At 39.9% G+C, this 141,139-nt stretch overlaps 16 protein-coding genes, 1 non-coding gene and 1 pseudogene across 20 annotated transcripts; 7 read left to right on the forward strand and 11 right to left on the reverse strand.

The window, feature by feature from the left end:
• Positions 1-1,555: 1,555 nt before the first annotated feature.
• On the forward strand, positions 1,556-9,390 carry LOC102702722 (DNA repair protein RAD5A). 3 transcript variants are annotated; one of them, XM_040521186.1, is made up of 20 exons: positions 1,556-2,266; positions 2,331-2,464; positions 2,565-2,700; positions 3,165-3,218; positions 3,289-3,432; positions 3,519-3,670; positions 3,761-3,845; positions 3,948-4,217; positions 4,380-4,526; positions 4,981-5,136; positions 5,316-5,383; positions 5,882-6,004; positions 6,076-6,175; positions 6,256-6,368; positions 6,589-6,861; positions 6,956-7,156; positions 8,004-8,097; positions 8,217-8,288; positions 8,750-8,848; positions 8,999-9,390. In XM_040521186.1, exons 1-20 carry the CDS (start codon positions 1,727-1,729, stop codon positions 9,119-9,121), a joined length of 3,084 nt encoding a protein of 1,027 aa, XP_040377120.1. In that variant the 5' UTR covers positions 1,556-1,726; the 3' UTR covers positions 9,122-9,390. The 3 variants fall into 3 exon arrangements, with proteins under 3 accessions (XP_040377120.1, XP_006647325.3, XP_040377121.1); XM_006647262.3 differs by having other exon boundaries at positions 3,292-3,432; XM_040521187.1 differs by lacking the exons at positions 8,004-8,097; positions 8,217-8,288; positions 8,750-8,848; positions 8,999-9,390 and having other exon boundaries at positions 6,589-6,857; positions 6,956-7,043.
• A 479-nt stretch (positions 9,391-9,869) lies between these two features.
• LOC102703004 lies at positions 9,870-11,183 on the reverse strand. The gene is made up of 2 exons (XM_006647263.3): positions 10,577-11,183; positions 9,870-10,472 (listed from the first exon to the last, which is right to left on the reverse strand). Exons 1-2 carry the CDS (start codon positions 11,001-11,003, stop codon positions 10,270-10,272), a joined length of 630 nt encoding a protein of 209 aa, XP_006647326.2. The 5' UTR covers positions 11,004-11,183; the 3' UTR covers positions 9,870-10,269.
• Positions 11,184-17,551: 6,368 nt separating this feature from the next.
• Positions 17,552-20,767, reverse strand: LOC102703278 (heat stress transcription factor A-3-like). Of its 2 annotated transcripts, none has more exons than XM_006647264.2 (2): positions 20,195-20,767; positions 17,552-18,890 (listed from the first exon to the last, which is right to left on the reverse strand). In XM_006647264.2, the coding sequence occupies exons 1-2, from the start codon at positions 20,564-20,566 to the stop codon at positions 17,772-17,774; spliced, it is 1,491 nt and encodes a 496-aa protein (XP_006647327.2). In that variant the 5' UTR covers positions 20,567-20,767; the 3' UTR covers positions 17,552-17,771. The 2 variants fall into 2 exon arrangements, 1 of the variants encoding a protein (XP_006647327.2); XR_005811146.1 differs by lacking the exon at positions 20,195-20,767 and adding an exon at positions 19,801-20,180 and having other exon boundaries at positions 18,805-18,890.
• Positions 20,768-28,434: 7,667 nt separating this feature from the next.
• On the reverse strand, positions 28,435-34,626 carry LOC102705886 (serine/threonine-protein kinase CTR1-like). Its single transcript, XM_006648622.3, has 16 exons — positions 33,881-34,626; positions 33,501-33,790; positions 33,274-33,421; positions 32,884-32,987; positions 32,342-32,550; positions 31,628-31,778; positions 31,425-31,540; positions 30,837-30,877; positions 30,493-30,561; positions 30,084-30,184; positions 29,891-29,975; positions 29,644-29,742; positions 29,345-29,413; positions 29,126-29,257; positions 28,939-29,033; positions 28,435-28,855 (listed from the first exon to the last, which is right to left on the reverse strand). The coding sequence occupies exons 1-16, from the start codon at positions 34,376-34,378 to the stop codon at positions 28,762-28,764; spliced, it is 2,301 nt and encodes a 766-aa protein (XP_006648685.2). The 5' UTR covers positions 34,379-34,626; the 3' UTR covers positions 28,435-28,761.
• Positions 34,627-41,731: 7,105 nt separating this feature from the next.
• On the forward strand, positions 41,732-42,711 carry LOC107303530 (L10-interacting MYB domain-containing protein-like). The gene is given in 3 exon segments (XM_040520322.1): positions 41,732-42,050; positions 42,053-42,072; positions 42,160-42,711. Coding segments are annotated over 3 exon segments (891 nt in total).
• Positions 42,712-43,506: 795 nt separating this feature from the next.
• Positions 43,507-44,458, forward strand: LOC102703553. Its single transcript, XM_006647265.2, has 2 exons — positions 43,507-43,808; positions 43,892-44,458. The coding sequence occupies exons 1-2, from the start codon at positions 43,679-43,681 to the stop codon at positions 44,356-44,358; spliced, it is 597 nt and encodes a 198-aa protein (XP_006647328.2). The 5' UTR covers positions 43,507-43,678; the 3' UTR covers positions 44,359-44,458.
• Positions 44,459-55,062: 10,604 nt separating this feature from the next.
• On the forward strand, positions 55,063-57,372 carry LOC102706171 (PAN domain-containing protein At5g03700-like). The gene has a single exon (XM_040520889.1). The coding sequence runs from the start codon at positions 55,438-55,440 to the stop codon at positions 56,959-56,961; it is 1,524 nt and encodes a 507-aa protein (XP_040376823.1). The 5' UTR covers positions 55,063-55,437; the 3' UTR covers positions 56,962-57,372.
• Positions 57,373-57,693: 321 nt separating this feature from the next.
• On the reverse strand, positions 57,694-57,854 carry LOC121053666. The gene has a single exon (XR_005811211.1). It is a non-coding gene; the product is annotated as a U1 spliceosomal RNA (small nuclear RNA).
• A 201-nt stretch (positions 57,855-58,055) lies between these two features.
• LOC102706451 (E3 ubiquitin-protein ligase Os03g0188200-like) lies at positions 58,056-61,196 on the reverse strand. The gene is made up of 3 exons (XM_040521043.1): positions 60,722-61,196; positions 60,503-60,609; positions 58,056-58,638 (listed from the first exon to the last, which is right to left on the reverse strand). The coding sequence occupies exons 1-3, from the start codon at positions 60,920-60,922 to the stop codon at positions 58,254-58,256; spliced, it is 693 nt and encodes a 230-aa protein (XP_040376977.1). The 5' UTR covers positions 60,923-61,196; the 3' UTR covers positions 58,056-58,253.
• A 2,256-nt stretch (positions 61,197-63,452) lies between these two features.
• LOC102703838 lies at positions 63,453-67,183 on the reverse strand. Its single transcript, XM_006647266.3, has 4 exons — positions 66,741-67,183; positions 66,340-66,450; positions 66,162-66,242; positions 63,453-63,806 (listed from the first exon to the last, which is right to left on the reverse strand). Exons 1-4 carry the CDS (start codon positions 66,984-66,986, stop codon positions 63,732-63,734), a joined length of 513 nt encoding a protein of 170 aa, XP_006647329.1. The 5' UTR covers positions 66,987-67,183; the 3' UTR covers positions 63,453-63,731.
• A 1,619-nt stretch (positions 67,184-68,802) lies between these two features.
• On the reverse strand, positions 68,803-79,551 carry LOC102704119 (1,4-alpha-glucan-branching enzyme 2, chloroplastic/amyloplastic). Its single transcript, XM_006647267.3, has 22 exons — positions 79,285-79,551; positions 79,014-79,141; positions 78,339-78,559; positions 77,415-77,513; positions 77,285-77,327; positions 77,046-77,105; positions 76,573-76,653; positions 76,365-76,481; positions 76,082-76,165; positions 75,601-75,722; positions 75,018-75,137; positions 73,996-74,125; positions 73,791-73,901; positions 73,526-73,654; positions 72,665-72,768; positions 72,030-72,174; positions 71,432-71,579; positions 71,115-71,215; positions 70,798-70,875; positions 69,991-70,146; positions 69,278-69,352; positions 68,803-69,198 (listed from the first exon to the last, which is right to left on the reverse strand). The coding sequence occupies exons 1-22, from the start codon at positions 79,427-79,429 to the stop codon at positions 69,115-69,117; spliced, it is 2,481 nt and encodes an 826-aa protein (XP_006647330.3). The 5' UTR covers positions 79,430-79,551; the 3' UTR covers positions 68,803-69,114.
• A 5,340-nt stretch (positions 79,552-84,891) lies between these two features.
• LOC102706728 lies at positions 84,892-85,938 on the forward strand (annotated as a pseudogene).
• A 1,514-nt stretch (positions 85,939-87,452) lies between these two features.
• LOC102704394 (neutral/alkaline invertase 3, chloroplastic) lies at positions 87,453-91,878 on the forward strand. The gene is made up of 7 exons (XM_006647268.3): positions 87,453-87,559; positions 87,862-88,487; positions 88,932-89,097; positions 89,194-89,405; positions 90,489-90,982; positions 91,072-91,120; positions 91,274-91,878. The coding sequence occupies exons 2-7, from the start codon at positions 87,891-87,893 to the stop codon at positions 91,580-91,582; spliced, it is 1,827 nt and encodes a 608-aa protein (XP_006647331.1). The 5' UTR covers positions 87,453-87,559; positions 87,862-87,890; the 3' UTR covers positions 91,583-91,878.
• Positions 91,879-93,696: 1,818 nt separating this feature from the next.
• On the forward strand, positions 93,697-96,245 carry LOC102707006 (SNAP25 homologous protein SNAP33-like). The gene is made up of 6 exons (XM_015833594.1): positions 93,697-93,787; positions 94,124-94,540; positions 95,113-95,209; positions 95,331-95,452; positions 95,562-95,659; positions 95,810-96,245. Exons 2-6 carry the CDS (start codon positions 94,163-94,165, stop codon positions 95,907-95,909), a joined length of 795 nt encoding a protein of 264 aa, XP_015689080.1. The 5' UTR covers positions 93,697-93,787; positions 94,124-94,162; the 3' UTR covers positions 95,910-96,245.
• A 3,494-nt stretch (positions 96,246-99,739) lies between these two features.
• Positions 99,740-101,732, reverse strand: LOC102704673 (probable glycosyltransferase 2). Its single transcript, XM_006647269.3, has one exon. The coding sequence runs from the start codon at positions 101,429-101,431 to the stop codon at positions 99,986-99,988; it is 1,446 nt and encodes a 481-aa protein (XP_006647332.1). The 5' UTR covers positions 101,432-101,732; the 3' UTR covers positions 99,740-99,985.
• An 11,844-nt stretch (positions 101,733-113,576) lies between these two features.
• Positions 113,577-116,062, reverse strand: LOC102704948 (60S acidic ribosomal protein P2A-like). The gene is made up of 4 exons (XM_006647270.2): positions 115,964-116,062; positions 115,156-115,244; positions 114,164-114,390; positions 113,577-113,810 (listed from the first exon to the last, which is right to left on the reverse strand). Exons 2-4 carry the CDS (start codon positions 115,241-115,243, stop codon positions 113,784-113,786), a joined length of 342 nt encoding a protein of 113 aa, XP_006647333.1. The 5' UTR covers position 115,244; positions 115,964-116,062; the 3' UTR covers positions 113,577-113,783.
• Positions 116,063-118,157: 2,095 nt separating this feature from the next.
• Positions 118,158-120,907, reverse strand: LOC102705222 (ent-cassadiene hydroxylase-like). The gene is made up of 2 exons (XM_006647271.1): positions 120,002-120,907; positions 118,158-118,784 (listed from the first exon to the last, which is right to left on the reverse strand). Exons 1-2 carry the CDS (start codon positions 120,905-120,907, stop codon positions 118,158-118,160), a joined length of 1,533 nt encoding a protein of 510 aa, XP_006647334.1.
• A 15,505-nt stretch (positions 120,908-136,412) lies between these two features.
• On the reverse strand, positions 136,413-138,682 carry LOC102705501 (ent-isokaurene C2/C3-hydroxylase-like). The gene is made up of 2 exons (XM_006647272.3): positions 137,700-138,682; positions 136,413-137,268 (listed from the first exon to the last, which is right to left on the reverse strand). The coding sequence occupies exons 1-2, from the start codon at positions 138,594-138,596 to the stop codon at positions 136,642-136,644; spliced, it is 1,524 nt and encodes a 507-aa protein (XP_006647335.2). The 5' UTR covers positions 138,597-138,682; the 3' UTR covers positions 136,413-136,641.
• Between the last annotated feature and the right edge of the window lie 2,457 nt (positions 138,683-141,139).

Consider the following 141,139-nt stretch of genomic DNA (forward strand, 5'->3'; position numbering starts at 1 on the left):
ATGTCATGATCTGATGAAATTCTCCTCTGCCACAACTTTTCTGGACTGCTCGAGTGTGCGATTATATTGGGGCAAATTTTGTGCGGTAGAAGTGCTTGCCTTAATACTTCTATGGGCAATCTAATTTTGTAAATGTAATGAAGCTTCATGAAAACTGCGGATGGATTCCCAGATCAGGGAATAGTTGGCTCACGTTGTTAACTGCTTCTTGCCGGTGTTTGTTTGGCTGTTGACGACATGTAATGATGCTATCTGCTGCTGGTTGTATCCACCATGTATTGTTCTTTTGCTGTCGGAAAATTTTAAGGTGCTCTAAGTATGTTTTAGCCGTTACTTTGGTGTTTGATCCAACGGATGATATAGTCTCTTACCTTGGTAGAGGTAAGACTTCATTATAAAGTATTTATGTTGCATGTGCCATTAAGACCCTGTTTATTTCAGCTTAAGATTATTATAATTTAGATTATTACGTCAGATTATTATAAGCTAAATTGTTATAATCTGTAGTAGAATAAGCTATAAGTTGTTTCTTTCCTGGATTATTAGAGCCTAGATTTTGGATTTGCATGTCTAAAGAGGGAGTGGGTGGCATGGTGGGTAATTTTTCACCCAATAAGCTAGAAAAAACTCACCTAAAGGCCTTGTTTCTTTCAGCTTAAGATTATTATAATCTAGATTATTGCGTCAGATTATTATAAACTAGATTGTTATAATCTGTAGTAGAATAAGCTGTAAGTTGTTTCTTTCATGGATTATTAGAGCCTAGATTTTGGATTTGCATGTCTAAAGAGGGAGTGGGTGGCATGGTGGGTAATTTTACACTCAATAAGCTAGAAAAAGCTCACCTAAATGAGCTTATCAGATTATAATAAGCTGGGCTCTAACTATAATAAATTAATTTAGTAAGTTGTAGCTTACTCCCAATAATCTAGATTATAATAATCTCAAGCTAAAAGAAACAGGGCCTAAATGAGCTTATTCTAGCTTATTAGGTGAAAAATTACCCATCATGCCACCCTGCCCCCTCTTTAGACTTGCAAACCCAATAATCTAGACTCTAATAATCTAGGAAAGAAATAACTCACAGCTTATTCTATTACAGATTATAACAATCTAGCTTATAATAATCTGACTCAATAATCTAGATTATAATAATCTTAAGTTGAAAGAAACAGGATCTAAGAACGACCAGGTTAACAAGGTAAGTAAATATTTATAAATTGAATTCACAGCTATAATTTGTTAACTTGAAATATCATGTTCCAATTTTACACGTGTAAAATCAAAGGCATCAATAATACTTCCAACATGTAAAATCAAATAGAATATTGCACGCAGAATTTAATTGTAAACCGATGTAAAACATAATAGTGTCTACAAAGGTGCTTATGAAATTTAATTTATTTTGTGATATCCAGTTTATAAACCATGTACGAGGATTAACGCATTAATATAGATAGGGAGTGTGTAGAAAACATAATCGTCTACATGGCTGAGATGCAGGTAGCCAAATAAATTCAATCTAATGAGTTTAATCAGAAAGCTGGGTCAACTCCCACGGTCCCACCGCGCAAGCGCGCCGCAATTCGGTCTAGCTTCCCGCGAAAGCTAGAGGCGGTGGCGCGAATGCGAAGCGCGGGGGTTTGAGAAGAAGAGAGAGAAAAAATAGAGGGAGAGAAAAATCTCACGGCGAGCAGCAGCGTCGCCGCCGACGCCTCGCGGGAAGATGGGGAAGGAGAGGGGAAGGGAGGAGCAGGTGGCGACCGTCCGCGCGGTGCTCGGCGAGGGGACGCCGGAGATGGAGATCATCCGCGCGCTCCACATGGCCGGTGGCGACCCCACCAGGGCCATCAACATCCTCCTCGACTCCCCGCCGCCGCCCTCGCCGTCGCCGTCTCCTCCGGCGGCAAAGCCCGCCAAAACCCCCACCGAATCGACCCCGCCAGCCAAAACCCCTGCCCCGTCCAAGGCGGCAGAGAAACCTAGGTCCAGCGTGGGCCGCGTGGCGCCCGCAACCACGCCCGCACCCGAGCCCGCCAACGGCGGCCGCCACGGCGAACATTGGTGGCTGGTGGGGAGCGTCGAGATGGCGGGGCTGTCCACCTGCAAGGGCCGGCGCGTTGCCTCCGGGGATGCCGTCACCTTCTCGTTCCCCAACTCCCCGGTCGCCGCCGCCGCCGCCGCGGGCAAGAGCCGCCCTGGCCGCCTTCCCCTCGTTTCATCCTCCTCCGAGATTATGCGCTTCTCCACCCCGCGCCATGGAGAGGTACATTCAATTCATCATTGACACTCTCTAATTACCAGCTGTCTCACAATTAGTTGTTGTCTAGGTCGGTCGCATCCCCAATGAATGGGCGCGATGCCTGCTCCCCCTCCTCAAGAAGGGGAAGATAAAGATCGAGGGCGTATGCAATTCTGCTCCCGAAGTACTTAGCATCATGGACACTGTCCTCTTGACCGTGAGGTATTTGAAGAATTGCATCCTAAAATTACTATCATCCGTATGCAGTTCTGCTGTTCCATCTATATTATTACAAGTGTGGTTGTTTGCCTTGCACTTGCAGTGTCTACATCAACAGCTCACTGTTTCATGGCCAAAAACAATCAACACCCAAGGCAGCTCGGGCTGCCACTGAGGATTCCACGTTTCATCCGCTGCCTGCACTTTTCAAGTTGACTGGGCTTTCACCCTTTAAGAAGGCGAGTGGTGTTTAGTTTATGGTGTCTCTTGTTCATTTTATTATCTGGCAAAAAAAAAAAAAAACGCACTACAAAGTTCATGTTAGAAGAACTGAACTCACCGTAGATTATGGTAGGAATGGCCACATGGGTGTAGAAACCTATTTAGTAAGTTTTGAGTCATTTTTGGCTTGAATTGTGTGTCTATCATTTTTGCTCATATTGATACCAAGTTGCTTGTTGACACCTCACAAAGTTCATTGTTACAAACTCTTGGAATGAATGAAATTGTCACTGATAAATACTGAACAAAACTATTTAAAAATATGAAAGAGGATACAATTCTGCTCCACGCTGGTATAGGTATAAACAGAACATAAGCTCCATATGAAATCATGTGGTTGTTTCTGTATAAGATGCTTGCTCTTTTGCAAAATTCAGCGTATTCTAGTTGTTACATCTTTTTTTATTCTAATCAAAATCAGGCAGCATTTACTCCTGAAGATCTCTATTCCAGAAAGCGCCCACTTGAAATGAAGGTAATCAATTATTGGTTCATAATTAACAATGCTAATACTATCATAAAGGCTGGGCTCACATCTGCCTCAGCAGAGTAATGTGCCTCCCACAAAGTTGACTACCGAGAAGTTGAGATTATCTTCTGATGGAAAGGAAGATGATGAGGGTGAAGGAATTGTTTCAGATTCAGATTTGGATGATATAATTGGAATCTCAGATAGTTCTGCATTGGAGGTAACTGATGTTATCTGTTTGTTGAACAATTCAGATACAAGTTGGTGTTGTTTTGACTTCAGCAATGTGCTAATTTACATTTGCAGGAAAGAGAACCCCCTGATGCTCTGCAATGTGATTTACGCCCTTATCAGAAGCAGGCACTTTATTGGATGATGCAGCTTGAGAAAGGCAGTTCTTCTCAGGATGCAGCTACAACGCTTCACCCTTGTTGGGAGGCATATAAACTTGAGGACAAGTATGGCTTGCTTATATTGTTTGAGTTGTTTCTCTAATACCACGATCTTTTCAAATTAACATTAGGACGTTTCTGCTGCATTTGTTTCAGGAGGGGGCTTGTTTTATACTTGAATGTATTTTCAGGTGATGCCACCACCGAATTTCCTAGTACGTTGCAACTTGCGAGAGGAGGGGTAACGATTTTCTAAATATTTCACACGTATATCCTTCCTGTGTCTATTAACAATTATAATATCTAGTTATCCATTTCATTAACTGAACAGTAAATTATTAAGATTTTGGCAGATGCAATGGGACTGGGGAAGACTATTATGACAATATCTCTTCTTCTTGCTGACTCTAGCAAAGGATGCATATCTGCTCAGAATTCTACTCAGATATGTGAAGAAACTAATGGACTTAGCGAATCGCCTATTCAGTCTCAAGATGCTGTGAAGAAACTAGCTAGCCCTTTCTCTTTTAGTAAGCTCAGAAAACATAAGGCCCCGCTTATTGCAGGTGGCAATTTAATTGTCTGCCCAATGACACTACTTGGTCAGTGGAAGGTATGAATCTGTCCGTTGCATCATTTCAACCTTGTCTATGGAGCATTTTTATGCACATTTAGTACTTACAGAAAATAATTGGAAATGTAATCTGTACTTGTTCCTAAATGTGTCATTAGAACTGATGTTTTAAAATCTCAAATTGTTAATTTTGCCTAACAGGCAGAGATTGAAGCTCATACTACGCCAGGTTCTGTAAGTATATATGTTCATTATGGGCAAAACAGACCAAAAGAAGCAAGTCTTATTGGTCAAAGTGATATTGTCCTGACTACATATGGTGTTCTGTCATCGGAATTTTCAAATGAGGTAACATCTTAGATTTTATAGCACAAATCCATCTTTCAAGTATTATTAGTATGCTGAAGCATTTGCCTCAGATTTTTTCGTCGGCAGCAGCACATGTTGCTGACCGGTTTGAACTTTGTATACCACTATGACCCATTGTTGGACATTTGCATATGTTGCTCTTTACTCGTGCCGTTTGAAAACAGAGAGTTCAATGGAATAGATATGGTGTTACCACTTTGCTTGTTTTCTGTTCTTCCTTCATAGTACACACTGTCTGGCAAGGCTACATATGTCTGGTTATGTAGTGCCTATACAGTCATGTTGATGACGAAAATTTGATTTACACAATTTGATTCACCAATGATTATACAGATGTGAAAACGATGATAATTGATTATTCACTGTTGCTATTTTGTCCTTTGTTTGATTTTGCAATCTGATTCTTGACCAAAGCTTGCATGTTTGCTTGCAGAGTTCAACAGAAAATGGCGGTGTCTACTCTATTCACTGGTTTAGAGTTGTGCTGGATGAGGCACACATGATAAAATCTCCCAAAAGTTTAATATCCCTTGCTGCTGCTGCTCTTACTGCTGATCGGCGTTGGTGTCTTACTGGTACACCTATTCAGGTGACTATATTATATATAGGTGGTAGATTTGACTGTCCATATAATAAACCAATCCTATTTAACCCTAGTTTTCAAAAGAATGTTGCAGCAGATAGATTCTAAGAATGTGCACTCTTAGTTTCTTATCCTCCTAGGTGCTTATGCATTCAATTTTTTGATGAAGTTTACTCTGATGGCAGAACAACTTGGAGGATATATACAGCCTTTTCCGTTTTTTGAGGGTTGAACCTTGGAGGAACTGGGCTTTGTAAGTGGATCATTGTCTATCTTCATTGACTGGTTTTATTCTAGTTGGCAAATATGCGTGGACCTTGTGAAACTTAGATGCACACAGTCAGATAGAGTGCAAATCAATTGGACTGTTATGGGATGCAAAATTGAAACTTTTGACGTAGTTTACCATTCATACCCTCTATTTGTAGTACATATTGTTTATTAGTGATTGTTTTCTTATAGTACTGTGTCCACGCTTTGACAAGAGTTGGCATTTTGTTGGGTTACCTAGTATGTTATTGTGATAGTTCCAACTTCCAAGGTGCAATATCACTTTTTTCTTTTCTCTCAATTATTGACTTGGGTACGACGTTCACTGTTGTTTTGCTTATCCAAATATGCTATTTTGCGCAATGAAGTATTATTGATGATGTTGTAAACTTACTCTATTCCATTAGCCCTTACCCCGTAATAAATTTGAAAAAAAACTATTTTCCTGTTTACGCAAATTTATTATTCCCATCTTATTTAGGTGGCATAAACTTGTGCAAAAACCATATGAAGAAGGTGATGAAAGAGGCTTAAAGTTAGTACAGTCCATTCTGAAGCCAATAATGTTGAGAAGGAATAAAAACAGCACAGACAAGGAAGGCAGGCATGTTCAACTTTGGCTATGAAATGTTCAAACTCCTTAGGCTTTGTAATTCACACTTCTGTTTTCTGCAGACCAATCATTGTTTTACCCCCTGCGAACATTGAAGTCAAATATTGTGATTTGTCAGAGGCTGAGAAGGATTTCTATGAGGCTCTGTTTCGACGATCTAAGGTAGTGCATCTTCAAACAAAGAGGCTGTGTTCGTTTGGATTTCTGAGAGACAAATTGGTAATCTTATTCTGCTTTGCTAGGTGAAATTTGATCAATTTGTGGAGCAAGGAAGGGTCTTGCACAATTATGCTTCAATTTTGGAGTTGCTTTTGCGCCTTCGTCAATGTTGTGACCACCCATTTCTTGTTCTTAGGTTAGTTTTCAAAAGCTAAGTCACAATTACCGTGTTTATCCTGGCTTTTCACCACAAAAAGATAATTGCATGGCAGCATGTGTGCTCTCCATAATATTAGAATCTGAAAATTTTGTCCATTTGATCATACAACAATAAATAATTTATCTAGAATTTGCTATCTACATTTATGTGTTTTTTGCCACTGGTTATTTTCTGATCAGAGTTCCAATATTGGCAGTCGTGGAGATACACAGGAGTTTGCAGACCTAAATAAACTGGCAAAGCGTTTCTTGAATGGTGGTAGTGGTGCTGTGAATGGCGACTCTTCTGTTCCCTCTAGAGCTTATATCGAGGAAGTTGTCCAAGAACTGCAAAAAGGTGAAGGGGAGTGCCCCATTTGTCTTGAAGCCTTCGAGGATGCTGTATTAACTCCTTGTGCTCACCGTTTATGCCGAGAATGTCTCTTGTCTAGTTGGCGGAGTACAACAGCAGGCCTTTGTCCTGTCTGTAGGTAGATTATGCCCCACTGTTCTCTTATTTATCTGAATATTGTTTACTTAGCATATTCTGATCGCAGGCTTTCTTACTTGATTGCACTGCTACAGAAAGTCTATCAGCAAGCAGGATCTTATTACTGCTCCAACTGACAATCGCTTTCAAATTGATGTTGAGAAAAACTGGGTCGAGTCTTCCAAGATATCTTTCCTTCTAAGGGAGCTAGAAGTTCTTCGCAGTTCTGGTGCAAAGACCATTGTATTTAGCCAGTGGACTGCATTCTTGGATCTCTTACAAATTCCACTTTCCAGGTTAGAAATTTTACTATCTCTGTTTCACAATATAAGATTTTCTGATTTTGTGTAGATTCATATTGATGATAATGAATTTAGACATGTATACAAACAATATACCTTAATCAATAGATGAATTTAGACATAGCTAAAACATCTTACATTATGAAACGGAGAGAGTATGAGACTATTATTTACTTGCGAAGATAACCAGCTTCTCGGAGAAATGTTAGGCAACTGCAAGAATCTCCTTTTATGATAGTTATTCATAGTCTTGTCACATTCGAAATTCTTTCTGACATGCCTCTGTATCATTCGAAACTGTTGATACTATAGTCAGCTCTTCCTCCTGGACCGATTGTATGGTACCTCATTTGGCCGCCTTCCTAAAAATTGAACTAATGAGAATGTCAACTAAAAGGGTAACAGAATTTTGTTGTTCCAAAGCATGGGTACTTCTGAAATTCTGTCTATCAGTATTGGGTACCATATCAATGTTAGGAGAACCGAAATGTCACATTTCATAGCTGTACTGCATTGGCGTATCCAGGCATCACAGTTTTTGTTACATGTCCTTGCAAACTTTGGTTCTTAAATGTTAAAATTCGGTTCTTAAATGGGGCTATCACAGTGCCTAAACCAACCAAACATTGACAAATGACAACAGTCTATTAACTGCTTGGTAAATGTTCCTTTGTTATATACCTGAAGCATTTCATTGTGGTTCTTTGGAGGAATTCTACTGCATTCTACATATTGACGTGTTTTAATTAATCTTATTTTTGATGTTTTTCACTGTAGCAACAAAGTATGCGTTGATTTTTTTTCCATACCAATTAATCTGTCTTTTTTTTTTGCATGGCAGACATAACTTCTCATTTGCCAGGCTGGATGGAACGTTGAATCTCCAGCAGAGAGAGAAAGTAATCAAGGAGTTTTCTGAGGACAAAACTATTTTGGTATGCTCTTTTTTTATTTATCGACTTAACTTTTAACTCTTTTCTAGGTGGATGTGGCACTCAGTATAAACCAAAACTGTCTAATAAGCCATCAAGTATGTTATATTTCATTTATGCAGGTTCTGCTTATGTCTCTGAAAGCTGGTGGTGTTGGAATAAACCTAACTGCTGCATCTAATGCGTTTGTCATGGTACGTTTCCATCAAATTCTCTGTGCAGAGTTTCTAAGTGAAAAAACAGTTACAATTATTGAATACCATGCCCAAAACTGATTATCGAAAATACCAGTAGAATCACATATAAGCCTAAAATAGTGACGTCAGAAAACTTGTAATGCAACGGCAAACTATATGTTGTTTTACTTGTCAAAAGTATGTTTTATTATAGAAAAATGGCTCATAGAATTCAACATTGAAACGATCCACATATATATTTTATCCCAACCTTTTATAGTGTAGGCTTGTAGGGCTAGCACAAGGTAAAACGTTTGCTTAGGTCCATTGGTGAAAATCCTATGGGCTCACAACAGCATATACTCGTACGGGTACTACTTTGCTTGTGCTACAGTGATTTACTTTTTTTTTTTTTGGGGGGGGGGTGTGTTTGCATATTTCTGAGCATCATTTGAGCATTTTAATTATGTTTCCTTTAGGATCCTTGGTGGAATCCTGCTGTTGAAGAACAGGCAATCATGCGTATCCATCGAATTGGTCAAACAAAGAGTGTTTCCATCAAAAGGTTCATCGTCAAGGTAATTTTGCACGAGTCATTTGTTACGATCTGAATTTCCTTTTTCTTTTTAGAAACGCGATAAGAAAAAAGCTTCACAAATACACCAAGTCTGCACAACATGAAAAATCTCCAATGCTATACTGCTTAATTATGAGTTATGATGACACAGGGCACTGTCGAGGAACGAATGGAAGCTGTGCAGGCTCGTAAGCAGCGAATGATTTCTGGAGCCTTGACAGACCAAGAGGTACGCAGCGCACGTATAGAAGAACTGAAGATGCTTTTCTCCTGACACACCCAAGTGCCGCCGCCATTCGTTTACCTGAAGAATCCAATACAGGAAGGTAAAGTAAGAAATTCCAAATATTGCAAAAACTTGCAGTTCAAATATCATTCGCCTTCCGGCATTTAGCTGTTGTTGTAAGCCTTTTTAGTGTATATTACTTATCAATAGTGTCGTAGAAGAAAGATGAGCTTTTGACAAAAGAGGTAATTCATTTCATCATATATACTAGTGCAACATGGGCTCTATAGTTAATGGTACCCGTAACGTAACCGACCAAGAGTCCCAGACGTTTCACCGAGTGGGACAATAACCGAAAGCAACATGGAAAACGATGTGCACTCCCCATGATGATAATATATACTAGCGTCAATCATTCCTCCACTTGCCTTCAGCATTCGATGCAATAGATGTCTGCAAGACGTTAATCAGATATTATTATTATGATACAATAACTCTTCTGGGCCACTAGAAAAACTCTTCTTAATAAGTTGACAGAATCGGAGTAAGACCAAGTTCAATAGTATAGCTAACTAATAGCTTCAATTTATCTATAGCCAATCTAATAGCCAATGTATATAATAGCTAGCTACAAAATAATTAATACATGGTCTCACATGTTATACACACATTTTGTCTTGGAGCCCATGTGCAACTGGCTATAAATTAGTAGCGCATCTCTCTTCTCTCTTTCTTTTTATCTCTTTAAAATATGCTTACAGCTGGCTTATAGCCTGTTATTGTACCATCTCTCTTCTCTCTCCCATTTTATCTCTTTAAATATGTTTATAGCTGACTTATAGCATGCTATTGTAAGGGGAGAGGCGTCGACTTTTGCGTACTGGCAGTATTTGCTGAATCGCAAACATACCGAATCTAATCTCCCCATGTATCGTTATCAACTGCAATGCAAATTTGCAGCTAGTTCCATATCAATAATCTTCAAAACTGTAACAGTATACAATGTATACATTTACCTATACTACCTAAGGAACATAAAAAAAAAAACTATTATTATCATCTAAAAAAAGGAGTAGAAGAGGAAACTAAGATGATCACAGCAGACAGATGCTGCATACCATTATCCAAAAAAAACAGGTGATACTGATACATCCAGCATGCTATGTCCTACGCAAATGGCGGCAAATATGTACGCCCTACAGAAGCGGACAGAAGCGAATGAGTCCTAGCCATGGAGCCAGCACGTTTGGCTTCTTGGCAGAGTTCGCCTCCTCATCACCGGACAAGCCGCCGGCGCCTTCGCCTGACGAGACGGTAGCCGCCGCGGCGGCGGCGTTCTTGGGGCAGAGGAAGAAGCTCCTGCTGCCGAGCTCCGTGAGCTTCTCCTCCGGGCCCAAACCTGCACGCGAAAACGATTAATTAGCCGGGAAAGGATGGAGGGGAGGAGGTGGCCGGCGACGAAGGCGATGAAGCCAAGCGTCAGGGGGAGATGGCGTCACGTACTCTGCAAGCTGAACTGGGAGAAGTGGAGGCCGAAGGCGGTGGGGTCGGCGGACGGCAGGAGCGGCCGGCGGCCCTCCCGGACGTAGAGCTCCACGGCGGCGGCGACCAGGTCGGCCACGCGCCACTCGGTGCGCGCCATCACGTGCAGCGGCCACATGCTCTGCCTCACGGCCACGGTCAGCAGCACCCTGCTCGGCGCCTCCGGCGTCCGCCTCTCGCCGGCCGCGTCGCCGCCGCCTCGCCGGAGGCTCTGCGCCCTGACGCCCGCGAGCAGGTCCGGCTGCGTCCGCGGCCGCTGCTTCAGCAGCGGGTGCCGCTGCTGCTCCGCCGCGCCGCGCCCGTGGAACGACGCCGACCGCGGCTTAACCGCCGCCTGCCGCTGCCTGGACCCGTCCCTGTGATCCGCCGGCGCCACGAGGGGAGGCATCTTGGATCAGCCACACGCAACACGAATCATGCACCGCCGAAACCAGCTGTCAGCTTCTAACAACCAAGAAGGCGGCAGCGGCAGCGGCAGCACGGAGGAGGAGGCGGAGCGAACGATTCATGGCGGCGAGAGAATCTGGAGCTATGCTCTTATAAAGAAGCCCCTGGACGAGACGAGGAGGAGGAGGAAGAAGAGGAGGAAAGACGCCGTAGGTTTGTCGTGCGCGTTGTACAATTATTGGCAGACGCGAGGAGGGCCACGTGTGAGGCGGCGCGGCGCGCGGGACAAGTGTTAGGGCGCGGCGCGCGAGATCCATTGGCGCGCGTGGAGCACACCGCACGGTACGATCATCTGTAGCCAGGACACGTCGATTACTGAGCTGCAGGTGATCGCGACGAGGGTACTGGGTACGTAATATCGCGATCATCGCGGTGATAATTGGCTCTACCACCGGTAGAGCCCGACAAGGATAAATCACGGTTTGGCTCCATAGATATCATGGGAATTCAAAAATTTAAAGAAAAGAATATTAACATAAAAAAAATTCATAGCGATATATCGTGATAATCATTATATACGGTGTGGTTTCATGTAAAACCACGACTATTGTTTTCACCAAAATCGTGACGATAATCGTTACTTACTGCATGATGATTACTCCCTACCACGTGGTTTGACTTCTAAATCACGATGATTTTATTTAAAAATTTTGAATTCAAATTCGTGCTTTTTTGCGTGATTATTATCGACAATTGTAGTATCACGGGTTCATGATTTTGGCATATGAAACGATATAAGCGGAACCCGACCTAATTGCGATTCATTTACCATAGTACGACACACCAATAACTGTTAATTACTCTCACCGTACTGTAATATAAAGAATTTTTAGAGCTAAATATGGGTATTAAGAAAGGTTGTAAACATGGTATCAAGAAAGTTGATAAAATTAAATGAGAAATACTATGATATAGAAAGCATGTGAAAAGTTTTAGCGTTGGTGTTAGAATCTTGCGATTGGTTGAAAAGCAAACATACGTGTAGAATCTATCATATTTTGGGACGACTTTTGAATGCTAGTACAACCTCATCTCATCATTTTGCTTATAGTAAGCATAAATGAAACAATTTATTAGCAATTAAAGATAATTTTGGGTAAAGTTTTTACTTATGTGTTCCTATCATTTTAAAAGCAATTGCTATAAAATAATCTACAATAAAAAAGATCTAAAATCAACTCTAAAATTAAGCTTTAAAATTTAAATTTTAGCATATGCTTATATGAAGTTACCAAAACGATGAATCCGAAGTTGTTACATTAGGATGAAGGTGGTAGGTAAGTTGGCGTCCCAACCAACGTTTACCTTACCGTGGAGACCTAAGTCGTTGTCCGGTGGAGCGATTATCTCAGTTTTATGCCGTCATAATCGTCGCTACCGCGATAATCACAGTAACCGTGGTGGCTTCTCTGTGGATTTGGTAAACGCTAATCTGAACTCTCTAAGAGCCATTGTGTTGCTCCGTTTTGCAGGGAAGCTTTGTATGAACCCTGGGACTCCTCTAGAGTTCTTCATAATTTTTCAGGGGTACTCCGTATTTTCATTTCCTCCCCAGTGTGCACATAGCATTGCAAGGGACATCGAGCATGGACATCAACTAACAAGAAAACAAAGTTACATCGCCAAGTTTTTTTTAGAGCAAATTCATCTTTAGTGTGGGGAGATAAGTTTTGTCATCTCATTGCCACGTCACGCGGGTGCTAAATTTTGTTTGTTTCCTTGTATTGTCTAGCATATTAGTATTATCAACATGGAAAGTCATGGTGCGCGAGCAAGCTCCATGCGACGTGAGTACCTGGAGAAGACTCACTTTGCATACTTTCAGTTTTTTTAATCTTTTTTCTACTCCATGGTTGATGTGTTGAAGTAGGAAAAACTTTCTATGCAGAAAGTCTCTTTTTTTATATTAAGACCCTTATCTTTTGACTATTTGTCTAAAAAAGTCAAATGACATATTTATGAACAAAAAATAATCTGAATAAACTTGTATATACATGCTCTAGTCTTCTCACGATCTAAAAGCAAATGTGGAAAATAAACAATGATGAAAAAAAATCTCAAAATTAATTCTAGGATTAAAGTTGAAAATTTAAATTTTAACTTATAAGCATAATTAGAAGCGAAAAAATAAGGCCATAAAACTCTTCTCAATCACAAGATTGATTTTGAATTTATTTTTTAAAAAATATCTATATAGTAGATTTTCTAAAATAGTTTTTTCCTGTACAAAATTCTTTGTTACATTCAAAGTTTATAAATAGAAAATTTTCTAATCTAGAAATATTTTTTGCTTGATAGATAAAAAGGTTTATTAAGAAAGTTTATGCAGTTTGTTGGCTGATTTCCTAAATGCATATAACTTTAATGCATATAACATTGGTGTGATTGTTTAGCTTATTAAGGAGCCAAACAACATATTTATAAATAAAAAATATGAATAAAATTTTTATATATGCGTTCTTAGCGATAAAGAATCCAATGTTGGAAAATAAAATACGATGAGAAAAGCCCAAAGTCTACTCCAAATTTAAGGTTGAAGATTCAAATTTAACCTTATAAGCATAAATAAAAGCCACAATATTTTATAAAATCAAATATGTTTATGATATTATGATAGTACATGTTGAATATAATCACGTATACCATTTATTTTGTATTTAAAATAAGCATTTAAGAAATAATTGCTCGTCGGGATTTTAGAAGTTTGATTAAATCTTGTTTGAAATGACAAGTATTTTTAACCTAAGGGAGTGCTAAATAAGTAAATAACGAACAGTGGACTGGTTTCAGCTTAAGGAATAGCGGAGCAGGGGCACTACAACGAACAATATATTTCAACTGCAGATGAAAGAAACACTCAAAATTTTGAGGTAATAAACATATAATGCATTTCTTGCCACATGAATTATGATGGCAATCAATAGCATAACTGAATTAAGATCTTAATTCTTCTCACAAGAGTCATATCCAAAACACATGTCCAACTTCAAAATTTAAACATCAATATCAGGTTACAATAGTGGCAACTATATTCCAGGCTGCTATTTGAAAATGTTGCCTCGCGAGTTAGCTTTACATACTTAAAAAATAAATACATTAGACGCATATGTAAGAGAAAGAGATAGAAGATAAAAGTTATAATCAACCTTAACACCTTATAACAAATATATTATATATGTTGACTTTAATATAAGTTTATAACTAAACTTATTATATTAAACTTGCTTTATGGTAGCAGTAGTAGCTCACTGCCGTTATTGCAGCTGTGGGGTTTTCATGCAAAAAGTCAAATGCCATATTTATAAAGAAAAAATAATTTATAAATAAAATTTTTATATACGTATTCTTAGCGATCTAAATACCAAAGCTGAAAACTAAGTCTCGATAAAAAATTTCAAAATAAAAACCACAAATTTAAATTGTCTTATAGGCATGATCATAAATAAAAAGATGGGTGCGAGGATGATTCAGTGATTCACTCTTAATGGAATCCATCTTTCTTAGCATCGGACGTGATCAGATTCTAGTTTGCTTACACAAACTGACAAACGTGTCATTTTGCAATGACAGAACCAGGTCAAAATCTCTTTCTAGGACTTGCCCAGGGTGATATGCCGTAAGCAGAATCTTGACAACGATCACCAGCGTATTTTACCAGGAGCCTTATTTTTTTTCATGTTTTTAAGCCAAAATTTAAATTTTGAAAGCTAAATTTATAGTTTATTTTGAGGGTTTCGTATTGTAGTTTGTCTTCCAGCATTTATTTTTATCTCTAAAAACATGCATATAAGACTTTTTAAAGAGGTATAAAAGTTTTACCTATAAATTATTTTTTAATTATCAATAAATTATATCGCTTATGCTTAATACTCTCTCCATTCCAAATTAATCATCATATAAAGTCTAGATACAAAGACCAAGAATCTATTTAATTAGCATTGAAAAACTAAAGTCACAAATCTAAAGCTGCATATATACATATATAATCGGGATTTACAAATCACATCAAAGCTGATTGGATAGACGTATGTAAGGATTGTAAGCATTTAATGTGCGTGTTAACCAAATATTTTTCACATAATAGACTTTGCTCTCTTAGAGCATCTCCAACAATTCATCCATCGTATCCTCTAATAAAAGTTGAGCTCTAGCAGAACATCTATCTCATCATCTATTTTTGGATGTCATCCATATTAGGAGAGATAACCTCTATATTTAGATGCTCTCTCCAATCCTTCAAATAGATATAGAGGATGTCATATATATATATATATATATATATATATATATATATATATATATATATATATATATATATATATATATATATATATATGATCTGCTGGAGTACAGAGGGATATTAAGGATGAAAGTGTTTTAGATGATTATCCAAATGAAGATATGGATGACTAAATTTAGATGAGTTGTTGGTGATGCTCTATATGATGACCAATTTGAGATTTTTAGTTTTTTTATATGATGATCAATTTGAGATGGAGGGAGTATAAGCTAAAAAAGAAAAAGCGGTAAGAAGTTATGCAGCATGCTGCGAACGCCGGATAAGCTCGCAGGTTAGTTGCAGAAGATTATATATTTGGGTCGTTGGGCACGCGGAGCCGTGCTGGGGGGAAAAGCGACTGACGCGGTGGAGCTCTCTTCTGGGGCGGGCCGTGCCTGCGGAGTTACGACGGCAATGGCGGTGGTGCGCAACAAAACAGTGGTGGAGTGGAGCTGCCCCCCGGTTCATTTTCGAAATAATTTGGTTGAACTGTCTGCCTCGTCTCGTCTCGCTCTGCTTGTCCCAATCGTACGATGCAATGCAACCAAGCCTGATAAACATGTTTCTCAGGCTAAACGATGCGTAAACGTTAGCATCTCGGTTTGCACAGTTTGTTGCTTCCTCCGGTTCAATAATATGTTCATCGTTTCTGACAAGGACATGGTCATAGAAAAACAGCTGCAATCACTATTTTTATTACAATATATATAGAAATATCAATAAATATATTATTTTATTGAAGTGATTATACTTTAAAAATAAATATTTCAAAAGTTACTCATAATCAAATTTATAAAAATTTGATCCTAACCTTGTCCAAAACAATAGATGTTATAGAACCGGAACATAGCCCGTTCGGTATGAAGGAGGGGTTGGATTAGTCATCCAGTGCGGAAAACGTCGTAATAGATTAGTATATGATTAATTAATTATTAATTATTAAAAAAATATAAAATAGATTAATATGATTTTTTAAAACAGCTTTCATATAGAAAATTTTCAAAAAAATACACCGTTTAGCAGTTTGGGAAACGTGCGCGTGAAAAAGAGAGGATAAGTTAACTTATGGGGGGCTACCGCCCATTATGAACTACTATACGGACAGATGAAAATGGAAATCCTGCAACCTTACATGCATTGCGAAACTTTGAATCTACTCATGAAGTATCAGTTTTAGTGATCATCTTAATTAGTGTCAGCATAAATGATAAATTAATGCTCCTTTGTTTCATATATAAGATTTTTGGCCATGTCTAAATCCATATATTAATCAATGTTTATTATCAATACAAAAGATAAATTAATGCTCCTCTGTTAATCAATGTAAAAAATTTGTATGAATTTAAACGTCTCGCTAAACGGAGGTGGTAACTTTCTATCGCGAGCACGAGAGTTTCCATTCTTTCAGGAGGATTTCGACCTTCACATGGTTTCTGCTACCCTTCTGGTAGCGAGGCATTGCTAGCAGTTCTACCAATAATGATGCTGCCTGGCCTAGCTAGGCCGTTAAGAGTTGGGGGATTTAAGGATTAGCTTACTCCCTCCTTATACACGTTTAACTATTCGTCTTATTTAAAAAATTTACATAGTTATTAATTATTCTGATATCATTTTATTTGTTGTTAAATATACTTTTATGCATATATATAGCTTTACAAATTTGAAAAAAAAATTAAATAAAATGAATAGTCAAATGTTTATAAAAAATTTAACGGTCTCAAACATTTAGGAACGAAGGTAGTGCTTGGCTATGAATGGTGTGAGCTAGGAGTCCGATGAGTGGGTTTGTTAACAAAACAATGCTTTGGGCAAAGTATTAGGCTTAGTTGAGTAAATGCATATGGAATATACATTTAAATATCATTTTCTTTCCAAGAATCGTTTTCGGTATTCACTTGGATGACCAAAATCTCCATTCCCTTGTTGTCTAGTTAGACATGTAATTCAATATTCACGCACCCAACAGAGTTTGGAGCGCATGTTTTCTACGGAAAAGCCAAACAATTACCCACAGCTCATTTCATGAAAGTGTCAAAACGTGGACAGAGTGATAATTGGGGGGAAAACTGATGCTTCAAGCCATTCTTTTTAAGAATGGAAAAATGGCCTCGTTCCATTACCTCAATTTGATGACATTTTTGCCAAAATCATGAGAAGAGAATAGATTGTAGTCGGAACAGAAAGAATTGGCCAGAGCAACTGCTCCGAGCAAACTACACAACAATAATTTCCATTCAAAAACAGCTGGCCAAATGAACGGAAAACAAAAACATAACCATACTACGGCTTCTACTTCTAACTGCCATAGTGCGCATATCCAGTACTTAACAAGCCTCCTGAATATCAAATAACTGTAGCAATGTTCATAGCGAATTATAGTTTTAAGGTGGATAAAAGCATCAGGCCATACTCTCTCGAGTCATGGTTGATCTACGGATTCATATTTCCTTTCTGTTGCTGAAGAGCAGGGTCATCAATAACACACTTATCCAGCTGCAGCTCTTCCTCATCCAGTGCCTGAAAATCGAGCTCCCAGAATTTCTCAGGTTTATTGGTCATCTCCATCAGATAGGGATCACTAACAAGGTCACCATATGCTTGTTGACTAGTGCCACTGCAAGAACTTTGTAAAGCCGACGAAGCATCCACACCCCAAATTCCTTCATCTTCTTCATCCATTAATTTGCCTGCTGTTTGTAGCATGGTGGCTGGAAGCACCCCCATACTGTCAGAAAATGATCCGAGGCAATCAGCTTCAGAAGAGGGAGCATCCAATCCTGGAGACAACACATTCTTTAACTTGGATCTGCCAGTTGTGGGATCTTGGCCATGAGGACCAGAAGATGGAGGCATCAGTTCAACTCCACTACCAAGCTCAAGTTCCTCCTGTGTGTCAAATCCCGGAACCAATGCCCCGATGTCGACTGGTGCTTCGACTACATCAAGTCCTATGTTGTCTGGCAGCATGGCCAGATTGAGGTCACCGTCTTCCAAAAGGAAATTCTGAAGGTCTGAGATGTCATCATGTGTGGCTGGAAGGTCCAGGAGAGCAGGGGAACATGAAGGGAAATCTAAATTGCTCTCTCCAGTGTGTTGTGAGCTGGACTCAGGTGAGTCAAAGTTGCCATGTGGCACATGCTTGAGGAACTTCCTTTTCACTCTGGTGGCGTCGATTTCCTTTTGCTGCCTGTGCAGCTTAAGTTGTCTTACGAAAGTTGGGTTCTGGAGGAGCTTGGCCAAGAAAGAGACCATCTGTTTCTGCCGATCTTCCGCTGATTCTAGCCTCTGATTCAGCGTGCTCATATGTTCAATTGTCTGAAGGTGCTCTTGCTTCAGCCTGGCCACCTCCTGAAGCAATGCACTCTTCTCTCTTTTCAGTGTGTTGAGCTCAGGGTCCAAACTACATTCACCAGAAGTGCCAGTCTGCAGACTGCTTTGTTGTGTTGGCGAGGACCTGCGCCGGACAATCTTCTTCAACAAATGCTTGCTATGCTGTAGGAAATCTTCATGAGCGAACTCCCATCTATCAGCATGAACCTTGCGAAAACCCTGAGTACATCACGAAGAAAATGTTAACTATGACAGAGAGATAGCATGTATCTATACAAATAGAAGCTAGTACGAAAGCACTGAACATAAGTACAGGTCGCATTTGGTGCAGTCAAAATGGCAACGATTTGATGATATTGACTGTCATATACCTACCTAAACTCTAATACTCTTGTCAACAAATTAATTTCCACTTGTCACTGAGCAAGAACTGAACTTGTAAAGAACAAGCAGTCTATGTGCTCCTGACATGACTGTATCGTCTTCCAAAGAAACGGGCTGACCAGCAGCCAGCCAGTGTGACTGAATCACTGAAGAAATAGACCATTCCGTATGCTATCTATGTAGTCCCCAACTAGAAAACTGCAATCTATAATTTATGGCTATTGAACAAGATAGTTGAATTGACTGATCCAAACTACGCATACGCACAGTCACAGCCCCCACTTTTAAGTTTTAATCCAACTAGTGCAAAGAAAATAGGTAAACTTTGTCCTAAAATAATCAAACATGTGTTGATTGAAATAAGTTGACCAAAAAGGCTGCACCAAATATCCCTGTTCTCCAATATATGAAATGAAGTGCAATACAGCAACTGAACTACGAAAACCACAAAAAATGCTTAATTTAAGTTAGCTAAGAGCTATACAAACATCGGGAAACAGTCCTTGTAATTAGTACACTTGCATTATACCAAACCTGTGAGGGCAGAGCAGCTGGAAGAACATGCATATCCACATAGTGCGGCACAACACCGAAAAGAGAGAGGAGAAAAGAAGACTGCAACATTTGGCAGAGGGAAAGGAAACGAATTCGCAATACAAGCCTACTACTAATATAGACAACGAATCCTAGCTCTCAAAAGAATTGCAACAGAAGTGCGTATGCACATGTGGATCGTGGAGCTTACCTTCAAGCACGAGCGCGGCGCATTCCAGCAAACGGATTAAGCTTGCCCATCACAGGATCTATTTCCTCAGGATTGTTTCTCTCATCATCTTAATCCAGTAATCCATTTTTCGAATTACATTTTCAAGATGCCGCACAAAAAGGAAAAAAAGCGGTACAAACTCTATATACATGTCAAATTTACATAAGCTTCTAACCAAAAAATACCCAAAAGAAGAGAGGAAAAAAAAATCAGCAGCAAGCCAGCAGCATGTTCGTCCGCATTCTACAGCTCATGGGTAAGAAAAAGAACAGAGTATCACAAGGGGAACAGAGCGCAGATTACATCACTGCAGATTGCATAAAGATGGTATCAATTGGGGGGGGGGGGGGGAGAGGATGGGATTGATACGCACATAGGTGTTGAGCTGCCTGACGAAGCTGGAGAAGTTGTTGTGCTTGAAGTGCTGCGGGAGCACGTCGCGCGAGAAGGTGGAGGGATCCCACACGACGAAGCTGTTGCCGGCGGGGCCCCAGGAGATGACCCCGTCCAGCCGCGGCTCGCTCACCAGGTCGTACGTCTTGGAAAGGAACGGCGGCAGCTGCGGCCCCTGCTGCAGCAGCGCCTCCAGCGGCCGCGGCGGCTCGTGGTGGGGCGGCACCAGGTGGTCGTCCAGAGGAGCGAACGGGGACGGCGGCGACAGGTGCAGGTGCAGCGGCTCGGCGTCCTCCAGCTTGGGCTCCAGCAGCAGCGCCGCGTCCATGGCGGCGGAGGTTGGAGGGTCCATGGAAGAATGGGCGAGGGGGGAGGCGGCGGGCCGGGGGATTTATAGGCTTCGGGCGCGAAACCGACATACTGTGCAGCACGGCGACGGGCGGCCCGCGTGGCGGCGAGGGGGTAGGGAGCAAGCCGAGCCGGGCGTGGCGCGCGTGAGGGAGACGGGAGACCCTTCCCCCTCCCCTTCCTTTCCTTTTTCTGGCAGGGGCAGGGGCAGGTGCAGGTCGCGGTGATCTCGGCGGGGCCCGGCGGGTGGATTCCGCTGGCCAGCCACCACTTGGCGTGGCGGTGGGTCGCCGAAATATCTATCCCGCGGGTGAGGTGAGGTGGGGTGGTTTGCTTGGCGGCGAAGAGAGAGAGAGGATGGGGATATTTTTTGTTTCGCGGGAACAGTTAGGGCATTCCCGGGTTCAGGTGGGCAGTGCTGTTGCTGTGCTTCCCGAGTGGATGGGCCAGTAGGCTTTTGGGGTGGCGTGGGCGTGGGGCCCGTGCAAGATGGCCCAAGAACGGAAGCAGAAGCAGTAGCACACGGGGGGAGGGAAGCGGGATGACGTCAGCGCGTGAGCCACGTACTGCTTGGAGCGCGCGTGCTCCCACCCACGCCAGCAAGGCGACAAGCAAACAGCTGGTCGCTTGCTATCAAAATATACTACGGTAATTGTTTAGCATGACTAATACAGTACCAAAAAAAATATTTTAATCAATTAAGTGGTTAATTTTTGAATTTTGAATTGATTATATTTTCTTTTGAATCATCTAAGTGGCTCTCGAATAATTGAAATGATTAAACTCACGACAATCAGTACAGAAATGTATATTTTTAATATGAATTTTGAATCCTAAAAATACTTATAAATGGGTTTGTTTTCTCACTTCCGAGGGAAAGGGGGTGTTTGTGTTTTATGTGCCTATATCATAATTGACATAAAATACTTTCTGAGATAGCTAGGTAACCCAAATCAATTTAAATTCCGTACCGTTGTGACATTTTCATACCCTACTCCTTGATGCTATTGCTCGCAAGCAAAGATGCCTCCGCCACTGCCTCCCACTTTGTGTTTTATGTTTCTATTGATCTTTGCCATAAAATTTTAGGGGTCTTTATGGGGCTTCATCGACTTTAGCGGGGTTAGCAGGGGCTTAAGTCCCTGCTGCCCCCATGTTACTGTTGAAACTATAAGCACATAATGATTTAATCTATCGCATAAATAAATCATGATATTGTAAAGCGAAAGCATGGCAACACATAGATCAACCAATATGTACAAATCTAATATAAATATGTATGCGAAATAGCTACACACGAATAGATTAAATAGATGCAGGCCTAGATTAAACATAATTGACATGTACCGAATGTTGTTTTGAAGAGGATTAGAAGCAGCACGAACGACTTGCAGCGTAGGATGTTGACGGCGGCAAGCCGCGACCGATCAATGGGGAAGACGAGCCGTCGTTGACGAACAGCAAGCAGTCGCACAGAGCGCTTCCCAAAAACCTTATTCACCCTCTCCCAGTGCAGGACTTCACGAGGACGACGCTTCCGGAGACCTGCTTTCCCGATCGCTGGTGCACGTCGCGAAGGGGACGAAGTAGACGACAGTGGCGGCGCAAGGTAGCGGTCCGGTATTTATAGGACGTGTGATCAGCACGCCTACCACGTCGTAACCGAACCGGATAGGCCGCGCGTAACCTATCCGGACTCTACGCTATCTCGCGCAAGAAATAATCCGATACGATAAGTTTCTAAAACTGATCACTGGAATTTCCGTTTCACGCAGCAAAACAAAACTGCAAAAAGGAAGCCGCATCTGCGCAAGCACGAGGAGCCAATTTTGGTGGACCATTTACGTGCATGTCGTACGCGCGCGCACCACCCGGCCCGTGCCCGTGCCCGAGCCAGGCGAGCGAGCGCGCGCGTGTGTTGCTCTATTTCCTTCTTGCTCAAGAGCTTAGAGAGCACTCTCCCATTTAAGGAGGTCTCACTCTCATAGAACTAGCGAACTAGCAAGGTGGTACTAAATGTTCTCATGCATGCTTTCATGAGGTGGGCTTTTGTGATTTTTCTAAGAATTATTTTACATATGAGCCTTAGCCCAATTAATAATTCCAACAGTTACATCCGCCCTTGCTAGCAGATGGTCTTTAGCCTCATTGGCACCATAAAGCAATTTATACAAAATTGCTTTTCAACCTAATAAACCCCCCATCCTTTCAAATTTAACAATTTTTTAATGTAAACGCAAGTTTAAAATTGTAGGTCCAAATTTATATATAATAAATGCATCATATCAAGTAGGTAAAACATGTAATACTATACACATACCTAAAATTCAAATGAATATGTATATGATGATGAGTAATGAATAACAAGTGATAACTCTACTTAAACGTGGGCGCCGGGTAAAATGTAATATTAAAATGAAATCGAAGACCTTATAATATTTGGCAAAGCTCGATTAAAGGTGACAGGCAATCAAAAGTTTGAAGCCAAACTTTTGAAAGAGATTTTCAGGTGGTGTTCAACGACCTCAATGAATTAAAATCCTTTGAAGTACGATCGAGTTATATACAAAATATAGTACCACGTCCATCCTTACATATTTGACGTCGTTGATTGTTTGACTATTCGTATTATTCAATTTTTATTCAATTTTTTATCAATATGTAAAGCTATATATATGCATAAAAGTATATTTAATAGTAAATAAAATGATATAAACATAATTAATAATTATGTAAATTTTCTAAATAAGACGAATAATTAAATGTGTATAAAAAATCAACGACGTTAAATATTTAGAGAAGTAGGGAGTGGTAAAATAGGTATTCATTGATGTTGGAAAACCGGGTGACGCCGCAAGCTTGGAGCCAAATATGCGAGCGAGATATGCACCAGAATAAACAGTACTCCTACGGGTAAGAAATGTCCTGGTTTCGACACCTGGCACGGTTTTTTTTTCCTTTTTCAGAAAAAAGCACGAGTTAACTATAGATGAACAATCCGATCGAGGATCGGTTCAATAAAAACTTTGTTGTGGGCCCTTACTATGATTTCGTTTATCCGGGCTGTCCCATTTGACCAGTAATAAGCATTTGCTACACCACTTTATTTTATTATGTCAACTTGACACTTTTTAGCACAGTGAAAAAGTTTTGATGCTCGCAAAAAACAAATAAACTTTATAAAATGGCGAATCACAGTGAAAGCAACAGAAAAGACGTGGCGTTCTACTGGGTTAATCATGAAGCTAGGACAGAAGGTAGGTAGGGTATCTCTCGCAAGAGATTCGGCATGGGGAGGAAGATCCCTAACGGGGCAGCTTCACAAGTTGACAAGGAGCAGAAGAGGAGGGCCAGATGAGATGAAGCTAGATGCGTCAAGAATAGGGGAGAAGGCCCCTGTTTGCCGACAAAATTGTTTGCATGCACCTTCACAGACGAGACCACGGAAGCCTACGAGCGAGCGGATGATAAGGATATCTTGGAAGTTGGGACCAAATTGCGTGCTCACGGTAAGTCTCGGAGTCCGTGTACAGCTGACTGTAAATTAATAGCTTATCTCTTTTCTCTCCTCTCTCTTATGTTTTTAAAATATGTTTATAGCTGACTTATAACCTGCTATGGTACCTGCTCTAAGATTCTAAAAGTTTTAACTACCAATAACTTTAGTACTTAGGTTAAAGATAATACGACGACATGCACATATTAGTCTTAAAATACGATAGACTAGTGGGCTAATGAAGATAAGAAAATTGTCTTATGTGAGACATGATTTTTATGCAATATACAAGAGATAACAGGAGAGCAATAACATTAAATTTTAATATGAATTTGCAGTGTTTATATTTGAAGAATAATGTCTAAACTAGTTTATTATAACGCGAAGGATATGAACAATATTATAGTATATTAGATTTTGAATTAGCTGATTGGCTGGATTACATCTGGGATTATCTGTGAAACGGCATGTAGCCTAGTGGTTGCAGTGACCTGAGTAGCACATAAAGTTATGAGTTTAAATCTTCATATGAGTATGAATTTCAGATTAAGTATTTTATAGGCTTAAGTCTCCTACTTGGGTTAAATTTTCAAAATTCTAAAATTAAAAAATAGCTGCATATAATCCAAGTGGATATAAAAGACATGTAAAAATACCCTTCAGTCAAAAAGAAATCTGCGGATTATTTACCCCGTGCCTCCGAATTGAAAGAAGGCTGGCTTTATCATAACTCATGGACTTCGACAGACTTTTGTTCCTCTCCTCGGGCACTTTTGTTATTCGAACACATTGGTAACCGAACACCGTTGTCAGAAAAAACCTTGCTCCATTATTCCTTGGAACAAAGCAAGGCAGAAGGTAAGAGTACAAAGCATTTTCTGACCACGGAGAGGTAGCTTGTGTTACCGTTCATTCCCTCCATGTTATAGTATAAGACTTTAGACATCCCTTCTTTCTAACCTATATTTTCTCATTCTTTGTACGCAAGCTTTTCGAACTATTAAATGGTATGTGCTTTGTAAAAATTTTCTATAGAAAAGCTGATTTAAAAATCATATTAATTTATCAAGTTTTTATACCTAATAATTAATTAATCATATGTTAATTTGCCATTACATTCTCCGTGTTGTTATTAACGCAACCGCTGAACACGGTTTTTCTAGGTTTACCTATATTTATCCATTAATTAGTATATATACTCATTCTAGACATAATTAAATGATATTTTAGACAGGCAATTAACAAAGAAAATAGGTTAAAATGTTTATCTCAAATGACAAATAATGATGACAAGAGGTAGTAGTTTATACATGTGTATAAATTCGTGTGTGTGTGTGTATATATATATATATATATATATATATATATATATATATATATATATATATATATATATATATATATATATATATATATATATCTTTGGTTTCTGCTCTTAAACATGGATGTGTTTTCGCTGTTTAGACATGAATGGAGTAACTCCTATAAAAACACCTGAAATCTATTTTAAGGGCCTGTTCGGCACAGCTCTACTCCAATATTTTTAACTCTGCTCTAACTTTTTCATGCCAAACATGTCCAACTTCAGAAAGTCCGAATCCGAAAAAATCCTGGAGTTGAAGGTCAACTCCACGTTTTTTCCTGGAGCTCCTCAATGGGTGCTCAAAAAACCAATCTTATCAACCAAAACATGGAGTTGAGGGGTAATTATCCACCAATACCACCCATTACACACGTACCCTTTCATTGAAGAAAAAACCCGAACCCCTCCTCGCCGTTACTGTTCACAGGTACTGTTTACCCGTGAACAGTAGCATCGCCGCCCCTCCCTGACCACCAAACCGTAGGGTGTCTTCGCCCCTTCCGTTGTTAGTGGTTCTCCATGGATGGCAGAATGGATCTCCCTAATCTTCGTGATCCCTCCAATATAAGTACTCTATAGTAAAAGGGTAAAAAAGTCATATCTCACTAAGCTCTTCTTTTTCTAGAGTTAGATACACGAATTTGCCAAATATGTACTCGGGATCCTGGATTTACGAAGTCTAGTGTTGTGAATCCTGGATTTATTGGTCCTGGAGTTGGAGTGCTCCCAAACAGGACCTAAATTTAAGATTTTTTAAGGTACCCTTAAATGATTGTGAGCCGTTCATTGCTTTGGATCCAACGGATATGATTTTATTATATTATACCGCTAATATGTATAGTAAAAATTTTATAAGGGTAAAATTTAAGCTAAAACATATAACTATGCGATAAAATGTGTGTTATATATTATTTTAAAATAGATAAATTGGTAAATATATCTTACCAAAGTTTGAAATAAAGTATTTAGTATACTTAAAATAGACATAAATTTTACTGCACTACTACCGCTGCAAGTAAAATGTATCATAACATTGCCCTAAATTTAAGGTTGGAAATTTAAATTGTTGCTGTACAAGCGTAAAGATATGTCGCTAGCTCACAGCTTCACTTCACATGTTACGACCGAATAAAGCTGAAAGGCACCTAACGCGATTCGTAGCAACATGCGGCCAAATGTTAACCGGCCTAAATTAGATCAGACATGGGTACTAGGGCTTTGGAACTACCTGAGTTATCTTCACCATCCTCACACAGCAAAGATAATATAGTTGTTTGGGGGGACATTGGTACTGAGGTTTTTGGACTATTTTTTTAGAGATCAGAGAATTCATGCCTCGGTGGAAAATGCTCCGGCGTGGGGAGGTGGTGATCATTTAGCTTTCTTAAGAAAAAACGAAACGATATATTTATAAATAAAAACTAATTTATAAATAAAATTTTTATGTGTGTTATAGCGATCTAGAGCAAATACTGAAAAATAAACTATGAGAAAAAAAATCTTAAAATCAACTTTAAATTTAACATTGAAAATTTCAAATTTAATTTGACTTATAAGCATAAGTTGAAGAGAAAAGATGATGCTTTGAGAAAAGGAAGCATTCTACTATATCTTACCCTCAGGTATTTTAAGAACAGGTCAGGTTACCTACTAACTCTATTCTAAAATATAAACATTCTAATTGTTCTTGTTCGTACAGATTAAGATTGAGAAGAATATCTCTTTATAAATACAAAATGCGTGAGGGTCGAAGGATACATGAGGATAAAATAAGAAAAATTTAAATAGAAAGTGAATGATGAGACAAATAGTAATATGATAGTGTCAAAATAATTATATTTTTATATAAGACTCAAAACCCAAAAATACTTGCACTTTTTAAAAAAGATTTCCAATGTGAAATCACCGCACAACCCGAAGAATTTAGGCGACACGTCCTCTACGCACTTTGTAAGCAATCTGTGAGTTGAAGGTGCTGTTTTTTTTAATATGACCTCGTTCGTGTGATTCCATATCCTCTAGTAGCAGAGGAAGAAGGTGTTGTTGTGTAGATGGCTTGGTAGAAGGCCCATTGGTTGGTTTTCATGCAGTTGCATGACTTGCATCATGCTTCCAATTGTCGGGTGGATCTGAATTACGTCCCAGAACTTCTTTGACTATAAAATCTCCCTTAAAGGCGGTGATTGGTTGGTATTTTCATTTAAAAAACAGTATATTTAAAAAATAATAATTTATGAATAAAAATTTTATATACGTATTCCTAGTGATCTAAAAGCCAACGATAGAAAATAAACTTCAGTGAAAACCCCAAAAATTAACTCTAAATTTAAAATTTATATTTTGGCTTATAAATATAAGCAAAAGCGAAAAGATAAAAGAATCGGTGAAGATTTGGTTGGCCGCGATCTTTCGGCCAACCTGGCTTAAAAAGGTTGTGTTACCAAACATCTTGTAGTCCAAACGTTCTCGTTTGTGTACTTAGAAAAAAAGACTTGATTGTTTTGAAAAACAAATCAGTCTGAGGTTATGGTAGAGAAATGCCTTCTTTGGGTAGAAGTAACAGCTTTTGAGGATCTCAAAAGATTTGACCATGTAGAAATTTTCCGTTTTGACATTCTCCAAAGTACTGTATTTTTCCCATGTCAAGCATCCAGGCAGCCCAATCTACTCATTCCAAATGTTATAGAATTATTGAGGATTGAAAAACAAATGGCCCTCCTCTAATCTGGTGAACTGCTAATGTATGTTTTTAGTATTCCATGTTCTAAAGAGGCTCAAGATTTATCGAAAAAAGACAGATGGATTAAATCCAAAAGAAAAATAATGTGAAAATGTTTTGATTGTAGATATACTGTTTTGAAAATTTTCATAAACATCTTTGAATACAGAGTCCTTGTCTTCTCGAGGACAATTTAGACTCGTCTCAGTGCTAAGGAGCAAACACAATGCAATGGAATTTCACAAGCAGTCATATTAGCACCAGCATGTATGCACAATACACCAAAAACTCTGAAAGCGTTAGCCGAGGCCAACGAAATGATGGGCTTTATTTCAGTTGTCTGTTCATTTTGTATGTACGGTACATCATGGTATGAATATATACATCATGATGAAAAATGAACTTTGTTGATGCAATAAGCCAATAACTAATTTAGCAGTTTATGGAAGAGCTATGAACTTAAATAGTTTCCGGAGCAAAAATATTACTGACAAGTATCAGAAGTCAAAAGAAGAAGAATGTTTGAATTCAAACATATAAAATTAATGACTAAGATAGCTAGTCACCTTGTAAGTTGTCAAAAGCCCGTATCTTCAAAATTTTGAAGGTGCTCATGAACCGTTAACTGATATCCTCTTGAAGTTGATGGGGAGTTTTGATTAGAGGTTTCAGGGATTCCATGATACTGGCAAAAGAGGGCCGTCTCCAGGGTTCTCTGCAAATAAGAACAAAAATATTCCATCAAACAACTTGGCTAAGAGTTGCGAGAAGAAACATATAACAGTATGTTGCAGATACTTTGTCCAGCAGGATTCAATTATTGCTGCCACTTTTGGATCAACACTACTTGGAATGTCGAGCCTTCGCCCATTAAAACCAACAGCTGCTACAACCTGCGAGTGGACAGGTGGACTTTGTTCAGTTAAGTTCATCCAAAGTTGAAAAACATCGATGTGATGTGATGCAGGAAACATGAGATACAAACCTGAGCTGGATTTAAAGTACTCCAGGGTTGTTGCAATGTCATGAGCTCCCATAGGATAACACCAAAGCTGTACACATCAGACTTCTCATTTGATGGCTCATCTCGTATAACTTCTGGTGCCATCCACTCAGGCTAGAGAATATTACACACAAGAATATATCGGCATGATTTAGCTGAGAAAGATTAAATAAATATATAACGACAATATGTACGACTTACAGTCCCTGCTGCAGTCTTGGAAGACAAAAATGTGTTGGCCTTCAATCTGGAGAGACCAAAGTCACAGACCTGCAGTATTGTAGGGGTAATTAGGTGTTTGTTGGAGATAAGATTAAACAGGGGAACAACTGCCAATTATATTAGAAAGATAGATAATCTGATCTATGCTCATTCAAGTAGAAAAATTAAAAAAATGTACCACAGAGTAATTGAAGACATTCTCATAAAAGAAGTGACAAAAAAAAAAAGCAAAATCAAACAGCTCTTGATATATGGTAGAATAGGATAAAAGGGTGTACCTTCACAGTGTACTTTTTATCAACCAACAGGTTTGGTGACTTTAGATCCCGGTGGACTATAGGAGGGTTGCGCTTGTGAAGGTAATTCATCCCCCTAGCCTGGATACGAAGATAACATGAATAAATGAATTCTTAAAGTACCTACAACTACAGTTGTACGGTCAATCATTACTTTATGTAAAGCATATGTTCAGTCATCATTTTGTTAGACTCAAATTCTGTATTGAGACAGTAAATATGATGTTACCACGTCAAAAGCCATACTCAATCGCCGCTTCTCATCTAGATTTTCCCTTGCACCATGCTTGTGCAAAATCCTGTATAGGCTACCTCTGCATTCAAGAAAGTATCAGATGTGAGAATTGCAAGCTAAACTAGAGGTAAGAAACACATATAGTTGACATCAATTTTTGGAACAGCAATAAGAAAGTTCAACATACCTTGACAGATATTCTGTCACAATTGAAAGGTTAGGCGGCTGTGTAACAGCACCCATAAAAAGAACAATGTTTGGATGCCGCAGACTTTTCATAATTGCAACCTACAGAGGAGAATTCCTAGCATGGTAAGTGACATGGACGTTACATGATTAAATCAACTTCTACATGCAATTCTTGAGTAAGGCAACATCTTAAACATTCTCTGTTGAAAAAAAAAAGAATACTGATCAGTCCAGAAACATCTAGTCATGCACATTGTGGCATAACATATGTCCATTATATGTAGGAAAATTCAAAGTGTTGCTGCTTTCACCCCTGTCAGATTTGGTAGTCGCAAAGGCAGACCAATAGAAAGTGTCCACTGGAAATTTTGTAAAGCAAATGCATAAATAATAATATAGTGTTGTACCTCTCTAAGAAATTCTTTGAGACGCTGTGGGTGGAAGTCTTGCTCCATTAGAATCTTCACAGCAACATCCTGTGATGAGAGTTTTAATTGAACTCTTGTTTATGTATATGAAGCAAAACTGCATAACTGTTGGGCGGACAATGATCAGGTGTTTCAGGTCAAGTAAGCTTATTGAAGCAACATTGGTTAAAATCTCTACTAAAATCATAGATTGGTACATGAAAAAGGATTTCCAGGAGGCATAGTTGTATGAAGTACATGTTAGACCGTTCAACATTCAAGTTGCAACTTGTAATACAGATGCACAGTAAAATAAGCTTGTAATAAAAAGTCTATGGACATACCGAGCCATTCCAATCAGCACGTTGCACAGTTCCAAATGAGCCTGTCAGTTTTCTTCATTAGCACACTATGAAAATATCTAAATCAGGAAATAGGCAACTTCATGATCATTCATTAATTCAGAATGTGAGTCATGGATGTCCAAAGTATATGACTTGTTCACCTTGGCAAAATGTGTGTGGAATAAAACTGCATGCGATTACTCCTTCCAGATAACAAATGCACTTCGTTCTAGCCTTGGATGCACATACCAAGCTTTCATTAATTTGTGGTTTTGTACAAGATTATCACTATTTATCTCATGCATTGGTACTGTAATCCTTGGAGTTAACTACAAAATATTCTGTGTAGTCTCACCCTAAACACTGTGGTTAGCTCAGCTGTAGCTAATAACATGCTTATGTAATTAGTAGGGTGAGAAGGGACTAAACAATGCAAAAGAATCCCAGTGTCACTCTTCGTTGTACTTGCGTAGGCAAGACAGAACAGCTTGCTTTATTGACTCGGGGGAGTTTGTGGTAATGTAGTATAATAGAGATAAAAAGACTAAGTACATCATACAAAAATACTACTACAAAACAAAAACGTACCAGCTCCAATTTTCTCTTTCAAAACAAGTTCACTCCATGGAATAATCAAGTCTTCGCTGTCGATAGATATATCACTGAAGGGGTCACTATGTGCAGATTGAGTATCCTCAAGAAAACTGAAATATATGTCAGTATTATCAGCTTCAGGTGCTACAAAGTGGAAATAACTAGGATATATTTTTGGGAGAGTCCTGCTGATGTACCTCTTTTGCACAACATTTTTTCCATCCTGACTACTGGACTGAGCACCACGACTATGATAAGAAATGGTAGCTTGAAAATCGCTGTTTGTTGCAGGCAATAAGTTTGGACCAATATTTGATCCTATAGCTTCATCTAAGTCAACAACCGTTCCTGAAATTATTCAAAATAGTAAAATACACAACAGATGATCTTTTGAGAAATCTTAAATATTTTTCTGCCAGCTTTTTGAAACTGATAACTTCCTATTCATGAATTTAAATTGTGATGATTAAAAAAAACAATTGGCCAGTTTGCTACTTTGTTTGCTTAGACTAGAAGTCAGTTCCTTTTCCATCTTTTTTATTTTTTAGTTTTAAGGACCATCCAGGAGCAATGACCAAACCTGAATTAAAAATTACAGTTAAGACCTATTGTAAACCATAGTAATTACAACAGAAAAAGTTTCAACATCCAAAACAATTGATCCAAAAGATTGTTGCGTACATCAAATCTAGATGTCAATGGTATAAAGTTTCTCGCAGGAAAAAGTCCACAAAAACTATCTAATGTGAATATAGAACATAACTTGTTCACAATAACACGAGCTGCTAACTTTAAAAGAGTAATAGTTTCAAAATCTCTTCCTATACAGATGACTCTGTTTGGGATTTAGTAAACATCATGAGAATAGTACTTACATAAACAGTATTTAGAAAACAGAAAAATGATCTTACCTGTTGTTGGATCATTGAACATCATATTTAGTGATTGGCAATCAAGGAAATATTGCTTCGCCAATGACTTGAAATTATTAACAATATCAGCTGAATTGTATTTTGGTGGGCGCAATGGTGACGAAACTGAAATGGATGAGAGTCCATTTAAGAGGGAGTCAGGTTCAGATAAGAAGCCTGGGTTCCCTATCAAATCAACCAGATATTCCCTGTTACCAAAAATAAAATAGAAGTCAAGAAGTGATTAGCTGCTATCTCAACATTGAAAACTCAAGTCTAAAAAAATACAGAAAACTGGAAATAAAGAATATTGGGCACAGCTGTATAGATCACTTTACAATATAATTTGTCTCTATTTTTGCTATTTTCATATTAATGGAGGTGCCCTTTTTCTGAAAGCTTGTTTGGTCACACAAGGTTGAGTATGTAATGTGATCGGTGTAACCAGGGCATGACTCTTTCTGCATATTCTCCCCCTTTTTTCGTCTTTGGTGACCCAAAAGATGTAACAATAATGCAACTCATTCATCAGGATCACAAACCTGTCATGGCCAAAGTGCACCAAGCATGAGGCAGCACCCGCAGATTTGCAGTACCTGCATCCCGTCACAACTCGACATGGGAGATTGATAGTGTCTGCTAGGGTCTTTCCACCACCAAAAACACAGAATAGGATTATTATGAAAAAAATGGAAGAGAGTATCAAGACTGGCAACAAAATGAAGTAGGATAATAAGAAATTGATCTTTCAAAATCTTGATGCTAATTCACAATCTAATGTATTCTAGGACAATCGAGAATGCTGCACAAATGAGCTGTGTAAGATCATAAAAACAAATTTCCAGTGCTAACAGCCTACCACGGAAAATCCTAGCCATTGCAAATTTGCAATATGTTTAGAGTTCAGAGCATAGAGGTAGAAACAAGATGACCTTAAACAGCAATGCTCGGTGCCGGCAAAGACCAATTGATAACTTCCCAATTGGAAGCACAACAGAACCTGAACTAATATTCAGGAACCCAGCAGAGTCTCTCCACTGGGGACACAGTTCATGTTCTTCGGTAGATGCTACGGAACCCCTTCAACATTAGTGAGATACATGTAAGACAGAGAAAAGGCTCCGAAGTAACACAGGCAAACTGCCTTATTGACTCTCACCCCATCTTTGAGGACACAATGCCAGCAATGCGAGTGGTGATTTCCTTGTAGTCAGCACGGCTCCGTGAAACGTCAATTGCCGTGCTTATCAGTTGCCTCAGATCATAGTCGGCCATCCTATCTATGAGGACCACCTCGATGGAGGACTCCGTGGGATTCACAGCCCTGAGAGACTCGATCGAGGGCACTCGGGTGTCGTCATTGCAGAGAGTCCATACGAAGGGATCCATCCCCTGGATGAGGTAGAAGCCATCGGGGACCTTGTCGGAGTAGGACAAGCTGCCGTTCACCTGCCAAGACAGCGCGATCGATGGTCACAGTCACACGGCGAGTACTGTCACATTTTCGGTGGACTGGTAGGTGCAGAGAGATGTGCAGACCCAGAAGCGGTGTGAGATGGATTGGGGCGAGGCCGCGTGGTGGTGGTCGGACGCTGCGGCGGATTCGAGGAGGTTGGGGTCAGAGGCGGTGGCGGCCTCGGAGCAGAGACGGAGCGCGAGAGCGAGCTGGAGCTGGTATGCCTCCTCCGCCTGCTGCGCCCAGCTCTTGCTGCCGCCGCTACTGCCGGGAGGGCGATCCGCGGGGTCGCCCTTGTCCGCGGTGGCGAGGGTGGAGACAGAGGAGGAGCCGTCCCCGTCGTCGCCGGCGGCGCTGCTCCCGCTCGACTGCCTCTGCAGCCGCAGCCAGTCCGCCACGCCGTGCCACCGGGACTCGAACGAGTGGGACGCCTCGTCGTCGGGGCCCGCCGCAGGCGGGCAGCCCTCGTCGCCGTCGCTGGCGGGCGGGGAGGCGGCGAGGAGGTTGTACGCCACCGCGGGCGCCGCGCGCCTCCCGCCGCCGCCGCCCACCATCACGGGCCACTTGGCGTCGGCCTTCATCGTCGCTCCCGCCGCGCCGTGGTCGGTCGTGGCGTGGGCCGCGTGCCTACTATGCGGCTCTCTGCCTCACTCTCTCTCTCTCTCTCTCCGATTGGCGTGACCGCCACGCGCGGGAGGAGCTCGGCCAGTGGACGCGGGCGTGCGCGTGGCCGTGGGGTAGGGGGGGGGATTCCTTCGCGGACGGAGTTGTCGAGACGAGACGGCATGGCCGCGTGCGTGACGAGGAGGAGGAGGAGGGAGGAGGAGAGGGTGGGGGGGCCGGGCGGGCGCGACGCGACACGGGCGGAGGTGGGCAAGTGGGGGGATCTGTGCATTTGCCTCCGATGGTGCAAATGCAATGCATCTGATCTGCCACTGCGGCGAGCCTCCGGGCTCCGGGTGCATTGCATCTGCTGCGAGCGACGAATTGGCGTTGCCCGTGCTCTCGCTCTCCGTTCTCACGGGCCACCACTGCCACGAGGCCGCCACGAGCGCTTGCTTCCTTCAGACCTCCACGGGTCCCTCCGGGCGTGCAAGTGCAGTACGATGATCGGATCTCTAATCCAAGGTGGATTTCGTATGATCAGTTCGGGCATCTTGACTACCTTCCCGGAAAGGCTATGGCCCATCTTTTCCGTATGTTTATAAGCTAAAATTTAAAATTTTTTACTTACTTCAAATTTTAAATTTTTTTATCATATTTTATTTTTTTAATCTTGACTTTTTGTTCGCTAATAACATTTATATAAAAGTTTTATTTATAAATTATTTTTTATTATAAATATAATGTTTGGTTTTTTCATTAAACACTCAAAAGATGACCCAAGATATTACTAGTGGTGGGCCTTTCTTAAACTAGAACTCCACTCTCTTATTTTCATTTCAATTATTGTAATATTACAATTGGATCCATTATTGTCCTATAGGTTTATACACCCTGTTTATATATTGGTGGGCTTAAAAGGACTTGTTAGCGAAATATTTATGTGCAACGATTTGTGAGAACACATGTGATTTACTTTTTAGCACCGTATTTTCTTAAGCGTACACCAAAAGGTTACATGTTCGGTTCTGATTTCAATTCGAACTTCAATTTGGAATCAAAGTTTTTTAAGAATGTCTACAAATCAAAATTGTGTATGCATAAATTTCTTTTTGGAACAATGTCTAGCACAGGGCGTATATATGCGTTTGCACATAAGCATGCATGCCGATATTCATCTATCAGATGTACTCTTGGTGTTCTGTAAATTAAGGGAAAAGTCTTGTGTTTTAAGTCCTTTAGTTTCTCAAACCAGGTTTATATCTTGTTTTTTTTCTCAAAAAAAAATCACAGATCTCATTCTGAGAGAGGGGAGCTTAGTTTTCGGTTCTAGTTCCCTCTCTTCGGTTAAATATCTTCTAATCTTGTGTTGTTGTTTTCTCAGTAATCAGGGAGAAGTGAAGGGGTCTAGAGGGTTTCATGGATAAGCTTTCTGTGTCAGTGGAGGTCAAGATTGTAGGTGATGGGAGGAACAAAACAAAGATCGGTGAACGGTAGGCCATATGGAAGGTTCTCTATGAAAAATTGGTACATGCAGAAGGGTCAATCCAAACCCTAAGTAAGTGTTGATGGCAATGGAGTTAGGGGTAATCTTTTCCTTTATTTGCTTTTTTGTCAAAATGGTGGTAAGTGAAGTGATCTAGATGATAGCTCACATATAATAGTGCACAACAATAGTTTGATCATCATGGTGGCGTTGGATGAGGCTAAGGCCTTGGAGGATATTCAGTTCAATCATGTTTGCGTTCATGTGAAATGTATTTCCATAAGCATGACAAATGGAGAGGTGCCAGAAATTATAGGAGATAATTTTAGTGAATTCCTAGATGTGGATGTTGATGAAGATGGCACAATGGCAAACATGTATATATGCTTGAATGTTCGAGTTGATGTATACGAGGCGATCATACATGGTATCATATTGGAGCTGGAAAAGGAGTGTCAATCAATCTAATGTGCTAGTTGAATATGAATTTGTTCTAGAGTTTTGCCACATGTACGATTATTATGCATATCGATAAGAACGGTGCATAAGGAACTAGGAAGGAGATACCATACGGTAATTAGCTTAAGGTATTGCCACCCAGATGTGTATTATTTGATGAAGGTAATGCTTGGAATCTAGAATTTGGGTGGTTAGGTGGAGCTAAATTTTCCATAATAGTGGTGATATGATAAAGGATAAGCAAGGGATGGAAAATCTTTGATCCTTAATGAGCGATAAATTGCATGACACTTCATATAGGAAATTTTGGCTAAGTGTTGAAATGGGTCAGGAGTTCAAATAAAAGGGATCGAAAGTTCCAGCCAAAGCTTCATGTCCTACCGAGAGGCTAGACTAGAAGATCTGATCAAAGATTTTAGGCTCGCAAAGAGGGTTGACTGGAAGTTCTATTCCACCTTTTTTGACTAGGCTTAGGTGTTGGTTGGAAGTTCTAGTCCCTACGGATCGAAAGCTGTGGTATTCAAATTCGTGAGTAATGACTAATTTCTCCTAAGGCCTTGTTCGGTAAGGCCCGGAATGGCCTCTGTTTCGGCCAGAACAAACTGGCATGTTTCCAAATCTGGTCTGACCCGGAAGCGTCATTCGTTTTGGCTGGCCCGGATTGGAAATGGGCCTATTTTGGCCTCCCTCTCCCATTCCTAGCTTGGATCAAATCCCCATCTCCAACCCTCCGGCTCCAATCCGGACGCGAGGAGACGGCGTGCGGCTGACGACGCAACGAGACGGTGATGATGACCTCTTCCCATCCGACATCTGCGCTCTCCGCTGCCTTCTCGCCAGTAACTTCTCCATTGTCTTCTTCCTTTCTCTCCCCGGTGCTAGGGTTTACGTCAACACTAGGGTTCTTTGTGAAGGAGCTCCAGGAGCGGAGGGGGAAGGGGGAGGGGGAGGTGGAGGAGAAGGGCGCGAGGAGGAGCAGCTGCTGGGCCAGGAGGAGGCAGGAGGAGATGACGACGCGGGCACCACTAGCCTCCGTGCGCCTGGGTGTCGATTGGGATGATGGCAAGCGCAAGACAAATTCATGATTTTTTTTGCTTCACAGGCATGAGGCTGGTTGATTAGCAACCGCGCTCGCCATTTCATCCTCTTGAGCATTTCGTCGAGCAGTTGGTAAAGCCCGCTTTCTTTTTTCCCTCTTTGTGGAGCAAGATACCGGACAACAGTTTGGGGGTTCTTGATTCTTGGAATGAGCATTGCTGTTGATTCTTGTTCTGAAACAATTCATCATTGATTTTGTAAGGGTTACTTGTTTCTAGGAATCTGAAGCATGTGAGTTTGTTCCCTATTTTTCAACTCTGGTAACTAGGAACTTGACGATTGAGCAAGAAGGTCGTAGAGAACACAGTGTTCGTGGCAGCTTGTAGAGTCCAGAGATTCAGGACGCCGTTTTGGAATTTCTTTTTCTTCCTTGGTTCATGGATATGGCCTTTGCTTTGCTTGCTGCCCTAGCTGTGTGTCTGCATTTTTGCCAGTGGAGCCATGGCTGATGGTCAGAATGTCACTGGCGATGGCTCAAGGCAAATGCACGTTTTTGAAGAGGTGGATTAACAAAAGAAGTGGATTCAATCCATAGATGGTTTCAAACTTCCAGTGAAATCACCTGGATCCATTCAAACCTAGCCTCGAACAGTTCCGGGCCTGGATTGAAAATGGGCTAACCGAATGAGGCCTAAGTGTGCCACCTACCCCCACTTTAAGTTGTTGGATGTTCCATTTCGTAGACCTATGTACAAAGAATTTCTTAGGGTTACTTCTAGATTGAGTTGGAATTTGAGATTTGGTGTAATTATGAGGGTAGGTTATAAGTTGACCACTTGCAATTAACACATGGCCTTCTTGATTGAACTTGTTAATATTGGAGATATTCTTTCTTGCCAATAGGCATCTCTTAGGAGTATTTGACATTTGTGAACAATCCAAGCAAGTTTGTTTATGTTCTACTTCACGACACAAAGAAAATGGGTAATTTGAATGGATGTCAAGCTTGATCTTTGTGATCGCTTGGTGGCGCTAGGGGTTGAATGCAACCTAGCTTCTTGGAGCTCCTTGATGAAAATGTAGAATCATTGTGCTCTGAATTTTGGTGAACATTTGGTTGCCGCCTTGTCCCCTATACTGTTTTTGTGATTGAGCTTTTTTTGGTTCACTTAGATCAAGATCTAGTGGTTACTATCTGTGTTCCCAGTAGTTTACACATCCCATTGCTTTATATCTTTATAAAAATTGTTGTTGTTATGGCATCCCTACCCTAGGAGTTTTACTAGGTGACCAGAATCTCTAGTACTCTGGTTAGACCAGAAGTTCTGATTGAATTTGATTCCATTGCTAAGTGGATTTTTTTTAACACCTATTTACCGTCCTCTAGGCGACATCAAGATTCTTTTAATTTGAATTCAAAGTCTAATTTCCCAATTGGTCTAACTGCCTGGAGAATGACATCATACCTTTTTTTTAAAATATATATATTACTAGTATTTTTTTCTTCTATAAAACATCTAAGTGGATTGAAATGACCCCTTTAAACATGGGGAGGTTAATATTTTTTAGCCACGCTTCTAACTTGGCAGTCATGGTAATGACCCTACAAATAATCCAAGGTATTTTAGTTTGGTTTACACACTTCCTCCATTATCAAGAAATAGGTGCAATTTTAGAATTAGAATTCTAATTTCATCCTATAAGATGATTACCTTTTCTTCTAAATACCCCATGTGAGTCCGTAGGAGGGTGGGACATACATGCCAATGATTGTAATGATACTACCATTATGGTAAAGAACGTGAATCCATTCATATCGGGACATTAAGCACAATTGTTTTTTTTTTTTCAGATAGTATCAAAGCATCGAGATCCTAATAAATTTTTAGAAAGTAAACACTTTTTATGTAAGGTATGTAATATATTGTATAAATTGAATTCTATAAGAATAATTTTGACAAATTCAATAGACTTTCATAAAAAAAACTTGATCAGACTTATTTAAATTGTTTCCAATCCACCATAATTTAAAGGGAAATTGTAAAAAAAAAACTCTTAGTTTGAGATTCCCTCTAGAAGTTGATTTTTTTACAAATACATCTACTCTAATTCATTTTGGTTTGAAATTGCCCCCTATTGTGTCCACTTAGGGGCATAACTAGGGGTAGTCTAGGTGGACTTATGACTACCCCCGACAAGAGCCCATCTACATTAATTTTATGTTTGTGTTACCTTTTAATTAAAACTGCACTTGTATTTATGATTTGTGGTGTTTAAAAAATTTGATCTGTGATGTTGAGTTGTGTCGTATGATTACCTAACGAAAAATGTATGGCTACACCAATGTGGCCACTCATGTATTTTTTTGATTATGCATAGTAATCCCCGGTTTGAGAAAGTTTCCAACAATAACACAACTAAACCCACATAAACCAGTGTATGATGGGTTGGGTTTGTGGGTTGAACGAGTTATCTGTTTTGTGTCTCTCAGAAAGAATAACGACTAGCAAACAAGCTATAGATGAACATGATTATTCTTGATGAGCTTGGTGTAAGTGATCCAGGAATCTCCTAATTGGGCATTGGTAGGTCGACGAAGATAATCTCTGTCTTGACATCATAGCTGAATACCAGGGTTCACGGGTCAAACGTACTTATATGTAGCGTTCTCAAGCGTTGACATTGAATACAAGCTTAATGATTGCGCAACAACATGAATAAATCTCAATCATCCAAACAACACCGTGAGAGAGCCTCCACTCACATGACAACCACATCCATCTCCTGAAGTAACAAGAGTGACAACTGCTTCCCATGATCAATTGATATAGAAGGATTTATAACCTTGTTGACCATTAGGTTCTAGCTCATATAGAACATACATAAAAATGACAATAAGAAATACATGAGCAACAATGATACGGGTAATCTCAAACCAAAATGAATTAGAAGGGGTGTATTTGCAATAAATAAATTTATAGGGGAATCTCAAACTAAGGGCCTGTTTGGCACAGCTCCAGCTCCTAACTCTAACTTACCTAGAGCTGGAGTTGTGCCAAACGGTCTAGATTCACCAAAAGTTGGAGCGGAGCGGGGTGAATCGCTCCAGTGTTTTATACTAACGAGGTGGAGCGGCCAAAACGTGGCTCCACGGCTCCACTCTGAAAATAATTACAGCGCCACCCATCCCCTTTCACCGAAATTACAGCAAAATGCCACCGCACTACCCCTATTCAGCTGAACCGGTACGGGCATTCCTATCCAGTCGTATCACGGAGAGAGGGAACAAGCGAGGCGGCGGCGATAGGGACGGCGCGCCGCGGCGACTGCGACGGCACCGGCGGCAGAGTTGCTCCCTCCCTCCGTCCTCCTCTCGGCGCACAGTGGTACGTACAACTGCTCCGGTGCTCCCTCCCTTCGCCTCTCGGCCTCTATCCCTTCTCCTTTCGGCGCATGGCAGAGCTGCTCCCTCCCTTCTCTTGCAGGCGACGACGACAGCAGCTTTCGGTGTGGACGGGACCACGGTGAGAGCCCCACAGTTTGGACCACAGCAGCTGCTACGGTACTCCAGATCTGTATGCAAGCTATCCCAAAACCTAGCAAACCACTTTCATTCAGATTTAGCACATGAAAATACATATGTCTTGGTTTTTGTATATGACTGAAAGTTCATACTTATCACTGAAACTAGTGTATGAGAGACTTGTGAGAGAGTACTGGTGCTACTGATTTGCTACGTTTAAACCAAAAGAGAAGAATAAAAATATTGTGTCTCCTTTTTGAGCCTCTATTGTTGTTCTTTACCACCCTTGTATGTCACAAGGTCCTAAAAAATATTGTCTTTTGTTAGTGTTGAAGCACAAGGATTATTAGAACCATAAGGACCTAAATGCCATCTGGTTTCGAGGCTTGGAGGGCTCTTTGTAATTTGTTTTGCCTTTAGTTCAATTGCAACCTTAATGTAATTTTACTGCTTTAGATAGAGAGCTTGAAAGACTCTAGCTGCAAAGGATTGATTGCTTGCTGGTGATTGATTGCTCAACTTTGGTTAATTTTTCTAGGGATTGATTGCTTGATTGTTTGTTAAAATCATGGGAGAATGATAATATATTATTATGGCTGTAGTACACGAAACATATGTATGGATTTGTACATTTCATTTTTTGCTCATGTTACTTTCATGCTGCTAGCTCATGTTATCATGCAAAATAAACTGATTTGTATCCCTTTAATTTCTGCTCATGTCCTGTATGGGTAGTAACTATGATATATGTTAAGTAGTAAATTTGAACCTATGATATATGTTAGTATTGAAAAAAAGATTGGTGTGAGTGAGTGGATGACAAGCATGGCTCAAAATGTGCCTTCGAAGGGTGTTAAAATGCCTATGGACTCTGTTGATTGGAATGACTACAACACTAGAGTTGTCTGTGAGATTTTTGTTGAGCAAGTAGCTGATGGTAATCGTCCAAATACCCATTTATCTAATCCTGGGTATGATGAAGTAATTGAGAAATTTGCATCAAGGATAGGTTTGAGGTACACTAGGCTTCAAATTAAGAATAAGTGGGATAAGCTTAGGGTTGAGTACAATTGTTGGAAAAAGTTGACATCTCAAATAGGATTAGGATGGGATAACACAAAGAAAACTGTTACAGCTACTGTGGAAGTTGGAAGCAACTGAAAGCAGTAAGTATTTGAAAATAATGTGTTCAATTGATAACTATTGTGCCAAATTAATTGTTCTAAACCATTTTATAATGTCATGTTATGTAGGATATACCAGGATGCACCAAGTTTATGAAAGCTGGCTTGCAAAATGAAGAGCTACTGCAGAAAATGTTTGAAGACATTCGCAATACCGGTGCCGACCATTGGTCCTTAGGGCAAGGCACCATACCAACACCCACCAATGAGGCCATTCATATTGCTGATGATAATGAGATCGATGAAGAGACGGAGGATGATGAACCAAGTGCAAAACGAAAGAGAGGTGGTGGCTCAAAGGTGGATAAATCCAAAAAGAACAAGAGTGGATCCCAAAAGATGGTAGAGGAGATGTCCAAGAGTAATGAACTCTCTGCACAGACTTTGTCATCCATTCAGTCCTTCACTAAAACAAGAGAGGATCCGTCGGGTTGTTCTATTAAGGATGTTATGGTCTTGGTGGAGGAATGTGGTGCTGTTGAAGGGACAAATGAGCATTTCATTGCAACTGAAATATTTATCAAGAAGGATCAAAGGGAAATGTCTGTTAATTCTTTGCGCACTCCTACAGGTCGCTTTGCATGGCTTAAGAAGAAATATGAAGTGAATTACGGAAATTAGTTGAATGTGGTGTGGCCATGAATTGTATCCCTTTAATCAAGTTCTGTCAATGCATTTCAGAACTATAATTTGTTTGGGACATATTTGTATGGATTAAATTTAACTCTGAACAATTTATGGGTTGTATCACTTTGTTTGTTTGGGTTGTATTCAATTCTGAACTTGAGTATCTATGCACTATTGTTGGATAAAATCACCTTGTTGATTAATGGTGTATACCCATGAATGTGAACTTGTTATGCACTATTGTTTGACTTATTTTCAGCTATATATTCATGAATTTTGATATATCTGTGTTCTAATAATTTATTTGTCTTAATGTGTAGGTGTCAAGTGACAGTGAAGATGATTCTTCAGATGAAGAATATGAATTTGATTTGTTTGCCATGGAATTGTTTGAAGCTGCTGTAGGCAATTTTTCTACAACTAGAAGAATTGCGGAGAACTATTACTCTCTCTCTACTTGAATAAGGCTGAGCCTAGGACATCACGTCTTAGTGGAATGGGATGGGTGCAAGAAACTTTGGCCACACCAGGTGAATGCTATAAGATGCTTCGTATGAATGGCCACACCTTTGTTGCATTACATGATCTTTTGGTCAGTAAATATAAGTTGGAACCTACATTGTACATGCACACATTGGAGGCACTTGCAATTTTTCTCTACATATTAGGTGATGGTTCATCAAACCAAAGAGCACAAAACCGTTTCAAGCATTCTGGTGAGACAATTTCAAGAAAATTTGAAGAAGTTCTCTATGCTTTGGTGGGTTTGGGACATGATATTGTACGTCCAAAGGATCCAAACTTTCCTACTGTCCATGACAGAATTAGGAAAGATCGTCGCATGTGACCACATTTTAAAGATTGTATTGGAGCGGTTGATGGGACTCATATCCTTGCAGTAGTTCCAGATGATGAGAAGATTAGATATATCGGTAGATCTAAATCAACAACTCAAAATGTGATGGCTATTTGTGATCATGATATGAGATTTACCTATGCATCTATTGGGCAACCTGGGTCAATGCATGACACAACCGTGTTATTTACTGCACTTCAAACTGATTTAACTATCTTTCCTCATCCTCCACAAGGTAAATAACATGTGCTATATCTTGGTTTTTGTTCCTTTTCAAATGAGTATAAATTGATACATTTCTATACATTTGTGTTCTAGGGAAATATTATCTTGTCGATGCTGGCTATCCAAATCGCCTAGGGTACTTAGCGCCATATAAGGGACGAAGATACCATGTCCCAGAATTTCGGAGAGGTACAGCGCCGAGTGGTGAGAAAGAAAAATTCAACTTCTTACACTCCAGTTTGCGCACCATCATTGAGAGATGCTTTGGTGTATGGAAGATGAAGTGGCGGATTCTACTCAAAATGCCTAGCTTTCCAATGTGGAAACAGAAGATGGTTGTGGCGGCAACAATGGCATTGCATAATTTCATTCATGACCATGATGCGCCGGATAGGCATTTTCATAGGTTTGAGAGGAATCCAGATTATGTGCCTACCATTCCATCTAGATTTAGGATATATGTGTTTTCTCAAGATGCATCGGATACATCCACTGAGGGTCAAAATGATGTATCCATGGATGCATTTCGTGATGACCTAGCCGGTCGTATTGCAGGATGATGGACATATGCCATATTTTATGTTGTTCCATGGTCTTTTGCTTTATCTTTTGATGACAATGCTTCTAGTTATTATTAGTAGACATTTATATTATTAAATACATGTCATGCAAAAACTTGAGTATCAATTTGTTCAAGTACCAATTTTTGTATTATTATAAAATTACTAAACATGCTGAGATTATTTTAGAATAAGCCACTGTGCTGAAATTTTGATGAAAAAGTACATATTTAATACTACATAAAGCCAACAGTGAAAAAACACAAGGGTATCATTGTCTATCTACCTCCTATCCTCTCAGGATTTTTGGAGCTGAGCAAGTAGCCAAACACTTTTAGACCACCTTTAGCTCCCAGTGGAGCTAGCTCCCACTGAAGTTGGAGTTTGGAGTTAGGAGTTGGGAGCTGGAGCTCTACCAAACAGGCCCTAAGAGTGATATTTGGATGGATTTTTGCAATAATAAATAACATTTACGTAGAAATGTATGGAAGTGACTATAACTATAAATTTAGGTTAGTATGTGAGATCAGTATCGTCTCGAGTTGGTAGGATTGCAGTATCGCTGTTTTGATCTTTTACACCAAAATACAGACAACCTTGCTCCTAACTACCCCTTATTGAATGAGGAGCATCTTAAAGTTGAAAGTGCATCTAGCCCCTAAAGCGTGTTTTGGATGATTAATAACAATGCTAGTCGAGCATGTGTGCGCTGACTTGTGATTGCAGAAAAGAAATGAAATCGGTTCATGTATGGATTGCGCGAGTTTGATTAAAGCAAAAGTGATCCAAAAGGCGAAATTCTATGGAGTCGAAGCAGTCGAAGACCAACTTTATTTTTTGTTTTTTAAGTCGTAGAACATCCGTACTATTAAGAGGGGTCACTAAGTCACTACATGTAGCCATGAGTGAGCCATGTGAATTAGAAGCTTAGGTTTAGAGCATTTCCAGGAAGTAGAACCGGACAGTCCGATCAGAGCCGGACAGTCTGGCCACTGCTCACAGTTAAATCCTAAGTGTTAGCCGGACGGTCTGGCCCCTGGCACTTCTCCCAACGGCTACATGACGTGTGACAACTCTATAAATTGAATCTTGGGATTCTAGTGGTTGGTGAGGCTGTCAGTTCAAACCATAAGGTTCCTTGGGCTAACCTAGCACCTTCTAAGCCTCCCCCACTAATCCAAACACTTCCTAGAGCGATTAAGGAGAGAATCAAGGCTAGGGTTATGAGTTTAGGTTAGTGAGTGATCTAGAGCGGTTCTTGAGGAGAAGATGAATGCATGTTGCGTTGCGATTGCTTATTACTCTTGGAAAGCGATCTCCTAGATGGAGAGGCATCGCCCGCAAGGATCCAAGGCTTGTGCCCAGGAGCAAGTTGTGAAGGTCCGTACCTAACCTTCACAAGGAAATAGGTAAGTTCTATAGTGGATTATTGTGCTTCTTCATAGAGAGCTGTAGGGTAGAGCGGATTGCAACCTTAAGCTGGGCGAAGCGGCTTGATCTTGACCTTCGTGGTCGATCGAGAGCTTGCTAGCTCAAAGGTGTGAATCCGGAGACCTGTGTTGGCCTTGTGGGAGGAAGCCATGAGAGAAAAAGGATTAAGAGAGATCCCGCTCGCATGAGCGCCTTAACGGAGAGTAGGATCGAAAGATCCAAACTTTGGGATAAAACCGCTTGTGTCTCCTCTCGTGTTTTTCTGGTTCCATTGAGTTCATGTGATCTTTCTGTTTTCATTTTCTGCACACACCAAGAACTTCACTGAAAAATAGGACTTTCAAAGTCCCTCTTTTTCTTGACCAAGCAGTCCAGTGTTCATACCCAGACGGTCCGGCCAGACCTCTCGGTACAACCCAAGAGGACCGACCGGATGGTCTAGCTCCTGAGCCCGGACGGTCCGACCCTACTAACCGCTATATTTCGAAGGATTTTTCAGGAAGCCTATTCACCCCCCCTCTAGGCTCTCCCCTTGGGATTTCAAAATTGCACTTAATTTAGGGTGAAGAGAGCACTCCACTAGGTACTACTCATTAGGCTTAGCAATGAGACATGTCAGGGTTGGATATGAGAAATACGACCCCGGCCCCAGCCTCAAACGGGGCCCAAATCGCCCTGAAATTAAATTAATACTCTTCGATGGCTGCTGGGACTTGGAGGTGGAGGACGGCAGGGACACACCTACCCAAGGTTGTGCAGGGAAAGCCGAAGCGGCGGCGACACGCCTGGCAGCTTGGGTGGCAGCGACGCAGGTTGGTGGGAAAGGTGAAGGATGAGATGGCATACTTGGGCAACGACGTCATGACATTGATGTCAGGTGCGGTCGACGGCAGCGAGTAGGGTGCTGCGTACCTGGCTTGTGAGTGCTAACCAGGTGAATAGTGTGAGAGAGAATGAAGGAAGGGTTTCAATCTAGGGTTAACTGTTTAAATGGGCCAAAAGACTACCAACAATTCAATGGGCAGAGGGAAATGGCCAACAATTTTTTTTCACATTTTTTATGAACATGTTTCCCCACGGGTTCCTCGCGGTGGAGTTCCTCCTCTGGTCCTGGCCCCAAAACCCCACAAGGGTAAATTTAGCCTCAACCCCAGTGGGGATATTGCCAAGCCTACTGCTCATAACCAAACTTTGACTGCTCTTATTTTAGCAACAACTTTGTAACTGTTTTAATTATCTAGAAACATATCTTATGCGTACATCGTATGCATTACCTACTTAATGTCACAAAAAATATTAAAAAGTATATAAATGTTTTAGATGGTATTACACTCTATGTATAAAGTCTTATCTACAAATTCATTATCGCAAACAATAAAAAGATAAATATATTGCCTTTCAAAAAATATAAATATAAATATATTTATATTTATAGAATTATATGATTTTTCATATTTTGTTATGGCTAAATAATGAATCTAAACAACCGACTTTACGCATGTGTAATACATCATGTGCAATTTCTAGAGTTTTTTTTTGTAACATTGGCTAGCTAACGTACATGGTGTGTACATGAGAAACTCGTGTGCATATGGAATGAACCACCTTACGACGCGTCAACTGATTTTACTCATTCTACACCTTTCATTCATCATTCTTCAAATTCAACAGCGAAAATTATTTTCGTAAGATCGGACGGCCATGATGGACTCCACCTCTCCTTATGCGGTCTTTCTATATATTAGAGACTATCAAATATAGAGTTTTCGTATGTTATAAATCATATTTTCAAGTAGAAAAAATTCAAACACTTTCCATATATTTGAGAATATATATATATATATCATATTTCTATAAATATGCAATGTACACCTTTAGAGTCAATGTTTAATCACAACATCAACATGGCATGAGCAGTACCACAGGCCAATACGAGACATCGTTAGAACACCAATAGATAAGAAGACAAAAAAGTTCATGTTCAACATCATGTCGCAGTTGCGCTAATCATAAGATCAATTTAGACCACTATTACGGGATGCCCAAATGCCCAAATCACTAACAATAACATTACATATAAATGCATGGTAAATAGGAATACATATTTGGGATTTTAGGAATATTGCGTTGGCATCGTTTTTTATGTGAAATAGATGAAGTTATTCATATATCAAATCATGCATCATTCCAGAATATTTTTATCATTGAAGGATATTTCCATCTCCTGATAATAATGAACCGGAAACACAACCATTGAAAACATCACACGTAATTTTGCTTTGTTGAAAACTATGTGGAATATTTTTTTAACTAAAAGTAACTTGTCTGATAAATATTTGTTGGGTATTATATGATCACACTTAATTTTAATGTCTTTTTATGTAATATAAGGGGGATACAGTGATATTTCTTTTGAAACTCAGAAAAATTGAGAGCTGCATAGTTGTTTGTTCATTTGATAACAATAATTTTTCATTTAATATAAGAAAATGGTAGGCCACATGGGATGCAACTCATGTTTTTTATAAAGTTTTTATAAAGTAAATTTCAATAAATTTAGCTTTATAGAGTTAATTTTATGGTAGTATTAGATAATGCAACTAAATTATTTAATTAAAATTATTCTTGCAGTTGTGAACAATATATGAACTTATTGTTGCAATGTATAAACATGGTATTGCAAGTTCTGAAATTAACAACCAAACTTGATAACTTGAACTTGCCATATGTGACAACCTATAATTAATTATGCAAGGCTATAATGGTCACTATGAACTGTTTCTTTGCTGTTATTTTTATCAAAGTTTGTTTAGATAATCAAATTAACAAATGCTAGATAGACATACAACTTCAATTGTTTGGTTATATGATTAATTTGAAGGAGTTTAAAATATCTTATATACGTTGCTAAATAGTACTGGTGTTACCTAATTGTCCACCGTATTGTTGAAGTATGTTGTAGGTTAAATATAACTATAATTTTTGTTCATTAGAATATTTATGATTTTGAAATTATTAATATAGCAGGTTAAAATTGACACCGGGAACAGATGGAGTACTTGTCTTGTTTGTGGCCAGTTTCTTACTTCATGAATATAAAGGGTTATCTTTTCGCTTTTTGAAAGAAAAAAAGTCAACGATATATTTGCAAATGAAAAATATTTTGTGAATAAAAATTTTTATATATGTGTTCTCAGCGATTTCAAAACCAAGGCTAAAAAGTAAACAACGATAAAAAACTCTAAAATCAACTCTAAATTTATGGTTAAAATTTAAATTTTGATTTATAAACAAAAGCGAAACGATGTGGATGCAAATCTCTCAATTTTCCAATCTGCATCCACCTACCTTAGATGTGCACTCTAATTTTGACCTTGTAAACTGTGGGAAGCCCCCACTATTTTTGCTATAGGTATACAGAAAGAGAAGCTGAAGCTTTATTTAGAGGTTGAACAAGATGGGTTTTAACCCCTGCTATTATTACCCACTAGATATATCCCTGTAAGACCTTGTTCGGTTAATCCCAATTATAGGGGGATTCAAGGGGATTAGAAAGTTATTTATTCCATACCTATTGTGGTGTGGAATTATTCCCTCTCAGTCCTCTCCAATCTCTCCTCTTGGAGAATAACTGAACAGGTCTAATTGGGTGTAACAAGATGGTTTTCTTGTAATTAGGTGTCTGATGCCCCTGAGTTCTTAGCTCTTCTTTTTGAGAAAGATTATAACCTTTTAAACTTAAGTGAATAAATTGCTAGCGATGTTTACCTAAGAAAAAGCTATATCCCTGTTTACAAATAACAAAACCGATGAGTTGAGCTTGGAAAAGGAAGAGGCCGAAAGGAGATACAAGGCGAGCCAAAGCATCCGCCCGACATGTGATTACCACTTGCAACGATTATTTGACATGTAACAGTGAGAGGTCGCTTTTACACACTCCACACGAAGTCAAACCGCATCCATACCCCAACTCGCCGCTTCAGTTTTGTCAAAGGGCACAGTATTCTTCAAAACCATCCGTGTTCATTGTTTGACAAGTGTAAGGAGTACACAGAAAGAAAGAAGGATCGCCAGCGGGCTTCGACTGGTCACCATGCTCATAAATAAACTCCAGAAGATCGCAGCAGGGTCCCCTTTTGGACTTGTGACCGGAAAACTCTGGCGTGTTTGCAAACCGACCAAGCACTGGTCAACTGAGAAGTTGAATTGGCGAGCAAGCAGGGCGGTTGGTAGCTCAACCAGAGGGGTTGTTTAGTTTCCATTTTTTTTTCCCAAAAAAACATTGCATTCGAATCTTTGAGCACTAGTATTAAATATAGATGAAAAACTAATTGCATGGCTAGGAGAAAATCATGAGACAAATCTTTTAAGCCTAATTAATCTATGATTTAGCCATAATTGCTACCGTAATACATATGTGCTAATTATAGATTAATTAGGCTTAAAAGATTCATCTCACGGTTTCAGTCGAGCTATAAAATTCGTCTTTTCATCCGGTCCGATGTAACGCGGAAAAAAAAATGCCAACTAAACGCAGCCTGAAGCAGCTACGGTAGCTGCTGCTGCAACCTGCATCTCAAAAATACTCCTAAAACAGGTAAGCTGCACACAGGTGAGAAATGCAGGGGGGAGCAGGCCAGTCTGGAGAATGCAAATGTCAACGGAGACAGGTATGAACGGTTGAATCAACACAGCTGCTCAATGAGATCTATTCTTGGACCTAAAAATGGCGAGATCGGCAGAAAATCTCCGAGCTAGCAGTAGCATGGGACTCTTTGCGTGAGTTGATGACTGATAAAAGTGTCAAAGAGTTCCATAAGTTGACTAACTTGAAAGGGTCTTAGGATTGGCTAAATAACATAAACAAATGCTAATTTTCTTTCAGAAACTTGACACATATTACTTGGGCCGCGTTCGTTTGGGCCCCTAAGTTAACTTACCTCCTCGTTTTTTACGCGCATGTTTTCCAAACTGCTAAACGGTGTATTTTTTATAAAAATTTTTTATAGGAAAGTTGTTTTAAAAAATCATATTAATCTATTTTATATTTTTTAATAATTAATATTTAATTAATCATATACTGATCTATTGCTACGTTTTCTATACCGGGATAAGTTAACTTGCCTTACCTTCAATCGAACGCGGCCTTGGTCCATGAATTCATGTACCAGAGCGTGGTAATTAAACCGGATGCCATGTTGGTTGGCTTCTTTAGATTAGTCAGAGAAATCCAATTTATAAAGTGCATGGTTGAGGAAAAAATATGAGGGTCAGTGTTTAACTGCGAACTAAAAATATGAGCTACGCAATAGAACAAACTGGTCCAAGAAGATAAAGATGATAGTAAGAGTTCTACTGTACAAGCTAGGTGAGCTTTCTTTGACTTGCTAGATCAGCCTCAGCCCCATGGCAGAGGAGCTGAAGCACATTGAGAGAGAAGAGAAAAAGGCCCCACTCTGAAAATCGACTTGCGTTGCAATCCACCTCTCATCCACTCTTTGCAAGTTGCAACCATTCAGTGACACATGCAAAACTATAAAAATCCACATATCTGTTGTTTAATATAATCCTTTTCAATTTACAGCCTCGTAGCTATGCAAATAATGTAGCAAGTCATATGAGTAGTTTCTTAGCGATCATTATTTTAATATAATTGCTAAATTTGGTATAGAGAGTCATTTGACCATTCTCTTAGAGATGCTCGAAGCATAAGACAAAATTTAAATTTTAGAACTTAATTTTAGAGATAATTTAAAGTTTTTTATCATAATTTATTTTATAAAATTTGCTTTTAGAACGAGAAACACGTACGCAAAAAAATTAGCTACAAAATATTTTTTTCATTGCTAATACGTTGTTTTGCGCACGCTTATTGTAAGCGAAAGGACGCGACTGAATCTAGGAATACTTAGGGCATGTTCTTTCCTAATTCTGTATTTAGATTATCCTCAACACATCTTTTTCAAACTTCTAAATAGTGTGTTTTGAAGAAAAATTATATATAAGCCTTTGAAACACTTTTCTAAAGCAAAATTTTAACTTTATGTTAATTAATTCAATTGTTTATCCTTAAACATATATTATGAAATCAGATAATCTATAAAATCTCATCAGAAAAAAAGACCTTACTAGGATTAAAAGTTTTCATACGCAGCCTGAATCACAACGTCAACAAAGATTAAAAAAACTCTCAAACTCGTCAAACTCCCCCATCATAAGGATTTTGTTTTATATTTTGACATGTGGAAATTCGAACAATAGTGTAATTCCGAAAGAAAGAGGACAACCCCTATCAAACTCAACGGGCCGTCTCCAAATTTGCTACATGCAATATGTCGGGGTACAAGTCAACCCAAGTATTGTTAATTATCTGTATGGTTGGTATCAAACTGGCCAACATCACAATTGTCTGTTTGGGCCAACACGATTAGAATAGCACGCTGGCACACTGACTATACGGTAGGTGGGACAGGAGTAGACTATACGGTAGGTGGGACAGGAGTACAAATTGTTAGTTACAACATCTAGATGTGTACTTGGACCAAACCAAAATGGCACTATGCCCAATAAGCAGCGAAGTTAGAGTATGCACTATGCTCCGACGTGACGGGTGGCTCTAGCCCACCACGTCGGAGCATGCTTTCTACGTAGGCGTAGACCGTCCCCCAAGCAAGCTCCACGGATCTTGTAGGAGGCATGGGATCTCTAGGCGAAAAGGCAGCAAAAGGAAGAGAGAGGGGTAGCCTTTTCTCGTGAGACCTGTCAGCTGCCGCCGAGCGCCGCCCGGGGAAGCCGCAAGCCGCCGCTGACCGCCGTCCCCAGGAGCCGTTGTCGAGCGCTGCCCCCGGGAGCAGCCAGCCGCCGCCGAGCGCCGCCTGCCCCCGCGACCGCCGTTCCCAGGAGCCGCCGTCGAGTGCCCCCCCCCCCCCCCCCCCCCCCGCGGAGCGCCGTCCCCAGGAGCAGCCAGTCGTCGCCGAGCGCCACGCCCGGGAGCCACCGCCGAGCGCCGCCCACGGGAGCCGCCTGCTGCTGCCGAGCGCCGCCCCCGGGATCCGCTCACCGCCACCGAGCGCCGCTCCCGACGCGGCGGCCGCCAAGCTCCACGCCTCCCACCGCCGCTCCGCCGCTGAGATCCGCCTCCCCCAACGAGCCGTCGCCGAGATCCGCCTCTGTCGCGGTCGCTGTTGAGCTGCTGTCGCGAAGATCCGCCCGTCCCTCGACGCGGTCGCCGCCGACGGGCCGCCGCCATGCCGCCGGAGGCCGGAGAGATCGAGAGAGAGGGGGAGAGAGGGGAGAGAGAGGAAAGACTGTCGAGAGAGAGGAGAGGTAAAGAGAATAAAAAAAACTGAGGAGTAGAGAGGTGGGACCCACACAAAGCACCTTGCACTGTGGAAATAGTAGCTTCATCCTACGTGTCATCTGCTTTTTTCTAGAGCCACTCCATCAAGAAGCATGCATAGTGCATGCCCTTACAACAGCACCCACCTTGATGTATGGCTGAACGCCTGAACGACCAGTTTTGTCCTGCTTGCAAACTACTCCTATGTGGTTTAGACTTCAGCCCGATAAAATTAACTAGTTACCAACACCCTCGATTTGTTTAGAGCATCCCCAACAGCTCTTCTATCCCATCCTCTATCCTAAAAATAGATGATGAAGGGTAAAAATAAAGCTCCAACAAAACATCAATCACATCCTTTATTTTTAGATATCATCTATATCAGGATAGAGAGAAATTATATATTTAGATGTTCTCTCTCCATCCTTTAAAGAGATATGGAGGATGTCATAAATAGATGATCTGCTAGAGTACAAAGAGATATAAAGAATGAAATTGTTTTAGATGATCATTCAAATGAAGATATGGATGGCCAAATTTAGATGAGTCGTTGGGGATGTTCTTAGAGCGAAAGCTAATGTGCTCGTTCCTTTCGGAGGTCAGAATTAGCATATACTATTAATCAAAAAATAAATATAAAAAAATTAAAAAATGGATTTGTTTGATTTTTTAAGAAAACTTTTCGCACGAAACATTTTATTTAGCAGTTTAAAAGACATGCTAATGGATATCAATGGAGTAGAATCTTATTAGGTAGTTTACAATGGGCTTGATAATCATTTCATATCATTCAATTTATTTAAATAACAATTTTCTTTATATATATAATTATCAAAATATATATGATTTTTTGGAGTATATTTCAATATTAGTTCATAATATAGTCTTCATGCTTTTAAATTAAAATATTTTAAGAGCTATCCAAAATCGGAAGTTTCACTTCACGCCAGTTCAAAACAAGTATCGTGAGACCGGATGGAAATTGTAACAAAGGTAGAAGGTAGGTACGCATACCAATAGAAAACGTTCCTCTTCACCCACTCTGGAACAGCACAAGTCCACACCTCCAGTAAGACGAAGCTGCGTGCATGTTGCTCCCGTCTTCACACGGACTAAAGTTGCCCAGTCGTCAGTGCGCGGCCCCTCGTGCACGTGTAGCCTATTGGGGCTCTTTAATGTATACTTTCTTAGAATTATACGTGTCTTAACACGTCATATTTTCTTAAAATCGTTTAAGTCTTAACACGTCATAAGATTATAACTTAGCTAAATATGCTTCAATATATAAAACTATATAACCCATACTAAGATGGGTCCCACCATGTTAGAAAAATATTATCTACTTTAACTTTTTCAATATGAGCTAATAAGACAACAACCCACTCCAACTAAAATTAGTTTTTTTAACTTACGCACCAATTGCCCAAACATATAATAGGTGTTTGAAATTTCTAACCTAGCACCTTTGCTCCAATGTATCGTACTTCATCCTTCTGTTTTTCTTTTCTCCCTGCACCTCCTTAGCAAATACATTTGAGCTGCCGCCCTTAAAGCAGATACAATAGCAAACTATAAACTAACTATAAATATATTTTAAAGAGATAAGAAGAAAAAAATAGTGGGATACTAGTTGCAGCACGAGCTCTAAGACGCAGTGTGTATGACATATAAGACCATATATTAATGTTTTATATATAACTATTATATAAATTACCTATTAATTGATTATAGATAAATTAGAGCCAGCATTCGGGAACTTTTTCTTATCCATCGTCGCCCCAGCGATCACGCCGTAATTTCTTTTAACGGCAAGTAGGCGATATGCAACGAGAATTATAAAATTGCATGGAATGGAAGGTAATGGAAAACGCACAACACAAGCAGACAGCCGTTCGATCAATCAGTCCGGATTGACCAAACAAAACCTCCCGGATCGCTTCGCTTCTGTCCGTTTTCGTTGAGCCCCCGAAATCCTTCCAGGTTGTTTTTGACTTGTGGAGGAGGAGGAGGAAGCTCACTGTCGTTGCCACGACCATGGTGACGATGGCAGCATCGCACGGTTGCTGCTGCACTGCACTCGATAGATAAATATATTCTTCTTCTAGCTCTTTGGCTTCTCCTGCTCCTCCTGACCTCCTCCCGATCCCAATCCGCCCGCCATTGGTGCCCACTGCCTAGTGCGGTACAGGTAGAGCTCCTCTGGTACTCTGAGCTGCTCTTCTTCTTCCTCGGGCTGTCCGCTCGTTGGGAGCAATCCGAGCCCGAAAAGGAGCGTCTTGGTCAGGGGAAGCAGGGTGGAGCAGCTGGCCATGGGTGGCAGGTGTTTTGCGGTGCTGTGCGTGGTGCTGGCTTCTTTGGGTGGCGTCGCCGCTGATGCGGCGGCGGTGGCGGTGCAGGAGCTGCGGCGAGGCTTCTCGGCGGCGCATGACGGGTCGAACTCGCAGTTCGAGCCGGTGCTGTCAGACCCCGCCGGCGTCTTCGCCCTCGGGTTCCTCCGCGTGAACGCCACCATGCTTGATCTCGCCGTGCTCCACCTCCCGTCCTCGTTCCCGCTCTGGCGGGCCATCCCCGACCGCCCCGCGCAGTGGTTCGCGCGCGCCTCCCTCTCCTTCGACGGCGACCTCGTGCTCACCGACCGCGCCGCCAACAAGGTTCTCTGGTCCGCCGGCGCCGCCGGCGACCGCGTGGTGCTCCTCAGCACCTCCAACCTCCAAATCCAGAGCGGCTCGTCGCCCGGTGTCGTGTGGCAGAGCTTCGATCGCCCGTCGGAGACCATCGTGCAAGGCCAGAACCTTACCTCCGCGGCGGCGCTCTACACTTCCGACCGCCGCTTCGCCATGCGGCTGGGGACCAACTACTTCGGGCTCTACATCGAGCCGCCCCCGTCGTCGTCCGGCGGCGTCGCGGTGGCTATGTACTGGAAGCACACGGCGCTGGAGGCCAAGGCCCAGATCGTGGCCGGCGGTGGCCCGACGTACGTGCGCGTGGAGCCCGACGGCTACCTCGCCATGTACCAGAAGGAGGGGCCACCCGCCGACGTCCTCCCCTTCGACACCTTCAACCACGGCGTCAAGGCGATCCGCCGCATGACCCTCGAGGCCGATGGCAACCTCCGCGCCTACTACTGGGACAGAAACGGCTCCCGGTGGGTGCTCGACTACACCGCCATAACCGACCCGTGCGACCTGCCCAGCACATGCGGCGCCTACGCCGTCTGCGTGCCGCCCAGCGGCCGCTGCGCGTGCCTCGCCAACGCAACGGACGGCTCGGGATGCGCCGCCGTGTCCGGAGGAGGAGAAGGCGGCGGCGGCGGCGGCCTCTGCGGCCGCACGGGCGGCGAAGTGGGCGGGCTGTACTGGGAGGTGCGGAGGCAGAGAGTGGAGCCGGCGAACAAGGAGCTCCTGCCGTTCGAGCACTCGCCGTCGGCGGCGGACTGCGAGGCGCGGTGCGCGCGCAACTGCAGCTGCTGGGGCTCCGTGTACAACAACGGCACGGGGTACTGCTACTTCATGGACTACCCGGCGCAGATGATGGTTGCGGCCGACGAGAGGAAGGTGGGGTACTTCAAGGTGAGGAGCCTGGAGGAGGCGGGGAGCGGCGGTGGCGGCGGCGGGAGGGTGGCTGGTGTCAAGGTGGCGTTGCTCGCCGTCGGCGTAACGGTGCTGGCCGCTGCGGCCGCGTTCGGGGCGTACAGGGTGTGGAAGAAGAGGTGCCGCGCGGCCGCGGACGCCAGTAGGCAGGTCGGCGCCGACGACGACGGCCTCTCGCCGGGGCCGTACAAGAACCTGGGGTCCTTCAGTTCCGTCGAGCTATCCAGCTCCTTCCGGGGGTAGCCACCTGCAAATCTATGGCGTCATCCTGAGATTTGGTGTGATCGATGAGATCTGTGACGATGAGATGGTGGGGAAACACATGCCGCCGGGGACGGAGATCGGGAGATGGCAAGGCAAACGGCGGCGGCGGCGGCGTCGGCGGCTTGATCGGAGAGGCAGGCCGCACCGCCGCAGACCCGACCAAGACGATGGCGATGACAGGGATAATGGACTATTTGGAGGGTTTGGGTGGGCAAGGATGTCTCTTTGCGACTTTGGGCCAGTTTTGGTCTTTTTTAAGGGCCATCATATCTTCAGGCCTCGGCCCATTTGCTTTCGTGTTAAGATTTCTTCATCCAACTTAAAATGGGAAATTTATTCCTACTACTGAACACGTTATACCATTACCTTAAGCAACAATTATGTTAAGTATAGGACAGTTATGTTAATTAATTTAATTATGTTAATTAATTTACTAAATAATAAGGGAAATTAACTAACTACAAAGACGAAGGGCAAAGTTTAAAAGAAAATTGTATTCCTTTTATACTACTACACGCATCATACCAATACATTGTAAGCAAAAGTTATATCAATTATAGGACAATTAAGCAGACTTAATTATACTAATCAACAGTATTAAATAACAATCATAATTGTACCAAGATCCGAGGGTTTAACTGCAAATAATGACAGGGGCTAAAAATGCTAAACCCCTCGGACGATGTCGAAAATTTCAATTTTGCAAAATTGGCAGGGGCCGCGCGAACGCGTACCCCCTCTGCCACAAATTATGACGTCCACTCTCCCACTTGGGGAGATGGTAAGCCAGCGCACCCACCATGTGCAATGTGGGCCACTGGCCTAGGCCATGACCCTTCTTGATCGGCCATAGACCCCGTCCAGGTAAGTATGTTGCAACGGAGCACCTGGCCTTCCTTTTATAGCGAGCGCCCCCGTCCCGGCCTCCTCTAGCGAGCGATGTGGTACTAAAAACGTTCTGCTCGTGCCGCGGTAGAAGCTGGCTCCGTATGTGGGCCGGCGACTTGTCTGCAGGCTTTTCTCGTTTGGGCCAGATTTGTGTCAGTACATCCCAAAGCGAAAAGGTAGTCGAGATGAAAGGACAAAGACGTCAAGGCCATTTGAATTCAGCGAGGACAACAAAGAATGTACAAGTATATACAAAAAGAAGCGAAGAAACTAACTAGCCTGACTCGAACAAGAACCGGAAATCAGAGGCCTGTGAGAAAACAGTGCTAACAATTAAACAACGACTAGTCCCTAATTGTTCCTAAACACATCTCGTAATCAGACTAGCAGTGCTCGGAGGCAGCGGCAGGAGGACGAGGAGGTACGGCCCGTGCGGTGGCAGAGGAGGCCGCGGGCTCATCGGAGACGACGATCTCCAGCCGGCTGGCTGCGGCCGCGGCTGCGTCCGACGACGGGGCGGAGAGCTGCTGCTGCTGCTGCTGCCGGAGGAGAGCGGGGATGGCGGCGGCCGGCCTGGGAGCGGCGGGGGGGCAGTAGACGGGCGGCGGCAGCTTGGCGGCGGCGGCGCGCAGGGAGGCGCGGCAGACGGGGCAGGTGGAGTGCTGCCTGAGCCAGGCGTCGATGCAGGCGACGTGGAAGGCGTGGCCGCAGGAGGGGAGCACGCGCACCACGTCCTTCGCCTCGTACTCCTCCAGGCACACCGGGCACCTGCACAGATTAAATTAGCTCACGTCAGTTCACCCCCAGCGGCAAATCTCGCTTGATCAGAAACCGCACTGTCCATCAAAAGATGGAAATCACAGTGCACTAAAGCACGACATTATATACTCCATAAGCTTTCCCTAAATATATATATATATATATATTCCATAAGATTATATTACCAAATATTAAATATTTTAAAGCATGTGGTTTCCGTTGTATGAAATGCTGACAAGAATAAACTTTCACGGATTTATTTATGTATGCTCCACATGTTTCATATTTTAAGTTACTTGGAGTTTGTGCTAGGTTAAGCCTATTCATGTTTGACTAAAATTATGGTGAAATATAGCAACATTTCAAACATGAATAAATAAACTATAAAAATATATTTAATTTTGGATTTAATGAACCCAATTTGGTGTTATAGATGCTAATACGCTTTTTTTATAAACTTGGTCAAATCTAAAAAGTTTGATATAATCAAATCCCAAAATACTTATAATATAGAATGGAGAAATATATGCTAATCTAAATGTCTACGGTTAGCTAAGGATATGTATGGAAGAAGATATGTGAACTGTTCATGTTGATCATACATGGGACAAAACATTTATATCGAATTGTTTGGAAATATTAATTAAAAATAATTAGGAGACAATGTACTCTATATAAACTGGTGTGGGAGAGAGAATGAGGGATGGACCACACTATAATTTCTAAAAAGAGTACATATATTTTAAGTTTTCCAACAATAAAAATTAGCATCAGAAATGGTTTGTTCCTAACATAAAAGTCAACGCCAACTTTTGTTATAAAGGGTAACTTATATTAACACTGATCGCTCTAATTAAAATATAACCCAAAAATATAATTATAGTATCGGCGATCACTTTCGGTCTGACTTTGTCTCTCTGGTACGTCAAGCACAAATGCACAATTGACTATTTCTGAAATTGACGGCCATCATGGCCTTTATTGGTAAGATAAGGGCAGTTCGAACCCAGAGAGCCACTAGACTACTTGCTATTTGTTCATTAATATCCAAACCGATCATATAGTTTCCAGTTCCGAGGCGATCTTCCCCAGTTCTGCACGTCTGCTTCAGCCTAATGCCATATAGAAAACATGTTTCTCTGACTTCGATATTACAGAACATTCATATTTTTCAAGTAAAGCAAGTCTGGATCATCTTGATTCTCAAGTAAAGAGGCTGTGTTGCATTTCAATTATTGGAATTCAGAAATAGAAGAAGACGTGTTCATGCAAAGGTTGAAAGTTGCATCAATCAATATGTCCGTTTATCATATTATATTATTAACAGAAGACAACAAAAAAAAAAAGGCGTCCTCTTACCTAGGCACTTAAAATGGAAAAATGTTAAATATTCGTACATTCTGAACACATTGGGTCTAGATTAACCGATAATTCTTGTTGCAGAGAACTAATCTATCATTCTACATGGATTATAAATTATAAAAGAAACATAGTTGGATTTCTAGAAATTTTAAACAAACTTTTATCTAGTTTCCTATAATTAGACTCGAAATTCGACTAGTTGTCATATATATATATATATAAAAGAAGTGTTCTGCCCAAAAAAGCAAAAGTGGCACGCGAATTCTGTTTCGCCACGCTATCGCTAGATACGCTCGCGCACATTCAAACCGAACCGAATTCGCCTCGCGTGACGTGATGCATTCTCTCGCTAGACATAGTGGAGTGTAAATTAATTTGCGACGAGAAAATTTGGTCGAATAATCGTAGGCTGGCTGATGGCACGAGTGCGTGAAATTAATTAAGCCATGTAGTAAAAACTGTACTACTAGTACAACTGAGGAGGGGAGGGGGGGATTGGTGGTGCCTTAACTGCGATTCCTCCAGCGCCGCCGCGCGAGGCCTTGAGCCGTCGCCGAACTTGGCCGTCGGGAAGGTCGTCACCACGGCCGGCTCCAGCCCGCGGATGCCGCGCTCCACCTGCGCGCCCAACCCCGATCACACGCACGCGTAGCACGAACGATCAGCAAGAGGAAAGGCGAGCGGAATCGGATCGGCGGGTCGGCGGCTGCTGATGCTGCTGCGCACGTACGTTGAAGGCCGGGAAGACGTCGGCGTGCGCCGCCGCGGCGGCGGCGGTGGAGTGGCCGGCCCTGAGGTGGATGCGGGCGCAGAGCAGCCTGACGAAGATGAAGAGCACGAAGAAGGCGCTGACGGAGAACGCCATCACCGTGGTCACCGTGTTCATGCTCATGCCGCCGCCGCCGCTCGTCGACTCCGCCGGCGATGACATTCGCCCTCCAGCATCTCACTCCGGCTCCCCCCCTCCCCCACTCTACCTCCCGCTCGCCGTCGGAGAAGGAACCCAAATCAATCAATCAACCAATCCGCATCTCCGCCGTAATAAAGAGGAGGAGAAGGGCGGAGGAGCGGATAGAGGCGGGCATGGCTGCGACAGCGAGTTTGTACTCGCCTCGCCCTCGCCTGCTCGGCACTCCTCCCTCCCCGCCCGCCTCGCCCTAGGCCGGAAATTATTTTTGTTTCCGGTTACTGGTAATTAATCTATGGTCGCCTGCCGATTAGTTGCGCCCCTAATCACGTCGAGGGGTTTCTTATTAGGCACTTAGACTGACTATAAACATATTTTAAGTAGTTAAAAGGAGGAGAGAAGGGGAGTGGACTACTAATTTGTAGCCAGCTGCACACGGACTCCAAGACACACTATATGTATGACATGTGGGACATAGTGGTATATGTTTCGTAGCTAGCTATTATATAAATTGGCTATTAGTTGGCTACAGATAAATTGGAGCTAGTAGTTGGCTATACTATTGAACTTGTTCTAAAATTATATTATAGTCAACACATATAATAGATTGACTATAAGGTTGGTTATAATTTTTATCTCTTAGGGCACGTGCAAAGGCGTCTATTAGCTGGCTCTCTCAATTACTACGTAAGCAAATTTAGTGATGTGGAGGAAAGAAAGAGAAAAAGAGAGAAAAGTTGTTATCATGCTTAGCAACGGTTTAGAGTTGACTCTTAGCATTTATTAAAGGAAACTTTCTTGCATTACAATGTATAAAAAGGAAATTAGCTTAATAAAAAACATTTTATTGCATTAATAAAGAAACCACACCTAACGTGTCATTATATAAAATAGACTCTTGTTACTGACGTGACTTGAGATAAAACCCACAACAGACTCTGCCTTTGAACATGCCCTTATCTCTTTCTCTTATCTTTATATTTAATGCATTTTTCTTAGAGTAGGTGAATAGGCATCTCTTGTATGAGAGCCAACCCCATCCTTTTTTATTACCTCTTTTCTTCACATCAGGTTATAGCCAACTTATAGTCTACTATTATACTTGTTCTTAGACTAATGATTACGGCCACTGGTGACTAACGGTAATAATTAATCCATCGATGGATGGGTTAACTTATTTTTTTTATTGTTGTTTCTTCTGAAGACAAAAATGGACATGGGTTGGTTTTGTTTTAGCTGCTGATAGGTGGGACCTCGCTTTCGGGCTACGCCCCCGCGCCCGCGCTCGCTCGCAGTGGTGGTGCCCAGCACGCCCCCGTCCACGTTGCGTGTGTGATTGACACGATTAGCTCAGCGACTGCAGGCTGCGTTCTTCCACGCATTAGGCCTTGTCTAGTTCCTATCGCTTCGTACTATAATAATTTTATTTTTTATTTTTTTCATATCTAATATTTGACCGATTGTCTTATTTACAAATTTTATTAAAAACTTTTAAAAAATTAGTCACGTATAAAATATTATTCGTGTTTTATCATCTAGTAAGCATAAAAATATTAATCACAAAAAAATTTTAAATAAGATGAAAAGACAAAACATTGTATCAAAAAACTGAAAATAATCTTGTTTCAGGACGAAGGTAGTAAAAAGTTTTCCCAAAAACATCACATTAAATTTTTGGACATCTAAATAGAGCATTAAATATACATAAACATTAAAACTAACTATATAGTTATAAAGAAATCGTGAGACGAATCTTTTGAGCCTAGTTAGTATGTGATTAGTCATAAGTGCTATAGTAACTAACATGTGTTAATGACAGATTAATTAGACTCAAAAGATTCGTCTCGCGGTTTACAGACAAAATCTAAAATTTGTTTTGTAATTAGATTATGTTTAATACTTTAAATGTATGACCGTACGCGTCGATGCGATCTCTTGCTCCTAAAAATTTTTCCAACCAAACGCAGCCTAACTAAACCAAATTTTCTTGTTTTTACACACACGTCTTTCCAAAACGTTAAACAATATATTTTTTAAAAAAATTATAAGAGTTGTTTTAAAAAATATATAAATCAATTTTTCAAATTTTTATAGGTAATATTATATATTCATTCACTATTACCTTTTGTGCACTGCTTACTAAACCCGTTGCCGAATGCGGCATGCCTCATGGCTACATGTGCCCACACACCACCGCACACGTTTATAAGCGCGGCTATACATAAACCGTGCCGTGTACCGCCGGATCGAGCTGATGGCACGGCACGGCGAGGCAAAAAACGGTGTCTCTCTCACTCTTCTTCTTTTTATTCTTTACTTTGGGATTCATTAATCAAAGCAGGCGAGGTTCTCTGCGTACCAGGGACGTGTGTGTGTTGAGGAATAAAAATGATGGTTACACGCACGAGTACGACGAAAAAGTACCCCGACTTGTGGATCGTTTCGATGAGCTAGACGAGCGTGGCCGATCGAACTGCAAAAACTAACCGATCAGGAACGTGTCCGGCACAGTTGAGGAATAAAAGAGCTCTGACGCAAGAGCATGATGACACGGTGTTAATTACGCTTTTTTGCTTCCAAATGAATCGCCTTTTGGACCACTCTAATTGGGAAAAAAAGGATTTTTTTTCTCTTGAGACAATGACGTTGCAAATTAACTGAACCATACAAAACATATAGGTCGTGATCCCCATCAGATATCAAGCGACGACACATGTGAGGTCACACAATTTTTTTTTTTTGGCTCTTCATCGTGTCATAAGAAAAGAAGAAGAAGAAGAGGAAGAAATTGCACACTGAAAAGCTCTTTTGGTGGGCCTCTCCAAGCCCAAATCTAGTAGAGCCCCTCTATCGTTTTGTTGAGCTCTTCGAGCTTCTTCATCCGCAGCCGCTCGCTCTCGCCCACAAGCTGCTCAGCATCATACGGAATAATTAATGAGCTTATTTTGTACAGCTAGAACACAATATATTCAGGAAAAACACTGTTCAAACTAAAACGTATTATACCATTTCCATTTCTTTTTTTGGGGGGAATTTGGAATCGTCCATTTCACACTATTCGTCTAGTTAAAGTAGAGGCTACTACGTGATTATCCAATCGAGTAAACTAAGATAATTTTATTTTCGCGGTCAATCTCTTTTGTTATTCATTATAGAAAATATACTTAATAACAGTTAAGATAATAAATCATCTAGTGGCCAATTAACTCTCATGGTGGTTAGGCATATACTCCTTTTTTTTCTTATTTGAAGCTATTGACTTTTGATATACATTTGACTATTCGTCTTATTTAAAAATATACATAATTGTTAATAATTTTATTATAATTTAATTTAATAATAAAGAAATTTAAAAATGACTTATAATTTTATATATTTGCAAAAAAGAAAATATAAAAAATGTCATCGACAAACATGTAAGTCTAACAAATGTCATTGACGAGTACGAGTTCTACAAAATGTCATCGTACAAATGATTTTGTCTGAGAAATATCATCGCTATCAGGGTTTCGTCCATATTTACCGTTAAATACAAGAGTAATTTTACAGTCATTGAGAAGGTACCAAGATGTATTTAAAATTTTAGTGTAAAATTTAGTCCATAAGGTATCAAGAGATATCAAAATTTACATAAAAAGGTGGTACCTCTTGGTACCTTCTCAATGACTATAAAATTGCTCTAAATACAACGTTCATGTTATAGCACTTAACGGAGAAATGCTAACGGAACACTAACGACGATGATATTTTTTTTAGACAAATTTGTTTATATGATGACATTTTGTAGAACTCGCACTTGTCGATGACATTTTTTAAATTAAATGCTTGTGAATGTTATTTATTAGATTTTCTCTTGCAAAAAATAAAATAAAAAGTCATAGACCTAAATGTTAACGACATCAGGTGAAAAAACGGAGAGGGTGTGTCTATAAAGCTTTAGGCCAATACCATTGGGCCCAACCTTAGCTGACCAAGACTTGGACAAGGTTGGCCATGGGCTTTGTAGCTAGGTAGCTTCTCGCTAGGCCCGAAAATTCAGTGGGCTTTAAAATGGAACTATGCATCGCAGACTTCTCTCTACAATTGCATTCAAAGTAGAAATGTGTTGCTTCTTTATGTTGAGTTCAAGAAAGAGGGAAAAAAAAATTAGAAGATCATGTAAAACGGGGTATCTCATTATTAAATGGTAAATTAAGTTAGCTATTGTAAACTTAAAAGAATAAATATAATTTTAAAGAAAATTTTAAATAGATTTTTTTAATTATAATTGGATTTTTAATAGTTTGAAAAACATGCTTACGAGAAAAGGTGTAGTTTTCACCCTTTGTCCTTCTTCCGAACCGAGCATTGGTATCCTACACTTTTTTTCATGTAAAGTCTTTTCCGTTTTATGCTTAGAGAATCATAACATAAAAAAGAGCTTAATTTCATCATAGTTTTGTTCCAAATAGTTTGAACAATTTCAAGTTTTTTTTAGTGAAATTTGACTAAAAAAGTAAGGGAAAATATGCATTTTAAAAAGGAATGTGATATTTCAGGGTAACAAAATCACTGAAATTCAAAAAAGTACTAGAGGTGATGGCTAGATCCTCTAACTTACTCCCTTTAAAATGTCTGCCTCACACTTAGAGCAAACCCAGCAGTTCATACATATGTGATCATCTATATGATCATTTGGATGACCATCCATCACCTTCCACTCCAAGAGATCATTCATATTTATTTTATTAATATTTTGCAATCACCTACACCTACTCTCAGGTTGATATTACTCTCTCCTTTTATAATTGGATGTTGAAATATGCATAGAGGAGAGAATATCTAAATTTGGATGACCCATCTCCAATTTAGATGGCCATCTATTTCTAAATGATGGGTGTTGGAGCATATTTTTCCCTTTATATCATCTATTTTTAATGTGCATGATGGAATGCATGAACTGTTAGCTGTTGGGTTTGCTCTTAGCAGCCCGCATATTAGTGACCATATGACACTAAGTTTGATCAGCCTCGTTTCCACAGGTGTGTATGGAGTGGTGCGGGGCCAGGGTGGACAATTTGGTTCAAAGTGCTAAAAATAATTGTACATATATTGAGAATGCTTTTAATAGTAATCTAGTGAGGTTTACGTTGCGTCTTTTGTCTCTTGATTATGTGAAAGAGAACGCGTTCACGAAGTCATGGACATGGTTAACAAAAGAAAAACCCACTGTTCCTCTTTTTTTTTTATTTGAAAACATCACTAAAATCCGACGCGGAAATACCTCCATCAGCCTGTTGACAAGCGTCGCTTTCTCGTTGCTCTTCTCGTTGTAAGCCTCTAGGCACGCTTTGTATTCCTTTTCCTGTGTTTTTTGATGAAACAACGAAGTTAACGCTGCAAGCTAGCCTGCAACTGCACGAGCGAATTGAGGAAGCAGCAATGTCGCGCGGCGGGCTCACCTTCTTGAGGCAGCTCTTGCCGAGAGGCTTGAGCTGGCGGTTCACCTTGTCGATCCGCTTCCGTATCGTGTCCACCTCCCGCCGCGTCGGATCCGCCATCACCTCCAGCTCCTGCAAATCAACCAACGATTTATAATTAGCTTTCGCTCTTTTTCGCTTATACTTATAAACCAAAATTTAAGTTTTTAACTTTAAGTTTAAACTTGATTTAGGGTTTTTTCCATATTTTCAACGTTGTCTTTTAAATCAGTAAGAATAAATGTATAAAACTTCTATTCGTAAATTAGTTTTTATTTATAAATACGCCGTCTTTGCCATCAGATCAGAATATATAATCTCGATGGATGGATGGATCGCTATGCGTGCAGGGAGGGAGGGGACGAACACAGTAACACACTGACCTGGCGGATGAAGGCGAGGCGCTTGGTCTCCTCCTCGACCCGGCCCAGCATGGAGAACACCTTCTCCCTCACCTCCAGCTTCTTCCGCTCGATCTCCTCCTCCTTCTCCTTGAACAGCGACAGCGCCGACCGCGACGACGACTGGTCCCACTCCGACGCCTCCTCCTCCTCGCCGCCGCCGCCGCCGGTCGACGCGCTCCGCACGCACACCATCTGCATCTGCTGCTCCCTGCCGCCGCAGTCCATGCCTGGGCTCGCTACCTCCCGCCTGTTACGCGCAGCTGCTTCGGCTCAATTCTCTCTTCTGCCACTTCTTGCTCTCACCAACCAAAGCTAACCTTACAACAGTGAGCAGTGCAGAGACGAGTAGAGACTAGCAGCGGTAGCTACCTAGCTAACAGCTCCTCTACCTTCCAAGTCTATTTATCTCTTCTCTCGATCTCTTCCTTCCTGTTGCCGCTTGGCCATGTGGATCAGTGGATGTATACATTTTCCTTTTTCTGCAGAGGATTAATGGTGTTGAGTACAAGTGTCCTACCTGCAGTCTCAACCTTAAAGCAAGCAGCAGCGGCTAGCTGCGGTGCGTATTAGGCCTTCGTTTAGTTTCCAAAATTTTTTTTCTAAATACATCACATTAAATTTTTGGACACCTAAATAAAACATTAAACATAGATGAACCAAAAAACTAATTGCACAGTTACGGAAGAAACGTTGAGACGAATATTTTGAGCCTAATTAGTCCATGATTAGTCATAAGTGCTACAGTAACCAATATGTGCTATGACGGATTAATTAAGCTCAAAAGATTCGTCTCGCGGTTTCCAGGCTAGCCGTGAAATTCATTTTTTCATTCGTGCCCGAAAACCTCTTCCAACATTCGATCAAACATTTGACGTGACACTTCTTTAAAAAATTTTCTCATTCTAAACACCGCCTTAACAAATTTATCGATGGCTCTATCTTCATGTAGGTGTCAGTCATAGCCCGTGTCAATGATATCATAAGACTAGCTACGTACTGGCAGTTTGATGGAGAACGACATGATTTCACGCAGTACATGTGATGTGAGCTGGGGAGCAAACTGCATGTGTGACGCCAGGTGTTAGGTGAGGCCACTGTCAAGAAGAGATCGAGTAGAAGTAACTCTTGCGCAAACCGGCCAAGTGCTCGTTGTCATGAGCTCGTGTGTGGGATGCAGTTTTTTTTAGCACACGGCTAGATGTTCATCCGTTGCTTGCATGTTATCTAAATAGTCAAATTTAATAAGATAAATTAATATGAGTTATATCACTACATAAACGTGCAAGTTTAAATTCAACTTCTACATGTGGTAACAAAAATAATTGTGAATGTGCGTACAAGTTTTAGTTTATTTTTATTTTTTCTATAACTTATAGAAATTGAATTTAAACCTGCATGTTTGTATAGTGATATAACTCATATTAACCTATCTTATTAAATTTTTTCATATTTTTTATGACTATTTAGATAACATGCAAATATACGGGTGAGTATTCACCCATGTTCTTAAAACAGTTTCCATGTTCTTAAAACAGTTTCCCCTCGCGCGTGTGTGTAGAGCGTTCTTAAAACAGTTTCCCTCGTGTGTGTGTAGGTGTAGCCCATTCCTACATTTGCCCTGCAGCTTCTGCTTCCCGTAATCCCATTGCTTTCCTCTGCCTTGGGCCATCAGATGTGTTTCGTCTTCCATTTTGGTGTCCTTGCGTCGTTATTGGGTTAACATCTCAGAGAGGATGGCTGACATGTCTGCGACGCCAAGGCCAGGGGAGGCACTGTCTTCGGCCTTCAGGGATGGGGGTGCTGGTGCTTTGTGATGAAGCATCCTACATTTGTGTAGCTGTGCTAGTACTCAAGGGTGAAGTAGCAGTCAAGGATAAGCAGAGTAGGACCACACACTGATCTTCAGATGCTGACATAGCCAACAAACTTTGACTACCTGACAACCTCCCCACCTGAAATCACTTGTCCTCAACATTTTTTTATGCCAAGAATAAATCACATTATTGCTAAGTCGAATATGACTCTAACTAAGCACCAATCATTACAAACATATATATAACTATGCATAGCTGGCTGTTCAAAAGCTAACAACAATATATGAATCATGGTTTCGTCGCCGTTCGACAACCATAGTTACAAATAAGCGTTTCTTTCCTCACAACTCACTCTAAAAGCACGAATCGGGAGCACAAAAACAAGCTGTCTGGTATATCCGGCGTTCGCCGAAGCAGAACCTAGGACACGTTCACAGATTGCTGCTCATATCAACAGAGATCTTTCAGCATTGTTGTATTGGCCAACTAGTTTTTCTTGCTCCTTTCCACTAACAGTCGCACACTTGCGTGCTATTGTTTCACTCTGCTGGAGCATAGACAACACAGGTTCTGCTAGGAGAATAAACTGAGAACGAGTAGGGCCTGTTGTCATGTGAACAGTCCTGCAAGGAATGGACAGAGCCGGGGTTAATTAAGAGAAAACAGTATAAGGTACGAAATTTCATCCGAGCGCGGACTTACAGCAGTGAAGTGCTCGGCAGTGTGATGGATCCTGCCAAATCCACCAAAGAGTCCAGCATCTGAGTCCAAGACGACCTGATAGAAAACAACATAACCAGTTCATCTATGTGAACTATGAAGCATGAACGATCTGCAAAACTGACTAGCGGACCTTTTAGTAAATTTTACTGTTGACTTTCAAATATATGGATGGAATCAGCTATGACAGGATCAGCTTAATGGACACACGACTAGTGTAGGTAAATATGACCTGCTGTTAAGTACCAAAACTCCGTTGCTTGTAATTTTTGATTTAACATCAATCAATAAATAATGGCACTTGGCATATCCCAGAGACCCATAGAGATATTAGGTATAGTACAATTGAAAAGGCACCGCAGCACGCAATATGATTTTTTTTGAGCTTGTATTTACTTTTTTAATTTGAAGTTTTTTTTAAAAAGAATGTTGCAAGTTGAAACAACACAAAAAGTTGGTTTCATTTTGAGGATCCAACCTGGGACCATCACTATTCACTAACAAAGGTAGCTCCTTGACCACCTTGGTGCATGCACAAGCACAGCTCTTAATCTATTTTACTTTTGGGAAAAAAAATGCAAATCCGTTGTTTTTGCATGGTTCCATTTTCTATTAGGTTGGTAAGGTCGGTAAAGCATTTGCTTAGTGAACAAAAACTACAATTTGATCATGGGCAATGCACAAGAGCCGCATACCTTATATTTCCCAGGCTTTAAACAACCAATACGGTAGTCAAAATAGCTGTTACTCCAATGGAAGTTGAACACAAATACCAAATCTCCCTTCTCAAATACAATCATCTTATCCCCCTCATGCTTCCGTGATATGTACTGGTGGTCTGATGTCATGAACTGAAATTACATAGCGAGTAGAAAATCTCGATCAGTGTTAGAACATGTTAAAATAAACCCATCATTTTACTTACAACTTTTTTATTAAAATACAAAAAGAAAAATTATATTCGTATTTAATTGACATCAACCAAAGCTGTCAATTATTTAATTGTACCAATTACTATTGCAATCATAGGAAGACATGAGAAACAGAATGATACACCTAGATAATGACAATGGTGCTATTCCTGTTTGTATTTTCCTAACAAAACTGCCTTGCTTTACGAAACAGAGAGAGTCAAGATTTAATTGCATAACACACCAGTGCAGTTTCATCTATTTACTAAATATTTCAAGTGGTTTTTTTCAAGATTAAGATAAATAGGTAAAATAACAAGACAAGTATCGTATATATAGCATGTTGCAGTGGAGCAACTAGTAGTACTTCAGATGAAGGATATTTTTTCTTGCTTTAATGTCCAAAAATGCCATCAATAAAATCATGGGTTCTTGAAGCATCGTACCAAACCTGTAGTTGACTAACCAAAGATGTTTAAAGCAAGTGGCATTATAGAGAGACTTTAGCACCTAATATGTTGTTATAAACAGTAAGCATAACGTCTCATATTTGTGCAAACCCACAAAATATAAGAGATAAATATAACATACTCCATATTTTTCCTCTAGAGACTGCATTGCCCGGTCAAACTCTTGCATACCATGATACCTAAGATAGTCTGCATCACCCTGACAAAGCAATGAAAAAACTTATTGATCCAAAACAAAATCATGGTTCAACAATGCTGACCCTGCCAAATGCCAATGTGAATAAAAAGGAATTAACAAGTTAGATGAACTGTCATACTGGGACATTGTCACATTGGTGTTAAAACATAGCGAAAGGTGTAAAAGGATATCTAACTTGTATTCAGGAAATGCAGAAACTATTGTCATAAATATTCAGGTGATAGAGCAAAGAAAGTTACCAGGTCAAATCTTCGACGGCATTTGTCATAACTGTTATTATTCCCTGGGATGAACTTACCATCTGGAAGTACTTGTGGACCTCTTGGAAAATCGATCCATTCTGCAAAATAGAAGGTAGATCAATGACCTTTAAGCCAATTGTTTCCTGGAAAAATACTAAAACTACAAGTGACAAGAGCCATTGTCAAATGAAAAGTTGATATACAAGTTTTTGCTAGGTCCGCGAAGGATTTTCTCAAACAATTTTCATTAAGATTAGAGACAAACTGATATACAATGAAAACAAATATGATCAATGATTGCTGTTAAATCTCACCAGGATGTCCAAACTCATTTCCCATAAAGTTAAGATAGCCTTCTCCTCCTAACCCCATAGTGATAAGTCTAATCATTTTATGCAATGCTATTCCACGATCAATGCTAGGTGTTGATGGTCTGTCCAGAGCCATAAAATCATACATATCCTGCATACGTACAGTATGTGAGGTTCTCGTCTCAGTATTCATTCAAGCTGTGTTATGTTGTACATGTATATGCATCTTCTCAAGAACAATTAAAACTCAAAAAACAACTCTCTTATCTCAATATTAGTATGGTGATGCAATCATACACAGATATGCTTTAAGTATTAAAACAAGGAAATAACATTTTCCAAAGAACTAGTACAAAACAGAAAAATCATAGATACAGCAGGATTTAGAGATAACATATGCATGAGTGTTGCAACTAATACAGGAAAAACAGGGTGTAGACTGCAGAAAGCCTAAAGCTATCCAACTTAAACAATGATCTAGCAATGTGGTTTTCACAACGTTCTTATTATCCACAATGAATGCATCAAGTATATTCGAGTAATTACAGTAGGAATACTTATCATCCAGATCAGTAAAATCTAGAGATTGATGTGTGCTAACCTTGTCCATCAACCAGAATGCAATAGTTTTGTCACCAACTAGTGCTTGATCATGACTTTCAGCATAAGTAACACACTTCTCTGACCACCTTCTGTTTGTCAGCGTGTGTACAATATCACCCATCTTCCAAGATTCATCACTTGTCCTGTGTAAAATAAAAGTTAAAACTCTGGCACCACATCTTCCATTAAAGGATATGAAATACCAACCTTTCCCAGTTCCAAGATGAAAGCTAAACAGCAGATAGAAAAAATGAGATACGAAGAGCAGGGGGATTTTTGATTCCACATGATAAAGGACCATTAAAAATGCAAACTTATAAAGTCAAACCCTATAAGTTGGTAACTGCATCTTATTTTTAATAAAAACATAACCATTAAACTCATATGACCAAATCCAGCACGTAACATCGTAAATACCTATAGCCCTACATATTAGCATTTTTTTCCAAAAAAAAACAAGGGCAGAAGATATGCCAATTCACTTATGAAAAGAAATACAAATAGCATGGTCAAGACAACTAATTTTATACAAAGATAATTTGAACCATTGCCATGTAAAGTCCAATACAGGAAAATAGTTTATGTTCACTAGATACATAATTAGTACATGTACGAACCATTTGAAACACTTACTTGAGAAGTTCAATCCATTTATCAGGGACAGCCATATGAAGGCGATAATCAAAACCAACCCCACCATCTTGAACAGGAATGGCAAATGTAGGCATTCCACTGACCTGAAGTAGTTATGTTATATAACCAACAGAACAGTTGAAATCAAGTTATTTTTTGCAAGAGAGTTGTTTTTATTTGTGGAATTTAGAATATTATCGCTACTGTTTTGTAACTCTATATCATACGGGCTACTTCAAATTTTGGTTTTTGTACTTCGTGGGTTTCCAGGGAAGTTGAAGTTCCGAAGAGAAGAAAAGGTTATGACACCATGGAACATGTACAGCTGTACAAAATGATACTCTTTTGTTCATAAAAATATAAAGTTTTAGAATGTGCGTGTTCATATTTCATACTTCTCTAACTCCGACTATTATATAAAAATTATTAGATTATTCACATGCAAATGGTTCCATAATATTTGTTGTAAAAAGTTATTTCGTAACAATACATTTGTATAATTCTTTACTAACATATTCATATAATTGTTGATAGTCAAAGTTCCATACTGGAGACCAGGTAGTCCCTAGCCTTTCACAACTATCATGACTCCTTGCTGTTTGCTAAGGCCAAGGCAATCAATTTCTTGAACCAGTGACAAAATTTGATCATCAAGAGGGGGTTGGTTATAAATATGTAACATTAAAATTGGAAAGCTAAGCTTTGGGGATACAAAATTATGAAGTAGATAAGGCAAAACTGACATAGCCCAACCATGCAAACTTTCAGCTTCTTAACTAAACATGTATAGATGCCAAAAATATTGCTAGAAATACATTGTCAAGAAATGTGTACATAAAGACAAATATAGTCAGCACTTACATCTTCACCGATGCTTATGGCCTCAGGATAAAGTCCATGAATTAGATCATTTACCAGCATCAAGTAAACTACCGCATCGACATCAGTGGCAAATCCAAAATATTCATTGTAGTTCCCTGTAAATGCTACCTAAAATAAAGGGTGGAAACTTAATAAAAGATTATGGTTCGAATAAATATGATGCTGTAACAAATAGCAACTGCTTAGGTTTGACCCCATCAGAATTAAGAAGGGAAAATGAAGTCACAGCAAGGAAGCAATATACTTGTAATCCATGGTGAGTGTACATCATTGAGGTTACACCGTCAAATCGGAAACCATCAAACTTATACTCCTCAAGCCACCATCTTGCATTGGAAAGTAGAAATCTTATAACCTGTATAAGGGTACAAATGTTGACCAACCCAATAGAGATAAGTGGAAATGAATAATGATTTTTAAAGGGCAGTAAGGATTATCATGTTCCTTACTTCCCAATTCCCATAGTTGAACAGGCGAGAATCCCACATCCAATGATGACCACGTGAACCACTATGGAAGTAATGTGTATCTGTACCATCAAAACCATTTAACCCATCCAGGGTATTATTGGACGCATGGCTGCAAGAGAAAAGGGGGCTTAGTAAAATCAATCCACAGGTGAATATTTGCAACCAAAAGGGCTTAGAACCCAGAGATCCAGAGCATTAAGCTTTGCGCTGTAGTGATTGAAAAAAAATGGCATGCAAAAGTTATTTCTAATTGTTGTCCACCAGAAAGCCAGCCAAAAATGTCATGATTAAAATATTTATTTGAATATGCAAGTTCATAGATAAGAGAATGGAAAACTAGAGGAACCCTATAATTCCTTTTGTTCCCATCCTAAGGCTCCGATTAAACTCAAATGCTAGCCAATTTAGATTGTGAAAACTTTTTTTTGTAATAATTCAACTTAAATATGTTAAATGAAAAAGAAAACATCTATTGTTGTAGATTAGTCACAATTATGGTCCACCAACTTGAGGGATAGATGTATTTTTTTTTCAATAGAAAGAATCATAGCATTAGCAAAATACCCATGAGTACCCATGAGTAGAAACTGATTTCAAATAAATATATCATAAAATAAAGTGAACTGTATATAAACTTCTCAGAAAAAAAAAGAGTATTTTGCAAGCAATTTGGAACCAAATATTAATCCACAAATAGCCTAGCCACATGCATAAATGATCTATTTATCCAGACAAGAATACAAGATCCCAGTGACCCAAGAGGTGGACATATAATGACAGATTTACCACCAGTCATTTCTATATAATAAGGACATTTGAATTTTTAATCTAAGGCCTTGTGACCAAAAAACCTTAGATATGAAAGACCGGTTAGCAAATACTAACTAATTAATTACTTGTGGTAAGTTTGCTTTTGTAAGGTTTCTAGTGTTGTACAATTATCCTCTTCTTTACTGAAGTGATATGTAGCTCTCGTGGGTATTTGAGAAAAAAAAAATCACCTGTGAACAATATCCATGAGCACAACCAAGCCAAGCTCATGAGCTTTATCAATCAATGATTTTAAGTCTTCTGGGGTCCCAAACCGACTGCTTGGTGAAAAGAAATTGGTAACATGGTACCTGCAACAAAACAAATCAGCATTGCTTTGCAAAATGAAAGTATTAACTGACAATTAAACATTATAGTTAAAATTATCTTGATAGCCATTCCTTCAAAAGGTGGTGAATGTCATTTGTTACAGTTAAAGTGTATCAAAATAAACATGTTAGTAACATTATTATTCCATGAACATAAAAGTAAGGAGCATATTTTTACAGTCCTTGAGTAGGTACCGAGAGGTACCAAAATTTTAGTGTAAAATTTGGTACCTCTCAATACCTTCTCAAGCACTGTAAAATTGCTCAAAAGTAAGACAATGCAGATGAGGGTATAAAGAAGAGACATTTTCTCACATGATATAAAAGGAACAGAGGAAGATGGAAGATAAAGTCTAAAAGCATATATGGGTTGCTGAACCTGAACCGTGGAAAACTGGAAACTGCAAAAATAAGAAATAAACACGGCAATCTGTAATTTGATTACCCAAAACTCCCATAATATGCATGCTCTTGAATTGCCATTATTTGCACTGCATTGTATCCAAGCTTTTTTATTCTTGGAAGCACCTCATCCCTAAAGTTTGCATATGTGTTTATCTTTGGCTCCTGAACAGTTATGAAAAAAAAAATCAAATTAGCAACATACATCTAAGAAAAATATTTGAGTATAGAAATGGTAGACAAAGGTGTGATATTCACTATTTCTTATGATATAAAAATTACCATACCCATTTGTAAGAAATACAAATGTTAGATTAATTAGATACACCCTATGGTAGCAGAAAACATAAAACAAAAAATTGTATCTGTGTGAGCACTTGGTAATTTGATTCAAAACATCATATTTGAATCAATGATTCATTAAAGGTTGTATAAATGGTTAATTCTTGATGAAAACTGATTAACATATTATTTGAGAAATTTATAAGCTTATAAGCAAACTGTGTAAAAGAAAGATGCATTACCGGGCTACTCATTCCAACATGTGTTTCGTATATCCGCAATGACTTTGGCCTTTTAGGTTGAGGATGTTTGAATACATACTTCTCCTGCATATTTGTGTAAAAACATTTCAATAACTAGATAAGAAGTACAATGTTAAGATGCCAACAGAGATGGTAATCCAACAGTCAGAGGACATTTCAGAAGCTTTCACAAGTACAAATGGGTGGAACTCAAAATAATGTACAGGCGAAGGAGGACACTTTTCAAGGAATAAGAACATGCTGACATGGGGCAGGGGACAACCTCTTCAGGAGGATCATAATATATTCCATTGTATGGTATTTCTCCTGGGGCCTGCACAGAGTACTTGATCCAGGCAGGAATTGAATCCTTAATACCAGATGGAGTTTCCATTCGGACCTAGATGACAAAAAAAAAATGCTTGATACAGGGAGATGCTCACAAGAACAGAACCAAAGTCCAAAATACTCCAAGCAGGATAAGGAACTACCTTTACATGTGAGCCATGTGGAATAGGTGATGAGCCATCTGCATTGTTAGGCAGAAAGATCTCCCAAACACCAAACTCATTCTGAAAACAGTTGCATTAGATATGAGCATCAGTTACTCAATACTGACACCTTACCAATCATATGGAATTACCAACACTAGGTCCGTGCACTATTAGTTACAACTTACAACCACTTAGCTCCTATCAAGTCCACAAAACTGTAAAAGATATCTAGTTAATAAAAATGTATTTTGTAGCATGTACAGAATTAATGTATTACAACTACAGTACCATCAAAACCAATAACTAACAGTTAGCTCATAGAAACACTCAGTAACATATAAGAGCATGCATGATATATCACTAGCTCAACACTGGAGTATAAATGAAGTCAATGCTATAACTAGTTAAATTATTGAATGAAAGATTATTTATGAAGAAAGGAAGCACATATTTGTGAGCCTGTAGCTTACTTTGCTCATGCAATCTGCATTTGGATTCCAATTGTTGAAGTCACCTACTAATGCTGCAGACTGCAATTGGAAGCAGAAGTCAGTCCTTAACAACAATTGTCAAATACATTGATAAGTTGTTCATCTGAGAGTTTATAAATTCCATACAATTTGGATTATCTTAGCATATATGGCATTATAATTCTATCTACATGTACTAAAAATATGGAACTAATATTGAGACTACAAAAATAACATACGTGTGCCCCAGGAGCCCATTCTCGATAAGTGATACCTTCAGCACTACATGGGAAGAAGGATAAATACCAGTGAATTATCTGGTTAGACACAGAAAAGTGTTGTGTGGTTACATAGTAAAAAAAGTTATACCTGCGGTTAAACCCAAACTTCTCATAACCGCGGGAAAATGTTTCCAGGCCTCCTTCATACTGATCAATGTCGGAACGCACTCTCCTGTATAGGCTATATCTGTATTCAACCAATTAAAGCATATGAGCCAATGAGGTTTCTGGTAGAGTCAGCATGGGCCTATCAAATTCATTCATATAACAGCAATACAAAAGAAAAGACTGAAGTTGTTGTTCAATTGACAGACGTCAGCAAGCTCTAAAACCCATCAAGCATTCTACACCATCAATATTATTTTTCAAATAAAACATTGCAAAGTTAATATTGCATTTCTGAATTCTGATGCCATCCTATCATTCTTTTGTCTGTTTTGCAGTACCATCCCTACCAGAACTACCGTGAAGACTAAGGCTGCATTCATTTGGAGAGGAAGGTGGGTTAGTTATCCGGTGCGGAAAACGTAGTAATAGATTAGTACAAGATTAATTAATTATTAATTATTAAAAATATATAAAATAGATTAATATGATTTTTTAAAACAACTTTCCTATAGAAATTTTTTACAAAAAATACACCGGCTAGCAGTTTGGGAAGCGTGCGCGCGGAAAAAGAGAGGAGTTAGATATCTAACTTGGCTAGCCGAACACGGCCTAAGTACTACCTACATTCTGTATTACTCCTCCGTACTTGTCCAAATTCATCGCTAGAAGTTGTTATATTTTGGAATGGAGTTGGTACTATTTACTGTGTGTTTCATACATCGACAAGGTCTCGAATATAACAATTAGCTTTTGTTTCCTAACTGTATGTTGACTCTTAAGAATCTTATAATGATATGAAGTACTCATTTAACTATGTTTATTTTGGAATGGATGTAGTACTATTTAGTGCTATATCTCCCATGATTTATACTCTATGGTCTCTAAAGAAAGGGAGAAGTCATACCGATATTCAAGATGATACTTGTAGCCATTAAGCATTGGGTCCATCTGGAATATTTTTTGCCCATCTCCTGTTGGTGGGACAACTCGTGGTTTCTGCTCAGCAGGTGATTCTTCAGCCACTCTCTTCACACCTTCAACGTCACTTGCTACAATACCACGAGTTGTCTCAATCTCAACTTCAGCTCCAACCTCTGTGCTTAACTCATCATCTAAGGATGGCACCTACAGCAATGAACGAGAGGCAAAATGTTCAGAAGGAAAGCATATTGAGAACTGAACGTAACGAGTGATGACTGAAGACACGCAAGTTTCTAAATCAATCCTGCGGACATGATGTGCCCTTTGAGACCTAAATATAGTGTTTTGGCCTGGCCTGGCCTACCAAGATCACATTATGAACGCAGACAACTAGTAATAAAGAGTAAGTACATACAAAAGACTAAATGCATCATACCCCCGTAGAAACAGAAATCAACACGGTCTCAGTCATGAACCCGCTAACAAAAGAGGAAGCGCAAAAATGTATAGTGTATCTGTATATGATTTCGTAAGGTAAAGCTGCACACAAACTGACGTATACATGTTTCAATTTTCAAATATAACACGCAAAATTTTGTCGATGTGTTAGAGATAATATAGTCAAGGGCTCAAGGCAGGAGGAATTATGATCACGTACCTGCAGATCGTCTGAACCGGCGGAAGCCGGCATCCCGTCGTTCTCGCCCTCGGGGATCATCACCTCCCCCGACGCGCCCGCCGCGCGCACGGCCACGCGACCCCCTGAACCTCCGACGCGAACGGCACCTGGAGGTACGACACGAGGGCAGGCAAAAGTAAGATCACTGACGATTTACCGCAACCGCATCACGCCACGCGCGGGGGGGGCGGGGGGACGGCGGCCAAGGTTGTCGACGACGAGACAGTAACAAGGTAGCGCGGATCATCACCAGAATATCTCCGCCCGAGGAGCGGCGACCGCGACGTCGGATACAGCTCCGCCCCGCGCCTCCGGACCCCGGCGGGCACGGGGAGCCGCACTCCCCCCCGTAGCCCCGCCGCGCTCCCGGGAACCGCAGACGCCGGCGCCGCCATCCTCGCCCCCGCAGCCGGATCGGATCCGCTCAACACCGGGGCACTCAGCTTCCGCCTAAACCCAAGTGAAGAGGAGGAAGAAGAGGAGCGGCTGGCACTTGGTCGGTGGGCGGTGGTGGGCAGGGCAGTGGTGCTGAAGCTATGGGGTGCGGAGGCGCCGCGCTATATAGAGGTGGAGCCTGGTCCTGGAGCCCTCACGCGAGAGTGGCAGCGGGGGTGGTGGTGGTGGTGGCGCGCGCGGAGGCGGTTGCGCGTCGGTCCAACCGCGGCGCACGCGAGGCAGGCGGCGAGGCGAGGGCTCGGGCTCGGGTTCGGGCTCGGCTCCCCTTCCCCTCGCGCGGGCAAGCGTCGGTTTCCCCTGGGAAGCGCGCACCGCACGGGCGTCGCGTTGCGGGTGCCATTGCCATGCCAGCCAGCGCTGACAGGTGGAAGGTGGAGGGGGCAGCGGCGCGGAGTCACCGGTCGATTCGATCGTTGGCATGGCGCGCCGGGCCGAGCGGCGCGGGTGGGGGAGGGGGTGAAAAAACCAACGGCGGGGAGGCTTTCCCTCTCCACCCGTTGCTGTGTCTCGCCGCCCTACCGCGATCACGTCACTCCTCTCTACTTGCTCCTGCACACTTTTCTTGTCATCTCTCTCCCTCTCGCGCGCGCGCCTCGCGGCTCGCGCTTTCGCCTGAGAAAAACAACAAAAAAAAAGAAGAAAGAAGCTGGGTTTGGGGGGCTGGATCCCACCAAATCCAGGAAGGCTTACACGGAACGAGTTGTCTACTTGTCGTCGGTGAATGAATGGAACAAGAACAACACAGTGCTTCTTCCTTCTTTTTTCTTTTTTTTTTTCTGTTCTGCGAAGTCAGTTGTGCCGTATCACGTGTCAGTAGAGGAACGTCGAGACGACGTGTGCGAGAAAACACCTCGTGCGAGGCGAGGCGAGGCGCAGCGCAACGTTGGGTCTGTGTGTGGTCCACCGAGGACCGGCCGTCGCGTGATTCTCGCGACGAAGAATGGGCCGGAAAAATGGAGCAGATTGGCGATTCTGCGTTGGTCTTGATTCTTCTCGGCTCGAGAGGAATGGGCCTTTCTGGTTTGGGGCCGGGCCACGAAGCCTAGGGAAAACCAGTTTAATAATGTTATATCATCCCAATTAAGTAAACGAATAAACCAAGTTCTAATTTTATAGTCTAACTTAAACGTTACATCCAAGTGACCAATAGAAATTGATTAAATGTGTGGATATGAAATGAATTACTCTCAATGAATGTTTCAATCTAGTTTCATAATATACGTATACGTAGTTGTGTATACAAAGTTTTATTCTTATGAAACTCAACTACTCTCTCATCATAGATTATACGCTCCGTAACTGTTTTTGTCTACGTCACATATCATTTAATAAGCTTGAAACTCTCATAAACCTACTGGCCTTACCATTAGATATTTAGATGTTTGAAATTAAGTTTATAACAGTACATAAGGGTTCAAACAAATGGTCTTTTGCTTGAACATGGGAAGATAAATGATGAGCATTCACTGTGTATCAATTTTATATTGATCCGAGTGAATTAAATAATAGTACCATACGGAACACACCGTTGAATACATGATATTCAATCGCTGGTGGATCCTATATGTGGTATTTGGATGCCCTTCTCACACTCTACTTTTACACTGTTCCTGAGGTCTTGTATCAATGAGGATGCATGATATCTATTTAACTTCCGGAATTGCGCATCATGTTATCCGTTGAAAAGATCTGTTTATTTAGCATCACACGAAAGGAGAGCGATCGAGAGAGGAGTTCGTTCAGGGTACGAATGCGGCTACGTGCACCGGTGCCAATCACTTCCGCCGGCAGTCCGTGATACCAACTGATAAAATGATAAGGAGATCGAACAACGATCGCTCATCGCTAGGATTAGCTATCATTCGCGTGATGACGGTGACAGGTCCCTTGAATTTCTTTTACGAAAGCTCATGGTCTCATGGAGGGATGACCAGCTAAATGGCTGTGTGTTGCAATATGTTATTAAAAATAAAAACATAAAGTCTTATTGAAATAAATATTTTTAATTGATTAAAACAAGATCACGTGTATTATAATTTGTTTAAAAGTAAAAATATCTTTTGTCTAAAAAGACAAAAATGTACATATCATGCTTAGAAAATTGAATTATATAGCTAAGCAAATACAAAAGGCAGTCAGAACATTCATATATGTTGTGCTAATATAATGACTTGCTTTAGAATAATGATGGTCATGGCAGATGACCCACTTGACAGTAGTATAGATATTTTAGACGACCTATGGATAATTCATACGAACAATTGCTTATCTATGTAACTATCAAAAATATGTTGGTACAATGAAACGTTTGATTCTATAGTACAACATAAGAGAGAGAAAGATGTGGTTTTACAGTGTTTCTATTGGTCAACCAACGTTTACAACCTCTACACAAACAGTTGAAAAACCATACTCCGCTCGTCATAAAAATATAAGTATTTTTAGCATTTCAATCTCATTTCTAATATTGTTCATAATACTGATCGTCTCGTCAATCACTTCTTATTTAAGATTGTTTTCATTTTATCCCCACATATCCTTCCACCATCCTCCATTCCTTATTATTAAAGGATATTATAGTCTTTTATCCCCAACCTTAATATCCGCTAAACAATCTTACAAATGCTTACATTTTAGGGCTGAGCTAGTATTAATTAACAAAAACCTAAAGATCTCTAGCAAAACCCAAAATTTCTCTACCTAAAAGTTGCTTTAAAACCATGTTAATCTATTTTTAAATTTGTAATAGGTAATACTTAACTTATCATTTACTAATGAGATATCTCATTTTGCATGGTTATCTTCTTTTTCACTCACCTTCAAGATACGCCTAAACCTACTTGAAAGCAAAAGATGAAACCATGGTCTACACAAAACTATTGTATTGTGACACTGGTAGATATTGAACGGTCTAATAGACCTTCTCATAACAAACACATCAAACCATTCTTTCTCCTGTTCCTCATACCATAAAATAATTTCACATTACATTCTCCTCCAATGATGGTCACCTCATTTGTGTATCTCGTCCACTTGTCGTTAATTACCAAGTCTTGGCTGCTTAGACGCCCAATGCACAACCAAAGCACCAAGACTATTACCGGCACTAAATATAAATACTTATGTAGGCTCTGGCCGTCAATTTTTTGGATTACATGAGAAGCACATGAGCACACACGCCAGATACGCAGTTACACTGTCCTTGCACACCTATGAGTGTGTCCCTTCTACACACGGTTAAAGAGATAAAAGCAGATGACAATTCTCTAATTTTGATAAAATCCTATTAAAAATGTACGCACGAACATAGTATTTATAGACAATAGGATTTAAATATAGTACGAGTAAAGTCATGCACCCCATAATTCTACCATCACAATTGATGTTTCCCTAGCTAATGTCAATTTTTAGTGTACTAGCTAGGGTAAATCTAAATTTTTGGCAAGCGCTCAACAAGTCTATTTAAGCAAAACTTGGACATCAATAGGATCTCTTATAGGGCTAAGAATAGACAAGATATTATATTGCCATGATCTATAGATATCACGGTAGTGTTAACGTGATACCACTAACATTACTTAAAAACTAATTTCGTAGTTTGGGGGTTTTATTGTTCCAGATGGGCCAAAAACACCCACCTATAATGATTATGAAAAGCTATTATGGTTTAAACCACTTATAAGTTTGTTTTTGAGTAAATTACTCTCACGATACATGAACTAGCGTGATGGGTGCAAATATATATAACAACTCATAAATTTCTGGTGGCGGCTTAGACCGATTTCTGTCGTTGGTCACCGTTCTTTTATTTTATTTTAGGAGGAAAGTTGGTGATGCCCCAAATGTCTTTTTGAGACGATATCTCAAACCTTTTCTTTTCTATTGAAAACCTAGTGATAATTATATTTAAATGTTATGGTTTTTTTATCGCATCGTTGAAGTTACTTGTAGCAACATCCCCATTGATTAGATTCAATTGCAATAACGGTCACAAGGTTTGGATAGGTGACTGATCATATAGCTTAGCTATTGCCAGTGTTATTATTTTTGCTTTAGTTCAAAGCCTGTCGTTAGCGGTGATAGGAACGAAATTCGATCTACTTGGGATCAATATTTGATTTCGGATATTATTTTACTAGGGGTACACACAATTTTAAGTAGTTGTCTTGATTGAATTGAACTGTTAATTTTTAGTTTACGATCATTTGACATGCTACCTTTGTAATAATTAATTTTAACTTCTATAAAGCAAAGGCGATAATGTATGAATTACATCGTGTAAAAAAAGCTACTTGACTGCCTATTTGTGATACACCACTCTAATATTAAAGTATAACAGTAGACTATAAATCAATTATAAATATATATAAAACAGAGAATTAAAAAAATTATTGGCTATCATGAAAAAGCTAGCCCTACACATGCTCTAAGCTATATATATTAAATACATTGATGAGAGATAAGAAAATATAGTACAGTTAACCAAATAATTAATCTATTATAAATGTTAGCTTTAAATAAGCTTGTAGCTAGTACTTGACTCTACTATTAAGCTCATTTTTGTTAGGCTTAGGCTTTATTGGCTTTAAGCTAGCTTTTTATCTTATCCCTTCTTTACCCAATGGTGAACTGTGGTTGAGCCACGTCACCCGTAAATCTCAGCTGTCAGATCTAATCTGGACGATTGGTAATGTGTGAAGCCCAGCCTACTTGCGGTTGCACTTCCTTCTCCTGCATTCTCGTACTCCTTCTCCGCCCCGATGCCGCCGCCATGTGTGTTCTCTCTCCGTTCTCTTGCGCCCCTCCTTCTCCGCCTCGCATGGTGTCGCGCCGGGCATCCGAGGCGAGATCCAGGTCCAAAGACAGCGCCGTTCTCTCCACGCCTTCACTCGCGCGCCAAGGCATCGCCGGACTTAGAGAAGTCGGACCACAACACCCAAAACGACGCCCCCAACTCCGCCGGAGACGTGGGCCGAGGTGGCGGCGTGGACGTGGTGGATTCGGTGGTGGCATGGTGGCGGCGGGAGAACATGCTCGACAAGAGCCCCCTCCGATGAGACCGGCGCTAACGCTAACCCCGTCGTTGCCAAGGTCGTCCTCTCCCTCGACCCCCTCAAGTCCGAGGAAAGCTCGCTCCAGGCAAGCGCTCCCTGCTCCCTACTCTCCCTCCCATCGCTGATACATCATCTCAAATGCATCCTTGCAGGATATGGTCGATCCGTGTGCCCAGTATTACGTGGAGGCGTACTTGAACCAACCCCTATGTGCTTTTTTCCTTTAATGGTGATCTTAGGGTGTGCTATCTTTGTTTTATAATCCATAGTACTGGTGGCTGAAAATAACGGGCCGGTAGCAAATTTGGATGGATTACACATATATACGTCGATTTTTTTCCAAGCCAATGCTGTGTTGTTCGAGAAAAGAAGTCAGTAGTGTGCTGGTATGTTGATTTTTTTACCCCACTTAACCCGTCAAAAACACAATGCTCTGATCACGGTAAGAAACTTTTACTGTGTAACAGGTTGTTTGTTCCCATAGAGTTGAATGATGTTCTGCCTTGCTCACCTAATTTTGCCTTTGTTTTGGGCAGTTCTTTGGAACAGTGAAAGATTTCTTGGGAGAGATGGCAAAGGCGAACGACAAATTGTAGCTCGATGTAAAAGTATGTTTCTAGCTGATATTACATTAGATGGGTGTTTTTGCTGTTAATAAACTACAATTTATGTAATTTATTTTCAGAATAAGCGTCCTGAAGAGTATGATATAGAAGCGCTCACAGGAAATAAGAAGGAATATATTGAGATGGTAAATTGGATTGTCTTAGGTCCTGTTTGTTTCCACTTAGGAATATGCTAATCTAGATTATTAGCAATAATCTGAAACAAACAAATAGATCATTGTGATATATCAAAAATATTTATCTGCTCAAAACGAAATCGTGGGGGTACAGTTCAATTGTACTAATCAATGGGCAAATAATTATGTTTTTGTAGGATTTGCTTCTTGGTGTAGCTGATCTGCATTTAGAGAAAGCTGTAGAGGTGGCTGGAGCAACAATGAACGGTTTCCCACCTGCAGGAAGGTCATTCACTTGCAGCTCATCTGACTCTGAAGATGATAGCGATAATAGAGACGACGATGGTGGTGATGAACAAAACATGTCTGCCAAAGATGAAGATGAACCAGAGACTCAAACATCAAAAGGAAAGAAGCCCAATAAACGACAGTAAGATCATTGTTCTCAACTAGAATGCTAGCCATTCTTGACAAGCAAGGACATGAATTAGTAACACACGGAGCCAACACCTGGTATCAAGACAACTTGAAGAACAGACATCCAGCTATCAGAATTGCCCACCGTTTTTTGCCCTAGAATACTCTAGGATTATATGCTAGCTCACATTCTGAATTACATGAAAAATAAGCTTCCTCACATGCATATCATTCTCAATGAAGAAACTGTGAAAAACAATGAGATTTAGTACTTATATATACTTACTAGATACCTAGTGTTTCCAGCTTATAGTATTTACTACCTACAGTTTTCTGTAACCAAATAAAGAAAACTTACTTTTATATTTGCATAAATTTAACTCAGCTTATATAAACTCAGTTATCTGGTGAAGATCTCGCTGTTCCTAAAAATATTATGCTTGCAATGTTTCCATTATAAGCCTGACAGGTGTTGTGACGGTGACTATAAATTTGTAACTTCTTGGACTAGAAACGAGTTGTCCATGCTTGGCACTTTTAGCAATTGATGATGCAAATATCACATTTAATTGGTTAGGTAGGAGAACTACTCACTTTTGAAATTGTATACTATATTATATTGAAATTGTATACTATATTATATTCCTGTTTGGTTAGGTAGAAGAACTACTCACTTATATCTCCATTATTCCCTTTGTAATTTTTTTATACATTTTAATATTATGTGTGCATATAGCTAAATCTGAAGGAGTTTTTGTTGCTTCTAATGTTTCCAAGTCATCATATGCTACAAGGAGTAAAAAAGATCTCCACATCCACATTGTTAGCTTATGAGCTTGATGTCGTTTCAAGTATTTCTTACTTAGGGCATATTTTGTCTATCAATTTATTTTTAGGTTCAAACGATACAATTTGATTGTTCATACTTACATGCATATTTCATTTTTTCTAATGTGCCCGCCGCAACGCGCGGGGTTTTATCTAGTATGGTTTATATACCAGTCACATGTAACTGTGGCTTACGACCTTACAAATTCATTAATAAAACTGTTTATTTATTTATATTTTCTCTATTGTATATTATAAGAATTTTTGGTCTTGTATGCTAATAAATCTAGATACATTAATACATAAATGAATCTAATAAATAAATTTGAATAAATCTTGAAAACCATATACTTCCTCCATTTCATAATGTAAGATGTTTGACTTTTTGACTTTCAATATTTGATCATTTGTCTTATTTAAAAAGTTATAGAAATATTATTTATTTTGCTTGTGACTTACTTTATTATCGAAAGAACTTTAAGCACGACTTATCATTTTTTATATTTATACTAAATTTTTAAATAAGACGAATAGTCAAATATTTTAATAAAAAAAATCAAACATTTTACGTTATGAAACGGAGTTAGTAATATAGAATAGAGAAAATATATGGTATGGTAGGTCTAAAAACCCAAACGAGCATGCCCTGAACTCGCTCTTATTCATCCTCCCACGCGAGTTTGACTCGAACTCTGAAAAAAAATCTCAGCGTGGTAAAAAAGGAAAAAATGGCGACGAAAAAGAAAGGAAGAAAAGAAAAAAAAAAAAAAAAAGGAGAGATGGTTGGCGCTTAGGCTACGGGCGGCCGAGCCCTCCCCTCCCCGTTTTGTCACCGGCCCTCCTCCTTTTATCTCCTCCGGTCTTCCTCTCCTCCCAATTCTTTCCTTTCCTCTCCTCTCCTCTCCTCTTCTTCCTCCCCCTCTCCCCTCCGCGGCGCGGCCTTCTCCGGAGGCCACGCCACCCATTCCCCCCTCCCCTCGCGGCCTCCTCCTCCTCCGCTTCCCCAACGTACCGTGGCGGTCCGGCCGGTGAGTTGCTCCTCCTCCCCTCCCTACCTTCCCGCGCCGCTGAGATTATTGGTGGGAATTTTTTTTTTTTTGATTGGTGTGGTTCTCGCCCCGCCCCCCTGATCGTTTTTGCTGCTTTCTTCGCGTGATCCTGCGTGCTCGCGGCTGTTCGGGGGTAAGCGAGCGTAGCGAACGTGGAGTTTGGCTAGGATATTTTTTGGTTATCGATTTTTCGGGATTCGTTTTGGTTTGGATCTTCCTTTCTGGTGGTTGCTGATAGCTTCCGCATGCGCTAACATGGCCGCGCGCGCGCCTTCTTGCAGTCGCTCATTGAGTTGGGAGCACGGCGGCAATGGGGATTGCGGAGGTGGCCCTCCACACTATGCCGGGGGCCGGGGCGTTCGCCGGCCACTCCCCGGCGTCTAGTTTGCCCCTCGTTGCTGACGCGAGGGGCAGGAGGAGGAAGGTGAACATCAATTCGTTGCCCAACTCCAGGGCGCTTCGAGGTCCGGCCAGGTATTCCGGGCTGCGCTCTGCCGTGTGCCAGTGCCAGCGTCTCGATGACCTCGCGAGGGTCACGGAAGGGAACGGGACTTGGGTTAAGGATGCGGTAGACAAGGCGAGCCATGCTCTTGGTGATGTGAGCGTGCCGCCTGGCCAGGCTATAGGTGGCAATGGAAGTCTAAACGGGAGCGCTGTCAAGTCTCCACCGCAGCGGTGCAAGGTGTCTTCTGTGGAGGATGAAGGTTGGGAACTCTTGCGGGAGTCCATGGTTTATTATTGTGGTAGTCCAGTTGGGACGATTGCTGCCAACGACCCGAATGATGCCAATCCAATGAATTATGATCAGGTGTTCATTCGGGATTTCATACCGTCTGGTGTTGCTTTTCTATTGAAGGGAGAGTACGAAATAGTGCGCAATTTCATTCTACACACGCTTCAACTTCAGGTACTTCCTTCATTGCTTCCTCAATGTTATACTGTTGTTTAGATTCAGGCTGTGCATTGATTGTGACAGTTTAAGTGAACATTCGTTAAATTATACCATGTGAGCCAGCTCTTGTAATTTCTATTCAAGTTCTGATCATCGGAAGACGTTGCACTAGTGCTTTTATCTAGGAATATAATAGCTTGATTTGTTGAGGGAGTGTGCATGATGGTAAGCCCTGTCTCTTATGAACTGCTCGGAATGTTATCTGTGTGCTCACTTTCCCATGTAAAAGGTAATGCTCAATTATACAGTTACATATCTTAAATGTGTTGGCTTACTAAGATTGCCATGCTTTAATTTCTTGTCAAAATTCTCTTCTAGACTTCTAGTTACTGTCACAACAAAATGAATTTATATGCACTTTCAAGGTGTAACAAGCTCTGCTGTTATATTGATATGTAGAGCTGGGAGAAGACAATGGATTGCCATAGTCCAGGCCAGGGCTTAATGCCTGCTAGTTTCAAGGTGCGAACAATTCCGCTTGATGGAGATGAAGATGCAACTGAGGAGGTCTTGGATCCTGATTTTGGGGAGGCAGCAATAGGTCGCGTGGCACCTGTTGATTCAGGTAGAGCTACTAATGGAGATAACCAGCACATCCTTTATTTTTTTTCTACTTGGCTTCTTCTAACTCTTAACTGGCAATGTGATCGTTGGGTTTCAGGTCTGTGGTGGATCATATTACTTAGGGCATATGGAAAATGTTCAGGAGATCTGTCAGTTCAGGAGAGAATTGATGTTCAGACTGGAATAAAAATGATATTAAAGCTTTGTTTAGCTGATGGGTTTGACATGTTCCCTACATTACTGGTAACTGATGGATCGTGCATGATTGATCGTCGAATGGGAATCCATGGGCATCCACTTGAAATTCAGGTTTTTACGACACTCCTGTCAATATCTGTTTCTTCTTCTTTTTTTTTTTGAGAACATAGTACAACGCAGGCGGTCAATATCTGTGTCTTTTGGTGTTTGCTCTTGTATAGATTTTATCCCATTCAATCAAAAGCAAATGCACCCTTAGAAGTTTACCCTATCCATTCCAATCCCCTGAGTTTTGCTTAATCTCCTAGATGGTTTTCAACTGAATTGAAAGAGAATTTCTGTTTTCGAGCAAAACAAAAGGATGCACAGGGAACTTTCTCAATTTTAAAACTGAAGAAAAAAATCATAAATTAGCAAAAATAATGTAGCATCATATAATCTTTAAGACATGATAAAATTATATTTACATGAAGTGTTTTTTGTTTAAGTTCAATTCCAATTTTTCCATATCCTGGATTAGCAAAATATACGGGAACATGTAATTTGTTGTGCAGTTCCTGCTATCAGAGATTTACAGGTAGTCAGGTATGATTGCTAATTAATCTGGGTTACTGTTGGCATATCAGAAATTTCAGCTGTGGTAATTATCCATATGGTTATCAAATAGTACATACATTTGAACTAGGCCGCCAACTTCATTTTTCTCACGTTCTAACTGAAAATAATTGCAATTAACCATAGCCAAATTCTGTTGAAATAGAGTATATTTTCTATTTAAGTTTCATAATTAGAAGTAAGGGCCAAAGTCAATCTTGAAAATGTTTGAATGCAACAAGATGGTAGGAGTAACTGTGATGTTATTCTCAACAATGGTAGTTCGTAGGTGCACAGACTGAATGATCTTCATCAATAATGAAAAGGATGGCCTGCTGCTCTTGATGATGCTCAAATAACTTTCCTGTACCTTATCCTAGTTAAGTGAATTAGAATATATTTATTACCTTAATTAAAGACCTCACTTACATTTAATATTCAGCCTAGCTTTACAAGGAAAGGTGCTATAAAAATATTTTCCGAAAAAGGGCTGACATCTAATGAAATGATCTTTTACCAATACTCTTGTATTTTTTTTTCACTGTGACTTATCTTCTTTTGTGGTAAAATAATAACTCACGTATATATTATTTTATGTAGGCACTGTTCTATTCAGCTCTTCTGTGTGCTCGTGAAATGTTAACCCCAGAAGATGGGTCAGCTGACTTAATCCGTGCTCTGAACAATAGGCTTATCGCACTGTCCTTTCATATTAGGGAGTATTATTGGGTTGACATGCAGAAGCTGAATGAGATTTATCGGTATAAAACAGAAGAATATTCCTATGATGCTGTGAACAAGTTTAACATATATCCTGATCAGATTTCTCCATGGCTTGTTGAGTGGATTCCTCCTAAAGGAGGTTACTTCATCGGGAACCTGCAGCCAGCTCACATGGACTTCCGATTCTTTTCTCTGGGAAATTTGTGGTCCATAGTAAGCAGCTTGGCAACTACTCATCAATCTCATGCCATTTTGGACCTGATTGAATCCAAATGGTCAGATTTAGTGGCAGAGATGCCATTGAAAATATGCTATCCTGCTCTAGAGAACCAGGAATGGAAGATCATTACTGGAAGTGACCCTAAGAATACGTGAGTTTTTTGAATAATTTTCTTTGCATCTACCTATGTACATGTTCCAGTTCCGATGTTTATCTTCTTAGTAATATCTATTGATGCAGGCCTTGGTCATACCATAATGGAGGATCCTGGCCAACATTATTATGGCAGGTTCGTTATTCTGTAACATTTTTTTGGTTAGGATTTCTGACTTTGTTTTAACCCTTATGCATACGGTTTGTAGCAACAACTGTAGTTTAGCAATTCACTAGGATTTGTTGGTTTAACATATAGTTACTGAGAAATAACTCTCTTTGCATGCAGCTCACAGTAGCATCTATCAAGATGAACAGACCAGAGATTGCTGCAAAAGCTGTAGAGGTAGCTGAGAGGCGTATTGCTATCGACAAGTGGCCTGAATACTATGACACCAAACGAGCACGCTTCATAGGGAAACAGTCTCGTCTTTACCAAACCTGGTCTATTGCTGGGTACCTTGTGGCCAAACAACTGCTGGACAAACCTGATGCTGCTAGAATACTTTGGAACGATGAGGATGCAGAAATTCTTAACGCTTTGAGCACAAACAGGAAAAGAGGCAAGAAAGTGTTGAAGAAGACATTCATTGTATGAGTTCTCGAAGCCATTACCCGCTTCTTTAAGTTAGCATTTAAGTTATAGGAAATGTCTTCCTGTATATATATACACGAAAGGATATGTTTTGATGGAGAGATGCGTGCTGTTGGATGCTGTTATTGTGGATGCATCTGGCTTTTGCAAGAAAGCACTTGCCTGAGCATTTCTCAACTGTATTCCTTTCATCATTTTTTGTACACTAGACTTGCCTCATGTAGGTTATCATATACTGCATCCGACATGACACTTTGTGCCAGTAGTATGATCCTATGCTATCGTTACAATTATATGCATTCCTGAGAGTGAGTGATAAGGTTTAAAATTTATATTAATATCAGATAATGTGAATAAATTATTTAATTAAAATAATCGTTGCAATATGTAAACTTAATAGTGTAGTGATTTTGAAGTTAGTGTATCAATTTATTGTTATAATGTTTCTAAAATTAGCATATAAAGATGAGCTTATAAGTTCTATAATTACTGTTCAAACTTAAAAACTCTTAATTTAGTATATTACAATATGATTTAATCTATAATTAATTATACAAAGCTATAATAATCACCGTTAACTGGTGGTTTGCTACTATCTTATCAAAGTATGTTAAAATAACCAAATTAACAGATGCTTGATAGACAAATAAATTTGAATGTTTGATTTATATATGATTGCATTAAAAAATGGTAGTATGTTAATTTACATTATTAAATTGGGTTATAGTGTTAGCACATATATATTGCTAGTTTCTAAAGGAGAGAGAGGACAGTTGCACCCATGAGACAGAGAGGATAGATCAACTGAACTTGTTATCATCATAATGTGGCTATATACATGAGACACAAGTTTTCACAAAATTCTATCCTCTGTGAAGGTCCACCTATAGTACCCGGCCTCTCATGGATTTTGCACTGGCCATGCTAAGGTGCTAGACTACACATGGACATCTTCAGCATACCTATATTAGCATTTCCCATTGAGGATGCTCTTAGCCCTTCCATTTGTTTTTCCCCTTTCTTTTTTCCAGGACAATTACTCGTTTTTCGTATGGACAATAGTTCGGAATGACAATACTTGCATGACTAAATTCAAGCTTTCAAAAATTCTTTTGCAGATTTTGGCAAGAAAACCAACAACAACAAAAAAAAAAACTTGGGAATGAAAGTGTTCGTCAAATAACCAGATAATTCCCCCCAGAAATTCCTATTCCAATTACTCATTTTTATATGGACAATAGTTCGAAATGACAATACTTGTCTTGTTAACAGTTTAAGCTTTCAAAACTCTTTTGTAGATTTTGGAGAGAAAAACAATAGTTATACCAGTTTCTGTCAAACAACCAGATTATTATTTTTCAAAAATTCTTCCTCATGTAAGAAATGAAACAATAATATTTCTCAAGTCCAGCATCACGGTCTAAAAGCCAAAGCTGAAAAATAAACTATAATAAAAAAACTCTAAGATCTACTACAAATTTATAGTTAAATTTAAATTTTGACTTATAAGCATAAGTAAAAGTAAAAAAGATGGGGCTGAATGCCTTCTATCCATAATCGGGATCAACTTATATTATTGTAGATGCTTAGAGCAAGTTCAATAGCATAGCCAATAAATCATCTATAGTCAATCTAACAGTCAATTCATACAATAGTTGTATACAAAACATATACTATATTATTAATATCTGGTCCCACTTATCACATACACTGTGTCTTAGAGCCTGTGCTACAGCTGACTATAAATGTATAGCTCGATGCTCTTTTCTCTTCTTTCTTATCTCCTTAAAATATGTTTATAGCTGACATATAGTTTGCTATTGTACCTACTCTTATTCATGCAGTCTTTTATATATGTTGGTGGCATCAACTTTTGCTTGTCATAATCTTCATGTTCACAATCTTATTGTAGCCTAAATTCCTGCACGTCATTAATGGAACTTAATCGGCATATGTGATAAATTACAGAAGCACGTTCCTTCTAAAGCCCCCGAATATAGTCGTGTCCCCTACACCGATGGACCATACAAGTTTCCCAAAAATAACACCTCGTTTGGTAAACGAGGTCACTATATAAGAGAAGGATTTGCATTGCTGAAAAGAAGTTCATTGTCTAATAAAGGCAGATTTCTTGCCTCCTCTTTTGCCCTCCAAAGAGGAGGCCGATCAGGGAGAAAGGATGGCCAATTAATACAAGATCTACTGCAGGTTAATTTGGCTTTTTTTTTCTCGTCTTGTGATTTTCTCTACAAGTTTATGTATTGGTTTAGTCCAATTGTTCATGCTGCCCTGTTTCTTGGTGTCGCTATAACTCTTTGCCTCTTAAATTTTGTATTGAATCTGTGCTAGTTCTTTCATTGTTTGGCAATTCCAACTTGTTTAAATATTCAGCGAGACACAATTTCTTCATCTATTCTCAATGTGACTGGATTTGTCACGGTGTGTTCGTTTACGTGAATGATAATGTTTGTGTTTGTGTGCGTTTTTCATGTAATTAATCATGTAAAGAAAATTGCAATGTGACATGGGCAGCTTGCTTTGCAGGAACCCTAGGATTAATTAGTAGCTTAACGAGCGGCAAAGATGCCTGTGTCACGGGGCGGCAAGGCCGCTTCATCGAAGCCGGACCCCTTCGATTCCGACTCCGACTCCGAGCTGACCTCCAAGCCGGCCGCCAAGAAGTCGTCGTCGTCGTACTCGGCGCCCGGCGCGGCGGCGAAGAGGCAGTACAAGAACGACTTCGGCGACTCCGGCGGGCTGGAGAACCAGTCGGTGCAGGAGCTGGAGAACTACGCGGCGTACAAGGCCGAGGAGACCACCGACGCGCTCGCCGGCTGCCTGCGCATCGCAGAGAACATCAAGGAGGACGCCGCCAACACGCTCGTCACCCTCAACAAGCAGGGCCAGCAGATCAGCCGCACCCACGAGAAGGCCGTCGACATCGACCAGGACCTCACCAAGGTTGTGTTTCATTATTCTTTCTGTTTCGCGCCATTCGATCGAGAGTGATTCTAACGGCCGGGGTGATAGTTTGGTGACATATCACAAACGAAAAATGATTTATAGATAAAATACTATATAAGTATTCTTAATCCAAAAGATAACATTGAAAAATAAACTTATGTAAAAGAACCCAACTATAAGTTTAAGATTGAAAATTCAAATATTTGTTTATAAACAGAAGCAGAATCGAAAACATTAGTGTGTAAATATCATATATCATTTCTTCTTCTCGATGCCTTCTCAATTTTTTTTATAAAAATAGTAGTAGTATATATGTTACTCTATAAATATGCAAAACTAAATTCAATTTGCACATACCACAAGAAACACAAAAATGTTTATTTTAAAAAATATTTTGAATATAAAGATTTGCCACGATTATATAGGCAACATGCCGGAAATGGTTGTACGGGGACCCAAAGCTGTAAATTGACTTTTCCTTGTGCCATCCACTGCCATTTTCCTGCCAAAATTCTCAGGATTTTAGGTGAGATGTTTGATGGTTTTGATATTGGATTGCTGGTGTATAGAGCGAGTCGCTTTTGGGGAGCCTTGGAGGGTTCTTTTCCAAGCCATGGAAGCCCAAGAAAACCAGGCAGATCAAGGGGCCAGCCTATGTCTCTCGAGGTAAAAAAAAATGTTATCTGTTTTGCAACGAGAATTCAGTTCCAAAATCGGTCATGAACTCTCTACTTATTATGGTTCATTTAGCATCTTGATCAATGGCATGCATGATAATATGATCCAGATGATTCATTCAAAAAGAAGGCAAACCGCATCGAGCAGAGGGATAAGCTAGGGCTGAGCCCACGCGGGAAGTCGGCTAATCGCAGCTACGACGAGCCCACCAGCGCCATGGACAAAGTTCAGGTTAATCTCTGCTCATCATCTCCTTGGTGCCATAGTAAAAAAAAACAGAGATTTTTTGTCTAGCATGGCCAGAATCAATGCTTTCTTTTTGCCCATTTTGGATTGGCAGATAGAGAAGCAAAAGCAGGATGATGCCCTAGATGATATCAGTGGTGTGCTGGGGCAGCTCAAGGGCATGGCTACCGACATGGGTTCAGAGCTTGATAGGTCAGCTACCTCCTTAATCATATTCAGTGTGCTGAGACTGTGAAAAGCCAGCTCAAGATAATGTGATAGAAATAACAGAATGCCCTGCTGATGCTGTGAACCAAATGGAGTTTTTTTTTTGTCTCACTGTGTTTAGCAACACTGTTTCAGGCAAAACAAAGCACTGGATGATCTGCAGGACGACGTGGACGAACTCAACTCCAGGGTGAAAGGAGCCAACCAACGTGCGCGCAAGCTGGTCAGCAAATAGTCTGGAAACATTGGAGCATCACCTTGCTTTGATCTGCAGCGCAAGGGGAAGTTTTTTAGAGTCCTCACTGGCACAGCTTCTGCTTAACAAATTAACCGGGTTTTGTTTGCATTTGTTGAGGGCATATTATTTTCGATCTCTTAATGTAAACGATGTTTTTTTTACCATCGCCACGACCAAAGTTGTATACTGTATGTACAGATGTGAGAAAAGGGGAAATTACATACTGTTAACTTTAAAATATTGCCTGTTACTAGAACATTAGGTGAACGTCCTTATGGAATGACGGCAAATGCCGTTTTGGGGAAAACTACTGATTTGGGTAAATTATCTGCACTCCCGTCTTTTTGCTTCTGCCTATTCTTATTGGTCGAAATTTGTGGTTTATTTTATAGTCTTGACTTTTAAATAGCTAAGAACATGTATATATATATATATAATTTTTCACAAATTATTTTTTATTTATAAATATACCGACAATCACCCCCTCCAATTCCAAAAACATGGGTTAAAAAAAATCCTCTTATAGAGAGCCCACCTAGGTTAAGGCCCAATCTAGGGTGGCTGCCCATGTAGGGAAACAACTTCTTTTTACATATTTTTCGGTCTCGTTTCCAAACCCAGGTTGTAGCATTCACCAGCTGATGATTTTGCTAACTGTGCTAGAAGTGCATCTCATTAGTTGCAATACCTTGGGAGGGATTCTTTTCCAGCTTGAGCCGAGTGTTTTTTTTTTTTAACTAAACCTTCAGTGTATCATTGATTTAACTAAACCAGCAGATGATTCAGGACGATACATGAGTGGAAAGACATTTCTGATCCTCCACGGTTTTATGTAGGTGTGCGTCGTTGATTTATAAATACATCATATACTATCACTATCACAGTTTAGCTTACGAACCCAACAAGAGTAATAGAGTATATCACCACTTCAGTACTTCCTACCGGTTCAACCAATGGTGTAAACAGTTTAATTCAACTGAATTAAACATCCTAAGCTCCTAGTCATGCATGTTATTAAGATACAAGTAACAATCTGGTGTATATCTGAAGTTTGAACAATTCTGGTAACCACAGATTCACAAAGTACTCCCTCTAGTAAAAATATGACATTTAACTTTTTTTTGCAGTTTTTAAGTTGGACAACGGTTAGGATCTCATGTCAAGATAATATCATATGCACATGTAAAGCGAGTATTAAGTAGATACAAAACAAATACAAAGCACACGTAAAATATGTTTTGCCCGCATGACTTTTGTCATGGCCTCATACGTGTATGTATTTGCCATAATATATTATTTTCTTGGTTCGTACACACTAAACAAGTTCATGTATTCATAGTGAGCAATGAGTTTATGTACTAAAATTACACCCATCCGATAAGTTTATTTATCACTAACGCAATTTACTCTTATGAAAGTGTTTTTCAAGACAAATCTACACATACCTTTTATATTTTCAAACTAAGCATTTTAAAATAGTTAATGTTTCAAAAGCTTAGACTGGATGTTGACCTGGAAGGTCGATAATTCGGAATCTTAAGTTTTAATGGGATCATAGGAGATGCAAGTCCTGTTGTATGGCGGCAAGCTGCACCTGTTTGTCGGAAGGCATTTTTGCATTTTCAGAGGACAGGTGATGCACATGCTGGGGGTCTTCTTCTCAGATCGTCGCTGCAGCTTCTTGAGATCCATGTCCCAAATCTCCATGACATCGAGTATCTAACGGCAGTGGAATAAAGTCAAATGAAACAAATCACAGATACCAATAGCTGCTTTGCATTAACAGATCCTGAGTTTTGCACAATAGTAGACTTTGATCAGTAGTTTAGTTGGACTGTTCACTTGCTTGCTGTCCATGATCAATTCAGCATCTTGGGTTGATTAAATTATTAACCCATCTGAAAAAAAAACAGTATTCAGTGCTTCAGGCTCAGGCCTGAGGCAGCCAGCAACTCCACTATTCTGGGGGCATTATGACATAACGAGTAAAACTAGGGGTGCATGAGAAAAATCATAGGAGGCCAAAATAATACTGAAAACATCTTAAAAATATTTTTCTGCACAGTGCACTGCCAAGTCGCATGATTAACTAGATGGACGAACTGAGTAACATCACACATCCAAGCAATAGACGTTTTCACTAAAGTTACCAGAGCATCAGAGCACAAGGACATTCTCAACCCATAACACTAAATATGGTTTCTATAAACTTTCTATCATCAAGAAACTAGTACTAGACACTACTCTTCCAATACAAACACCACTATCCACACTTAAATTTAATACTACTTATCTCACATGATATTTTGGATGTTGTGTAGAAACCATGTCTCATGTAAGACATTGTTTATTCTCTTTCCTCATTTATTCACTTGCCACGTCATTTTTCATCCTATGTGACAACTTATTTAATACTATGGACACCATCCTAGTCAATGGGTTGGGAACTCCCTAAATGAACTTCGTTAAAAACATTACTAACATGACTTCAAGTCTTCAACGCCGAGGCAAACAGTTTGTTGTTCCCACTTCCCCAGGAAGAGCTAAAACACTAGAACAGCAACTCATACAGAGTACATGCAGAGGATCTCGTTCCAACCAACTCAGGCACTCAGCAGGAATTACGAATGTTACATAGCAATTTGCAGTTTATATGGCCTAGACAGAAAATTGGCATTCTGTGATTCAAAGGTTATCAACTCAAGATTCTTGATTGTTTTTCTAAAGAACTCCAGAAAATAATGGCAACTGTTGGCATCCCAGCCTTAAGTTCTACATTTGATTTAGACAAATATTATCGTTTGGCCCATTTCATCAACTCTGAACAATTCCATCATAATTTGAAACAAATTGAGAAAAAGATTGGTTCCCCATTTTTAGCAGTCAGAACAACTAATTTCCTGACAGCTAGCCAGCCTTATTGAATTAACAATTCAAGGGAGATTAATTGCCTAAAAATTACTAAACTCAAGGATAATCAGACTGAACATAGATCTGCACAATACAATGATTTGGCAAATTGAGGAAACAAAACAGGTAGCATACCTCTGAAGATTTGGGTGAAACATGTAAGTTCGATAATTTACTAACCATATATGCATGAATCATCACTCAAATATTTGTGCAACAATAATACATCAGAAACACCAGACCCACAAATAAACTAGGATGCCATATGTTCCTACTTAAAAGTCAAATAACGCTTTTAGGACTCATGAAAATGATGCAGGCAAGCAGAAAAAATGGAACATCAGAAAATGAGTGACACTAGAGCAAAGTCAGTACAAAAGCAATGCAAATGATGCTGACATGCTATATTTTCTTGCATATTTATTCAAAATTATTATCCAAAACAATGGATATATCTTATTGTATTTCTTTTGGCCAAACAAACTAAATTGAAAATTTAAGTCATAAAGTTTTGCTAATAACATATTTTAGGGTTATTCATTTCAAATTAGGCATGCAATACGTTTTTATTCTTATTTTCACTTAATAAATGTACAACAGTTATGAGATAGATGAACTCAAGCCAAAAACCAGGCAAGACATTGGTATATTGGTGATGCTGGTTGAACCGGAAGCTAGAACTGAAATGCAGTGCAATGCAATAATAAAGGTGAGGCTACTTCCTTCTGATTTGAGTTTCTAGATTTCTATCAGATTTTAGGGTCATACTTTTTAATTAGCTACCCTAAAAGTTTTCATATCTTCACTTAGATGTGCCATTGAAGATAAGATAGATAAACTCAAGCCACCACTAGGTACAAAATCAGTATATTAGCAATATTTGTTGCACTAGAAGCTAGCATAGTAGCATTGATATGTAACACAATAGAAAAGTTGAGCCTATTTCTGCTGATTTGAGCTCCTATAACATTTAACTCCATGATAAACATTAGATTGCAATCTCTAACTGTTACATAACAATAACAATTCCTTGAACAAAAAGAAAAGAAAAAAAAATGTGGAAACTAAAACAACACCATCCCCAAGTCACAAAATGCTCTAACCTTGAAGGAGAGCCCAAGCAAGTATGCTATTGCCATACCACCAACTCTCATCAGGACCTTTCAAGAAGTGGTCGATATCTTAGCCTTCACATCAAGATTCTCCTTGTCATCAATAGGCTTCGTGGTCTGATTTCTGACCCGCTTGATCTTGGGGCTTTCAAGCCCCTTGTGGGCAAACCCATACAGCCGCAGCACCTGGTTATCGGCAAAATTAAATGCTCGCTCCATACTCTTGAGACACCGCTCTACTGGATAATCTCCATAGCTTCCACATGGCTTGCACCCGACAAAATGAGTCACAAATGGCCACCGCTCATCGCCGAGGCCTGGATGGTGGTTCTCCATCATCTCCTCATACTTGTCTACTAGCCCAGCCCAGAAGCCATGCAAGTAGTACGAATTCTCTATGAACACCTTGTCCATCCACTTCTCCTTCTGCGAGAGCAAGAGGTAAATCAGAGCAGACTGGTCATCAGCCTCAAATGCTGGGCGGCCCTTGAGGTTGGCGGTGAGTATCTTTCCGGCTTCGTCTCGGATGAATCCCTTGGGTCCCATGGGCGCCCATGAGTCGAGAAGATCAAGTGACCACTGGCAGTTCCGGAAGAGGAAGCTGCCTGTGTTGAGGGCGATCCACGAATGCTTGTCGAAAAGGAGGTCCTGGTAACCGTGGATGATGAGGTTGCGGTTGTCGTAGCGCGAGAGGGGCAGCTCGAATGCCATGTCGGTGAAGAGCGCGTCGCTGTCCATCCACCAGATCCACTCGACTTCCGGGTGGGAAAGCATGAGGCGGCGGAGCAGGGGCAGCTTGGCCCAGTACCCGGCGAGCTCGGTGTCGAGGTGCGCGAGGTTGTGGACGATCTCGATGCCGTGGAGGCGGCAGTAGTCGATCTTGTTCTTGGTGGTCTTGAGCAGGTAGTGGTCGCCGAGCGGGTTGTCGCAGGGTCCCGGCTGCGACCCCGTGACGAGCAGGATCCTGGGCTTGCCGGCGGCGATGGAGGCCGGAAACCCTGGGTTCTGCCTGAGCCAGCGGCGGCGCTGCCCGTCCCAGTCGGAGATCTTGGGACCGAGCGCGTAGCGTCCGACAGCGGCCGCGTAGGCCGCCGCCGCCTCCGTCGCGTTGAGCGCGGTGGCGTTGTAGGCGGCGGAGCCCCCAAGGTCCCCGGCGTCGTCGACGTCGTCGGGGCCGGAGTCGGAGCGGATCTCGCGGAGGATGCGGTCGATGTCCTCGACGGCCTTGGCGCCGGCGAGCGCGTCGGCGTCGGTGGGCTGGTTGGGGAGGGAGAGGTTGAGGCCGATGGTGCCGCGGAGGACAAGGATGGTGACGAGGCCGCACAGCACGGTAATCTTGACGTTGTTGAAGGTGCGGTGGATCTTGCGCGAGCGGTGGTGGTGGCTGCTGTGCGGCGACGCCCCACGCGGCCGCGGCGCCGTCATCGGCAAACCCCCTCCTCCCCCTCCTCCGCCTCCGCCCTTGCCTTTGTTGTATCCCATCCCCTCCTGCCCCATTCCCCCCAACCCGCCTCGGATTTATCAGCGCCCAAATCTCCGCGCGGGATCGGGCTCGCGAATCGGAGCGCGAGAGCGGCGGCAGACGGAGTGGGGGAGTGAGTGTGAGAGTATGAGGAGTCGCTCCCTTCCCTCGCGAGAATTTTCACTCACATGGCCGAGGAGGGGCGCGGTGAGATGGGATCGGTGGGGTTGGGGATTTGGATTGGAGGAGATGAGGAGGAGCCCGTACGTTCCGACGGGGAGAGTCCCCCTACCGTTCCTCCCTTGCTCGCTGTTTATTTTTGTTTTGTTGGTTTCTGGGGCAGAGTGGGTGTCGGCCGACGCCGTTGACTCGCGGGCGGCTCGGCGCGCCGCGGGTGGGGGTGCGGTGTCGCAGCCGGGCCGCGTTTCCTGGTCCGCGCGGTGAGGCTGCTTCCCTTCGCCTCCGGCCAGCAAATAGTGCAAAACGGTACGTGCGTGCGTGCTCGAGCAAATCCAGCAGCTATCATATAGTATTTTTATATAACATCTTTGATTTTTAACTCTATGTTTAATCGTTTATCTTATTTAAAATTTATATCTAAATATGTAAAACTATAAAGCACACATAAAATTACTATAATAATAAATCATATTATAAGAAAATAATTAATAATTATATAATTTTTTGAATAAGACGAAAGGTCAAACGAGGATCTAACAGTCAACAGTAGCATATAAAAAAATATAGAGGGAGTATTATGAAAAAATGATGTAAAAGAAAAAAGATTTCAGCAACTCATCTGCTCCATCATTTAAGAATATAGTATTATCTATATTGTAAAGACAAACCCTATGAATATTTTTTTCTTTTATATCTTAACATCCAATCACAAGAAAAAACAACAATAATAACAAGGAAAATAATGGTTGCAGAATAAAAAATATATAAATGATATAGTATGAATGTTCTATTATTAATACGAATATATAGATGATAAAATTTAGACAAACGGTTTGAAACGACGCGCGTGTTTTTTTTTTCCTCTATGGTGTACGTATGGTTTTTTTTCTCTTGCTGGGCTTGACTGATGCCGAGAACGGTTGGTGTTTAGCGGGCGTGCTCGGGATTCGGAGCGGAATTAATTGCGGAACGTGCGGTTTAGCCGAGTGGCGACTGGTGAGTGCTCGTCCTCGTCGCCTCGTCGGTGGCTAACGGCACGTACATTAGTTTTGTTATATATTTTCTTTTGATAAAAGAAATGATAAATTAAGTTTAAGACAAAGTTCGATAAATAACAGTAGAGTAAATGCGAGGTAGACTAGGTGGCTAAGGGCAGTCCCACGGTATATCAGTGGTAGTTTATATTCTCATTAAATAGCTTGTCATATAAGTAAAATAATGACATGGCAACATAATTAATAAAGAAAAATAGGAAAAAAAATTAGGAATGATTTGCTCATGAAGAAACCCAGTCTTCTCTTCACTCAATACATCAAGAAATCATCAATTTGCTATTGAGAAAAAACCACTAGTTTTTAGAGGGCATGTGTCAAGAATATAAAGTTAGGAGAGAAAGAGTGAACAATTATTACTCTAAGATACCTCAACTATGAAAAGTAGTTTCTATAGATAATTTTTTTATACTATAACAACCATATCAGTTTCTTCCGCTAGGATGCCTTAAGAGTTAGTAAGTTATAGATATGATAAGAACCTAAAACTATTGGATTGCATAACATACTTATTTTTTTCACTTCTACTTATACTTATAAGCAAAAAATTAAAATCTCAAACTTAAGTTTAGAGTTGATTTTAAGTTTTTTCTATTATAGTTTATTTTTCAGGACTAGTTTTTAGATTGCTAAAAGCACATATATATATATATATATATATATATATATATATATAAACTTTATTCATAAATTTTTATTTCTTTACAAATATATAGTAAACGATCATCCCTTAAGGTTTGGTGGAGCAAAGTTAGTTAATACCTCCATCCTATGAAGATTTCATATTTTCTCGTTTGCTCTAGGAAGACATCATTTATTATGCAATGGAATTTCCGAAAAATATGGGGAAACATCATTATAATATTTCTGACTTTGTAGAGTAATTTATATAAGATAAACTAAAAGTAAATTGTTTTAAAGATAGGTGGGGTAGTGTTGACGTCAAAATACGACTGATGACGTGTCACGCATAGAGGTCTGTGAGTCACTTCTTAGAACGCTCCAGTGCAGGACCTAAATTCTCATATTGTACGGGCGTGCCAGTCAGTTTGATCATGCAACTGACAAAATGAAGAATAAAACAAGTCAATCGGCTATCAAGCCGATAGGTAACAAAAAATCCAGCCGATCGGATTTTGATGTAGCAGTGTTTAGCCGATAAGCTAATCGATCGGCTGTTGAAAGCTTGGATCGGCTGAGAATCCGATACAAATATACTTGAATCATAAATAAATAAACATCATAAATAAATTAAATGGAGTACTTTGTTACGATCGGCTAAAACCAACTTGTATATGATCCTCTTAAGCCGATGCAACACAAAATAATTACCGATCTACATAAATCCAGTCGATTGGTTTAAAAATAATGCAGTAAGGTAAACGGCTACTCTATTGATGTAAATGTGATAAGCATGTAGATCCGCAAAGATCATTGGCTATAAACGAATAACAAAGGACCAAGGTATCTAGCCCGGATTGCTAAGAATAATCATATAAGTTCGGACCAAACCGAGACAGTTCAAGATTACGCCTAGCAACATCAGGATAGATACTAAACAGATCTAGATTGCTATCAAGCTGATGAGCCGATGACTGATAACTTATCGGCCGGTACTCTGATAAAAAATGAGCAAAATACTTCGACATGATATAAACTATTTGATAGATGTAATCTAGTAGATCGGACCGAACCGAGACAGTATGAAATTGAATATGTCAAATAGCAAATATCAAACCAACGTAAATCATCCAAGGTGGTCGACCAGATCAACCCAGGATACAAAAGTAACCTAAGCTAAAACTGATACGATAACTAGTAACTGTACAAGCAAATCAGAAGATCGGACTGAACCGAGACAATTCTAATCTAGCAGATATGATTACCGTGGCTGGCGGAACATAGGACTTACCCTTCCGCTATAGATCGAGACGATGCAACACCGCGCCAGGCGCCATGTTCCGCCGGTGTTGAAACCTCGATGAAGAGGGTGGCGATACGCCGAAAGTAGTTGATCTATCTTATGATATAGATGATTTATACCCTCAGGTAGATAACAGTCTGTGTCAGACATAACACATGACTCCTAATAGATAAAAAGAAATAACAAACAAGTCCTATTTGGACTCTAACTCTAATCCCTATTGGATACAACACGGTTTCTAATAGAAAAAAGAAACAAACAAGTCCCGATCGGACTCTAACTCTTTTAGAGATAAAACAAAAATCCTAACTAACTCTAATTAATAGATAAATTTACGTTGCTATGCCTTGGTTTTCACGATTTCCTGTTGAATTTAAACTCTTCTGGATAAAATTTCTATCAGTGATTGCACATTTTCTTATCCGAATCTAATATGGAAATTTACTAAATTTTGGTGTTAACAAGTAGCAACCAAACAAACCATAAATCCTCTCGAGTGTTAAGAGAGGTGCTTTGGTGTGCAGTCGTGACCGTACAGTAGAGTACAGATTCACAAGTGAGTTCCAGGTCTGTTTGAAATTTGGTGTGGTGGTCGGCTACGGGAAAACATTTTCTAGTAGTGCTGCGCAGGAAAAGCAGAGCTTGAGCATGGGACGCTAAGAGCATTTACAAGAGCTCATGCATATTTGGTCATGTATATGGCCATTTGGATGATCATGCAAAAAGATTCTCTATCCATATCCCATACACTCTAAGAGATCATGTATAATCCATCATCCATATTTATTTTATTAATATTTTGCAACCACCTACTCTCATATTAATATTTATTGAATGTTGAAATATGTATGGAGGAGAGAGCGCTTCTAAATTTGGATGACCTCTCTTTAATTTAGATGACCATCTAGTTTTGCATGATGGGCTGCATGATCTGTTGGAGTTAGTTTTTCTGTTCATATCGTCTATTTTCCATATGCATGATAGGATATATGAGCTCTTGGGAATTCCGTAAGGCCCTGATTAGTTCCCAAAAACATCACATCGAATCTTTGAACGTTTAAATAAAGTATTAAATATACATGAACATTAAAACTAATTACACGGTTATGGGGAAAATCGTGAGACGATTCGTTTGAGCCTAATTAGTAAATGATTAGTCATAAGTGCTACACTAACCAACATGTGCTAATGATAGATTAATTAGACTCAAAAAATTCGACTTGCGGTGTTCATACTAAATCTGAAATTTATTTTGTCATTAGACTACCTTTTATACTGTAAATTAATACTGCAAATGTATGATCATACGCGTCGATATGGCCTCTCTCCCAAAAATTTTTTCCATCTGAACTAGGCCTAATTTCATGCATGTTTTGGCCGGCCATGGACGTAGGCCATGCCGAATAGCTAGCTAGGCCGCCTAATAGTCTTGTCATCGCTCCGGTGCAGAACCCTGCCCCCGCTCCTCTTGTCTCATGGATGTTGTTCAATTGTGGCTAACAGCTCTATCCAACTAATACTCACACCGTCATATTTTTATTTATACTTATACTTATAAACCAAACTAGTTATAACTTTAATTTTTTAATCTTAAATTTAGAGTAAATTTTATTGTTTTTTCATTGCACGTGATTTATTTTTAGTATTTACTTTTAGATCATTAAGAAAAATATCTATAATAAATGTTTTATTTATAAATTAGTTTTTGTTTGTAAATATATCGTTTTATTTTTTATATGAAAAACCAAAACATTACCTCCTTAGTGTATGAAGAGATATCCACCGGACTACTCAGTACATATATAATTAGACACGTCCACGTAGTGATCTCTGTGTTTTAATTTGTTGTAGCTCTAGCTAATTATGAAGCTATCTAGGAATGCATACGTAGCTGTTAGCTAACACACCAGTCTCGTTTTTCACACTTACGCTTCTCGAACTACTTAACGGTATGTTTTTTATAAAAAAATTATATAGGAAAATTGCTTTAAAAGTTATATAATCTATTTTATATGTTTTAATAATTAATTAATTATGTACTAATCTATTACTATGTTTTTGCATCGGACAACTAACCCCTCTCTTTCATCGTGCGGAACGCAACCTATGTGTACATTAGTTACGCACGCAGGCAAACAAGGGCAGTGAAGTGATTGCATGCAGCAGTAGTTGGTGCAGTAGTTGGTGGTGTTGGCTATCGGGTTTCCTAATAGTGGCGGATCTAAGTAACAAGATTAGGAGGTCTGAATAAGTTAGATAGAGTTTTAGCTCTTTTTTTATTGATTTTTATCATAAAATTTCATGGGATGTTCATGGAGGACTCCAATGACTTTAACGGGTAGGGGCACGAGCTCCCCTGTTAAATCCTCCCCTGTTTCCTAATAAGGTGGCTTAGGAGAAGAAAGCATCGTGCGCATGCTACGTGCAAATTCATGCAATTATTTCAACGGGGGTGGTTTCGTTGGCAGAGATCGATGGAGCTATGTGCACCAAAACGTATAGGCTCAGCTAGCTGTGCTCTCCCCTCTGCTTCCTCTCCTTAGCTCTCATACACAAATCCACCTGCATCTCGCATCCCCGGCCGCCGCCGTCTTCGTCCCCTAGCCGTCGCCAGCCGACCAGACGCACTACAACTAGCTCAATTAATCAATTACCCTGGCCAACTCCAATCTCCAGCTGGTGTCCATATCTCGGTCGGTCGCCCCAGCCAAGCCTACACTTTCCCGGATGACCTGATCCGTGGCCACATTGACTGACGACGGTGCGGCGACATCACAGCAGAATGGTCATCGTCGGCAGCAAGAAGCTGGTAAGTTTTCCGATTAAGTACTATCTGTTGGATCTAGCCCTAGATGTGATATTTTATTAGAAACAAGTGCATATTAATTCAATTACTCACTGCACATATCGCCAAATAATGCTTGCATTAGCATTACATCTAGTAGTATGATAGTAATAACCACTGCTTGAATTAGTGATATATATGGAGGGATTTCTAGTAACTAAGTATATATATTTGCATGTGTTGTTCGCTCATCCTTAGTGAAGTATCTAAGCCTCCGCTGTTAATTTTGGTAATTAATGACAAGCGCTAACTGCGAACTAACCATTACACTTGAGATATGTGTTTCAGTTTAGATTCACTCATAAGTGCTCATGAATGATTATTGACGTATTAAATTTGATGACGCAAAGCAAATTGGAAGGAGACGGTAATTCTAGCGTTTTAATTTTAAATTGATCGAGGTGAAGGGGCGATCAAATTTTTCCTAGTTCATCTTTAGCTTTGCCGTACTATTAAGAGGGGTAATGACCTAGCAAGAGATGATTCTAATTGCCACATTAGATCATTTGCATAAACACTTGAAACATATTTTCTTTCTTGCAAAACTCACTGGAGTCGGCCAGACCAAGGTCGGTCAGACCGACAGTCGTAGGGCAGTCTGACCGCCGGCCACGGTCCGTTCTGACCGACCATATTATGGCGGTCTAACTAGCCTGTTCAGCCAGTCTGACCGCAGGTTGCTGGGCGGTCTGACCGCCCCCCTGAAGGCCGATTTTTGGCCCCTCCGCGTGGCCGATACAGAGCCGACGGAGCCGCAGTCGGTCAGACCGAGCTGATGGCGGTCTGACCGAGCTGAGGTCGGTCTGACCGGCTGCTCAACGCCGGTCTGACCGACCGGGCCCCTGACATTACCTGTCAAAGCTCCAACGATTAGTTTTCTAGCCGTTGCACAGTAGCACGGTCTGACCGGACATACCTCCGGTCAGACCGGTGGCACACAGAATTGGGGCATTTCGACCCCAACGGCTAGATTTTGTTGGTGGGGGTATAAATACCCCCCCACCAGCAGCAAGGGAGCTCTCTTGGCTGACATTTCAATTGCTCATATCTCTTGCATCTCTCACACACTCATTTGAGCTTAGGGTTCATCCATTTAGTGTGTTTGAGGGAGTTCTAGCTAAGAATCAAGTGCATTGCTTCATTGTAGAGCTAGTGTGACACTTGATCATCTCCACGCCGGGTCATCGCTGGTTACTCTTGTTTAGAGGTGATTTATTTTTAATCGCCTATTCACCCCCCTCTAGTCGACATCTTGATCCTACACTTAGTTTAAACTCTCACATTTAGTGACTGTTTTCACGTATCTTAGGCGTGTAGTATGCCCTTTTCATGTGTGCTTGCTTGTTCACATTTACAATGTTAACACCCCATCCTTAAGACAAATGTAATGCACTGCATAGATGCTAAATACGTAATGTCTCTGTCTCTCTCTGAGAAGAAATAAACTTAGGAAATCAAAGAAAGTAGCATCAATGCCTCTGTCCATTTGGTTTAGAGATCAGCGCATGTTTGGTTTTATTTGATTGTTTAATTAAATGTACGTTTGCTACATTTTATTAGCCATATGTCATCTTACACATTTGTAACTATTTAACTATGAACCTACAACATTCTAGAAAATAAAAATATTATAATATGTTTGAACTGATAATTTTTTGGTTAGATTTTCTACATAATTTCAGGTTAAGAAATTAATCTGAGCCCTTTGAGTGCAACTGCTGACATTATTCATGGGCATAAAAAATGAATTGTAGCACATATTTTTGACTGGTCAAATTAAAGTTAGATTGACTAAAACTCTAGTATGATAGGCATGCCAACATCATGGTCTTAATGCTTGCATACCAACATCATATTGAGTTGCAGGAGGATGAAGTTTTGCACATGAAAAAACGTTGACACGAAACTCTCTTTTGCCTATATGCCTAATTATTTTCCTACCCTAAAATGTGATTCTTTACATGCTTATTAATTAGTAGTTCACATTGTTAAAATGCCTAGGTTAAAACTTATTAAAATCCTCCTTGATTTGACCTAGTGTGTGGGAATCAATTTTTTCTCATGTTTGAGTTCTAATAGTAGTCAAGTTCCGAGTGGATTTAAGTTATGCTAACGTTTTGAATTGCATTATATAATCTAAAGGTATACTAAGTTGTTCTAGCTAACTTTGTTTCGTATGTTATTTCCGTTTCTCAGTTTATTAGTGAAACTAGAATGGCATACTTGGCAGCGCTTAGTTTTATTCTCATATCAACCATCACTCTAACAAGTAGCTCCATCAGCACAATTAATGGATCACATAACTGGTGGAATTTCAATTGCTCTGGAGGTAATTATACAATGGCAGACAATATATATGATGCCAACCTGGATTTGCTATCAATTCTTAGTACCACAGCTTCCTCATCCCCTTCTTGTATACTAGAGGTGTTGTTGGTGGCATCTGTAGAATATTTGGCTTTGTGAATGTCAAGACGATGTCCGTGCAAGGACATGCATGGATTGCATCGATCAAGGTTTTAAGGACGTAAAGTTTGCATGTGGATTAGCAAAAGATGTTTTCATACCTTATAATTTTTGTAGCATTTGATTGTCTAACCAAAAGGAATATATTTTGGGCAATCATGTTTATGTAAACAACATCATAGCCAAGAAGTTTGACCTCTCACCAGTTATCAGTATGGAATTTGGAGAGGTTATTGGTGTATACAGCCGTGTCATGCTCAATAGCATAGAAAAATCACCAAGAAAGTTTATTACTAGTGAGGTGGAGATCGATACGAATATTAAAAAAATACAAGTTTTACGGACTTGCGCAATGCTTGGCAGACATGTCCACTATAGCATGTCATTTTTGCCTTAGTGATTTATGCTGACGGAAGGATTTATCGGAGTGATAGGGGAGCGAAGTTCTTCTATGTACTGTAGCTACAGATACCAAACATACCCTTTCTTTAGTTGTGATCCTCTGTTGAAGCTACCAACAATGAGTCTTAAAGGTGAGTTAAAATCAATTTGTATATATTTTTATTCAGTTGCATGTCCCTTTATATATTAATATAGATATATCTGGGAACGCAGGAAACAATCACAAGAGAAAAAATAACAATTATCAGGGTTGCACTATCCATTATGAGTGTGATTTCAATATCACTTATTCTTATTTTCTGGTGGAGAAAATGTAAAACCCCCAAATCCTCCACTAGGATTATCAAGGCTACTATTGACAACGAGATTACTATTGGTGAGGAAACTGAAGAAACTATTGATAGGCAGGTAAGAAAATTTTTATATTTTCACTTGATACAAACACATTGAATTTGTGCCAACATAGATCTATTTCGCCATATTGAATGCTTTATATAACATTTATTTTTTTCTAAAAGAAATTTCCTCTTATTGTAGGTTGAACATCCTTCCCCTTTGGCATCATTCGAGCAAATAACAACTAGCGTAGATGAAAAAACGATTGCGCTATTTTTAGACTACAATAGAACTCTTTCTCCAATCGTAGAAAATCCTGAGAGAGATTTCATGTCCCATGAGGTAAGTTAGATGAACATGAATAAAAATTATATTCCTATCGAAATTTACTTATCCTGTTTCAATAAAAAAACAAAAAAAAACAATGGATGCGTGGAGTTGTGAAGAACGTTGCCGGGCATTTCCCTACTTCTATTGTGAGTGGCAGGTCCCGCGAAAAGGTACTAACGATATACTACTATTATGTTTTTTTCATTCAAATCACTTTCATCCTATTGGTCATTATCATTAAATTGCCTAATTGACATTACATGTGTAAAGTAGAAATAATTAACTGAGTTGTATCATGTTAACCTACATTTAGACTGAATATCAATAATCTTGTATCCATGCAGTGTTCAATGAAAGATTACTTTGGTAGAGTCCAATAAAATTTGCATGTTATAACCCAAAGTTACACCACTAATTCAAAACTCAATGTGATATAAAATAATGTAGAAAATCAAGATAATGTCGTACGACCCTTAATAGCATTGTTATTTGACATTGATCACTAATGTTGTTCCATTTTTTCACCTAGCCTTCAAAGAAAACTTTTGTTATGGTGACATTTTTGGTGAAGGTAATATTATATAGATCAGGGTATTGATCAGCTTAAGGCTTACCCCCTCCAGACATACAACAATCTTCCCACAAAAGGGCACTTTTACCATTCTAAGTTTTCCCCCACAGAATTTGAGGAAAATGTATTTATTGCCATCAAACTAGACGGAAGGAAAGAGTCACCCTTGCTAGGTTTTTTTCAACTTAAGGCGTTTCCCTCTTGAAATTTAGCCCCAAGTACATGCTGCTACACACTAGTTTCATTTTTGAAATTCCACATGGATTCTTTTAATAATCCCTTTAGGTAGTTCATACAAGGACAAAGTATACTCCATGCTTACCTTGCTAGCGACCTAGTTTAAGCTCCATTTTGTTTTATACTCCTTTCTAGTCCTTGTTATGGATTCCTTTTTTATCTGCTAGGATCCTCAAATATTTCGTAGGCAATTCTCCAATCATGCATATTAAATTTGGCTTGGTCAATATTCAGACAGCAGAGCTGACGTCTGTTCACTTTTGAAAGGCCTAACATCTGTTCAAACAGACATAATTTCAAAGGTTTCACATTGTGAGGTGTGTCTTCCAAAGGGAAGATCTTGTTAGTTTTTTGCCCCACTGCAATTTGTTGTTGTTCTGTTCTTTTATATTAAGTATTTGGTACAATAATCTACAGCTAAATCAAACCGTAGGGGTGACGGAGGATCCCTCTCTTAGCCCTTTATAAGTGTCGAAGTATGTACCTAATAATCATTCACCTTACTACTGAACTTGCCCTCTCTAATTACCTCCATAATCCAATCATCCCATTTATTACAAAACTACATTACTCCCACCTTTCACCATATCTCAATGACTGCTGAATATATCACGGAGATACCGTCTTTGCCGTTGCCCAAAAAAGATTTCTCTCAAACTTTTTCCGAACTCTAATGAACTTGTCCTCTACTTTTTTAAACTCCTTTGAACTTGTTTTTCACCATCAAACTTCAATGCGATGATTATACTAAAATAAAGTTTTCCGATGACATAAAATTGACAAATCCACAATAATCACACCAAAGTAAAGCATTTGTGTGCAACATAAAATTGATAAAGGTAAAGTTATTTTAGGACGGATGCTCCTGTCCAAAAATAGGATTGCACTTATTTTCTTTTGATTGACCCAAAATATGTTTTATTGTAGCAATCATTGTATTAAAGTTTATGAAAATAGAGAACAAATGCATTGAAATTAGATAACATGGGGAACCATTGCATTAAGATATGATAAAATGGAGGATATTATTTATTATTTTTATTGGTATACATGGGATGAATGGGAAATAAAATTAATTTAGGACGGGGATGTACCAACACCGTGATTTTACCGTTCGCTTTGTTTCTATCCACCATGAAATTAGTCATTTTCGCTAGCTAAACAAGATCGCAACGCCTGAATTTGCCTCGTATCTTGATAGAGGATCTTACCGCCACCTCCCCTTGTGGCCAACAGCTGCCATGGTCGGCAGGGGACTGGTGCTTCCTCTTTCCGCTGGACGATCAACCACGGTGGGCACTGCAACCTCCACACAGACCACAGCTATTTACGGCAGAAATTCCTATAGCTATTTATGATGATATGGTGCGTTGGCTTCAGGTCAGACAAAGTTGGCACACTTCGCTTCAAAACCGCCTGTAATTGAGAACTGAAACCACTCAGCAGAGGCATCCTGTGTGCCCCGTTTCAAACAAAGACGCCAAATGAAACTACTCCAGATTTGCTTTTTATGACAGCTCCAAGAGAAGATCAGCCATAGCACGAACTCTAAGACACAATATATATATGACATATAAGACATGATAGTATATGTTTTATAAATATATTTTAAAGAGATAAAAAGAGAAAAAAAAAAAGAACAAATGAGCTACATATTTGTAACCAGACACAATATATGTATGACAGGTAGGACATGATAGTACATGTTTTGTAGGTAGCTATTGTATAAATGGCTATTAGATTTACTATAAGTGAATTACAACTAGTAGTTGGTTACTAGTGAACTTGCTCTAATCGTGTTTTTCAACAAATAGTATTCAAAAAAGCAGCGAGACTGAACTCAAGAAATCATGACCGGCGCTGATTTTGCTGAAACGAATGATTGGTAAATAAATTTCTAACAAAACTATGGTTCGACCATGCAGTTATCAGTGCAATATCCTGCATCTGAGTTGCTACAGAACGAAATAGACTAGTCTGAAAGGTAGGTTTAGGTGGTTGTTTCCCGAGTTAACCAAAAATGGGTATAATCCAAGGAATGGCCCTAATCGAACAAACTGAAGCCCATGTCCTGCACATAGAAGATTAAAATAAATGATCAGTCCTCATTCTGTCAGATGCAATACCATGACAAAATCAAAATGATAAATATGCTGGAAAGTAAAGTATATGGAAACAATAACTACATTAATAATTGATGCAGCACAGTTATTAAAAAAACAGTCAGTAAAATTATCTATACATAGAAACTTGTGCTGATATGTAATACTACAATTTCACAAGATTTGATTGCTTATATAGAAAACCAAAAGGGGAAACTACTGTAATGTATAGCGCAAATAACAGAGATGTACGAGCATTTTGAAGAGACTCATGCTGATCAACAGGATACCATGAACTCAAGCATAGCATAATATATCTTACATCATCGGATTCCTCTTTCTCCTCCACCTTCTCTTCTTTCTTAGCCTCAGCTTGAGGAGCAGCTCCACCACCAACAACCGGAGCAGCTGCTGCAACAGCTACGCCACCTCCACCACATGGAACAGAAGCAAACTTCTCCCGACCGGAAGCAATAATCTCAGTGATATCCTTACCAGCCAGTTGAGACAAAAGAAACTCCATCTTGCCTTGGTCAACTTCAGCTCCAACTGTTACATCAGAAAAGATTAAATTAGCATGATTGAGCATGCAATTATCCAACTTTATCTTTCATGCACATAAACTGAAGATGACAAACACGTATTACAACCTATATAATGTGGAATAACACAAATCAGACCACTGAAATTTTCCAAGCTTGTAGGCATTGACAGTTACCGTGAGCAACTTTTCTAATAAGCTATTATTAGAAGATCATGCCAGAAGACCAAATAAATTTCAGACAATGCATCCTTCACAGAAGGATGCTGAAACATATAAATTTTTGAAAGAAACTTCATAATGGTAAACTTCACAAAAATGGAAAAGCATAACAAAATATATAAACTTGCCCTGTAGAATAATTAGAATTCAGAATTCACACTTATGACTATATTGTATCATAGGAAACAAAATATAATTGGAACAGCGGCACAAAGCACATGAACATCACTTGAATAATAGTCATACCAAGGCAGTTGCTGCTCATTTTCTAGATATCTCAGAGTAGCCGATTGTACTTCACTAAAATCATTGATGTCATGCCTTCAAACTACAAGACAGCACTGCTTGTGGTTCTTACATAGAGCTCTCACTTACAGCTAACTTTGTTTTTCTCTTTCTGAAATTGGTAGTTTCTTTGGTTTGTATAACAAAGGGTGCTAAAAACCACAAAATGTTCAACAGTAGCACTAAAAATTTATCTGGAAAATTGAGCTAACCTTTTAATTATCATGGAAAAAATGAAAATTCAGGGGACTATGGAGTAAAATTACCTGACTCCAGAATAGTTGAGAGATCCTCCGCAGATGGGTTAGGGTTACCAGCAAGGGTGGCGAGAAGATAGGCAGAAATAAACTTCATTCTGAGTATAGATCATAAAAGAGGCATTTAAAAAGGGATAAAGAGAATAATTATAAAAGTAAAACAGCTTCCAGTACAAACTGGCATGTACCACAAGCAAACGGCAGTACATTCAAAATCATTTGAAACATTTAGCAAGTATCTTCATCAAATTCATCAAACCTAGAAGGTATTTATTGGACGTTTGTTTTTCTATTAAGAAACATTTTTTTTCGATAGACCACTAGGGAAGTAAAATCCTGCAGATGATACTACCAATTTCTCAGCAGACAGTATTGATAGATGATAACAAATTCTTGCATCCTCCAAATCTCTCATGTTCTATCCATAGATCGAAATGCTACCAGCCTTGTACATTAACAGTTCCCATAATGATTGCATAAGGGCTCAAGAAAAAAATAAATTCACAATCCATATCAGCCACAATTTGGCGGATGTGGGCTGATGAAAAAAAAAATTGAAATGGACAATCCATATAACCATGTTTGGATAGACATAAGCAGATACGATTGCACCACCTCCTAGGGCCAACCTTACGGCCACTCGCACTAATGCATCTCACAGGCACAACTGATCCGATCCCACCTACCCCTAAACCTCTTTGCCTCCGCCTACACGACGCCCGCAGCTTAACATCGGCGAGAACGCAGCAAGCAAGAGAAGAACGGGTGCAAGAAGATATCATCATCCGCGGAGGAAGAAGATAAGCAGAGCCCTTACTTGGACGACGGGGAGCTGTGGATCTCCGGGGGGCAGAAGAGTGGGAGGATGACGGCGGCGAGGTCCCGGCTTCTGGTGCTTGTCGCTAGGGTTTCCGGGAGACGGGCGAGGCATAAAACGGGAGCGGGCGGTGGACGGGTTGGGCCGGGCCGGGCCTCGAGGATGGTGATGGGAGGAGGAGAAATGGGCCAGTGCCGAATCATCATTCTGGGTCAGAGGGCAACCCAAGGAGATTACAGAACGAGCCACGTCAAATGTAAATAGTGACCGTTAGATATAGAACAGATATAAAAAGAAAACTAGTGTTGGATTCAGAAAAGAACCACTATATAGTCAATAATAAATCACACAACCAGGGTTTCTTCACAAGGTTTTAAGTGGAAACATCTCGAACCAACGTGAGTGGAGCGTAGCGTATACTCCCTTCACTTTCGTTTTAAGTTGACACTATTGACTCATAGTAAAATAAATTCTGATAGGAGGTCGACCTCCTCGAGTTCAATGGGTCATAGGTCAAACCACCGGTTTTCTAATTATTAATATTATATTTGATTTATTTATGTTTAATATACAATCGTCATAACTTGGTTATAAATATATATATATATATATATATATATATATATATGTATATATATAAACTAATATATCTATTATTACATGAGTATAGCAAAAAAAATAATGGTAGAAAGCAACCAATAAATTCATATTGTAATAATGTCATAGGACAAATTAAAAAACTAGGTTGATTCTAAAAACCGATCTATTCACAGTATTTTTACCTGTTCAATTGCATCAATGGTCATTGAGCAGAACCGAACTACCAAGGTCGTTGGTTCTGGTTTTTCTGGTTCAACCGTCACTCCGGTTCATTTTTTACTTTGCTTTTAAGTATACATTTTACTATTTGTATTATTTAAAATATTTGTATAATTATTTTGTTGGGATTTGATATATTATTAAAGACACTTTGAGCATGTCCTACAATTTTGCATATTTGCAAAAAAATGAATAAGATAAACAATCTAAAAGTCAAAGGCATCAAATAAAAAATAGAAGAAATATTAAACAAGTAAAAAAGCAGCATGTAGCAACTCTCAGTTAGCTAATACTCGCTCAAACACATAGTAATTAACATCAAAGTTTTCATTTTATTAAGTGTAAAATGAAGGCACATCTTAATTGTATATTTCATACAAACGCATCATTTTTGTCGATATTTTGTATTGGTAGTAATAAAGGGGTAACACATACGATCGAAAGTATGATGGTGCGTAAGAGGCAGAATTATCTAAGTCTAAGCATTCGAATAGGAAGTAGTGTCCTAGTCCTGCCAGTTAGGGTTTAGTTGTGTGTATTGATGGGGTGTTGAATACCATGGAGGTGATGGAGCTTGGCGGTACCGGCGGATCTGACTGGTGTGAGGACAAGGTCACCATTATCAAAGTTAAGTGACTTCATATGAAAAAGTTAGGTGTAGATATGCATTATTTTGAAATTTGTTTTTCGCAGATGGACCATTAATAGTCCCTCCTGCAAAAGTCAATTTTTCATAAGGGCCTTTCAATTGCCTGCCTATGAAAATACCATTATTTTTTCAAGTGATACTCTTATTCGTCTGCCTGCAATAATAAGTTTTCATAAGCGTATTGTGTCCTCCCCTCATGACTGATCACATTGCAGATAGTCTCTAACAATTCATTAGGAATTTTGAGGGGGTCATCCACAAAGATTACTTCTTAATAGTGCATGTTTTCCCTAGATTAACTCTTATACACGAAGTAAGGACAAAAGTATAAGCGAGATATTGTGTGAACATGGGTCCATTCAGTGTGTAGAGTGGACTAATACAATTTTTAGAGGCTAGGTGTTGCATAGGGTTTACCATGATTCGGTTGAAAGATGAGAATTCATTGATTTCTAATAGTTCAATATGTGTTCATACATTATTTTCTTCTAAGGAATTACATTTTTCCAATGGTAGATTGTGTATATAAATGTAATAGAGGTAACTACACAAATAGGTCAACCTAGTCAACAACCAAACTAAGAATATAAATATAGTAAACACATAAGCCCATTTAAGACAACATTATCATTGATATGTAATCGATAGATACAAATATTACAATTCATACTATAAATATTTATTATATGAGATGTCATGGAGTGTGTATTTTCACTAGGTTTGACCTTACGCACTGACTAGCGGAGCAATATGAGTGACAGGGGACATATGTAGGCTAGTGAGTTTAGCTGCAACCAATCCAGGTGTCTCTTGCATATCAAGATCCTTGGGTGACATTTCATTAGGCAACTTCCAATCAAAATAGTATAGGAGACTAGCCAGTGGTAGCTCAATATTGGCCAACCCAAGGTTTATGCCTGGACAACTTCTACGACCAGAGCCAAATGGAAGGAACTGAAAATTGTTTCCTTTGTAATCTATATTGCTATTTTCAAACCTCTCAGGCTTGAATTCCTCTGGGTCCTCCCAGAACTTAACATCTCTGCCCATTGCCCACACATTCACGAGAATACATGTGCCTTCTAGTACATCGTAACCCATGACCTTGCATGTCTCACGACATCTATGGGGCGTTAGGAGGGGTGCAGGACAATGTAATCGTAGTGTCTCCTTGATCACCATCTTTAAATAGTTCAACCCAATAATATCATTCTCAGTGATGGTGACCTTCCCTTGGAGAGCTTGCCGCAGCTCGACTTGTACCTTTGTCATTACTCTGGGCCAACGGATAAGCTCTGCCATGATCCATACTATCACGGTTGACGATGTCTCACTGCCCCCTGAAAACATGTCCTGTAACAATTTTTTTGTTTATTAATTATCTGAAATTTTCTTATGTGTAGATAATAGAGTTTCACAATGTATAACTAAATTTACACAACACATAACCTTAATTGTCTTGTGATAAGTAGCGTGCAATTAAAATCTACTAAAGCGCAATGTATAACTAATTGAGGATCATCTACCCTAGCACAATTCAGTATTTGTTACCTGATTATAAATTTTCACTAATTCCGAATATTGCATTTACACAATGAAGAAAATAGTCTAACTTAGACCACGAACAGAGTAAAATTTTATATTTATAAACTCTAAATTTCGATTATTCAATCTAAAAAACTATAATTAATACATCAGACCACATAAAACTTGATATTCATTATTTCTGAATTTTAAATTACCTTTGTTTTAGATTATAAGATATTTTGGCTTTTCTATATTCATAAAAATACCAATGAATCTGGATATAGATAAATCTAAGAAAAACAGAAATATACTATAACTTGAAACTATAATTAAACTGAGTACAACTCTAATTGAGTACTCCCTTAGGTTTCATATATGTCATTTTGGACAGGGGTAAGATCAAACTTTTAGAGCATTAACTATGAATAACTTTTAATACATTTACTTTGGAAGCGTGAAAACTATATGTCTAGACTAATATTAAAATATACTCCAAGAAATCATATGTTTGCTAATATATTTTTATATATTGTTATGAAAAATAATGATTAGAGTTGTTTTTATATAGTGTCATGACTAAAACGATAATTATAGTGGGACCAGAGGGTGTATATGTCAATATCAAATTTTAGGATTGTTAAATTATTTAGATATACTTTTCTATCCGGTCATAAATATTTAACATTCAGTACAATATCGATCAAAGATTTGAAACATCAATAATTTCACAAATGCTTAGTTAAAGAAATGTATGTGTAGATTTTCCCTCAAAACACTGTATCATAACATCATCGACTTCTAGCTTTTAATGGATTAATGTGGTATTTTTAGCTATTTTGATTAATGCAAGATTTCTAGCCTTTTTACCTTCTACTATGATTAATGCAGATCCTTATAGGAGACCCTCAAATTAATATAAATAAATCTGTAGGGGTTCACATGTATATATGTACATTTGTGCTTTACTTTTATGGATTCTTATAATTTTGTGGTATATGTCAGACGACATAATAAGAATAATGTAGTGTGAAGGCAAAACTTACAAACAGAAGCACAACGATGATCTCATTTGTGATTGGGATCGGCGTGCCGCCTTCCTTCTGGAGCCTCAGCAGGACGTCGACGAAGCAGTCTTTCCCGGCAGCAGCATCAGCTGGCTGGTCGCCGCTGTCCATGTGGTCCTTGTGTTCTTGAACGATGTCTGCAATGATGAGCTCCATCCGCTTGCGGCTCGCGAGTCCCCTGCGTGGGGTCGCGCTCAGCATCCGCGCGAGCTTGGACGACGGGAAGAGGTCGGCGAGGGTGAGCAAGGTCAGCTGGTTCTTGACGGTGTGGAGCGCGTCCAGGAACTCGTCCCGGTACCTGCACCGGCTGCCGACGGAGCACCTCATCACAATGTCGCTGACGAGCTTGCCGACCTTCTCGGTGAGGTTCACGGGGGCGCCGCCGGCGGACACGGCCAGGTCGCGCACGAGGCGCGCCACCTCGTCCTCGCGGATTGCCCGGAACGACCTCACCCGGGAGGCGGTCAGCAGCTCCTGCGTGCAGATCTTGCGGAGCTCGCGCCACCGCTCGCCGTGCGGGGAGAAGAAGATGTCGCTGGCGCCGAAGGAGACCGCCGCGACGGTGCTACTGACGTGCCGGTCGGCGAACCTGACGTCTTGGTTCCTGAGGATCTCCTGCGCGGCCTCCGGCGTCGACGCCACCACCGCGGGCACCTCGCCCAGCCACAGCTGCATCAGGGGCCCGTGCTTCTCCGAGAGAGCGCGCAGCACCCTGTGGGTGTTTGGGTCGCTAGCGAGGTGGTGGATGCTGCCGATCACCGGCAGCGTCCATGGCCCCGGGGGAAGATTAGGCCTTGGCCTCGCGGCAAACGAGACCAGCTTGGAGAGGATGACGAGGAGGACGGACAGGCCCAGAGCTAGAGCTACTACCATCTTGTCCTCCATGTTTAGTCGTACGAGGTAGAGAAGTGCTTGACTAGGTAGGATCATTCCCCCGACAGAGTTATGGAGGATTTGCGGTTTATTTATAGGCCAGGAAGCTAGAGGGCAAACATAGAAAGATTATGGTGCATTGTTGAATGTAAATTATTACTACATCCATCCTGAAATAAGATCATTTTTTATTTTTTGATACAATATTTTGATTTTTCGTCTTATTTGAAATTTTTTTACGATTAATATTTTTATTCTTACTAGATGATAAAACATGAATAATATTTTATGCGTAACTAATTTTTTTAAGTTTTTTTTACAAACTTTTCAAATAAGACGAATAGTCAAACGTTGGACACGAAAAAACAAAAAAATAAAGTTATTATGGGACGAAGGTAGTAGTCAGTTTTTGTAAGTACGCTTTTCATAGACTGTTCAACGGTATATATTTTTTAAAATATTTTATGTGTTGATCATCTCACACTTATAAATTAGTTTTCTAACTTTGCAATAGTTAATTCCGTTGTGTATACCATGAAATAGCTATATTAACAATAACATAATTCTACCTTTCATTTTTGTGTAATAAAATAATATACGCTTCTCACAAACTGCTAAACGGTATTTTTTTAAAAAAAATTTATGTGGTATCTAACATTTATAAATTAGTTTTCAAACTTTGCAATAGTTAATTCCGTTGTTTATACATAAAATAGCTATCATAACGATAAGATAATTTTATCTTTTATTTTCATCTAATAAAAGAATACAGCATATGTACCAATCGATTCAATCAACATCGATGACTTCAGCCAAAATGTCTTTATATAGTAATTAATAGTGCATGAATTTAATATCAAGTCACCTCGAAGTATATCATGTAAACAAAACTTTTATATAAGTGTTCTTGGCGATTTAAAAGTATTTACTAAAAAATAAACTATAATAAAAATCATAAATTTAATTCCAAAAATTAAAGGTAAAATGTTAAATTTTAGCTTATAACCATAAGCAGAAGTGAAAATATGAGTAGTCTTCACGCGTGTGAAAGTAGATTCCCGCTGTGGAAACTGACCCAAACAGAATCCATTCTGATGCGGCCCGAGTGAGGGTCGTCTCAGACGTTCCCAGTTCTGAGTTGGCCGTTCCACCATCTGCTCTATTCGTCTCAATAAAAACAACTCATTGAATCCCCAAAATGATGTTGAGGAGAAAACTTTTTCACGAACTAAGGATTACTGTAAAACAAATATAGAAGTTGGTTTATTTGGTACAGAAGAAATTGAACATGAAAGACTGAGTGTAAATTCGATTATCGTGCCATTCGAAAATATGTATTGGTTTTCATAAGAGAAAGATAAACTTTGACTGTACTTTTAAGGAACAATTATTTAGTTCCCAAGATCACATACTGTAATTAGGAAAATGCTGTCAAAAAAGAGCTAGAAATGGACTAAAACCACTTCGGCATGCCAGTGCTGTCACATATCACTCGGATATTGACCTTTACTAACCCCTGTGAAAAGCCCAATAATACATTTATACGTTTACCTCTCTCCTCAACACCCCCCACCCACCCAAACAATCTCTCTTTCCTTTGTCTTCGTCCATAGTAGTACATCAGGAGTTCATCCATGCGTGATGGTTGGCATTTCATCGACACATTTAATATATATATATATATATATATATATATATATATATATATATATATATATATATATATTGATATAAAAGGCAAGGCTGAAAAGATGAATACTCATTCTTGTGTTTTTATTCAAAACTGCCAGTCCCGTCACTCTAGGATGACCTTCGATTGTCGTGCTGTTCTACCGCTGTGCCACACATCCCCATTTATAGGTACGTCCTTTAACCACTCCGCTCTTTTTATAGAGCAATTTTACAATACTTGAGAAAGTACCAAGAGATATAAAAAATTTTAATATAAAATTTGGTACTTCCTAGTACGTAAGATACCAAGAGGTATCAAAACTTATATAGAAAAAAATGATATATTTTGATATCTTCTCAAGGGCCGTAAGATTACTCTTTGTTATAACATTATGATGATTTTGTCCAAATGTGAGCTGCATGCTCCTCCTAGCCACGCCAGCCAAATGGAGTCCGGACCTATCCTCCACAGTGTTGCGACAAATCTATTCACAAGCATGTCATATAACCACATCCACCTACTATGTTTATTTGTGACCAAACGTAGTGTCAGTGTCTGTCACACAGATAGTATCATCTCTAACGACTTTAAAATAAGACCCACACAAATAAACCTTACATGTGACGGACCTTAGTTTAAAGCCGTCAGAGACGATGGATGCATCACCTCTAACAGCTTTAAAATAAGGCCTGTCATAGATGAGCATGCCGACGTCTGCCATAGCGATGTTGGACTTGCAAATCACCTTGTTCACGACACCGAAGATGATGACATGGGACTCCTCCCTCACTGTACGGGTAGGGTGATAAGCAATCGCTAGGAAATTTGGGTAAATTTTTGTTCGGAATGTGGATTTTGGGGAAGATCGCTTGGTTGTATCCACCATACCACTGCTCCATCTTAGCCCATCCTTTATCATGCTAAAGATAATCATGTCTGTTGACTTTTATGTTTATGTTTGACCATTTGTCTTATTAAAAATATATAATTACTAATTATTTTGTTATAATTTGATTTATTATTATGAAAACTTTATAAGTTATAATTTTGTATATTTAGATAAAATTTTTAAATAAGATAAATGGTCAAACATAAATACAAAAGTCAATGGCGTCATATAAAAAGCACACGGAGGGAGTATAAATTATGGAGGGTTAGGACTGGGATTTAATTCCATGGCAATAGTGTGGATACGTATCCATTTTATAGAGAACTTGATCGGGCTTGTCGAAGAGCTCTGAATGGGTTGTTGAAGGGCACGAGTAGACCATAACGATCAATGAATGGTGTAGGGCGTGTGACTGCGTGAGCTAGTGAGCTCGGTGCAAGGAGCATGAATTCTACCGAGGGGACGTACCATTATCGGTTTTTCGTCTATTGCATGCTATCTAAATAGTCATTAATAATATAAAAATTTTGTAAAGATATATCAGTATATAATATATCACTACACAAATATGTAAATTAAAATATAACTTCTACACTCTATAACAAAAATAAAAAATTAAACTATAAATAATATATATATATACTCATAATCATATATTTGTTATTTTTGCTATGGATTATAAAAATCATATTTTAATTGCAAGTTTGTATAGTGATATATCACATATTAATCTACCTTCATAATTTTTTTTATATTTTTTAATAACTATTTAGATACCATACAAACGTCACTTAAGAGTTTAAAACAGTTTTCCTCGCTGCAATCAGGCGAGGCCGCCCTCTTTTGACGAACGGAGGTGCAGTGGCAGGACTGCAAAAGTACGGTGCCACGTGACTAGACGTGTTCAGGATTCAAACACTCCATCCGTTGTAGTCTTATTGAAGCAAATCTACTCCACGATGGCCAGTACGTTAGTGCAATTTAACGATGCATTCAACTGGACCAATGCAAACTTGTTCATTCTCAGTTTGTTAATTACCGTCGTTATGAATGAACCCGTTCAGATTAACATTAGAGCAGGTACAATAACAGACTATAAACCAGCTATAAGCATATTTTGAAGAGATAAGAGGGGAGAAAAGAGAGGTGGGCTACTAATTTGTAACCAGCTGCATACAGGCTTCAAAACAAAATATATGTATGACATGTGGAACCATGTATTAATGTTTTGTAAATAACTATTGTATGAGTTAGCTATTAAATTGACTATATATAAATTGGAGCTAGCAGTTGGCTGTACTATTTGAACTCGCTCTTATAATCCCAGCAGCAGTTGGGCAGTCGCCACGAGTCAGAGCAAGGGCGCCGTGCACTCTACTATAGGGGGAGGCGGCGGGCATCAGAGTTATGGAGAGTCCCGATATTTTTATTCAAAGGGAAAGATTGGTTGATGGTCAAAATACCCCACTAATTCTATATATTGAACAGCAGATTTAATTTCTACTACCTACTGCCACTGGTAGTATTAGGACACGTATAACAACAAGAAAACAGTTATTTATATACATACATGTTAGATTAATCACCATACATGACATTATTAACTCAAGAAAAAAAATCGGTTACCATCCCTTTGTCAATCTGTCGCTCGCACACATGTTCCCAGGTTACATATAACCTGTTTATATAAAAATTTCATATATTGATCGGCATGCAATGTAAAATATAATAATAAATATTGCTTAAATTTAACTAAATAGAGAATTCATTATATAAATCGTCTGTCCAACTATTTGTGTATATAAAATAAGCAATAAAAATATACTATGTACCTGTCATTAGGTGCAGCGAAGTACCCCTTGAAGTGAGGTAGGCAAATACGGGCAGAGAAACGGTAATGCCTGCCATGCCATGCCCAGCATGGAGCTGGTCGAGGGGGGAGGAAACCAAACGGTGATGCCATGCTCAGGGTGGAGCTAGTCAAGGGGGGAGGAGAGCAAAGCCGCCATCGGTTTGACATGGAACTGATCAAACTTGAGGAGAGCAAAGCCGCCATCAGTTTTCATTTTTATTAAAGGATATTTCTGTCCAAAAAGAACATATTTTCTTGACCTAATGACGGTGTTAATGGGTTTTCAACGAATTGACATCCCTCCGGCTATTACTCTGGTGGCATCTGAGATCAAAACGAGTGGCAGAATGATGATCAGGTAAATCTTACTATCTTAGTGGTATATATCCATTTGGCTTTCTAAAGTGATGTCAAAGTAAACTGATATACTATAAGATATTAGTAAAAGTATTTTAACTTTTATACCAAATAGTTATATCATTTTAAAAAATATTTTTGGTCGAAGTAGGAGAATTAAAAAAAATCAAAACCAGCGTTGTTTATGAATGGAGGGGGTATCTATTAATTGATTTCAAAATCTAATATTAGTAAATAATACAAAATTATGGTTGAAAAACTTGATCGAGAACCTGCTTAATTATTAGTTTCAGTTTCAGAGTTATTAAATAATCAGCACAAATGATTAAGACTCTAAACTGGGTATGGCTTGGTATTTATCAATTCCATTTTTTCGTAATTACTAAATCATGCATGATACAAAATTGTAATTGAGACCACGCTGGGTAGACCTGATATATTTTTTCTTCCAACATTTAGAATTCTTAAATCATCATAACAATATAACTCAGAGTTCAGATTTGATAAATCCACATATCATTTAGCGGAAGTTCTCAGCCATAGTTATTTAAAGATCACAAACACAAACACTCATACACACGTGTATCACTGTGAAAACCTTCGATAGACTATGACGGAGTATCTTGGGAATGACGAAGTCGATATGACGCTACGTTGTATATCATTGAAATATATAATAATTAGATGTAAATACAAGCACATATATCAAGTAATTAATATGAGAAAATTATACATTTGAGAAGTTTTATTGCATTCCAAAGAGGTAAAATTCCAAGGCTCTACAACAAAAGATACCATGCTAAAGATATTTAAGTATTGATATAAATTCTTAGGTAGAAAGGCTAACGGACTCGGTGTTTTACACATAGATGTACAAAACTAATGCCTATGAAGTAAATGGTTGTTTGATCAGCTGATTAATGAGGATGGTATATGGCAGAAATTATAAGGAGGAAATATATTAAGAATTAGACTTTGACACAAATACAAAAAGGGCCTAGAGAGACATATCTTTTTCTAGGGGCTTATGCATGAATTAAAATTAAAGTTAAAAATAAGTATTTTAAGTATGGGAAACTTTGTTAGATTTTGGGGATAGGTGGATTGGTAATGTTTCTATCAAGGAGCAATATCCTTCTTTATATAACATTGTACAAAAAGAGTGCTTCAGTAGCATCCCTGTTGAGTTCTATTCTACTAAATGTGTCTTTTAGAAGAGCTTTGATGTGTCAGAATCTTGCTTTACAGCATAATTTGGTTTCTAAAATTGTGCATGTTAGATTAATTAAGTGAGGATGAAGAAACTTTTAGATGGAATATTCACCAAAATGGTCACTTTTATGTTCTATTAATATGCATGTCCTTAATTAACAATAGTTATATACAGAGAAACATGATGATTTAGTACCAAATTACTTCACTGTCACGGGTTATGATAATTTAGTTCCGTACGTCGTCCCTCTTGTGATGAATGGTTCATATTGCTGTGTATCTCTCAGTATCTCTCCATACTTATGCCGCGTTCGGCACCGGCGGTAAGGTATCTAACTCATCTCTTTTTCCACATGTACGCTTCCCAAACTGCTAAACGATGTATTTTTTGTGAAAATTTTCTATAGGAAAGTTGTTTTAAAAAATCAGATTAATCTAATTTATATTTTTTTAATAATTAATAATTAATTAATCATGTACTAATTTATTACTACGTTTTCCGCGCCGGATAACTAACCCACCTCCCACCAACTAACGAACGTGGCCTTAGTAAACATCTAAAGACTTATCATAATTTTTTAATGGTTCACGCATCTATCTGTCAAATTAGAGAGTCAAGCCTGATAAATCTTGTGTTCCGGAAGAAGAATCAGATGGCACTAGCGAGCTAAAGTCCATATTGTCATCCCACGTGGGTTTACCTTTGGGACCAAGGTGCAAACGACCCTTTCAGTTCATAATGGTATTGGCCAGATAAATATTAAAACATCATGGTCAAATAGCAACAGATTTAACTTGAACCGATCAATAAGCTTGGCAGTTGACCTTTTCACACAACTTAGTAGACCTTATTAAAAATAAATGTTTACCTAAAGCGATGGACAAGCTAGAGCTACTCAGTTGATTAGCCGGCTAGTCTGCGTCTCTATTAAATTAGACAAACAGGCTCGATCGATGTAGAATACATCAGCATGTAGTCGATTAGTTTGATGACCGCAACAAAAGCTCGTTTCTCGATATGTCAATAAACGTGTTGAATATCTAATGCTAAGGACGTTGTTATGCCCCAAATTGTTGATGACGAGTTGACGAGACCCAGACTATTTCATATGGATTCACGTCTATTTTTATCCGTAGTAGGTTCAACTAATTAAGTTGCGTGTCGTCACACGTACCGATGGTTCTTTTGGGATGCTCCAATTTCACACGAATTCCACCGGAATTGGTTCAGTCCGCATGGACACAACTCCGGGATAGATAGGTCAGCAGTGTTGGGCTCATCTCTAATGGGTCAGGCCCTCGTTATATACAACTACACGCACCTGTGATGGTTAAAGGCCCATCAGAGAATTAGAGATTAATATACTTGTGTCGTACTGGTCATAGGAAGTCTGTCATAGGTGTGTTTGTCTCTGATAGGTCTCAGCGTATACTCTTCAGAGTTAAATAAGTCACCTTTGACGGATATGCTATATATTATCATCAGAGACGGCCTTCTTTGTTGGATTATCACCTGTGACGGGGTATGCTATTATCACCTGAGCAAGTCGATCATTACAATCGAGTCTGACTGGCATGAGCATCAACCCATCATTGACTACATGAACCATGAGAAGTTTACCCAGAACAAGGTTGAGTTTGGAGAGGATCTTGGGGAAGACTGGAAGAGCAAATCATATTTAGGCCCCGTTCGGTAGATGGGTGGATAAGTTAACTTATCTGGCACGGAATACGTAGTAATAAATTAATACATAATTAAGTAATTATTAATTATTAAAAAAATATAAAATAGATTAATATGATTTTTTAAAACAACTTTTCTATAGAAATTTTTGCAAACAAATATACCTTTTAGCAGTTCGGAAAACGTGCGTGCGGAAGATAAGGGGGTTAAGTTAACATACTTAGGGACAATTGGCATCCTGGGGTGCATATCTCAATACGAACGCCGGACACTGATCCATGGGATCCAATTGGGCATGTGTAACAACAACGTACGTTGTGTCCAAGATCATAGCTAGGAAAGCATATCACGAGGGATTCTTTTGGCCGACTGCATGCAGCAACTGATGCTTAGGGCAGGCAGTGTTGTGTGTTGCACAATACTAGCTGGAGACATCAGGCTCAACCCTGTTGAAAGTATAAGCACATAATAATTTAATCTACCGTATAAATAAATCATAACATTATAAAGCGAAAGTATGGCAACACATAGATGAACCAACATGTATAGATCTAATCTAAACATGTATGCGAAATAGCTACACACGAATAGATTAAATAGATGCAGAACCAGATTAAACATAATTGACCTATACCGAATGTTGTTTTGAAGAGGATTGGAAACAGCACGAATGACTCGCGGCGTAGGATGTTGACGACGGCGAGCCGCGACCGATCGACGGGGAAGACGAGCCGTCGTTGACGAACAGCAAGCAGTCGCGCAGAGCGCTTCCCAAAAACCTTATTCGCCCTCTCCCGGTGCAGGACTTCACGAGGACGACGGTTCCGGAGACCTGCTTTCCCGATCGCTGGTGCACGCCAGCGAAGGGGACAGAGTAGACGACAGTGGCGGCGCAGCACAGAGGAGAGGCAAATTCTATATTGTTTTTCACGTACGTTGCAACGAGGCAGCGGTCCAATATTTATAGGACGTGTGATCAGCACGCCTAGCACATCGTAACCGAACTGGATAGGCCGCGCTTAACCTATCCGGACTCTACGCTATCTTGCTCATGGAAGAATCCGATACGATAAGTTTCCAAAACTGATCACCGGAATTTCCGTTTCATGCAGCAAAACGAAACTGCAAAAGGAAGCCACATCTGCGCAAGCACGAGGAGCCAATTTTGGCGGACCATTCACGCGCATGTCGTGCGTGCGCGCCACCTGGCCCGAGCCAGGCCAGGCGAGCGAGCGCGCACGCGTGTTGCTCTATTTCCTTCTTGCTCAAGAGGCTAGAGAGCACTCTCCTATTTAAGAATGTCTCACTCTCATAGAACTAGCAAGGTGGTACTAAATGTTCTCATGCATGCTTCCATGAGGTGGACTTTTATGATTTTCCTAGGAATTATTCTACACATGGGCCTTAGCCCAATTAATAATTCCAACAACTCCCCACCAAATCTTAAAAGACTTAGAGATTTGCCTGTCCCAATGTACTATTTATATACCGGTATTGCGATGGAGACCGATTAAGGTTGAACATCCACCTAGAACAATCCCCCACCAAATCTCTACATCATTGTGTGGCACGGAGCACTTTGATGTTGCATCTTCATCTTTATTGAAATGTATGACCACTTTAGAAGTTGGGTAGCCTCTAGGCTAGGGTTCGCATAGTAGCTAGAACTCACGCAGAAGGGTCTTAAAGTTGTAGTGAGAAGTGTGGGGCTCCGTCCACAATCATCGGAAGCATCCTCCTCAGCCTGTGTCACCTCTCAAAATCCTTTGTTCTTGTGTCACTCCGTGAAGGCCTTGATGGTGCGACAATTGTGAGGTCATGCCACTCTGTCTGGTGGATGTTGCACCACTTTATGAGCTTTGGGCCTGATGACAAGGTAGTTTTCTTGCCGCCATCCTCCCGTGCGAGGCTTGGCTTACGATAAGTGCCAAGCCTGTGCTTTTGTTATACTCCCTCCGATTTTTTTTCTTTTTGACGCCATTGAATTTTTAATCTACTTTTGATCCTTCATCTTATTTAAAAAAATTATATAATTATAGACTATTTTATTATGATTTTATTTATTACTAAAGTAACTTAAAGTATGATTTATAATTTTGTATATTTGGACAAATATTTTGATAAGACGAATGGTCAAACGTAAATTAAAAAGTCAATAGCGTCAAACAAAAAAATCGGAGGTGTCACACATGAAGACCTGGGAGTCGATCTTAGACAGCTCCAGTGCAGGACCTAAATTCTTAGAATAATGCGCAGGCGTGCCAGTCAGTTTGATCCTGCAATTGACAAGATAAACAGTAAAACAAGCCGACCAGCTATCGAGCCGATAGGTAACTAATAATCCGGCCGATTGGATATTGGTGTTGCAATGGTTAGCCGATAGGGTAAACGATCGGCTGCAAAAAGCTTGGATCAGCTAGAAATTCGCTCGAAATAAACTTGAAATAAATATTAGACCAACATAACCCCCGTCAAGTCACTTATTAATCCTAGTCGATCGGACGAGCCCCTATAACCAGATCGAACTAGACGTACAGAGGTTGGACTTAACCAAGATAGTATACAGTCGAGCACGATATGATTATAGGAAACAAGAAGATCGATAAGGCTAATAAATAAACCGACAAATTACTTGGAATAAACAATGAATCATTTGTTACGATCGGCTAAAACCAATTTGCATGTAATTCTCATAAGCCGATGCAACATAAATAACTGCCGATCTAACTAAATCAAGCCGATTGGTATAGAAGTAATGCAGTAAAGCAATCTGCTTCTCTATTGATGTAACTACGATAAACATGTAGATCAGCAAAGATCATCGGCTATAGACGGCGGACAAACAACCAAGATCTATAAAATATCTAGCACAGATTGCTGAGAATAATCATAGAAGATCGGACTTAACCGAGACAGTTCAAGATTATGCTTAGCAATGTCAGAATAGATACTAAATAGATATAGATTGTTATCAAGCCAATGAGTCGATGGCTAATAACTTATCGGCTGGTACTCCGATAAAACGATGAGTAAAATACATCAATTTGATATAAACCATCTGACAAACGCAATCTACTAGATCGGACCTAACCGAGACAGTACTAGTTTGAATATGTCAAATAGCGAATATCAAAACAACATAGATAGCCCAAAGTGGTCGACCAGATCAACTCAAAACACGAAAGTGATCCAAGTTGAAACTGATACGATAACTAGGAATCAGACAACTAGATTAGAAGATCGGACCGAACCGAGACAATCCTAATCTAGCCGATGCGATTACCGTGACCCGGCGGAACGATGGACTTACCCCTCCGCTGGAGATCGAAGCGATGCAGCCCCGCGTCAGGTGCCAAGTTCCACCGGAGTTGAAACCTCGGTTAGGAGGGTGGCGATGCGCCAAGAGTAATTGATCTATTGATTGATGTAGATGATTTACAATGACCTGGGGCACACATAATTATACCCTCAGGTGGATAATAGTCCATGTCGGACACAACACATGACTTCTAATAGATAAAAAGAAATAACAAACTCTATCTCTAATTTCTATTGAGTATGACACGGATTCTAATAGATAAAAGAAAACAAACAAGTCCCGATTGGACTCTAATCTCTTAGAGATAAAATCTTAACTAACTCTAACTACTAGATAAAATTATGCCGTCAAGTCTTGGTCTTCGCGATTCCTTCTTGAATTTGGTCTCTTTCGGATAAAATATCTATCGACAATTACACCTTTCCTTATCCGAATTCAATACAGAAATTTACCAAATTTTGGTGTTAACACATGCCCCCCAGTTTTGAAGTATGAGGACTCATGCTTCAAAATTATCTTCTCTGCCCTGGCTTTTGTGACTCCAAAAATCCTCTTCTTTCCATAATCGGCTTTCATAAACCGATACTGCTTGAATGAGATGGGCCAAACTTGCAAACTCATGGCAAAAGAATTTATCTTTGATTGGTTCTAGTAGCCCTCCAAATGCAAGCTCTGCCATTTGTTTATCATCTAAGCTTAATTATAGCATCGGTTGCGAACATTACGAAACCTTTATATATATTCCATAGCCTATTCTCCTTCCTGATGCTTAACCATAATTAAATCTGTGAGTGTCATCTCATCCACGCCGGCAAAGAAGTATCTGTGAAACTGCTTCTCCAGATCGGCCCAGCTTCTAATAGAATTTGGAGGTAATGATGCAAACCATGAGAAAGCCGATCCAGAAAGTGACAGCGGGAACAACCTAATCTTCAGGGTATCATGAGCCGATGCCTCTCCACATTGTGCTAGGAATCGGCTGACATGCTCAGTTGTAGAAACATCATCTTGCCCTGAAAATAAAGAGAATTCTGGTATCCTATATCGGCGGTAATGGAGCCCTATCGAACCACTCAGTATATGGTCGCCGATATAGATCTATTTACCTTTTTGGTCTGATTCCAAATTGTTCCCTCATAACCTCAACAACTTTTTCGGCCAATTCATCTTCTGTTGCATCGTATTCACCATGCCAATATTGATGAGGTTCTTCTGGCCGATATTGCCCCCCGAGTCGAACTCCTTGAGCAGTGTATTCGTCAATTGTTGTCTTGATGAAGTCTTGTAATGTGTTCATTAAAACTCCAAACTGATCAAACAAGGCACGACAAATTGATTCATCAACTATATCTTGAAGTGTCTTGACCATCGGCTTAGTGAGTTGACTCTTCTGAATTGGTCCTTCCGATGTCATGACGAAAGACTGAAGACAACACCGTTGAAAATCTGCAACAGATTGCTCCACCAGTTATTTTTGTTCTCGCGTCAAATCTTCCATTGTGACTGAGTTGTTGACATTGACTTCTTTGGAAGACAGCTTCGATTTCTGCTCAGGCGATCGGTTGGGACTAAAAATTAGCACGTGGTCCCACTAGGCGTGCCAAAAATGTGTTGACGTTAAAATGTGAACGTTGACGTGTCACACACGAAGGCCTGGGAGTCAATCTTAGACAGCTCCAGTGCAGGATCTAAATTCTTAGAATAATGCGCAGGCGTGCCAGTCAGTTTGATACTGCAACTGACAAGATAAACAGTAAAACAAGCCGATCGGCTATCGAGCCGATAGGTAACTAATAATCCGGCCGATCGGATATTGGTGTTACAATGGTTAGCCGATAGGGTAAACGATCCGCTGGAGATCGAAGCGATGCAGCCCTGCGTCAGGTGCCAAGTTCCACCGGAGTTGAAACCTCGGTTAGGAGGGTGGCGATGCGCCAAGAGTAATTGATCTATTGATTGATGTAGATGATTTGCAATGACCCGGGGCACACATAATTATACCCTTGGGTGGATAGTAGTCCATATCGGACACAACACACGACTTGTAATAGATAAAAAGAAATAACAAACTCTATCTCTAATTTTTATTGAATACGACACGGATTCTAATAGATAAAACAAGTCTCGATTGGACTCTAATCTCTCAGAGATAAAATCTTAACTAACTCTAACTCCTAGATAAAATTATGCCGCTAAACCTTGGTCTTCACGATTCCTTCTTGAATTCGGTCTCCTCCGGATAAAATATCTATCAACAATTGCGCCTTTCCTTATCCAAATCCAATACGGAAATTTACCAAATTTTGGTGTTAACACTTGCGCGCCAACACGAACAACACTATGGTATATTGTTGCGGACCTAATTGAAACTCTAGATGAAGTGCCTCAGCATCTCATCATCATGCTTCTGGACGATGTACATGTTTGCCTCCAGACAACATAATGAAATGGATGTTTAAAGATTTCAACTTAAATTAAAAATAAAAAAATTACTGTAAGGGGTGTGGTGGGGCCAAGTTGTTAGCTTCTCTTGTTTCTTTTCATCTTCTCCTTCCTTGACAAGCAAAGAGAGGAGCCACATGTTGTGTGACCAGCTAGCTCTAATGGGTGACAACAGGAATCGGTGGCAAGAAATGGCACTTGAGAGGGGAGACTGGCGAACAATGGCTAGGGAGGGCTAGTTGGCCTAGGCCGCGTTCGACACTGTCAGCTAGTTATCTAAATCCTCTCCTTCTGTGCGCGCATGCTTCCCGAATTGCTAAACGATATATTTTTTTACAAAAATTTTCTATAGGAAGTTGTTTTAAAAATCATATTAATCTATTTTATATATTTTTTTAATAATTAATAATTAATTAATCATGTACTAATCTATTACTATATTTTTCGTGCCAGATAACTAACCCACCCCCACCAATTGCCGAACGCGGCCCTAGTGGCTGCTCAGGAAAGGGGTAGAAGGAGAGAAAGAGTTGGAGCTTGGAAGCTCTTGGGTTGACGAACCAAGAGAAAGCTCAGCTAACTTTTATAGGCGGTAGCAGCGGGCTAAGGAGAAACAATAGTGGTTGCAAGATGAGCCATGGCGATAACGCGCGATGCCAACAGAGACGATGGACGACACCCGCTGGAATGGGAAGGAGGTGGTGGTCTTTGGTGATTGGTGGCTAATACGAAGTGCAAAATGGTGGTGTCACCAACTTCTCCCACTTGCAGCGATGGGGGTGCACACCAGGACAATAACACTAGTGCAACGCCCATAGGATGGAGACAGTGGCTACGGTAATAGGCCCACAACTTAGCGGGGCCACAAAGGAGATGGAGATGGGCTAGGTGGCCCATGCGGAAAGAAGAGAAGGGAGTGGAAAAAATACAATGGCCCATCTTGGGTGGGAATGGAGAAAAGAATGGAATGGGGCAAATTAGCCCATGTAGAGAGGGAATGGAGAAAAACAATGGAACGAAGGGGTTTTGGCTCACATAAATAGTAAATCTTATAAAATTTTATAGTATCTATTTGAATGGAATTTGAAGTGAATAAAATTTCAAAAGGTAGTATGGACTATTTGAAGCTTCAAACTAGAAAGTGACTGTTCGAGGTGTAGGTCCTTAGGATTATTTTTGAAACGATAAAAATAGAAAGAATATGTTTAAAGGAAAAACATTTGAATTGACAAAATATGTTGCCAATTGGGGAGAGGATAGATGCATTCTCAGCAGTCTTCAGAATACGGTGTAAATGAAAGGTTCCAGCAGGAATCAATAGCTCAGTTTTATCACCTTGTGCCAAATTAAGCCTAATTAATGTTGGTAGCAATTCTAGGAGGTATAGCCAGCTGATAGTATGAAAAGCCTTTGAAATTCGACGTTTATCAATACGGTAGAGCTCTTTATTCTGTATAGTCTTTTGACCATGTTCTGGACATATATTCAATTGACATGTATAGCTCTTCCCCCTATAAAGTACTTCAATTCGGTTCTGAGAGATACTATTTCATTTGATTTGGTTTATAGTACCTCCGTTCCTAAATGTTTGACGCTGTTGACTTTTTTTTATAAACATTTGACTATTCGTCTTATTCAAAAAAATTTGTCAAATATGTAAAGTTATATATATGCATAAAAGTATATTTAACAATAAATAAAATGATATAAAAATAATAAATAATTGTGTAAATTTTTTGAATAAGATGAATAGTCTAACTGCATAAAAGTAGTTTTCTGCCCGTGTGATATCACCCATCTTCAGAATTATATAGGCAGATGTGTACTTACTAAATTGAGCTCGTTAAACTACATTGTATTTGAGTTCATAAAGGACTGAACCGCCCTTATATAGCAGTCCGACTAGGGAGGTAAAGAAAGGATCCAACATTTTTTTGGTAATCAACACAGGAGTTAGTGACTACCGTGAGCCAAAATCATACTCATGTAGCATGCGTAACTACAAGGGTTGGCCACGGCTTGTACACAAGAGTAGAGTCCATTAATTTCCAACAACTGAAACTTAATTACTTTATACATTATTTTCTCATGAAGCATTATATTTCACCAAGGGTAGATCATATATTAATTATTGTAGCAGCAGTGACTACACAAAACAAGCCGGTCTGATCAGGAAACACACTAATAATACATATATAGTAGACATACAAACACATTTATGACGGCAAGATCGTCAATATGTATAGATATTACACTGCAAAGTATAAATATTTATTGTATGCGTTGACGTGGAGTATGCATTTCTACTAGCTTTGGACTTTACGCACTGGCCGGTGGAGCAACATGGGTGACAGGAATGATATCTAGGTTTGTGAGTTTAGCTGCAACCATTCCAGGTGTCTCTTGCATATCAAGGTCCTTGGGTGCCATTTGATTAGGCAGCTTCCAGTCGAAATGATAGAGGAGGCTAGCTAGTGGTAGTTCCATGTTGGCCACCCCAAGGTTTATGCCTGGACAAATTCTACGACCAGCGCCAAATGGAAGGAACATAAAATCATTTCCTTTGTAATCTATATCAGTATTTTGAAACCTTTCAGGCTTGAACTCCTCGGCATCCTCCCAGTACTTAGGATCTCTGCCCATTGCCCACACATTCACGAACACGCATGAGCCTTCTAACACATCGTAACCCATGACCTTGCATGCCTCACGGCATCTATGGGGAACTAGGAGGGGTGCAGGGCTATGCAATCGTAGTGTCTCCTTGATCACCATCTTTAGATATTTTAGCCCAGCAATATCATCCTCAGTGACGGTGGCCTTTCCTTGGAGGGCTTGACGCACCTCTGCTTGTACCTTTGCCATTACTCTTGGTGACCTCATGAGCTCTGCCATGATCCACACCAACACGGTTGATGATGTCTCACCACCCCCAGAAAACATGTCCTGTAAAAGTTTTGTTTTATATGAGTTATCTAAAATTTTCTTATGTCTAGGTCTTTACAATATAATTTATATCTAAATTTACACATTGCATAACCTTGTCTTGTGATAAAATAGCATGAAATTAAATTCCACTAAAGCACAACATATAGCTGAATTTAGACAAATTTGTCGTGACATCTAATATTTTTTTCTATGTATGTCATTTTTATCTATATGTACTTGTAGTTTGGTTTATGGGATTATGGTCGTTGTTTTAACGCATATCTACTATATTAATTTTATATAATTATAGTAAGTTTTTAAAACTTAGTTGATAATTCAAACTTACAAACAGAAGCTCGACGTACGATGCGATTTTGTAATTTTGTGATGCGATATATATGGCATAAGAACACGTAGTACGTGATTGGGATGGGCGGGCGAAAACTTACAAACAGAAGCACGACGATGACTTCGTTCGTGATTGGGATGGGCGTGCCGCCTTCCTTCTGGAGCCTTATGAGGACGTCGACGAAGGAGTCCTTCCCGGCAGCCTGAGCCGGGTCGTCCATTTGGTCCTTGTGCTCTTCAACGATCTCACCTATGATGCGCTCCATCGTTTTGCGGCTGGCGAGACCCTTGCGCGGGGCGGAGCTCAGCATCCGCGCGAGCTTGGACGACGGGAAGAGGTCGCCGAGGGTGAGCCAGACCAGCTGGGTCTTGACGGTGTTCATCGCGTCCAGGAACTCGTCCCGGTACTTGCACCGGCTGCCGATGGAGCACCTCACCACAATGTCGTTGACGAGCTCGCCGATCCGGTCGGTCAGGTTCACGGGGACGCCAGCGTCGGCGGACGCCGCCACCTGCCGCAGGAGGCGCCCCACCTCGTCCTCCCGGATGCCCTGGAACGACCTCACCCTCGGGGTGGTGAGCAGCTCCTGCGTGAAGATCCTGCGGAGGTGGCGCCACCGCTCGCTGTAGGGCGAGAAGAAGATGTCGCTGGCGTTGAAGGAGATCGCCGCGACGGTGGTGCTGACGTTCCGGTCGGAGAACTTGACGTCCTGGTTCCTGAGGATCTCCTGCGCGGCCTCCGGCGTCGACGCCACCACCGCGGGCACCTCGCCCAGCCACAGCTGCATCAACGGCCCGTGCTTCTCCGACAGGCTGCGCAGCGCCCTGTGCGTGTTCGGGTTCCTCGCGAGGTGGTGGATGCTGCCGATCACCGGCAGCGTCCACGGCCCCGGGGGAAGGTTAGGCCGTGGCTTCACGGCAGACGAAATCAGCTTCGACAGCACGACGACGAGCACGGGAAGGCCCAGAGCTAGAGCCACTAGCATCTTGTCCTCCATGGATCTTGGATCAATTTCTTTATTACTCGCACGCACCGTTCTACGAGGTACGTACAGCGAGTGCTAAATTAATTAAGATAGGCTAGCTACCGTGCCCTGAAATCCCCGAGATAGTTATGAAGGGATCGTGGCTTATTTATAGCCCGCGACACTGGAGGCCCAACGGGGAAAGGTTGCTTCTACCGATGATGAGATTTCAGACGAAATATCTATGTGGAGTGGTACTTTGTTAATTAATAGTCTATGAATTTAATATCCCAGAGCCATCGTGCTTTGGAACGCAGATTCCGACCGTGCGTACGTGCGGACACAAACAGTGTCTTCTAGTTTAGTACCTCCGTCTCCGTTGTATATTATATGGGATTTTAACTTCTGTTTATAATTTTTTACTACTCATCTTATTTAAAAATCTTTAAAAGTATTATTTATTTGTTTATTATTTTCTTTATTGTTAAAAATAGTTTAAGTATTACTTCTAAATTTGTATATTCGTACTAAATTTTTGAGGCAGTAATTCTTATCACGCGGCGCGAGCGAGAGGGCGGGTCCTTCGGGCTGATCAAGAGTTTATTTGGCCGTTCCATCTAATTAAGCATCTAGTGTAGACAAGTGTAAGTGTGTGATAATAATCCCTCTATTCACAATTTTTATAGGGTTTTCACTAGACATAGATATCTTTTTTTTGATAAGGAGACATAGATAAAATTTTTACCGTGTTTTTTTAATAAACAACGTACTGTTTATTTTGCCAATGTCACATACTCTAATCAGCAAAATACTGCACAAGAAAGAGCTCATATGCCACTGAAATGGACAAAAATCAATTCGGTATGACGACAGTGCTGTCACATATCACCCAGTCAACACACAACATTGACGGTCACTAGAAAAGTCGAAAATGGCTTTCTTCTCTTTATATATCTCCGCACAGCACACCTCTCTCCTGCCAACCACACTGACAAAAATTTCTCCATCCTATCTCTTATGCATGAAGCAAGACGTCAAAGTGGGTTGGCTATGGTCGGATCACAACATTTTAAATCATATCCTATTTTTTTTAAATTCGAAAACAGGTACGGGTAATGTCAGATAATATATCAATTTGGTTTCTGGAACCAATGTTTCTCTTTTTTTTGGAATTGGATTTGGAAATCGCTACATATGTATATGTGCACGCAATATATATTTACGATGAAATATTCTGCGCCAGCACATACTAATAGTCTAGGCGATACGCAGATGCATGAAAGGCCCATGTAGATCCACTTCTCCAGACAATAAAGTAGAAATGAAACAATCGTAAAACGTTTATTAAATAATTTAGTAAAAATTCCGTGCAATAAAAGGAAGTTAGTTGTAGTCAAAGGAATATTTGAATAAAAATGAAAAATTATGTTGAACGAGGGGGGTCATTTTCACCTTTTGAAGGAAAAAACTGAACGACATATTTGCAAATAGAAAATGATTTGTGAATAAAAAATTTATAGACATGTTTTTAGATATTTAAAATTCAAGACTAGAAAATAAACGATAATGAAAAAACTCGAAATTAACTTTAAATTTAAGGTTAAAAATTTAAATTATGGATTATAGCTATAACGAAACCGAAAAGATGGAGTGCAAAACTTTTGTATGATTATCAAGGTGTTTTTAAATATAAACTGTGTTATTTTACATCTTAACAATCGTATCTATCTCCCATATACAAACTTATCAATTGAAATAACTGTACCGAATGTAACAAGACGGCAGAGGGCTGTGACAGGAATGCGACAATTAACGAAATTAACACGATGTTGATTAATGAAATTATGGTCAATCATGCGCAATAAAAGGAAGTTCAATACAGTCAAGGAATATTTGAATAAAAAAGAAATTCTCTATTGAGCATATTTATTACTTTAACTATCATGTTAGAACGACTATTATTGGATCCACTACAACAAAAACCTAGCAAATTTGTCGAGTCATCCGTGACACCAATTTGTGACAAGTCAAAATAAATCTCTGTTGTTTTGAGTATTTTTAATTAATTACTTTAGATTTTGGTGAAACTTAAGGTCGTAAGATGATAGCCCAAGCCGTTCCAAGTCTCAAGGAAAGTCATATTAACAATCCTTGAGCATATTGGTCCTAAATTTTAAATTAATTTCGTATTTATAATTTATAAGCATGCCTGTTTTCACAATTACATGCTACATGGGAATTACTTGTGCTTCTCTTTTAAGCTCTTATGTTGTATTACTATTTTTATCTTGTAACCTAGGTTTTACTTTTATTTAATTTGATATGCGTAGAAATGCTTAGTTCTTTACCTCACGTAACAAGTCAGGGCTCAGTCTCGCAATGAAAGTAGTTTATGTTATAGATTTTTTTACTAAAAAAATAAAACATGACTAATGGTAAGATATGTGTGCATGATTTTGTTGGAAGTGCTTATGAAAAGTAAGGACCGGTTCATGTGAAACCCTTCGGAGGCATATCCGTACTTACCGCAAGCTAGTGTAGGCAACAACTGGACTTGACATATAACTTTCTCCTCT

This window comes from Oryza brachyantha, chromosome 2, assembly GCF_000231095.2.
Source record: "Oryza brachyantha chromosome 2, ObraRS2, whole genome shotgun sequence".
Taxonomy (NCBI): Eukaryota; Viridiplantae; Streptophyta; class Magnoliopsida; order Poales; family Poaceae; genus Oryza; species Oryza brachyantha.

Excerpts from the sequence above, each read along its gene's own strand:
- LOC102702722 (XM_040521186.1), top strand. The coding sequence starts at position 1,727 with ATGGGGAAGGAGAGGGGAAGGGAGGAGCAGGTGGCGACCGTCCGCGCG. Across the intron at positions 3,433-3,518 it reads CAGATAGTTCTGCATTGGAG|GAAAGAGAACCCCCTGATGC; the intron begins GTAACTGATGTT and ends TTACATTTGCAG. Across the intron at positions 5,137-5,315 it reads TTACTGGTACACCTATTCAG|AACAACTTGGAGGATATATA; the intron begins GTGACTATATTA and ends CTCTGATGGCAG.
- LOC102703004 (XM_006647263.3), bottom strand. The coding sequence starts at position 11,003 with ATGCCTCCCCTCGTGGCGCCGGCGGATCACAGGGACGGGTCCAGGCAG. Across the intron at positions 10,473-10,576 it reads CTCCCAGTTCAGCTTGCAGA|GTTTGGGCCCGGAGGAGAAG; the intron begins GTACGTGACGCC and ends TTTCGCGTGCAG.
- LOC102703278 (XM_006647264.2), bottom strand. The coding sequence starts at position 20,566 with ATGGACCCTCCAACCTCCGCCGCCATGGACGCGGCGCTGCTGCTGGAG. Across the intron at positions 18,891-20,194 it reads TCAGGCAGCTCAACACCTAT|GGTTTTCGCAAGGTTCATGC; the intron begins GTGCGTATCAAT and ends TGATGTACTCAG.
- LOC102705886 (XM_006648622.3), bottom strand. The coding sequence starts at position 34,378 with ATGAAGGCCGACGCCAAGTGGCCCGTGATGGTGGGCGGCGGCGGCGGG. Across the intron at positions 32,988-33,273 it reads ACCGAGCATTGCTGTTTAAG|ACCCTAGCAGACACTATCAA; the intron begins GTCATCTTGTTT and ends GGTGGTGGAAAG. Across the intron at positions 30,562-30,836 it reads GTGCTGATTGGAATGGCTCG|GATGTTGCTGTGAAGATTCT; the intron begins GTATGTCCATAG and ends CTCTCATCACAG.
- LOC102703553 (XM_006647265.2), top strand. The coding sequence starts at position 43,679 with ATGGCTATTTGTGATCATGATATGAGATTTACCTATGCATCTATTGGG. Across the intron at positions 43,809-43,891 it reads CTTTCCTCATCCTCCACAAG|GGAAATATTATCTTGTCGAT; the intron begins GTAAATAACATG and ends TTTGTGTTCTAG.
- LOC102706171 (XM_040520889.1), top strand. The coding sequence starts at position 55,438 with ATGGGTGGCAGGTGTTTTGCGGTGCTGTGCGTGGTGCTGGCTTCTTTG.
- LOC102706451 (XM_040521043.1), bottom strand. The coding sequence starts at position 60,922 with ATGTCATCGCCGGCGGAGTCGACGAGCGGCGGCGGCGGCATGAGCATG. Across the intron at positions 60,610-60,721 it reads ACGTCTTCCCGGCCTTCAAC|GTGGAGCGCGGCATCCGCGG; the intron begins GTACGTGCGCAG and ends TTGGGCGCGCAG. Across the intron at positions 58,639-60,502 it reads GCGGCGCTGGAGGAATCGCA|GTGCCCGGTGTGCCTGGAGG; the intron begins GTTAAGGCACCA and ends TAATCTGTGCAG.
- LOC102703838 (XM_006647266.3), bottom strand. The coding sequence starts at position 66,986 with ATGGACTGCGGCGGCAGGGAGCAGCAGATGCAGATGGTGTGCGTGCGG. Across the intron at positions 66,243-66,339 it reads GCAAGAGCTGCCTCAAGAAG|GAAAAGGAATACAAAGCGTG; the intron begins GTGAGCCCGCCG and ends CAAAAAACACAG. Across the intron at positions 63,807-66,161 it reads TTGTCAACAGGCTGATGGAG|CTTGTGGGCGAGAGCGAGCG; the intron begins GTATTTCCGCGT and ends GATGCTGAGCAG.
- LOC102704119 (XM_006647267.3), bottom strand. The coding sequence starts at position 79,429 with ATGGCGGCGCCGGCGTCTGCGGTTCCCGGGAGCGCGGCGGGGCTACGG. Across the intron at positions 77,514-78,338 it reads AAGTATCATCTTGAATATCG|ATATAGCCTATACAGGAGAG; the intron begins GTATGACTTCTC and ends GGTTGAATACAG. Across the intron at positions 75,723-76,081 it reads ATGTTGGAATGAGTAGCCCG|GAGCCAAAGATAAACACATA; the intron begins GTAATGCATCTT and ends ATAACTGTTCAG.
- LOC102704394 (XM_006647268.3), top strand. The coding sequence starts at position 87,891 with ATGGGGATTGCGGAGGTGGCCCTCCACACTATGCCGGGGGCCGGGGCG. Across the intron at positions 88,488-88,931 it reads TACACACGCTTCAACTTCAG|AGCTGGGAGAAGACAATGGA; the intron begins GTACTTCCTTCA and ends ATTGATATGTAG. Across the intron at positions 91,121-91,273 it reads GGCCAACATTATTATGGCAG|CTCACAGTAGCATCTATCAA; the intron begins GTTCGTTATTCT and ends CTTTGCATGCAG.
- LOC102707006 (XM_015833594.1), top strand. The coding sequence starts at position 94,163 with ATGCCTGTGTCACGGGGCGGCAAGGCCGCTTCATCGAAGCCGGACCCC. Across the intron at positions 94,541-95,112 it reads TCGACCAGGACCTCACCAAG|AGCGAGTCGCTTTTGGGGAG; the intron begins GTTGTGTTTCAT and ends GCTGGTGTATAG. Across the intron at positions 95,660-95,809 it reads ATGGGTTCAGAGCTTGATAG|GCAAAACAAAGCACTGGATG; the intron begins GTCAGCTACCTC and ends ACACTGTTTCAG.
- LOC102704673 (XM_006647269.3), bottom strand. The coding sequence starts at position 101,431 with ATGGGGCAGGAGGGGATGGGATACAACAAAGGCAAGGGCGGAGGCGGA.
- LOC102704948 (XM_006647270.2), bottom strand. The coding sequence starts at position 115,243 with ATGAAGTTTATTTCTGCCTATCTTCTCGCCACCCTTGCTGGTAACCCT. Across the intron at positions 114,391-115,155 it reads CTCAACTATTCTGGAGTCAG|TTGGAGCTGAAGTTGACCAA; the intron begins GTAATTTTACTC and ends CTGATGTAACAG. Across the intron at positions 113,811-114,163 it reads AGAAAGAGGAATCCGATGAT|GACATGGGCTTCAGTTTGTT; the intron begins GTAAGATATATT and ends TTCTATGTGCAG.
- LOC102705222 (XM_006647271.1), bottom strand. The coding sequence starts at position 120,907 with ATGGAGGACAAGATGGTAGTAGCTCTAGCTCTGGGCCTGTCCGTCCTC. Across the intron at positions 118,785-120,001 it reads TCATCGTTGTGCTTCTGTTT|GACATGTTTTCAGGGGGCAG; the intron begins GTAAGTTTTGCC and ends AAATTGTTACAG.
- LOC102705501 (XM_006647272.3), bottom strand. The coding sequence starts at position 138,596 with ATGGAGGACAAGATGCTAGTGGCTCTAGCTCTGGGCCTTCCCGTGCTC. Across the intron at positions 137,269-137,699 it reads TCATCGTCGTGCTTCTGTTT|GACATGTTTTCTGGGGGTGG; the intron begins GTAAGTTTTCGC and ends AAACTTTTACAG.